This window comes from Lutra lutra, chromosome 3, assembly GCF_902655055.1.
Source record: "Lutra lutra chromosome 3, mLutLut1.2, whole genome shotgun sequence".
Lineage (NCBI taxonomy): Eukaryota > Metazoa > Chordata > Mammalia > Carnivora > Mustelidae > Lutra > Lutra lutra.
Genome location: NC_062280.1, coordinates 7,045,032 through 7,189,210, shown reverse-complemented (window position 1 = coordinate 7,189,210; position 144,179 = coordinate 7,045,032). Strand labels below are relative to the sequence as shown.

The window sequence follows — 144,179 nt, the reverse complement described above, 5'->3', positions numbered from 1 at the left end:
GAGAGAGGGAAGCAGGCTCCCTGCCGAGCAGAGAGCCCGATGCGGGACTCGATCCCAGGACCCTGAGATCATGACCTGAGCCGAAGGCAGCGGCTTAACCCACTGAGCCACCCAGGCGCCCCTACCTTTTGTTTTATTTTAATATTTTTTAATTTCACTATGCATGTATGCATTTATTTCATATTTTACTATCCTTGAGAAAGTAAAAGCTGAAGTAGTAGAGTCAATTCTTTTTTTTTCTTCTGTAGCTCTGCTACAAATAAAACAGTATTTAACACAGAATAATTCTTAAATACATTGGAATGAAAATTTATGTTTTTATTATCTTTTTCTTTTAATATGTAGTCATGTGACTGCAATTATGCCATCTTACCCCTCTAAGCCATATTTTATTAAAAATGGTAGAGTAATTTGGACCAGAAACATTTCTTATACACGTGGAAGCCTATGACTAAGTTCAATAGAGATAAAATATAATTTAACTGCTAGGTGCCTGCTTCTAACCTTGTCTTTGATATATCTACTGTATAAAACAAATGATAAAACATATGATTTGACATCAATAGTCCTCTTAAAAATCAGGAAACATACTGTGTAGTTCATTGTATACTTCAAACTGGAAAAATATCTTTATTCACATTTAAAATATGTCATTGGTTTTCTAATTCTTTAGCCCTATTCTCATCCTGACCTTTATTATTGGGAAATGGAAGTAACAGACAAAGGAAGTTAAATCAAGTTTGGTGCCCCAACTTAGACATTTGCTACTGAGGTGATAGTCCATGTTACATACCTCCCTATCTTCTTTCTCTAGAAATACATAATTAATGATTTCATTAATGTGATAAAAATACCTAGCTTCATAAAATGAATTTCATAAGAATCAAACTATTACATCCCTTCCCAAACTTGCAATAATATATTAAATCACACTTCTTATCAGTATTATGAATTAAATAAAAAAGTAGAGCAACCATTTTCTGAAACTGTCACAGATAATTTTGAACTCTGCAGCAGTGGTTTTATTGCCAATATAGTCATTAAAGCTTTTATGAAAAGGGATAGTCCGACTTTGGAAACAACCTCCTTAGCCTCGAAATGTACTCTAAAATTTCAGTGCACTTTTCTATTTATTTACAATTAAATTGATAATGTAAAATGCAGTTTAAGGCATGATCAAAGAAGGCAAAATTATAGTAGTTGGTCATATTGATCTGACTTTAGCACTATCTTATATATTCTTCTTACTTGCTTTTGAAAAATTAGTGAATTTAAAATTTCTCTTGAACAATTAGGCCATTGAATTAATGTTTAATATTTTTATGAGGGCAAGAATATATTCATTATCTCTTTTTTCTTGATTTTGTCCTTCACCTATATTTCATTTGGAGATCAGAAAACAAATTTTCATATCCCCTAATAACTTTGGGATGATGTGCCAAAGCACCTTATACAAGTTTCTTTCTCACTGACCAAAAATATAGTTAAATGTGTAACTAATTCTTCCTTTTAAATTAAAACCATAGGGGTGCCTTAGTGGCTCAGTTGGTTAAGCGTCTGACTTCAGCTCAGTTCATGATCCTGGGGTCCTGTGATTGAGCCCCACATCCTCGGGCACCCTGCTCAGAGGGGAGTCTGCTTTTCACTCTGCCCCTTGCCCCACTCATGCTCTCTCTCAAATAATTAAATAAAAATTTAAAAAAATTAAAATTGTATATTTCACTTTAAATTACCTACCCATTTTTATATCAATTCATTGTATGTCTTGTAGGAAAAAATGTAATTAGTAGAATTTGTGGTCAAGCACCGAAAATATGCTAGACTAATTTAGTTCCTATAATTTCCTACAAACACTGCTTGAAAAATGTATAATTGATACCAAAAGATTAATAATAGGTACTATTTCAAATTATATCACATTGGGTAATAGATGAGAACAAAGAAATGAATGTACTAACAATAGTCCTTAACTACTCTTCAGGCTTTTACTACTTCCTACCAATGCTTAGGAAGGAAGCCCCCGTCCCCTGCTTCTTGGGGTCAGCCGCGTACTTTCCGTCTGCTCTTATGCCCAGCAAAGGCAGTTTCTTCCTGGAGGGATGGCTGAATCCGGTTTCAGTTTTTCCATTACTCGTAGACCAGTCTCTTTGCAAATCCCTCTCCATCCAGGGGTGCCAAAAACAGTGGTCGAGACTCCTCCTCCCTACCCAGAAAGTTCCCTGGGTTCCAGCTCCACAAGCCCTAGCTCTGGAGCCAAGACACATCAGTCATAGCCATGAGCACATTCTTGTAGTTTTCAGGTCCAAAGAGTCTCCTTTACCTGTTTCCAAATTTCAATGATTCCCTCCTCTTGTGTTTATTCCTCTAGTTCTAAGTATGACAGCTGCTTTCTCCAATTGCTACCTCTCTGATACTTGAGTGTTCTCTCATTGACTTTCCAGTTATTTCATTAACAATTTTATGTCTAGTTAACAATTTCTTCTAAAAAAATTGCTCTGTTCAAGAGGATCATTTTATGTCTCCTGATTGGACCTTGAATGATACTGAAATTAAGGAGTGCAGAAGGAGTTCCAGGAAATAGACTCTCTAATTTGGGATTTTGTTACAATTTTGCCATGTCCTTGAGCTTCAATGTAGTGCTGATCTCTTCAACAATGGAAAATGGATGCTAGCAATCCATTTTTATCACTGGCATCTTAATTAATCATACTATCACCTGTGGTTGATTATGAAAAATATGTCTATTGAAGTAAGTGTTTTGGGAGACAAGTTGCCACTGAAGTTGGCCATTTGGATGGTAATTACAGTTACAAAAACTGTTGTATGGAATGGATTCTTCTGAGTACAGTGTAGTGCTTAAAGGAAGGTGACAAGCTTGTGTCTTTAAATTCTCATTTCTGTGATAGTCAAATAATAAGAAAATGTCTCAGACAGCCATTAAAAATTGTTTATTTCTTATAGCTGCAAGGTCAGTAGTGCTAAATATCAAACACAGAATTAAATTTTGTAGGTTACATAATCACATTATAAATTTTCATACCATCATCACCTCTCTCATGTAAGAAGGTTAAAGCATTGGTAGGAAGTAGTAAAAGCCTGAAACAAGGCTCAGATATATCTGGCTGGATTCAGACACAGCTAATAATCGTGTAATCTGACAGTTTGTCATTCAATTTCTGAGGAGACTATCCTTTCTGTACTTGAAATTGTCTTCTAGACACATCCACGCACCTTTTATTTATACCAGGCCAGTAACTAGGGAGTGAGTTTCCTACCCTCCAGGGGGATAAGTACAGAGTTTAACCAGGAGGAAATCACTTACTCATCAAAAGTATTTTAATATTTTTATAAATTATACCCCCCAAAATCAGAAAAATATGAATAGGGGTGGATTGTAAGGGTATTAAACCAAAGAGGATGGGCCATACAAAAGGCTCACCTAAATTTAGGTACATTTATCAGAGATTCCAGATTTAATGTGTTAGCTTATACAACTGGAAGGACTCCTTAATTTTTTTGGTTCATTCAACCGTTTAATCAACCCTGGCCTAAACTGATGAGGTTGCAGTATATGAACTTCCCTGGCATAATGTAGTAAAAGGAACCAATTAGAATAGGTTTTTTATATGTAACCTGCATACCCACCCCACCTACTAAAAATGCCTAGAGGTCCTAGAGGCCATTCTCTTCAATAAAACATGGAGAAATACGTTAGTGGCAGCCCCCTTGAAGAGTTCTCCCTGGCTTTCCTGTGTAGGCCTGTTGTAATTAAGGGGATGCCATGGAGATGGGCTCCCTGATGGATGCAATCCCAGGGGAGCAAAGACCAAGAAGCAGAACTTAAATACTGTCTCTGTCAGACGTCAGTGACAAGGAAAAAAAAAAAACGGGAAAAAAAAACCTAGTCATTTGACCATGTAACAGAAATAACTATTAACTAATAAAAAGGGATTAAGTACTAAGGGGTAAAAAATGCCAACCAAGAGAGAAATGGCAAATATAGGGAACAGGCTACACTGGCAAGCAGAGTGGCTACATGTTTGTGATCCTGAGACACGCTGGGGAAAGCTGCTGGCAGTGGTGTCACTGAAACTGGCTGGAAGCTGCCCCCTGAGCTTCCCAGGAACCCACCCATTATGACACTTACGAGTTTCACCGGGAAATGGTTCATGTGGGTTAAGACATAATGTTGGCCCAGGTAGATAAAGGCAACTGCTTCTGGTGGTCCTTTGAAATGCTTATGGTGAAAAATACATGAGCTAGATCAAATCATTCAATAACAGGGACCACGCTGATTTGCTCCAGTAAATATACTCCATATAGGGAAGCAGTTGCAACTGAATTCATCACCTGATTATGTTCCTGGTTGTCCCAAGTCAGTTATCTAAGATCATCAGCATATGAGTGGGCCAAACTGGTGAGTTTAATGGGAATTTGACATTATTCTCTTGGTAGGCAGGTAAATTCTAGTTGCTTCCATCAAGCCTTTGCCATTTAGGTTGGGGAGCCAATAGGAATGATTCTCTGCTGTGGTAACTTTAATAAGGTCTTTAGTCTTCAGATCCCAGAGATTTGTGTGTGTGTGTGTGTGTGTGTGTGTGTGTGTGAGACATGGTGTAAGCAATAATTCTGTTACGTGGAGCAAGTTTCCCATCTATTAAATTCCTAGGCTCACTGTGATCAAGGAGCCATCACCAAATATCTCTGTAGGCCAGGACATTCTCATCATCATTACATCTCTGCTTCCTCTTTTGGTGATGGTCTCATATTGTCTTTGGCAGTGATATGTTGCAGCTTTGCTGTTCTATGATTGCATCATCCTCCTTGACATCAGAGAACCCATCTCAATGAGAGCATCCCCCATAGCCATATTTGGCCTATAGAGGAGAGAAACCCATAAACCATTTCAAGGATGCAGGAATCCCCTCAGTAATGTATTTCTCAACACCCTAATGAAGGTAATGTCTTTGGATCTTTTAGGAGGATGTAGTTTAGAAATAGATGCGTAGGTGGCATGTGATGAATACATTACAACAGTCGTAATCTTGAAACATTTGGGTTCCTTCTTCCATATCATGCTGGGAAAGTTGTGACGTATTGACTCATTAAACATGGGTCTCCACTGAGTTCAAGTTTCAGTCTTCAGACCAGGGGAGCTGTTAAAAGCAATTCCAGTTGTCCAAATTAACACGTTAAATCAGTGTTCCATAGGAAGTGTGCCCAAATTAATAAAATAGGCTCGATCTAGTGATATATATCTATCAATTTTATCAGTTTTATTAATTATATAATATATTAATATGTATTAATTTTATTAGTATGTTAATATATTAATATAATTAATTTTATTAATTATATAATATGTATTGATTTTATTAATCATATGATTAATTATAATTATATTTTAAATATATATATACTTCTTTGCACTAATAGTCTCTGAATCTACTCTCCCATATATTCCCAGTGTTTCCACTGATATTTGTATATTACATTCTTTTTGTGTGTAATGAATATAAATATAAAAGTATATATGTATACATGCATATACATATACGTATACATTTGTATATATATAAACATAAGAATTACAAGAAGTTTATGCATACGTCTGTGTATATATATTTATATATTATATATTTTATGATATATATATTTTATATATAATATACATCATATATGATATATGATATATGCATACATATATATGATATATAAAATGATATATTTTATGAAATATATATTATACATATACACACACACACACATACACACACACGTATGCATACACATCTTGCAATTCTTTTAATGCATAAGCTATTTCCTTCCAGGTCATGGTGTATACCTGACCCCTAGACGCAGCCTGAGACTTAACCCAGCTAAGAGTTTAGTGGCAACAAGCGGTAGTGTGGTGGTTCTAGAGGAAGATGGCCTTCCTCCTACAGAGTATCTATTCCAGGTTGTGATATCACAAGGATTTCCAAAAGATGTAGGTTACTATTCTTGGATGTGGGAGGGCAACCTATTTCTACTAGCTGAAGGCTCAGAGTATTTGGGGAATATGAAACTTTTAGCTTCATTTAGGTCCAAATAGTTTCATTAGGTCCAAAAAGTTTTAGGATCACATTCTTTCCCATTTAGTGTCCTAATTTTGATATAAGAAACATGATGAGAATCTGACTTCAAATCACTCAACTTAAATTTCCATTTCATTTTAACATCAGCCCTGTGGTTACAAAAATAAATAAGTAATAGGTGATTCTTTTAAGGTTGTCACAGAACTCCCCAGTTCTCAGATCACATCTTGAGCTGAGAGTTCAATTAACTGAGCTTGTCATTTTTAAAGTTTTATTTGTAAGAGCCCAGTGCACTCAAGGGGTCCCTTTCACACCATAGACACTGTCGTCACCTCACTATCATAATAGTCAAATGCAGCAGTTGCTTTAGATCCCAAGATAGTTGCTTCAGTAGGCAATTCATCAAAATCAAACATAGGTAACAGATTGATGAATTGTGATGCTACTGCATGCCATGAATTATTACCGTCCTATTTCCCATTTACAAAGAACTTGGTATTGCACTTAAGACTAACAACACAACTGACCAATCCCAATATTTCATCTTTGCACACATATTTCCTTGGACCATTCCTGATAGAAGTTCCATACCAGTCAAGGTACAGTCAGTAAACAGAAATCATGCAATAATTTAAGTAGGGAAAATTTAATGTAAATATTAACTGGTAATTCCGCATATGGATTAACTGCTAAGGGCCTAAAAGACCTCCTGGGAATGCTGAAATAGCAGATATAGAGAGCAGCCATTATTCTGAGACTAAGGCAGAGTACAAACGGAAGAAACAAATTTTCAGGAGAGCCCCTCCGTGATTGAAATTCAGAACTCATTGAAGGAAGTATGGCTGTGGTCCATGGAGCCATGGAAGAATTTATTGAGATCGTCTAAGTTGAGTTTGGCAAAGAGGAAATACACTGCTGTACTCAGAGAGAACTTACTAAGAAACTGGCCCTTGGTATTTTGCTGAGACTTTGTTGGAAAGCTGTCACAGAGGTTCTGCCAAAACTCACAGGAATTTATCCCATTACCATGCCTCTAAAACTCAGTGGGAAGCCATCAAGGGTGCCTGCAGAACTCACTGAGGAACCACTTTCAAGGTCATTATAGACCCTGGCTGGGAAATGAACAATACCATATGTTGCAGGTACCACTGGATGCCATGTGTCACAGGAGCAAGCAAGAGAGAGCTCACTGCAACGAGGAAGAGAAGACCTCCATACTGCACTGCTCCTACTGCACCCACCACTAATTAAGTTTATGAGCTTGCCATTCTGCCAACCGATGAAGATGAAATGTTTACAGGATCCAGCTCCAGTTTAACAAATCAGGGCAAAGATGAATGGATGCATTATTTGAGAGGTAGTAGATTAATTACTGTCAATTCATTAAATAAAGAACCTCAAACAGCTGAGGTCCTGGCTGAAGGCAGAGAAAGCATGGAATGGGCAATGGAAGAGAAGTTAGAAGTATCAGCTATGGCTGTACAACCAGCTACTGAACTGAAGACTGCTATAAATATAACGACTACAACTTTAACAACTACAACTCTAACTATATATACAGTTTTATCTTGGGGTAGGTATGTTTGTTGTGTATATAATGTTGAACATTAACAATACAATTCAGTCTTAAAGTGTCTGGAAATACTGTGGCAGAAACTCTTTAAAGCATCTTTTCCAGCCACAATGACTAGTAATCCCTCTACAGCAACTGGTTCGGGAAGATACTTAGAAGACAATTTTGTGATTATATGAAGAAAATAATTCTTTTTGGAGTCTTCTGTAGAAAAAGTGTTTTTCCTCCTAATCCAGCTATAGGAAGAGATGGTAGTTGATCAAATATGAACACTGGAATTGCCAGTTATGTTGCCACCAAGTCTGAGAAAGAAGTCAACAACTATGACAGCACAACAAAGAGACACATCCATGAGGAAGATAGACATGCGACATGGAAGAGTTCAGCAAAAGGCTCTCTGGAGGGCAGTGTGGAATCTACCTAAGTAATTATCTCAACTGACCTGTATCCCAGGAGAGAAAATCATGAAATGAGATGCTGCTGACTATCTAGAATTTAGTGATGCCTCTTTCCTCTTTCCTTTACTTCTTCTCTACATTCTAAAGTTTAAGGGAGAGGGAATCTCCTCAGTGAGAGTTTCCTTTTCATGAGGAATTTTGTGCACAACACGGCTGTCCACCTACAATGCCCTTCCTCATCTGTACTTTGTATTAGTTACTTTCTTTTTTGAGAGGGAGGGGGAGGGGTGGAGGGAGAGGGAGACAGAGAATCTTTTTTTTTTTTTTTAAGATTTTATTTATTTATCTGAAAGAAAGAGAGAGACAGTGAGAGACAGAACACAAGCAGGGGGAGCAGCAGAGGGAGAAGCAGGCATCCTGCCAAGCAGAGAGCCCAATGTGAAGCTCGATCCCAGGACCCTGGGATCATGACCTGAGCTGAAGGTAGACACTTAACAACCAAGCCACCCAGGCGCCCTGAGACAGAGAATCTTAAGCAGTCTCCATGCCCAGCTGGAAGTACGAAGTGGGAGGCAGGGCTCCATCTCAAGACCCTGCGATCATGACCTGAGCCAAAATCAGGAGTCTGGTACTTAACTGACTGAGCCACCCAGGAGCCCCTGTATTAGTTACTTTTTAAAACATGGCAAAGCTTTAAGGTTACAAGAATAATCCAATATTAAAACTGAAGAGTATGATTTAGAGATATTTTACTCTGAATATACCCAAAATGAAATAGCAAATACTGGCCACAAGCTATAGCAGAGGAAGCCACTGCTTTTTTTTTTTTTTTTTTTTTTTTTTATAAATTCAAAGTTTTATTGAAGTTCGGTGTGCAGCTTTTAAAGTAGTGTTCATTATTAGCTTTATTTTTTGAATTCCATTTCTTTCTTAAATGACTTAAAGATGATTTTGGTATCCATAAAGACAGAATCACCTAATGGTGCAGACAACAGACTGTAGACCTACATTGCCCAAATTTGAACCTTGGATCTCCCACCTGTTAGATGTGTGACTGCACAAATTACTCACATTCTCTGCTTCTTGGTTTCCTCATCTGTAAATTCAGATATAATCACACTGGCTTCATAGGGTTAAACATTAAGTTGAGATCATTTCTTGGCATGTAGAATTAGCTACTTCTATTATTTTGTGATTTTGTTGTTTTATTTAAAAACAGCAGATTTCTTGAATTTCACTGGACTCATAAAGAAGCATACTGTCCTTTTTCCCCCCATGAAGCAATTATTAATTTTGTTTCCTTAACTAATTTCATACTATCACACAAAACTTTCTCTTTAGAATTACTAATTTTTTAATGGCATTACCTTAATTCAGCCTAGTTATTTAAAAAATGTGGGGTCAGGGCGCCTGGGTGGCTCAGTGGGTTAAGCCGCTGCCTTCGGCTCAGGTCATGATCCAGGGTCCTGGGATCGAGCCCCACATCGGGCTCTGTGCTCTGCAGGGAGCCTGCTTCCTCCTCTCTCTCTCTCTGCCTGCCTCTCCGTCTACTTGTGATCTCTCTCTGTCAAATAAATAAATAAAATCTTTAAAAAAAAAATGTGGGGTCAAAGTGTGGTTCAGGAAGGGAAACTTCCTTGTTCTGGTTGTTTTTCATACAGTGTTGAGGAAAACATTGTTATGATATCCAGTGTGCCTTCTGGGCTAAGTCCTGTCTTGGGTCACAGATCTGTTATCTCCTCTAACTATGACTAGGTCTGCCAAATTCACAGTAAAGCCCAATGTGTGGTAGAGAATTTCTGTGGTTGTTTACCAATTGTTTTTTCCATCTCTCCTCTGTGGCCTTGCATTTTTTCCTGACTGACTGCTGCCAAACAGCATATATACAATGATTTTTATTCTGTTTATCTGCTGATCTTCAGTATGAGGAAGGGCTCAGATTGTGTGTCTCTCATTTGCTGATACATCTCTAACATTAAAGGAATGCTAATTTTTCCTCCTTTGGAGATATTTATATATTGTAGTTCAATAACACAGGTTTAAATCTTTGTGTGTGTGTGTGTGTGTATGTGTGTGTGTGTGTGTGTGTGTGTGTGTAGCTAGCTAGCTATCCGTCCTTTCTGGAATCAGTCCATATATCACTCTACATGGTGACTGAAATTTCCCATTTGTGGTTTGAATTATGATGGTCTCTTGTTCCTCTCTTCCTCCTTTCCTCTCCCTCCCTTATTCCAGTTGGGGAAGGTCATTAGAAAGACATGACTGCCCCTTGACCTGTGACCTGGGTCCAGCACTCAGAGGCCCCTCACTTCCTCTTTCCATCCTTGGAATGTGGATTCCACTTCTTCTTGCTCCTGGAGATCACTCCAGTGACACAGCCTGGAGTTAAGGCTGTGGTGTTGAGAACATCTGTACGTGGGGTACATGACTGAATATAGTTAAGGCCTCTATACAGACTGTTGAGATGGGTGGGCAGATAGATGTCAGGATCTACCTGTTGCCCAAGGCAAGCGTCACACGTAAGTTCCATTTGTTTATTGAAACTGCCACCTGCCAACCTGGAGTGGCCCACCTCTTTCTCTGGTCTCTCTCAACCCTCTGGGTCTGGGGGCTTCAGATTACACCAAAGAAGTTCTGAGGAGGTTATGAACCAATACCTCCTTCTTTTCTTGCGTCTTCATGTCTGCTTCCCCTTTTCTATCTTTTCCTCTTTTTACCATGGGAGGGTGTTATAGGTTGAACTGTGTCCACAGCCCCCACCAGAAATTATATATTGAAGCATTAACCCCTAACACGTCAGAATGTGACCTTATTTGGAAATGGGTCTGTTACAGATGCAGTTAAGATGAGGTCATAGATGGGTTGTGCTGTGTTGGGGGCCTTAATCTTTATGATCATTGTTATTCTGAAAAGAATGCCTCCTGTGGATAGAAACACAGGGAATAGGCCATGTAAAGACAGTGAATTGAAGTGATGCATCATAATCCAAGAAATGCTAAAGACTGCTGGGGAACCACCAGAAGCCAGAAAGGATTTCCCTGTAGATTTTGGAGGAGGTATGGTCCTTCTGCTCCTTGTTTTCAAACTTCTAGCCTCCAGAACTATGAGACAAATTTCTTAGCCACCTAGTTTGTGGAACTTTGTTATGGTAGTCCTGGGAAGCTAATAGAGAGGGAGAGTAAGAATGTTTTTTCTGTTGCTTCTAAAGGCTCTTAGGTTCTAAGGTTCTTAAAATTTAAACATTTTATTGTGTTTTTTATGATAGTATCAATATTTTTACTTATTTTGCAATTAGTGCCTCTATGAGAAATGTGCCCATTTAGGTAGGAGATAATTATAAACAATTTTGAAATCATGCATCTTTTAATCTGGTATCATTTACAGTGATAAATGTTTTTATTCAAAAGTTTTCTCTGTCATGCCTTCAAACTCACAATAGGAATATAAAAAATTAACAATGTAAAGTTTTAGCCTAATACTCTGAAATATGTGAAGCTGCATTAAGACATCAAATTTTGCAAAACTGTTGGTAACTGCCAATATTTTTCACCTTTGTTGAAGTTGGGGAAAAGACGTAATTAGCACTTCATGCTCTAAGAACTAAGCTGGGTCCTCAGTTGACATTGTGCCAGGAAGTTGATAAACACAGAAACTTTAGGAATTAATTTTCATAAAAACCTGAGTGTGTGTACAAATTTTGAGCAGGCTGGTGTTAGCATTAATCTATCAGTACAGCTGTGCAACATTGGTTCAATTCAACTCCAAACTCTGACGTTAGCACTTATTTTTGAAGTTGTTTCAAAAAGGTTTTCAAGTTAAACAGATGTGATATAAAATCAACTTATTCTAACAATTCCAACATCTTAGCATAACACCTACTGAAATCTTGAAATCTCAGCTACCTCTTACCAGTTTATAGCCCTAAAGTATAAGAATTCAGCATTATTCATCATTACTTACATATTCATAATTCCTTACAGGTAAATTTTCTTTTTTGGTTGTATTAGTGTGATTTCTGTGCCTTTTGTTTTCTGCTTGAAAAGGATGCTTAGACAGCAATGCCCACTAGAAGCAAGGAAAAAAAAAGTCCTGAATAATGCTGGGTCTTTCACTTAAAACTCAAATTTTATGAAGGTAGGTCTGGTAACTTTTACTAAGATGTTTCTTCTCTTGTTATTCTTTTTCTCGATATTGATAGAGATGAGTCACATTACAAACCTATGCTTGATCTGTGGACCTGTTTAAAAATCTTAAAAATCTTGGGCCACTCTTTAGAGGGCTCCTAACTGAAGATCTTTTATTATGATAGGTTGACCAAATCTAGATTTGCTGACCCTGAAAATGGACAATTCATTTTCAATCTGATGCTTGCCAGATACTTTTTTTAAGGCCCATTGTATTTTATTGGGCACACAAATGCTGTTTTTTCTTGAGCCAATCTATTTATTTGGTTCACAATCCACATCATATGAAAATAACTGGTTTAAATTATTTATTACTTAATTTTATTTCTATTATATTACATATCAAGTGAGTCCTTTTTTCATATTTTCACATTAACCAGGAAAAATTTACTGACTCTGCTATATAAATTCTGTTATTTCTTTCCTATACTACTGCGGGGAAACATCTAATTTTTGGTTATTTTCCTTCAAATTCTTATCAGCTGGATTAAATTAATTAAAATATTGCTATTTTTCTATCCCTTATTTTTTTTTTAATTTTCCAAAGACAAGCAAGTATGGATCTGCATATGATGTCCTCCAGTTGGATAACATTTGGTAATCCCGCATACAGTTGTCAGCATTCTGAGATAGGAGTAAATTGCAACTCTCCAACTAGACAATGAAACCTATGATCATCTACAATCCAAATTTTCAGAATTTCAGACTTGCTGTAATGTACTATTTCCCTAAGCTGTGACTCTCAAAAAGATATTACACTCTAGAACCAATCTGGCAGTATGAGCTTAGGACATAGTTCTGTTAGTTTCAGTGAGGAGTCTGAGACCAATTGGTACAATATACGGGGACTTCAGATTTTTATTTCTTACTCAGTAATAACCCTCTGGAAATGACCATAAAGTAAAGAGGTAGAAGAGCAGAGATGAATAAAGGAAAAGAAATAGTATAGAATAAGAAAATGGAAAAGTATATGACAGTTTTAGGAAACAATGGGCTTAAATTTAACTATTTCCTACACTTAAAGGCTCAGAAAGGACTGATGTGATATAAAGCTGGTTAACCATGCTGGGACCAGGCGACAATGGTCTAGTACCTGGGTCAGCAAACTATGACCCTAGGGTAAATCTGGCCCACTGTTTCTTTTTGTAAATAAAATTGTATTTTAACATAGCCACACTCATACTTTTATGTATTGTCTGTGACTATTGTCATGCTACAGCAGCAGAGTTGAGTAGTTGTGACGTTAGCTTATATGACTTGCGAGACTTACAATGTTTACTACCTGTCCCTTACAGAAAAAATTTGCCAACCCCTCTAACTATGTCATATTAAATTGTTAAAATTATTTTTGTTGGTTTTATTTCCTTCTTTTAATCTAGTAAGGCACATCATTATTTTAAAAGGGAGACAGGGGAGGATTTACACAATCATATTATGGTTTTGACAGAAAATTGTGATGTTAATGAAGAAAAAATCTGAAGCAGTGGAGAGAGAAGTGACAGGAAAACACTAAAGAAAGTAATGCAGATGTCCAGTAGATTGATGAAGTAGGTAGGCTGTAACTCAGAGGTCAGAGATTAACAGGTTGACAGAGAGTTGTTTTTTTTTCCTTTCTTTTACTAAAGGAAATGGAATGCATTATAGCAACTTACACATGTTTTTAGTGATAAATATAATTTATAACATTAAGAAGATAAAAGAAAATAAAAATATGTGCTGTAATTAAAATGATTTGAGGAGGTTTTAAGCACTGTTTTGGAATATAAAGATTGGTTTCTCAATTCCCACTTTAAGGAGATAGATAGGTAGATCTAAATACAGAAAATGTTAAGCTGCTAAATGAGAGTAACTATCATTGGAAGAATGTATGCATAAATATACCTACAAAAGTTATGTATTAACTTTACAGATATAAAACTTGTGTAGCACACAATTTTAAAAATAATACAATATATAATGCTTTTTAATGGTTTAAATTAAATACAGCCAATTTGTTCTTACAGAATGCTTTGCTTGTTTTTTTCCCAGACTTACATTTGTAGCCTGATTGTGGTGGTAACTGATGAATGAGTATAGTTCTAACATACATGTTAGCTGATATTTTTCTTTATACTAATGAGTAAGAAGAAAGTGAGATGATGAAGATGCATGTCAGAACTTTTTTTTTTTTAAGATTTTGTTTATTTATTTGACAGAGATCACAAGTTGGCAGAAAGGCAGGCAGAGAGAGAGAGGAGGAAGCAGGCTCCCCACTGAGCAGAGAACCTGATGAAGGACTCTCTCCCAGGACCCAGAGATCATGACCTGGCTGAAGGCAGTGACTTAACCCACTGAGCCATCCAGGCGCCCCAGACCTTTTCTTGTTTGTTAATGACCTAAGCCACTTCTTAACTGAGTGTACTAATAGTTCTTGAAAACTAGAAGGACATTTCCTCAATTTTTTTGTATAATTCATAATGTAACAATTATAAACATGAAACACGCTATTAAGTTTAACCTGAAATATTAACATTTATCCATCATATCTTTAAGTCTAGACAGTCAATAAAACAATAAATTATGCCAATTACAGTCTGTTAATTTCCATGAAAAAATAATCCATCATGGCTGATTTTCATGACGCCAATGAATACAGGTTGGAAGAGATGTTCCATAGTATACCATTATATGGCATTTCCACCATCAGGATATAAAAGATATAATAATGTCAAGACCGTAGATAATAGCAAATGTAATAAAATAATTGAGAGATGATTTTTAAGTATTCATTACTTTTGCTATTAATATAAATTAATTATACATTTATATAATTAAATTTCCAACAATGTTTACTTTTTACTTTTTAATTTATATATTTTTTCATTTCTTTAAATTTAAATTCAATTAATTAATATATAACATATTATTGTTTTCAAAGGTAGAGGTCAGTAATTTATCAGTCTTATATAATACCCAGTGCTCATTACCTCACATGCCCTCTTTAATGTCTATCACTCAGTTACCCCATTCGCCCACCTCGCTCCCTCCAGCAATCCTATGATTAAGAGGCTCTTATGGTTTGTCTCCCTCTCTGGTTTCATCTTGTTTTATTTTTCCTTCTCTTCCCCTATGATCCTCTCTTTTTTTTCTTAAATTCTACATATGAGGGATATCATATGATAATCGTCTTTCCCTGATTGACTTATTTTGCTTACCATAATGCCCTCTAGTTCCATCCACATCATTGCAAAAGCAAGATTCTGTTTTTTATTTTGATAGCTGAGTAGTATTCCATTGTGTGTATATATACATATGTATATACACCATTGTCTGTACATACATATATATATATATATATGCATTACATACATATATATACATACATATTATGTATACACACACACATATATATGTATATACAGCACATCTTCTTTATCCATTCAGATGGACATCTGGGCTCTTTCCATAGTTTGGCTATTCTGGACATTGCTGCTATAAACGTTGGGGTGCAGGTGCTCCTTTGGATCACTACATTTGTATCTTTTGGGTAAATACCCAGTAGTGCAATTGCTGGGTTGTAGGGTAGCTCTATTTTCAACTTTTTGAGAAACATATACAGTGTTTTCCAGGGTGGCTGCACCAGCTTGCATTCCCACCAACAGTGTAAGAAGGTTCCCCTTTTTCTGCATCCTCACCAACATCTGTCACTTCCTGACTTGTTAATTTTAACCCTTCTGACTGGTGTGAGGTGGTATCTCACTGTAGACTTGATTTATATTTCCCTAATGCTGAGTGATGTTGAGCATTTTTTCATGTGTCTGTTGGCCATTTGGATGTCTTCTTTGGAGAAAAATCTGGTAAGTTCTTTATAGATTTTTGGATACTAGTCCTTTATCTGATATGTCATTTCTTCTCCCATCTGTCAATTGTCTTTTGGTTTTTTTGACTGTTTCCTTTGCTGTGGAAAAGCTTTATCTTGAAGAAGTCCCAATAGTTCATTTTGCCTTTGTTTCCCTTGCCTTTGGAGAAATGTTTAGCAAGAAGTTCTTGTGGCCAAGGTCAAAGAGGTTGTTGCCTGTGCTCTCCTCTAGGATTTTTTTTCTAAAGATTTTATTTATTTATTTGTCAGAGAGAGGAAGAGAGAGAGCACAAGCAGAGGGAGTGGCAGGCAGAGGGAGAAGCAGGCTCCCCACTGAGCAAGGAGACTGATATGGACCCAATCCCAGAACTCTGGGATCATAACCTGAGTTGAAGGTAGATGCCTAACTGACTGAGACACCCAGGCATCCTTCTCCTCGAGGATTTTGGTGGATTCCTGTCTCACATTTAGGTCATTCATCCATTTTGTGTCTATTTTTGTGTATGGTGTAAGGAAATGGTCCAGTTTCATTCTTCTGCATGTGGCTGTCCAATTCTCCCAACACCATTTGTTGAAGAGACTGTCTCCTCCCCCCCACCGTTGGATGTTCTTTCCTGCTTTGTTGAGGATTAGTTGACCATAGAGTCAGAGGTCCATTTCTGGATTCTTTTCTGTTCCATTGATCTATGTCTCTGTTTTTGTGCCAGTATCATACTGTCTTGATGATTATAGCTTTGTAATAGAGCTTGAGGTCTGGAATTGTGATGCCACCAGCTTTGGTTTTCATTCTCAACATTCCTTTGGCTATTCAGGGTCTTTTATAGTTCCATACAAATTTTAGGACTACTTGTTCCAGCTCTGTGAAAAAAAAGGTTGATGGTATTTTGGTAAGGATTGCATTGAATGTATAAATTGCTCGAGGTAGTACAGACATTTTAACAATAATTGTTCTTCCAATCCATGAACATGGAAAAATTTTCCATTTTGTTGTGTCTTCCTCAATTTCTTTCATAAGTTCTCTATAGTTTTCTGGATACAGATCTTTTCTCTTTTGGTTAGGTTTATTCCTAGGTTTCTTATGGTTTTGGTGCAATTGTAAATGGGATCTACTCCTTAATTTCTCTTTTGCCTGTTTCATTGTTAGTATAGAAATGCAACTGATTTCTGTGCATTGATCCTGCTTCTTTGCTGAATCCTTGCATGAATTCTAGCAATTTTGGGGTGGAGTCTTTTGGGTTACTCAGATAGAGTGTCATGTCATCTGCAAAGAATGAGAGTTTGACTTCTTTGCCAGTTTGCATGGCTTTTATTTCTTTTTGTTGTCTGATTGCTGAGGCTAAGACTTCTAGTACTATGTTGAACAGTAGTGGTAATAATGGACATCCCTGCTATGTTCCTGACCTTAGGGGAAAAACTCTTAGTTTTTCCCCCACTGAGAATGGTATTCACTGTGGGCTTCTCATATATGGCTTTTATGATATTGAGTCACATTACCTCTTTCCCTACAGTGTGGAGAGTTTTAATTAAGAAAGGATGCTGTATTTTGTCAAATGCTTTTTCAGCATCTATTGAGAGATTCATAGAGTTCTTGTTCTTTCTTTTATTAATGTGTTGTATCACATTGATTGATTTCCGGATGTTGAACCAACCTTGCAGCCCAAGAATAAATCTCACTTGGTCGTGGTTAATAATCCTTTTAATGTACGGTTGGATCCTATTGGCTAGTATTTTGGTGAGAACTTTTGCATCCATGTAAATCAGGGTTTTTGTCCTGTAATTCTCCTTTTTGGTGGGATCTTTGTCTGGCTTGGGGATCATAATGACTGTGTATATAAAAACTGCCTCACAAAATTCCTGAAAATTTCAAAATTAGTTCCTGTAAGGCAGGGCAAGTGGGTTTTGGCCCTATACTGGAAAGTCATGGATGATTTTAAACATTTTTATCTCAGATATTTGTGCTAAATTCTTTTTTTAATGTACCAGAATTTTTTTCTTTTTAATGCTTCAAGTTGTTGCTGAGAATTTAGAGTCCTAGACTAGGTCTAATTTAGATAGGTCTGAACCACTGGGCAAGTCATTTAATCTCCTGTATCTTTCTTTTATGAAAATAATTTGCCAGATTAGAACATTGCTCTTGTCTTTACTTTATCTTCTTTTGCTTTTCTGGTTGCCATCTTTCATTTGGCTTGTTCTACCTACATTTAAGTAGATGTAAAATAATGCGTTTTGAAGGAATTTGATTTGGTTACTACGTTATTGGATAAACGTTTTTTGGATGAAATATATATCCCATTTAATACAATCCTGGTTATGGATTTAAGTTAGTTCTGCTAATGTTTCATATTAGTGATTTAAAAGACCATAAATCCACATTTCATCTCTTCATTAGCCCTACGTGAATATGGGTAGATATGATCTCCTAATTGGTGCAAATCTTAGCTTTTTCTTACGTTCGATAAAATTTGTGAGGCAAGCCAACCTTTCTACTTTCTTATTGGATAAAATCAAGGAAGTATAGAATTCACAGTTCATTGAACTAAAACAATAAAATGAATTTTCACCATGTGATTAATTGTTTTTTCAGCAAAAACGAACCCTAGACTTATGAGAAGAAAGATAAAATCTAAAATACTCAACAGGTCTTTTCATTTGTATTTTGTATGCATTAAAGAAATGGTCTGTTACTTTTGTATTAACTTAGGATGGAGTTTTTCAGATTTCTGTTATCTCCCTCCCTTCCCAAAGGAGTACATTAATATTAATGTATGGTTCATTAGTATTTTTGTGTCATGAATTCTGGTGCTTCTTGACAATATTAGAAAAAAAATCACTACTGTATTTTTTTGTTTAGATAATTACTTTGTAGACATAAAAATTTAATTTATTTCCACTGTAGACAGTAACAGATGTAGTGAATATATGACAACTTTCTCTACCATAGTGAGTTGTTGTTTTTTTTATGCTTTGAGGAATTGTAAAATTTTCTGGTTGAATCTGTCTAACTCCACAAATTAATGTCATGATTTAAGTGAATTTGGCATAGCACTCATTATATAAAGCAGGGATAAAAATGGAAGCTGTCTTGAAACTAAATTTTAATGACACTTAAATTATCATTTGTGTATTGGCTCATTTTGTTTCTTTTCCTTTTTGTTGTCTGGTTTTTTCTTGATTTTTTTCTCTTCTACAGAAATGCTGAATACACAAATTATTATACAAGAAACTATTCTTAGTATGCCCTTCTCATTAGACAAAATTTTAGCAATTTAAAAAGAGCAGAAAGTTTTTTTTGACATTTGAATTTTATTTAAGGAGAATTTTCTAATATGATGGTATAAAATTTGCTTAAGCAGTGAGAGAAATTTTGTTTTAAAAATATCAAAGGTATATAATTAAAAGGAGTTTCTTTGAGGATGTTGATTATGCTTAATCTCATTAAGATAAATATTTCTTTTTTTTTTTTAAGATTTTATTTATTTATTTGATGGAGATTACAAGTAGACAGAGAGGCAGGCAGAGAGAGAGGAAGGGAAGCAGGATCCCCATTGAGCAGAGAGCCCGATGCAGGGCTTGATCCCAGGATCCTGGGATCATGGTCTGAGCTAAAGGCAAAGGCTTTAACCCACTGAGCCACCCAGGCACCCCAAGATAAATATTTCTGTGAAATGTTATCACTTGTGTTTAAAAATACTTGTTAAAACTGGAAATATATTTAGTGTTTGGTCAATTATAAATTATATAATTTAAATATATAATGATAATCCCTTCTAAAAGAAAATTTTAACATCCTGAGGCTTATAGTCTCAGGTAATAACATTTATACTTAAAACCCAGACAAATATTTTATTATAGATCTCTTTTATGTGATCACAAATTAAAGATATTACCATAAAATATATTAAGGTGATAGTCTATGAACAAATTGGAATAAAAATTTAAGTTCAAGAATAACAAAGGCAAGAATAAAATTTCTGTAAGTTCAAGATTTTCTCATGAAATTTAAAAATCAGTAATAATGAGGGGCGCCTGGGTGGCTCAGTGGGTTAAGCCGCTGCCTTCGGCTCAGGTCATGATCTCAGGGTCCTGGGATCGAGTCCCGCATCGGGCTCTCTGCTCAGCAGGGAGCCTGCTTCCCTCTCTCTCTCTCTGCCTGCCTCTCTGTCTACTTGTGATCTCTCTCTCTGTCAAATAAATAAAATCTTTTAAAAAAAATCAGTAATAATGATATTATTACTTATTACTGTAAAATGATATAACATTTTGTAATTGGAGTGCAAGTGACATTATATTACTTTTATATATGTAACATAATGATACAATATATGTATATGTTGTAATCACCACAATAAGTCTATTTAACATACCACCACACATAGTTACAAATTATGTTTTTCTTGATAAGAAATTTTAAAATATAATCTCTTAGCAACTTTCAAATATAGTATAATTAACTATAGTCACCATACTATAGATTTTATCCCCATACTATAGATTTTACTTACAACTGGAAGTTTGTACCTTTTGACTTCCTTTGCCCATTTCACCCACCCCTAACCCGTCTCGGGAGACCACCATTCTGTTCTATCTATGAGTTCTCTATTGTTTTGTGTTGAGATTGTACATGTAAGTGAGATTATATAGTATTTGTCTTTCTCTGTTTGACTTATTTCAGTTATCCTAATGTCTCTTAGATCCATTTATTTTGTTGCAAATAGCTGGATTTCTTCTTTTTTTTTTTGGCTGGGAAATATTCCATTTTATATATATTACACTTTCTTTATCCATTCATCCATTGATGGACACTTTAAGTTATTTCCATGCCTTGGCTACTGTAATAATACAGTTTTGTTTTCAAATAACAATATTTACAGAATGAAATTACATATCTCTTGAAATGAAAGTTCCTGTGAAAACTTTTTAAAAATTAAAAATAGAGTAGTAATCATTTATTATTTAAAAATTATTTCAGGGTGTGTATGAGTAACAATTTAAAGACTTCTGGTTTAGCCCATGGAATTTTGGGGGGATTATGTATTCACTGGGTTAAAAATGGTTAGCAACCAGGCCTGAAATCCATTCTTTCTTTTTATCAGGAGTAGGGATAGGTATTATTTAAGAGAATGAAACCTGGGCACCTGGGTGGCTCAGTGGGTTAAGCCTCTGCCTTCGGCTCAGGTCATGATCTCGGGGTCCTGGGATCGAGCCTGGTATCGTGCTCTCTGCTCAGCAGGGAGCCTACTTCCTCCCTCTCTCTGCCTGCCTCTCTGCCTGCTTGTGATCTCTCTCTCTGAGTCAAGTAAATAAATAAAGTCTTAAAAAAAAAAAAGAGAGAGAGAGAGAATGAAACCTTACAGTAATTTGAACAAAGAAATTTTAATATAAAGAAAATACTAAGTAGTAATAGAGACTAACTACCAATGGTAAGGAAAATTCTAAAGAATAAAAGAAAAAGTAGATATAGGGAATAGCAATCACATGCAGAACTGGGATAGAGCTGCCAAAGAGGGGGGAATATATATATATATATATATATATATATATGCATACACGCAATCCCCTCCCCCAACATTCTTCATCCAGATCTTGTAGTGAAGGTGCAGTGTCCATGGCATAATGTTTGTTAGAAAAGTTTGCTGACATGTTGTGAGTTAGGCTGGCAACCAGGGAACTGCACTCTCAATTCCTGGCACAATTCACTGGGACGTCACCTCAGACACCTGTGAGACTCATCTGAGCAACAGCCACATAGGATTCTTGAGAGTCAAGGGTAACTGATGCAAACAAGAAGCTCCTTCTTGCTGCTATGCCATGAATAATAAGATCCATTTTATCTTATTCAGGAATCTGCTTTCTTCCAGAGTCTATGAAACCATAGCAAACTAGCACTTTAGCTATAAGCAAGGTAAACTTCCAGACCTTTCACAGTTCTTGAGAATAGCACTCAGCCAGTAATGAATAGACTGGTAGAAAGCACTATTCAAAGCTGAATTACCAACAAACTATAAGAGAAATGGTTTATAATAAAATCAATTTGAGATAGGGAGTAATGCAGATGCTACAAAATCGGTGATGATTCCAGCAGCTTTTAAATATGAAAAAAAAAACTTAAGGATGATATATTTCTCCTAGTTCTCCAAAGAACCTACAATGGATTCTATGATATGAGTGAAATATGTGTAGGTTATTTTCAGAGAGGCACTGTATTGGTTTTGAGCTTTTGTACGGCAAATGATCACACACTTGATGACTTAAAACAGTATGTATTTCCTATCTCACAGTTACCATGAGTCATACATGAGTGCATCCTGCCAGAGCTTATCTGGGTCCCTTGCTTAGGGCTGCTGTTAAGGTTTAGGCTGCAAGACGTCTACCAAACTCATTCAGGTTATTGGCAGAATCCGGTTCCTTGAGGTTGCATTCTCCAAGTCTCCACTTTCTTGTTGACTGGGCATCACCCTCTGATGGTAGCAGTTTACCCGGTTCCTTATCACACGGCCTCATGTGCTTGCACAACATCACACTTCAAAGCCAACAGGAGAACCTCTGTCTTCAGGAAGGGCCCACTTCCTCTTTCAAGAATTTTTACCAGATTAAAGCAGGTCTCCACAGAGTAATCCTGATTTGATTAATACAGAATCAGCTGATTTTGGGTATTAATTACATCTTCAAAATTCCCTCATCTTTGTCCTATGTGTTAACCTAATTACAAGAGAGACCATATATCATATTCATACACCTACCCTCAAGGAGAAATGATTCCACAGAAAATGTACACCAGATGCAGAATCTTGGAGACCGTCTTAGAATTCTCTTTAGGTACATTTAAAAATAATTATAATTGTAGCTCTTCCATAGAGTAGGTATCACGGGATAATATTTTAGTTGATAAAAAATCCTTATTGAAGGTTTAAGAACCAATATAATAGACAACTAAGTTGAGAATAAAGACAACAAAAGGTATTCTAATTCAGATTCTGCCATTATAAATTTGCTCTCTTCAACAAATTTTCTATTTTTCTTATTTCTTAACTCATTACTTATACATTACCCACTTCTGAAAAGTATTTTAGGTGATGCATATACAAGAGATCTAGGAAAGCGATATGAAGAAGAAGAAAAAAGGCAATAAGAAAACATGAACACATTTGATGATACTCACACCAGAAAACATAAACTGTGCAGTGACTGCTCATTCACGATGGACTTGCTAGTGAGGCATGTGTGGAGAAGCCTGGAATGATTAGACCTGGGCTTTAGCACTGCAGGACTGAATTTTTGAATGGGGAGCCAACAATAATAACACAAGTCTGAAGAAACAAGGTTAACTTAGTTTGGCATTTGTTCTAATTTAGAAGCAAGAAAGTCTGCAAGATTTTGTGGAAATTGTTGATGCTGTGACAGGCAATGGAAATTAATGTTGCAAATGGTCTATACGCTCTTGAGCAGAACATTATCTTATAAAGTTAGAGTATGAAGGGCAAGTTCTATTCCCACAGATAGTCGTAGGTGGCAAGAATAAGTAAAAGTTTCTGTCTTGAAAAAGTATAAAACAGTATAATCATGAAGTGATTTATGGGATTGAAAATAACTAGGAAGGTAGGCAAAGAGGAGTGGAGCTTGATGAGCACACAGTATCTTAGAATAATTCAAGGCATGCCTGATTCTAGACCTAAAACCTCAAGACCAATAACAAAATAGTTTATGGATACTTTGGGGTTATAAGAGCACTGTTTTGGGTCTTTTGCAAAGAAGTACATGTTTTACAAAAAGTAATTGTTTATTTTCTTGCAATAAAGCATCTGACATCTTTAATATTACAAGTGGTCTGAAGTCCATGGACATAGTACTAATCAGAGAATACCCGAAGGGAGACGAATGTCAAATTAAATTGTAATTTTGCTCAAAGTGATTCAGAATGGGCTTAGTTAACAATCACTTGATAAGACCATCTTGAGACTGTCAGAATCATGTTGTTGGGCAATGTCTGTGTGTATGTAAGTTCTACTTACATACACATTAAGTTATGTGTAAAGATTTAGTTCTACTATGATGGCAGAAAATCAAGTACTATAAAATATGAATTATTAAGAAAATGGATCCTATATGTGTCTTTGGGCTAATTAGAATTGAGAAAACTCATGTTACATTAAAATAGCTTTTGAAAATTTCATTGATAGCTTTGCTCATTCTATATATCTATCATATATCTATCTATCATCTATCTAGATATTTTCAGCTGCAAATAACAATGCCTAATGAAAAGAGGCTTAAGGAAATGGGTTTACTTTTCCTTTTTGATAAAGTTTGGAGATTAGAATTTCCTGACATGCAAAATTGGTTCAGTGGTTCTTCATCAGTAATGATGCTATAAACCAGATAATTTTATCCCCTCAAAATTTATATGTTGAAACCTTTTTCCCAATGTGATGATACTGGAGGTAGGGCCTTTGGATAATGATGAAGAATTATGCTCTTATAAAAGAGACCCCAGGGGCTGCGCGGGTGACTCCGTGGGTTAAGCCTCTGAGTCTTGATTTTGGCTCAGATCATGATCTCAGGATTATGAGATCCAACCCTGTGTCAGGCTGTGTTCTGGGTGTGAAGCCTGCTTAAGATTCTCTGTCTCGTTCTTTCTCTGTCTCTTTCCATCCTCCCTCTCTAAAAAAATAAATTAATTAAAATTAAAATAAATGGACCCCAGAAGTTCCTTCACCCTATCTGCATTTTGATGACACAATGAGAATATGGCCATCTATGAACCAGGAAACAGACTCTCACCAGATCCTAAATTTGCCAGTGCCTTAATCTTTGAATTCCCAGCCTCCAAAACTATGAGAAATTTTCTGTTGTTTTTAAGTCACTCAATTTATGATATTTCTGTTATAGCAGCCCAAATAGACTAAGACAGATGCAGTTGATATCTTGTGGATTTTCTTGCCTTTCTCATCATATTTGCAAGATTCTCCAAACATTGTATCCATACCTTGCATACAAATGTTCAAAATGACATGAATTTAAGAAAAATAACCTTAAAAGTCTGTCTCTCATCAAGGAGAAAAAAAAAATTCTCCAAAGAACCACATCTCTTTTCAGCAAACTGTTCTAAAAATCTGTCAACTGCCAGGCAGCCTCATGTGGAACTCTAGGCTGGGGACTAGGTCCCCGTTTTCTGGAATAAAGTAATCTCAGCTAATACTTGAAGAACACCAACGTTTTGAATCAAAAATGGAGAAGTTAATAGAGTGAGAGTAGTTACACTATCTGCCACATGAAAATATGTATCTGTCTCATGAAACATTTGAAGAAAATTTTTAAAAAACTCAAGGTATAAAAATAGTTTGCCAATTTGTATTTCATGAGGCACTGGTAGGAACCATACAGTTCACGATGTCAGACATGCTCTAATCTTTCTTTTTCACTGAAGCAAAACCAGAATCCCTCAGAAAAATGTTTATAGTTCCTTGGAAATATATTTAGCCTCAAAAGTGTATCTACTTCCAGATGGTAGAGAAATGGACAATCATTTCCTGGGACCCACTGATTGTTCTGGGCAAATTCCTAGAGACTCTCTTCCACAGTATTCACTGGCTGGGAGTTTGTATGACACCATTTCTGACACATCAAGGGCCATCACAGTATGAATTTTACAGCATACCCTGTGGGGTGCTGACCATCCACCCAGAGATTTTTTCCACTTCATTAGTGGCTCTTTCAAACATTAGCCTCCAGAAGCAATTCATCTTGAGTCTGGCGACTTCAGCTGTAATTTCTGCAGAGCCCAAAAGCTGGCATTTTTCTTTGTGTCTCAGGCAATATCTAAGATTTGAGACCTACCCGGATAGTTCCTCGGCTGACTTTCCCAGCCACACCTCTTAATTCTCTGAAATATATTCCACCATTGGAGTGAGTCTTCAGCTCTCTTCTAACATCCAAAAGAGAAGCAGTGTGTCCCCATCTGGGTCATGCCCCCCTTGCCCTATTGCCTAGTCCTTAGAGTTCACAGAACCACCCTTCCACTAGCTTGCGCTTCTCCGCGGAGTGCCCCTGAGATGCCACATTACATGAGGACCTGATGTGGGCGTATTCACTCCTTTCTCTGCTTATATCCTGGCTTTGCTGTCCCAAGGGAACAAAGAGAGCTGATGTCACTGATTTGTCTAATATATGCTCTTAATTTGTTGAAAGGCACCATGTAGCTCACTCTGGTATTTCCTGGTGTTCTCTGAGGCAGTTCTCAGCGTCAAAACACTAGAGACTGTTTTTCCTTCCTGTGACATATTGCAAAAAATGGGCATTCTTATGCATCCTGTAACTATTGAGAATGTTCCTGCTCCCAAAGTGTTGTGCTGTCTACTTCAGGAGCACATTTTTTCCCCCCTGTAGGACTGTGATGACTTTGCAGTTGCTATTCATCAATGTCATGGCTTTGATATTGTTCTGGTCATCTTGCCAGTGTTTCTTTGAGGCCAAGGTTTTTCTGAGCACCAGGTAGTTACACCTGACTGGCTTTTGCTTATCTAATTCATGCTGGTAGCAAAATTGTACATACAGATTCCTAAAACATCCCTATGTTGTTGTTGTTTTTCTTTTCTTTGGGATTTTCAGCGTGGGGAGGCCCCAGGACAACCTCTGTTTCAGAATTCTTCAGAAATACCATTCTGTCTTTGAATCGCTGAACCGGAGTCAAAGCAAACAGTTAAAAGCTCCTTAGTCAGGTACCTTCCTCTCCAGCAGACTCACCCTCCATCCACTTTCCTTCTGTAGTTAACCTGCCAACATGAGAATTGGGAATATTTCCGTGGAAACACATGGACTCTGAGCTCCTTTAGTACTGCTGAGGTCTATGTCATTGAATCCACTGCAGATGATTCAGACCCTACATCCTTTCCTGCTGGGTCTTGTTCAATAATTTTACTGACATGGAAGATTTTTTCCCTCTTAGCTATGACAGGGATACAAAAGCTATCAGGGGGAGCCATGCCTATTGAAGTGATGTTAAGTTGTCAGACACAGGCCCAGAGCACAAGGTACTTTGTGATCATAGATGATCTTAAGTAGAGCCCTAGGGAATTTAATATAAAGTTCTATGTCCTCTGAGCCATAGATTAACCAAAACTCACATACATCTTCTCTCAAGTGTTAGCTCAGTACGCTCTGAGGACACCCACAGCTTTTGCTACGCGTGACTTCAGTTACGGACTTTAGGGCTTATTTCCTCACCTCTCATTGTAGTCGTTAGCTTGAAACTTTTCAAAGAAACTTACTTGTGAGAAAATTTTCAACTTATAGAATACTTAGAAAGATAGTACAAAAATTCCTGTATACCTTTCACTGGCTTCCCCTAATGTTAACATCTTTTGGGACCATTAAGAAATTAACACTAATATGATATGTTAACTAAACTACAAACTCTATTCCAATTCTACCAGTTTTTCTACTCATGTCTTCCTTCTGTTCTCGGGTCCAGTCCAGGCTACCACATTGCATGTAGTTATGTCTCCTTTATCCTCCTCTAATCTGTGACAGTTCCTCAGACTTTTCTTGTTTTTGAAGACCTTCCAGCTTTGGCAAGTACTGGGCAGGTATTTATTTTTTTTTTAAGATTTTATTTATTTATTTGACAGAGAGAGATCACAAGTAGACGGAGAGGCAGGCAGAGAGAGAGAGAGAGAGAGGGAAGCAGGCTCCCCACTGAGCAGAGAGCCCGATGCGGGACTCGATCCCAGGACCCTGAGATCATGACCTGAGCCGAAGGCAGCGGCTCAACCCACTGAGCCACCCAGGCGCCCCCTGGGCAGGTATTTTTAAGAATGTCCTTGGGGTGCCTGGATGGCTCAGTCAGTTAAGTATCTACCTTTGTCTCAGGTCATGATCTCAGGGTTATGGGATTGAGCCTGGCACTCTCCCTGTTCAGTGAGGAGTCTGCTTCTCCCTCCCCATCTGCCCTTCCTCCCCACTCCAGTGTGGTTTGCACGCTCTTTCTCTCTTTTAAGTAAGTAAATAAAATCTTAAAAAAATAATATCCTTAAATTTGGGTTTGTCTGATGTTTTATCATGATTAGACTGAGGTTATGACTTTTGTAAAGAATGCCACAGAGTTGATATTTCTCATTGTATCATATTGTGGAGGATATATAGCAACATGATCTGTCACTGATGGTATTAATTTTAATAATTTAAGTTGTCTGCCACATTCTTGATTGTAAAGTTACCTTCTTTTGCATTTTCCATACAGTGTTTTGGGAACAAATCACTAAGTCCACCTCCTACTCAAGAAAAGAGTATTATACTCCACTTTCCAAAGGGGAGTTGTCTCCTTTCTTCTTTTTTTCTTTTTTCTTTTCTTTTCTTTCCTTTCTTTCCTTTTCTTCTCCTTTTTTTCTTTTGTTTATCTATTTATCTACCATTTGTCATTTGGAATTATTTTTTCCTGTTTATATCGTGCTGTCAGACATCCTAATACTAGTATGAAAATATAGTGATGCTACCATCTTTCCTTTTTCTTCAGTTTGTATTAAAAAAAATGGCACAAACTGTATCAGTATACACCTATGTCACACAGCACAATTCAGGTACTAATTTTATGGTTGGATTGAGGATACATTTCTGGTTATTTTCCATTTGTGATTAGTCTATAGTGCAGATGCATGCTGTTCTCTCCACAGTCTTTCATAGGATGTCACAAATGTCAGTGCTGATCCACTAGGCTTTATCAGCTTAGCAATAAAGATGATGCTCCTAATTATCCTGGTCTTGGTACCCCTAAGTGATGCTGAAACTCAAACCGCATACAGAGTACCCCCCAAATGATTATGGAAAGCTCAGGGCTTACTCCATGTTGTCACAAATGAGTCTTCAGCTGGTCGGTTGCTACCCTCTTCTGCACAGTATTGCTGCAACTAGCAGAGTTTTATTGTCTTACTTTCAGAGTCCACTGAATGATAATACATCGACTTGAAACAGACAATCTCATATCCAACTCAGTGGATAACTGTGGTGTATTACCAACTCACCAAGAGTCTGCTGACTTCCTCTGGATGAACTCTGGCTTCTTGGATTTTCATTTAGTATTGGGAAGTTTAACCTCCCCTTTGCAGTATTTTGATAAAAAAAAAAAAAAAATCCAAAGCAAAAAAAGCTATGTTCTAATATTTTAAAGACTTTTCATTTCCTTTTCTTTCTAGTTTTATATTAATTAACTGAGTGTCTAAAATCAGTTAATATTTCATTCATCTTACTTTCATGTGATTGGATAGTAAGAAAGAAAGGGTAACAGAAAAGGGAAAGAGGCCAGTGACGATATACTCATCTCAGTATTTTCCTTTACATCTGATGACTAAAACTTCAATTTCATATTTATAAATTATTTTTGTCTCTTCTGTGAACATTCTTAGTCATGTTTTTGTCCATGTTTTTTTCTATGACTGTTGGTGAGACTATCTAATATCATTTTACTATTGTATCAAGTATATGCTTTATAATATCTTTTCCTTGTTTATGTTTTTTAAAATTTCATTTATTTATTTATTTACTTACTTATGTAGAATTTTATATGGACAGAACAAAAGTTCTTTTATGTAGTTGAGATTTTTAATACTTTTCTTTATATATTATGTTTTTATTTCAGAATTACTTGCTTTGAAAAATGACCTATAACATTTGTACTAGAACTCCTAGCTTCTGTTCCTAATGAGACCAAATAAAGTAAAAGGCAAATCACAAAAGGAAGGGGGGAATATGTGTGAAATGGATATAACAGGCAAATATTTTTTAGCCAGAATATATAAAGCATACTAATCAATTAGTAATAAAAAGACAAGTAGAGATATGGGTAAGGAATATAACAGGTGACTTCAAAACAAAAGAAATTGAAATGACTGATTAAGATGAGAATGTGCTCAATCTTGTTAGGAATTAGGTAAATGCATTTAAAACCATAGTGAGATACTATGACACATCCGCCAGGCCTGAAGAAGTTATAAAGTCTGAGCAGATGTTGGGGAAATATGGAGCAACTGGAACTCTTATATAATGCAATATATAATCGGAACAACTGCATTGGGAGAAGATTGGACAGTATCTAATAGAGCAAAAGAGAAACAACCTATGATTCAACAATCCCATGCTTTGGTGTATATTCCACAGAAGTGGAAGTTTGTATGTATCCAAACACATGCACAGGATTGGGCACCTTGGGTGGCTCAGTTGGTTAAGCATCTTACTCTTGATTTCAGCTCAGGTCATGATCTCAGTGCATTGAAATTGATCCCCTGTGCATTGGGCTTTGCGCTGGGTGTGGGACCTGCTTATGATTCTCTCTCTCTCCCTTTCCCTCTGCCCCCACTCCCCACCCGCTCATGCTCCTGCACTCACCTACACTCTCTCTCCCTCAAAAAAACAAAACAAAACAAAACAAAAAACAAACAACCAAACCAAAAATGCACAGGGCTGATGAAAGCATTGTTTGTAACACATAAAAGCTATAAATAAGCCAAATGTCCATTGAGTGTTATCAACAAATCATGAGATTTTTTTTTTTTTTAAAGATTTTATTTATTTATTTGACAGACAGAGATCACAAGTAGGCAGAGAGGCAGGCAGAGAGAGAGGAAGGGAAGCAGGCTCCCTGCTGAGCAGAGAGCCCGATGCGGGACTCGATCCCAGGACTCTGAGATCATGACCTGAGCCGAAGGCAGCGGCTCAACCCACTGAGCCACCCAGGCGCCCAAATCATGAGATATTGATATTATGAACTATACAGTAGTGAAAATGAAAGAATTATATAAACAAACAAAAACCTGGAAAAATGTTAAGGACATGTTGTTGAGAGAAAGACACAATAGAATATATCTATTTTGATTACATTTAAACAAAATCCAAACTTTGTGTGGATACTAGTACACAATGAAAAAAGGAAAAACTAATGGGCTAAATGTTACCATGTAGGATAAGTGACTGCTGCTCAGAGGATAAAGGAGGTTATGATCAGGAAGTTTCATGTGAAGCCTTCTGAAATACTTTCTTTTTTAATTGAAAATTATAGGCAAATCCACTTCATAATGATTTATATTTTATGCAGTTTTCTCTGTCATATTTCACAATAAAAATGCTTTTAGAAAGCATTTTATAAAATACTGTGGTTAGATGCAACCTCATTAAATAATATAAATATGGATATGCATATATTACGTGACATTCTACATTGTGTCATTATAGCTTATTTTCATATTTTTGTTTATCTTCATTTTAGGAAATATGTAGGTAAATCTATTCAGTTTTAGTCATGTATTTTAAAATATATATTCAATATATTTAAAATATAGATTCAAAAGGAATGGGATGGAATAGTTTGTAATTCCTCATTATGTCAAGTTACTGGGTATAAAATATGTTTTGTTTTTCATTGTATTCTGCTGACAGGGAGTTTCAGAATATGTAAAATTCTAGGGAAAAAAAGGAATACTTTTAAGCAACCTAACCTGGTGTGTTAAAATCATTTATCACCAAAATTCACTGAATAGATTTGGCCCTATTAATATATTCTTAAATCAACCAGGAGGCCCGAGTTCATTGACAACATGGACTATTTTCAATTCTTTAAGAGCCTCTCTAAATTTTACACAAGTTTTAGTTACAATTTATGTTTTTTTAAGCTTACACTCTGTCAACTACTGGGATTCAGATATATCTCAGCATGAGAGAAAAAAATGGTTGGGTCTCTAACCAAAACTCTGTTGGGATGAGAAAATGGTTGCTTATTGAGAAAGAATGTACTCTGATGAAAACATACAGTGAGTACTATGAGAAAAGTACCATAAATTAACGATCAAGAGTCCAGGTTCTAAATCAAAAGCAACTTTAAACTTGTCTCCTACATTTCTGTTTTTCATGACTTAGAGCATGTTATTTACTATTCTGGGGCCATATTTCCCTCATATATAATATGACACATTGATAGTGTCTAAAACAATTATTCTGAGTATCAAATAAGATAATGTATTACAAAGATTGCTAAATGTCAGGTATATAGCAAACTCTCATTAAGTTATGGCTATATTTCTAATGTTTAATTTAAGACCTACTCACATAATAGTTTCTCAGTGTTCAGAGGGTCAACCCAATGAAAGAGAATAGAGTGTGTCTGTGGCTAATTGACCACAACAATGCCTCATCCACATTTAGGTTTAAGTGTCCAAGCTGGGAGACAGAGTCCAATGGGTAGCAGGTGAGTTTTTAGTTATCAGAAGCCTTGGAAGAGACACTGAAGGACATTATGAATGAGAGGACTTGAATGTTGGAGATTATGTGGTCTTTGTTATATTTTTGTGAAAAAAGATACGTTAATGTTAGAAATAATTGGGAACAACGTTAAGGGGACTACAACTGTGTAGTAAGTGGCAACATGCCCTATTAGGAAACATGCACCATGTACACATAGAATGTATAACACAAAAAGCTGATGGTGATGTATCTGAAACTAAAGATGATAAAAAGAAAAGAAACTAAAGATGATAAAATATCTAATATCCAAACTGAGATTCCAGAATTAAAATAATATTTAGTTTAGTTTTTTTTTTTTTTTCATAGTAAAGATGAAGGTAGTCTGTAAGAAAAGTAACCTCTGTCTTAGATGGCCAAATCTAAGATAAGCTCTTAAAATTGGAAAGTATATGAAATGTCTTATGACCAGCATGACTCTAGACCGGCACTTAGCCCTACATTCTTTCCAAAATTACCGATCAATTCCAATATTATGAAGTTATAATAGTAGGAAAATATGGGTTCTTCGGGACTTAGAGAAGTCAAATTTTTGAGGAGTCACTAATCATGGTAGGTTTAAAATATGGAATTCTTGCTTAAGAGCATCAGTAATTTATAATATGGTATAGTTGTCAAGACTGGCTAGATTATGCTAGTCATAACAAATGACTCCAAAATGTGATTTATTTACAAAAACAGTCTTCTCACTTGTACTGTATGACCAGCTACAACTCTAATTCATATTGTTTTTTCTCCAAGATCTTAGCTGAAAGCAACCTCTATGTATACACATACACATAATGACATGTACATATATACTAAAATATATGTGTGTTTTTAAAATATGTATATCTTAAAATAAAGAAAGCACCCTTTCTTTTTTTTTTTTTTTTTAATTTTTTATTTTTTTCAGCATAACAGTATTCATTATTTTTGCACCACACCCAGTGGAAAGCACCCTTTCTTTAGGTTAAATCTAATTTTTGTTAGTCTTTTTCTCTTCTTTATTTTTAAAGTAATACAGTAAAGAATTTAGCACACCAAACTACCTAGATATTAGTCAAATTATTTTTATGCTGCTCTTCTACTCTTTAACCAAAATAATACTATATTGCATGAAGATATTAATATACTGGTTTCCGCCTTCTATTACATACTTTAATCCTTTTCCTATATCTGTGGTAATTGGATACCTTAACCTATTTACTCCAACTTGGTCATCTGCTTCAAAAGAGGAAAGCGATATACCCCTTTTTTATGGTAACCAATCTTAGGGTAGACATAATGGGAAATAATGATAACCAATCCTTACTCTCTAACTTTATTGTAAGCAGTTCTTTAGCACAAGAATTAAATAGCGAGCCAGAAACCTATTGAAGCAGAAAATTTTCATGGGAACTTTTTGCACATTTCATGCTCCATTTATTGGAATAATGTAAACAATATGTTTTTACAAAAGGGGAACATAGTTACTCGACTTATTCAATAACCATAGTGGATAGTCACAATTTCTTTCAATCTTTGTTTCTTCATCAAGAAAACAAGAAAATGAGTCTTTAAACGTATGGTCAATTTTAAAGGAGTTTCATGATGCTGAAGCAGAATTTGAATAAAGGCCTCTTGGAACAATGACTTGTTTACATGGGATTAGTCAGTAATGCCTTTGATTGCTAATTGATTTCTGCAAGAGTATAAAATCTATGATGCAAGAGCTTTTAGGCTGTTCACTGTTTCATGGAAACACAGTATTTCAGAACATGAAAAAGAAGCTTCAATGTCCACTGAAAAGCATCATTAGACTACCTTCTGGACAGGGATTCAAAGATGTAATGGCTGAGATAAGATTTTCCCTGACCTTTGGATCTAGAAAACTTTTCACAGGTGAATTCTAATTTCCCATCCTAACTTACAGATTCCAAAACTTCCTTGCCATAGCTTCAAAATCTCAAAACACAAAATTAGAAAAATTTTGCATAGTGGTTATAAGAGAAGAAAAATTCAAACTTGATGATAGTACATGAATTAACTTGATACCATTGTATAAAAATAAAACGAAAAACTCTGGTAGTTATGCAGTGCAGAAAACCCATCTGCTACCAAGTTTGCTTGTAGCAAACAACAGTGGAACATTGCCAATTGATGAGTCATACTGTAAAAAATGGGAATAATCACTGAAAGTCCTTTGGAAATATTTCATAGCAAATATAAAGGCAGTAGGTGCTTCTAGCAGTGCATATAATATACTTTCTGTATTTCTGAAAATGTTAATAGTAATACCACAAATATGATTCACTTTACTAAAACACATTTTTTTGAAACCAGTGACTTCTTAAGTTTGTAAGTAATAAACTTTAGCTTATAAGCCATTATTGAAAACAAAGAAGTATTTGAAAGTAATAGACTATTAAAATATAATAATGATTTAGTAATTTTTTCTTCCTGTCAACCCCACCCCAATACTATAAAATAAAATAGCCTGAACAATGAAAATTACTATTTTCTAACTCAAGGAAATATATTTTTAAGTTCTATATAAAATTGTGTGTGCAAAAGTGAGGGGTTATGTTCTTTTCTTTGAACTGCCTTCTCAATTCTTTACTAACACCCATTGTAATTGTCATAACAAGTTACCACAGATTGAGTGGCTTGAACAACAGAAATTTATTTGTCACAGTTCTGGAAGCTGGAAATCCAAGATCACAACAGATTTGGCCTGTCTCCTTTGCTACCAGATGTCCTCTTTCTCACTGTGCTTTCACATTGTTTTTTCTCTGTGCACGTGTGGAGAGAAAGAATGACGTGTTTGGTGTTTTTTCCTCTTCTTCAGTCCTGTTGGAGTAGGATGCTGCCCTTATGGCCTAATTTAACCTTAATTGCCCCCTCAGGGGCCCTACCTCTAAATACAGTTACGGTGGCCATTAGAACTTCAACATATGACTGGGGGGAACAATTTCGTCTATAACACATATTATTCAATAGGAAAAGTTCTTCAGTAGAATAAGCCTTAATGTTGATGATCCATAATGTCTACCGATCAACAATACTCAACCAACATGACACATTGAGTAAGTTTTGTTAGCAAATCAATTTTCAAACTTATAATAACATCAGTCTCATTTTAAAGTAAGAGTTTTTACATGATTTTTAATCTCTTTGCTAAAATGAAACAAAATAAGCCTCCCTCCTAAATATTAAATTTTTCAGTATGACTTGATTTTTTATTACAACAAATAAGAATAATTATAATCTGATCATGCTTTTATTCAAACATCATTGCTACCTTGAGAGATCCTTTTATTAAGACCCAGATGAGGACTGTATTTAAAGCTGTTAGAATGCCACAAGTATAAACATAAATAATTAAGATGGAGAAAAACACTGATGTTAGCCATCAATTTATTTTTTTAGACTAAAAACTCAGCATAGAGGAGTGAAAAAGAATAGAATTTGAATGTAGAATAATTGAATATAAACATATCAGGAACTAGGGAAAGTGTTCATAAAATAGGAAAATATTAAAATAATGTCGTGAATGTGTAGTTTTGAAGTGTAAGTAACAGAGCACATTATGTGGAATATTATTCAGCCATAAAAAGAATGAAATCTTTCCATTTACAACAACAAGGTGGAGTTAGAGAATATCATGCTAAGTGAAATAAGTCAGTTAGAGAAAGACAAATACTATATGATTTCACTTGTATATGGGATTTAAGAAATACATGAGCAAAAGAAAAAGAGAGAGAGTAACAAAGAATCAGATCCTGAACAATAGTGAACAAACTGATAATTATAAGGGGGAGGTCTGTGGGGAGATGGGTGAAATAGAGTAGATTAATAGATTAAAGAGTACACTTACCCTGATTAAAAAATTAATAAAATGTTTTTAAATGATAAAAATTGCATATACAAAATTAACATAATTTTATAAAGTGTTAGCTTTAAAAAGTTAAAAATTATGAGATGATTAAGAATTTATCTAAGACCAAAAGTTAATATAGTCTAGTCTGGAGATTGCAATTAGAAAGGAAGACAGTAACCCTAAATATTTATGCATCTAATAATATGGACTCAAAATATTTAATTGAAAGCTAGCATAATTCAAAAACAGATGAACAAATTCGTGATCACATATGGAGTTTTTAATTAATCTTTCTCAGGCATTGATAAAATAATCAAATATTAGCAAATATACAGAATATTTCAGACTACAGAGAGAAAAACTGCTCTTATTTCCCTATGTGGACAGTAATGTCTAGCAAGAAAAAAAACACATTCTTATCAAGTCTATATTGAGCAATTATTAAAATAAAAATATCTTGGGTTATGAAGTCAGTATCAAAGAGTTTCAAAGAATGCATTCATACAAATAATTTTTTCTGACCACAGCGGAACCTAAGTCAATAGGAACTTATGAAAGATAAGAAAATCTCCAAATATCTGAAAATTGAGCATTATATTTCTAAATAACCAATTTGGCATAATAACATTATAGTGGAAATAGGAAATACTTTGAATTGTATACAAATGAAAATATGACATATCATCACTTCTGGAATACAGAATTTAGTATTGAATTAACATATTAGGAAAACAGGCTATAACTCATTATATAAGCATTGACCTCAAGAATCTACATAAGGAACACTATACTACACTCAGAGAAAATAGAAGAAATAAAATAAAGAGCAGAATCAATAGGTTTAAAAAAAACAATGAAATTTGGCAAAACTGTAAGTTACTTCTTTGGAAAGATTAATGAAATTGATAAGCCATATGTGAACACTATGTCTAGCATAGTATAATCTAATCTAATCACTAAAAAATGTGAGAGAGAGATTGAGAGACAACAAATTACCTGTGATGCTAGAAATTAAAAGAAGAACCATCAGTATAGATACTATGGATATTTTTCAAAAAGAAAAAAAATAATGTATTGTCAGCACGTAATACCTAATAAACCTGAAAACTGAGATTCAATGACCTAAAAATCAATTTAACAAAACATATCAAAGAGTGAATAAGAAGTTTCAGTAGCTTTGTATCTAATAAATAAACTTAATCAGTAATAAAAACTTACCTAATGGGAAAATCTCCAACTCAGTTGCCTTCCCAATCAAATTCTTTCAAATATGGGAGAGGTAACTTATTTACAGCTACTTACTTACTTATAGTTACTTACAGTACCTTACAGCTTACTCAAAAATTTCAAATAATGCAAAAAGAAGAAACATTTTAATCTATGCCATAAGCCCAGCATAATCTTGATTACATAACCTAATATTACAAAAAGGAAAATTAAAGGACTTTCTATCATCACTATAGATGAAAAACCCCTAAGTAAAATATTAGCAAATCAGTGATACATAACATGGATACTTTATAATGATCAAATGAGCTTTATTCCAATTATACAAGTTCATTTACTATTCAAAATTTAATTATTAGTTAATATCATATCAGAATAAAGCACATGATCTCTTTTTTTTCTTTTTTCTTTTTTTTTTAAAGATTTGATTTATTTATTTGAGAGAGAGACAGTGAGAGAGAGCATGAGCGAGGAGAAGGTCAGAGGGAGAAGCAGACTCCCCATGGAGCTGGGAGCCCGATGTGGGACTCGATCCTGGAACCCCGGGATCATGACCTGAGCCGAAGACCAACTGAGCCACCCAGGCGTCCCAGATCTCTTTAATTTATATAGAAAGATTGACAAAACTGAGATCCATTTATGATTTTTTAAAAAAATCTTAGCAAATGTAGAAGTGTGATAAATTTTTCATTATTCTGATCATGGGTATTTACAAAAAAATTTACAGCAAATGATATATAATAATAAGATATTTTTTAAACAATTTTATTTATTTATTTGACAGGGAAGAGAGCGAGTGAGAGAGGGAACACAAGCAAGGGGAGTGAGGGAGGGAGAAGCCGGCTTCTCACTGAGCAGGTAGCCTGATGCCTCGGGGCTCGATTCCAGGACCCTAGGACCATGACCTGAGCCAAAGGCAGACGCTTAATGACTGAGCCACCTAGGTGCCCCTAATAGTGAAATATTCAATGTACCCTGCCTGAGATTTACAGTGAGACTATAATAATTGACCACTTACAGTCAACTGTCTATCAGGGATCCTATCTGGTATAGTAAGTTCCCTCAATCAAAAAAAGCTGTAATAATTGAAAGGAAAAAATCCTTGTTCTAAGATATATTTGCAAGTAGAAAGTAAAGAAAAATTTATAAACTATAAATACATAATATACATATAAATCATATATGAATAAAATTGAAAAATTGATAAACTATAGAGATAATAAGTAAATTTAGCAAGATCACAGAATATATGAAATCAATATAGAGCAAGCCTTTAATGTTAAAAATAAGCCATAAATATAACATTTCACATAAATATATAACATAAATATAAATATAACATTTAAGAAATAACAGTATCATTTTGTTAGGAATCCAGAATTTTGTGAAAAATTACAAGATGATTTTAAAATTTTATTGAAATGCTAGGATGTAAAATAGCCAAGATTACCTTAAGGAGAAAAAGTTGAAAACCTGAAGAATAAGAACTCTGATTTTCCATAAAGTTACACTAATTTAGACGGTATGGTAATGGCAAGGAAATTTACAAGGATAGACAATGATAGCAATAGAAAAGAGTCCATTTAAACTCACACACATGTGGTCACTTGGTTCAAGATAAGGCCACCACTGTAATCTAGCGGGAAGAGGATGGCTTTTGAAAAATGATACCATGTCAGTTTACATACTCACATGGAGAACCCCACCTAATGCTACACAAAAATTAACTCAAGATGAATCATACACTATATGTGAGGGGTAAAACAATAAATCTCCTGGAAGAAAACACGAGACCATCTTCATGACTACAAGGTAGAAAAATATTTCTTTAAAATAACACAAGGAGTTAATCATAAAAAGAAAAATTTATGAATTGGACTTTATTAAAATTAATAATTTCTGCTCATCAGCGCACATCAGTGGGAGAATAGAAGGTAAATTCCAGTCTCCAATATACACAAAGAACTAAAAATCAGTAAAAAGTGTACCAAGATTTGAACTGAGACTTCATGAAGGAAAATATCCAAATGTCCCTAGACATGTACTCATGTGCTCAGCCTCCTTAAACAAGAAAATGCAAATTTAATCCACAGTAAATTTATATAACATCCACTGGAATGGCTAAAGTGAATTTTTTTAGAAGAACCGTCCAATACCAAATGTAAACAGGGATGTAGAGCCACCGAAACTCGCATGCATTGCTGCTAGAAGAAAATAGTGGCATACATACTGCTGAAACCTCTTTTGCAGTATTCTCTGAAGCTGGACACAGCACCTCCTATGACGCAGGAATTTCCTTCTGAGGTATCTGCCTGACATAAAGAGTGCATATGTGATTTAAAGACATGTACAGAATTTCTTTACTATTTTTTAAAACTTTAACTTTCTCCTTGGGGAATAGTTGACATACATGAGGTTCGGGTGTACCAGATAATGATTAGATACTTGTATACGTTGCAAAATGATCCCCCCTCGTCTTCGTAACATCTGTCACCATGTCGAGTTACAGACTTTTTTCCCTTATGACAGGAACTTCTACTGTTCACTCTCAATAGCAACTTTCAGTCTGCAGGACAGCATCATTAACTCTCGTCGCCATGCTGTTTATTACATCCTTATGACTTACAAATCTTGTAACTGGAAGTATACTCTTGGCCTCCTTCACCCACTTAGCCCAGCCCCTTCAGCCCACTTAACCCCTGCCTTTGGCAAACACCAGTCTGTTCTCTGTATCTGTGAGCTTGAGTCATTTTCCTGTAAAGTCTGGGCACTTTTCAAAGGGCTTCTGGACTGGGGGGCAGGTAGGTCTTAGAACACAGCCTTTCAAAAGCCAAGCCTCAGTTTGCTGCTGTCCACAGGAGCTGCGCATACAGGGCTGGTCTTCAGCTTTCAGGGCTTGTCTCTCAGGTAGCAGACTTGAAAAATGGAGTCCGGGATGTAGGGTATAAACCCCGCTCAAGGAGAGGTTCCCAGTTTGTGGATTCCCTTCCTATAGTGAGTCACAAGGTTGGGGTGGGGTTTATGGCAAGATTGTCTCGGCCTTTCCTACCCACTTCCCTGTGGGATCCCTCTTTTTTTTTTTTTTTTAAAGATTTTATTTATTTGTCAGAGAGAGAGAGGAGAGCGAGCGAGCACAGGCAGACAGAATGGCAGGCAGAGGCAGAGGGAGAAGCAGGCTCCCTGCAGAGCAAGGAGCCTGATGTGGGACTCGATCCCAGGACGCTGGAATCATGACCTGAGCCGAAGGCAGCTGCTTAACCAACTGAGCCACCCAGGCGTCCCCTGTGGGATCCCTCTTATTTGCCTGATGGGCTGAGCCAGTTTTCAGAGAAAATCATTACATATACGGCTGTAGATTCAGGGAGTCTGTGAGAGGTGAAGAATTAGGATCTTCCTAGGCTCCTATCTAAAGCCCGAACCTATACAGATTTGTTAAGAGTGTTTTTTCTCTAATAGACAAAAATTGGAAAAACACAATTGTTCATTTACACGTGAATGATACATACGTTGAGATATACTCATGTGATCAGATACAGCAGTGGAAAGGAGCATGCAACAAAATGGGTAAATCTCAAGACCTTATAAAGAGCACAAGAAGCCGGAAATAAAAAGAGTGCATACTGTATGATTCCATTTATATGATTTTAAAATATATATAAGGTGGCAGAAGTTAAAATAGGGTCACAGAATAGTTATTTACCGTTAAGGTACATGGGGGAACTTACTGGGTTCCAGAAAAGTTCTTTATCTTGATGTCTGTGTTAGTTACATTAAATATATACCTACTCAATATTTCAACAAGCTATACATTTAACATTAGTGCACTTTATGTATGTTAGACTTCAAAAAATGAAAAATAAAACTATTATTTTTCTGTATGTTAGCAATGAGCAACAAGAATTTAAAATTTCAAAAAATATTATTTAGAAATATCAAAATTTTTAAATACCAAGGAACATATCTAATGAGAGAATTATAAGACATCTGCATAGAAAACTATAATGCAATATGGTACAAGCATAAGTAGAATTTAATAAAGGGATACATTATGGCCTTGGGTTGGAAGCATTAATGTTATGGAGTTGTAAATTATTTTCAAATTAACCTATAAATGACTCAATACAATTGCAGTTCTAATCCTAGCAGGCGTTTTCTGTGTGTGTATTCATGCCTGTGTGTGAGTACATGGCAGTTTACTAGCTGATTCCAGAAAGAAAATACGGAGATTTAAATGGCCAAAAATAGACAAGATAATCCTGAAGATGAATCAGAATAGGATAATTGTTTTCAAACCCTCAAATCAAATGAAGTTTAATAAATTCATTTATTTCTCACTCAGTAATAGGCAAGGAATCCCACGGTCTGTGGTGCTTTCCATCTGTGGCTTTGTCATTCCTTGGAGCCCCAGAATCTGCTGGTACCTCTCCCTCAACTGAGAGATGGAAAAGATAAAGACAGAAACAACCTGTAATTTTTTTTTTTTTAATGATCCAGGCCTTTGTATTGTATACATTATTTCAGCTTACCCTGTATTGGTCAGAAATAGGTCAAGGGCCTCATCTAATTGTGAACAAGACTGGAAGAGTTATTTTATTTCAACTCTTGAATAGAAGGTGAACACAAATACTAGAAATCACCAGCATTTGAACTTATAGCAATTGATGCCTTTGTAATGATAATTTTTTTTTTTCTAGGAGAAATGTTGCCTCAGTTAAATCTAACATCTCTTCAGGTTTTTGTCACTACAATTTCCTAAAAATTTCAAAAGCCTGATGCTTTAAAATGGAATAGACTTGGTTTGCTGATTTATCAGTTATTATGTAAAATTTCTAAAAACATTGCTATTGCTTGAATACTAATTATGAAATTCAATTTCAGTGTGAGCTCTTTTTTTTTTTTTGTCTACTGTTCAGGAGATCAAAAGAAAAAAGTGAGAAATTTGACAAAGTACTAATAATACAAACTTTGTCAAAAATGAAGCAGAAGTCTCAAGAAGAGAAATGTTAATGCAAGTGAGCCAAGATTTATTCCAAGTCCTTCAGCAATTAAAATATTTTGCATATGAAAGCCTTCAGAATATTTGCTCTCCTTATTGTAAGCCTCAAATGCATCAGCTTTCATTTTCTAAACTGTAAAAAGGAAACAAACAAATGAACCAGCTCCACTGTGTTTCATACAGATGTGTCGAGATGCTTAGACACTGTGTTCTATTTTCCCAAACCAGATGCTTAGGGATATGCCACGAGTGGATGATTTCTTTTTTATCAAGATGTTGTTTCATAGACAGCCTGTTTCTTTATGGACCATGGTATAAAGTAATGGAGAGCCATGTGGTAATACACAGGAAAGATAGTCAAAGAAAAAAATTATAATAACATAAAGAGATACTTCTAATTCCTTTTACATTTTCAGCAATTAAAGTAACAGAGACACAAAACCATTCAAAAAAAAAAAAAAAAGGAGAGAGAAATGAAATCTTAGTTAAACCAGAGCTGAGCTTATGTAGACAAGTGTTAACTGCATTTTGATGTTAAGTTCTTGGACCGTTTGAGTTATGGAGTTTTCTTTCTTGTGATTACACAATGTAGTATTTGTGTTTAATTTAATTTTAGGAAAATGTAAAAAAAATGGATTCAGAGGAATTTTCCCTTCCAATAACCCAATGAAAAAATATTTAACAGAACAGAGTATAAAAATACAGGCCTCGGAATTATGATAGAAATTATCACAACCAAGAAAGCCTAAAAGACCCCAAAACTGTATTGTGTTGTAGCCTTACTTATTTCCATGCTCATTAAATTGCATGACATTCTTAGTCACATTCAGTGATTTTTTACATTTTTCTCAATTAGGCAACAAATGTAATGGTTGTGTAGTGTATATCAGGAAAACAGATATGTGTTTGGGCATACCCCAGCCAACTGCTAGTAGACTTCTGCTATTGCTTTGCAAATGTATCTCAACCATAGCCCGATACCATTTTCTTGTATAGATTTTTTTTTTTTAAGATTTTATTTATTTATTTGACAGAGAGAGATCCCAAGCAGGCAGAGAGGCAGGCAGAGAGAGAGGAGGAAGCAGGCTCCCCGCTGAGCAGAGAGCCCGATGCGGGGCTCGATCCCAGGACCCTGAGATCATGACCCTAGCCGAAGGCAGTGGCTTAACCCACTGAACCACCCAGGCGCCCCAGATTTAATAGTGTTCTATTTTACAAAGAAAGGCATTGACAAATGGAATCTCAGTGCAACAAATGTTTATTTTCTCTTTTTATGATTACATTGAGAAAACCTACATTAATATGTTTGTCAAGAATCTATTATCTAATTGTCATTTCTCAGAAATCATCATTTAATATGATGATGAAAATAACTGAAATCTTAAATCAGTTGAAAAATTCTAGGCTTTATAGTTCTTGATTTTAAATTTCCAGTGATTTTTTTTTTTTAACTCTAACATGATCATAGAATTTAAGAACAAGCTATCCATTAATGGAGAATAGAATCAAGTAAAATATAAAGCATTTGTAATTTTTTTAATAAAATAGAGGTTTTAGAAAGTTAATTAGACATATAAATTGACCCATAATATATTGAGACTTGAAAAGAATAAGAGAGCATATATCAAGTTTTGAATATTCCTAGTACTTTTTTCTACCCCATTTTTCTGAAACATGCAATTTTTTTTTTCTTTAAGAAACTCAGAATAATTTGGTTCTGCAGGGGGTAGCCAGACATAGTTTCTTGACATCAACAAGAATCCTGGATGTTTAACAAAGGCTGAACTAATTAGAATGCTGTCCTACTAATAAATATATAGAGAATTAAGGGACTTGTGTCTTTTCTTTCACCATAGGGATAGTTTGGTGGATGTGAGACACTGTAGTCCCTAAGACAGGGAGACACTGAGATGGAGTATGAAGCCTGGTGCTTGAGGGCACCATAATTTTTATCTTGGCTATCACAGAAGTGAAAAAGCATGCAGTGCTGAAGGGAAGAGTGGCTCAGTGGTGGGAAACAGTTCTCAAACATAGATGGAAAAGGATATGACTTTTTGTGATCCATTTAGAAAAGTTTTATATAAGATCCAGATTTCGGATAAATTTAAGCTATGGACAAAAAATCCAAAGCATTAAACACAATTTACAATAATTAGTGTTGACCCACGGAGAAGAATGTTAGGAATAGGAAATGAAATTTTGATATATGAAAATGAGTTATGAGAAATTAAATTGCTTTTAATTACAAGGGAATCTTGCTCAGTTTAGGCTTTATGACTGAATGCCAAATACTCACACATCCATTTGAGTACATTTTCAGATTAAGGACCATTAATACTGGGAAATTTGGTTTTTGTTTCTGGAGTTTGCATTTTGTTGCTGGGGTTGTTGATTTCAAATGATTTTATTAAGGAATTTTTCAAACACACACAAAAGTAAATAAAATAGTATAATGAACCTCATGTATCCATCAACTAGTTTCAATGATTATGACTATTTTGTGTTAAACTCTTCCAGCTTCCTCTTCTCAATTGTATTATTTTGAAGCAAATCTCAGAATATTCTACAATTTATCTCTAACTTGTTCAGTGTTTGTCTGAAGCAATGCCTGTGAGTGATAACATTTCAGTACCAATGAAGAAGCCTAGTACCCATATATTGATTTCTAAATACAATTTTCCATTTAAATACAAGGTAATCTAGGACACCTTGGGGGAAGTCATTGATTCTGGGGTTGGGGTAGAACCTAAAAATCCATTTTCTATAAAGTAACTGCTAAAACGAAACAAAAACAAAATGATAAGAGAGAGACAACCCAAAAGAGCCCAAGACAATCTCCACTGGCCAAATTTAGGATATTAAAATGATAGCAACAGCTTTGCACCATGATATAAAAAAAGAATCCGTAAAGCCACATTGGTAATATTGATAATCCATACACACATGTAAAGTAAGAGCTCTTTCTTACTGGATGCCCACTCTTTAATATAACAGGAATTTTAAGAATAGAAAATCACCCCTTTCTTATCATCCTTGCAATAATTAATTCAGGTAAGAATTATCAATGGATGCCATTACTAAAAAAGCAACCGGGTATTTATATACATTCAAAATATCTCTTTCACATCCAGAGTTACATTAATAAAATTTCAGAACATTGGTAACAATGACAAGATTTTAAAATGTATTTGAAAGAGAGGGATATAATCTGCAAGGAAGTACAAAATTCGAATGACTGTTGGACACCAGGGATTGAAGAAAAGGAGGCAGCAGTATTTTCAAAGCTCTCTTAGGGAAGAGTACCTTTACCAGCATCAGTTTTGATAACATCCAAGGAAATTCTAAAAGTTAAAGGTCTTCACATCATGTGATTTTGGTGACATTACTAGGCAGTGGTTAAGAGCATGGGCTCCAGAGAGATGGCGTAGGTTGAAATCCTGTCTCAGCTGTTGACTAAGCTTTGTCTTGGTAGTTAGCAACAGCTTTGCCTCAATTGTCTGGTCTATAAAACCGGATGGGGTGCCTGGGTGGCTCAGTGCATTAAGTCCCTGCCTTTGGCTCAGATCATGATCTCAGGATCCTGGGATCAACCCGTGCATTGGGCTCTCTGCTCAGCAGAGGGCCTGCTTCCCCGCCCCTGCACCCTGCCCCATCCCTCTGCCTGCCTCTCTGTCTCCTTGTGATCTCTCTCTCTCTCTCTCTCTCTGTGTGTGTGTCAAATAAATAAATAAATAGTGGAGAATTTAATTAAATAGTGGTACAGTAAAATGGCAACGTTTTGCAGCCATTAAAATGGCAAAATGATGATATATGCTGTTTTTTAAGAAGAGAAATTATACATAAGGAATTCTTAGGAATATGGGATGTGTTAAAATCTTTGTGTAATTTATTTCTGGATTTTGTTAGGGATGATATTATTTTCTTCATGCATCATGCAAATTTCAAATTTCCTATAATTTTATATACACACAGAGGCATATATAAGTTCTAAGAACTGTATCTCTCCTGCCTGTGAGTGTTTAATGGAAATACAATAATGGGCTCATCCATGAACCACTACCAAGCACATGCTTTTCAACATTTAAAAATTTCTGTGCAATTTATTTAAAGAAAGTTATAAGCTAATGTATTGGATAATTATATGCTTATATGCAGTGAAGGTGTTAAAGTCATCTAAGTTTTGTGGATTAAACTACGTTGAGAACAAGTCATAGTTATAAATGGTTGATTTCTTATTTATATTCTGTCCTCATATTTCTGTTGAACATTAGTATTAGGACTCAAAGGGAAACTTCAATTTTGTCTCTATGCTAAATGGATGTCAGATATTTACATGATATGTTTCAGGTAGACCCAAATAATTTTGATTAATCATTAACCTACATCCCTTGAAACAAACTTGTATTTTAAGTTGATATGTTGATTAAATGAAGAGGATTACATGTCAGATATAATAGACAACCAATCTCTGTAAAGGTGAACTCCTACAAGATTAATCAATTTTGTAAATAAGTGATTCCTTCAAATTCAAAGTTATCTTTCTTTAAAATAAATCAATTTCCATTATACGGTTCACTTTTCTAAACACCTTTTAGGGCATGCAAGAATTAATGGTGGTGCTGACATTTCTGTTATTGTAGTTAATAGAAGTGATTTATATATTTTTTACTCTAAAAACAGAGTAGCTTTGTTCAAATTTGCAATAAAAAATTATCCATTAGAAGAATTATAGTGAAGTAAAAAAATAAAAATCTCAGAAGAGGCATATGTTTCCCTGAGACTCACAAATAGTCTTTATGTCATTACCCATTTATTAAATTGGCCTGTAAGTACACTCTCAAAGTTCAGACGAATGATCTGCTTGCAGTATTAATCCCCCTGAATATGTTTAGACCAAAGCTTTATGACCTCTATTTATTATGGCAGACAATGCTACCAGAAAATATCCACTTTTAAAATCTTATTACTGTCAAATTCTTTATCTAGACCAGTGACTTGACATTCTCGCATGAGTGAGCATTAAAGCTTTTGCCTTTTTAACCTCATGATCCTAGAGCATAAATCATTTATAACAGATTCAATTCTCTGTGTCTTTTCAGTGTTATGGGAGTCTTATCTTTCATTCTGGTCTATGTTTTCAATTTAATGTAGGCCACGTACATTCTCTCTTTCTCATTTCCTTCCTTCCTTCCATTCTTCCTTCCTTTACTCTCTCTCTCATAAATATATATATATACATATGTATATATATGTATAAAAACATATGTGCATGTGTATATATGTATAAAATATTACAAGATAAAGAAGATAGATATAACCATTTATAACTTTGTTTTTAAATAAAGAAGAGGGTATTAACATTTGTGATAACATAAATCATGTGTAATATTTTTATTTCTTTATTATATAATTTGAATTTCAGACATTTTGGCAAGTGACTATATACTGAGTTAGTGTTCATGACTCTTTTGTGTCATAGCATTTGTGTTATCATGGGAAAAATGAATGAAAATCTTTATTTTGCTTTGGTGCCATAAAAAAAATTCCCTGCATTTAAGGAAATAGATACCCCTACGCTTGAGAAAATAGACAACCTTACACAAAAGAAAATGTAGAACAAGGATGAGCCATTCCATCTCTTAAATTCAGTGGCTCATTCTTTAGTGGGACTGACATCTTGTAAAAATAGGTTTTGCCAAAGACAATGACTATATTTGGATGATTTAAATATAATCACTAGAAAGTATGTATATTGAGAGACTCTGCATTCTATGTCTTTCTTTAATATAAAAATACCCTAAAATGTGCTATACTAAAAGCATAAAGAAGGAAATATAATTATGTTAAACAAACCCTATTATATATTATTATCACATATTAGTCTACTTCATATTATATATTATTAAGTTCTACCCTGCTTTATTATAGCATAGTAAAAATGAATTTATTTTCTAACACTTGACTAATATGTGATTCACATTGTTGAAAATAATAACCATCTCAGTTGTCCAAATAAGTCCACGTTTTTTCCTTCTCAATTTTTTCCCCATACAATCTATCAGAAGACAGAGATGTGTTGTTTCTTTATCTTACGTTTCCATCTTGTCCACTATTATCATATTATTTCTTGTCTAGAGATGCATTTTTACAGTGTTTCTCCTGCAGACAGGCTCAAGATCAGGACATTCATTTCACGAAAATAAGGGTTTTAGATAATGATTTTTCATGAAGTTATTATAGGATATATGTGCCCTAGTTTTATTTTAAGGTGGGGCTAGGAATACAGAAAAGAGTGGTATAGTAACTGAAATCTTCCTTTCAAACATTTCTCAAAGGATCTGTAGAAAACTCTTCTTTTCTCATAATTAGGTGTGAATGAAACTCTTCAAAGAAATGTAATGTTTCATATGATCAAAATTTCTCAATACGTTTGTGCTGGGTGAGAAACACTATATATTTCATCAATATTGTGGATATTTGATATCATAACCAAATTTGAAAAGTATGACTTAAAGAAGCAAATAAACTCTAAGTGCTTGTCTCAGATTATTTTGATGTTGTTCATATAAGATAAATAAGATGCAATACTATCTAGTGAAGAAATTGAAATTAGTCCAGGCTTTACTCGTAAGACTCTTTCACTCTGTATTAATGAATTAAAAATGCATTTTTCTGGGTCAAATTTTGTCCTAATATTCTTATGTCTACAGGATGGATACATTTGTTGTTTTTTTTGTTTGTTTGTTTCATTAAATTCAATGTAATGCTATTGATATATTAATTTATTTATTACTCATTACTTAGTGAATAATTACCTATGAGGAAGACATTATTCAGGCAATCTGGCAAGTAATGATGACTACATCACTCTCAGGGCGCTCTCGATGCTTAAAATCATGTGGACTATAGAACTGTCTGCAACAAAAGGAAGTGAAGGAGACTGGCACGGCTGATACAATTTGAAAAGGCAGAGTTTTGACCTAAAGCTGAAGTCGTCATCAAGGATATTTAACTGTTTTTTATATTCCCTTAGTTTTGAGTATTAATTTCCTTCTGTGACTTTTTGTATCTATTTTCTGTTTAAGATTTTATTTATTTATTCGACACAGACACAGGGAGAGAGGGAGCACAAGCAGGGGAGCAGGAGAGGGAGAAACAGGCTTCCTGCAGAGCAGGGAGCCCCATGTGGGGCTTGATCCCAGGACCTTGGGATCATGACCTGAGCTGAAAGCAGATACTTAACGACTGAGCCACCCAGGCGCCCCTGTATATATTTCTAATATTTCTAGTGCATATCTTCTCTTTCTCTCTCTCCCTTCCTTCTCTTCTCTCCCTCCCTCCTCCTCATCTCTACCTTCCTCCCTCCCTTACACACACACACACACACACACAGGCCTTCAAGAAGACTGTCATATTTACTAATCTTTTTAAATGCCAGATCTGTGTTTTGTTGTTTTTATTTCATTATTTTTAGATCTTAACTCATTTTTTTTTTTTACCTACCTTTTTTGGCAGGAGGTAAATTGATTCCTTTTATACCCTCCATTGTTGAAAGGCCATTTTTTTATATTGGTTCTAATTGTCAACATTATTCACAATATTTTAGTAAATGATTTCAAAACTGTACATTTGTTTATATTTCCCAGTTTCTTATTTCTCTTAAAAATTTTCTTGCTAGTAGTCAAATTTCTTCTACTTTCTGATGTTAATATGTCTCAATGACTTAAATGAGATATATTCCCTCAGTAATGTCAGATTTCAGATGAAATGTCAGATTTCATTCTTCTTGGCATGAAAACTTCTGAGGATTTTTTTTTTATTATGCATTTTCACAGTTTGGAAAGAGCCCTTTTTGGAACTTATGGCACATTCATTGTCTCGCTCTCTGTTTCTCATACACAACACAGATGCACTTACTATACTAAGCTTATTTCTCTCTCATATTTGTTTTTAATACAAATAAATCTTAGAGATTTTTCCACATGAGCATCTATAGAAATGGAAGCTGCGTTGTTTTTCTTTGTAGGGTGTGCTGCAAAAACATACCTTTCTTCCACCCATTATTTTGATATTTTTGTTACTACTGAAAACAGAAAAATAAACAACATTGTGTATATATTTATGAATACAAATGGAACTATATACATTGAATAAATTACTAACAGTAAAATTGCCAGATTATTCTAAAAATGTTTCATTAGGTTCTGTAGCAACATGGGGATACCTCTCTCCAAATTCTAACAAGCAGGAGCATTATTAAGCTTTTAAATTTGCAACTATATAGTCAATACAAAATAGAACTTTGTTATTATTTGCACTTTGAAATTAAAAAATAAATTTGAGTATTCAAATGTTTCATGGCTTTTCTACTATTTTTTTTTCCTGTAAGCTATCTACTTAGAAAATTTACCTTTTAGGGGTACCTGGGTGGCTCAGTCGTTAAGCATCTGCCTTCGCACAGGTCATGATCCCAGGACTCTGGGATCAAGCCCTGCATCAAGCCCTGCATCGGGCTCCCTGCTTGTCAGGAAGCCTGTTTCTCCTTCTCCTGCTCCCCTGCTTCTGTTCCCTCTCTCACTGTCTCTCTCTGTCTGTCAAATAAATAAATAAAATCTTTTTTAAAAGTTAAAAAAAATTACCTTTTAAAGTGATTCTTTTTTCCAGAGAAAGTATGGGGAAAAAATATATACTTCATATCCCTGCCTAATTATTTCTGTTATCCTTTATTCGAAACATAATAGATATTGAAAGAAATATCTGTATTACTTCTCCATTACTTTTTTGTTTGTCATGTTTTTATTTTTTGATTTTTTAATTTATATTTTTTAAAAGTTTTATTTATTTAGAGAGCTCGAGAGAGAGCGTGATGTGGGGAGGGGCAGAGGGAAGGGGAGGGAGAGAATCCCAAGCAGATTCTCCACACTGAGTGCACAGCTGGATGTGGGGCTTCACCCCAGAACCCCGAGATATGGTGTGAGCTGAAATCAAGAGTCAGGTGCTCAACTGAGCGAGCCACCCGGGCTCCCCATTTGCCATGTTTTTAGATTTAGTTTTAGACTCTCAAAAACACAGAGATATAAACAACTATTTAACCAAAAATAAAGAAAATCAGAAGTAGCAATAATTTTAAAATTGCATATCACCATGAAGACATGATTTTGCTGTATTTTACAAATATTCATCCCAAACCCATTTGTTTTCAAGGAAATATAATTTTAGTAAGCAACTTCAGGCCTGAAGAGTTAACAATTTTATTTATGACAATTTTCCCTCAGCTTTTTGATAAACAAATTTTTCTGGTATGCCATGTCATGTGTGTCATGGATACCTTATATACCATGGATATAAGTACTATGGTTTGACATGGCATATCATAGACAAAGTAGTTTACTGAAAAGCGGTTATAGACACACTAGTCAGCAGAAATTTTTCCATAAAAAAAATCCATATGGATAGGTAGAAGATAAAAAAATAGAAGATTTGACATTTCTCAAGTAGTCACATTTACATATCTATCCTTAGGGCTGGACTATTCTGCTCACTTAAAAAAAATTATAGTGATTTATCCATCATATAAAAACTTCTGAGTCTATAAGTATAGAATAGAAATGCTGCCCAAATTTCATTTTTTTTTTCTCATTCATTATCTACTTAAAGTAAATTGATGAACTTGGTGAATGCTTTGAGAACCAATGAACAAATAGAACAAATATAAATAGTCCCTTATGGGTATCTCTCCCAGTGAAGGATGAAAGGATATCACTCTATCAGTGAAGAAAATCAGTTACAGTAGCTCAGCACAGGATGTGAACTCTAAAGAGAACTTTTATTAATCTGTGGAGAAAGCCAAACTGCTTTGGAAACTAATTCAGAGATGAAAATCAAACCAAAACCCCACAATTTTTATAGACCACAAATATATATTAATGATATTTTTATAAATTGATGAATAATGTTTTCATCTAAAATTAGAGCTGAAAATAAAACTTTAGAATATAATTTGCAATAGTATGTTACCTGTATAACAATTCAAGTGCAGTGCTTTTCTTCATTAATGACAGAAATTAATAATGATTTTATGTGGCTACATTGTGAACTTACTAATTAATAAGTGGTTTTTCATTGGTTTGTTTTGTTTCATTCTTTATATTTTGTATTTTGTTGTACTGAGGATATATATATATATTTATATATATATATCTCACTAGTATTATAAAACCCCTAATATTTTAAGACATGTTAAGTTCATTACAAATATTTGTTTTGTTTAGAGGTTGTCATTTGCTCATACTAAATATGATAATATTTAATTCATCTCAAGACAAAGAATATAAGATTGAAAACTTTAAGACTACCAGCCAAGGGTATCTATTTGATCTTTAGATCAAATTGAGGAAAGCATGGTCCTTACCCATAAGAACTTATGAAGTTGAAGAGATAAACATACACATTTTAACTATAATCCAAGTGTAATCAGGGCTAGGGAGACAGCTATAAAAATTGTCAGGTGAAACCATAGAAGACTGTTTAACTTTACTTGCCCAAAGTTGATGATGATTTCAAAGAGGAGGTAATTCTTGATTTAGTGTGTGCACAGAGATTTTGTAGGCAAAGAGAGAAACAAGCCATGGGATGGCAACTCCACGGATTTTGTGGTACTGCTCTCCTGTCAGTCTCCCCTTCCTCATCCTTCTCGTCAGTACAGGACTACAGATGTCGATCATCATTAGAGCACAGCTTGCACACAAAAATATATGCTGAGTTGTTTATTCTGGGCTAAGTAATGGCACGTCCGCGTGAAAGTTAATACTGGGTTCAGAATTCTTCAATGTCTTATGTAAGTCTGGAGCAAAGGTAAATGTACCATGTGATTATAAAGCATGCCTCATGTTACTTTGCAGCCTAACTGAAAAGTAGAAATCATGATCTAAGAAGGTATGATTTAGAGGTATAATGTAAGGGAAAGATAGGAACAGATGCACATTTTGTAACCATAATTGTGGCAACAATTTGGATATTGAATTGAAGTAGGAAAAAAGCAGAAAAAAGAAGTTAAAAATTATCAGGAAATAATCTGGTTGCTAGATGATGTAAACTGAACTGTTTTGGATAGACATTTCGTACAGTTTTAAAGACATTGTGTTGATTGGCATGTAGTGTGCTAGGTCTAGTTCAGTAGCAGACCTGATTTCTGAAGCAAGAAGACCAGGAATTGAATTCTTTGATACTTAACGACTATAAACTGTAAAATATTCATGTCTTCAAAACTCAGTTTTTTCCATCCTAAAAATGGAATATATATATTTTTTTAATTTAGAGATTTACTCTAAGAATATAGTAAATGAAATATAAGTGCCTGGGATGGAGCAGTTATTCAATAAAAGTTTGTTGGAAATGATAAATGAACAAAAAAGAGGGAAAGAGGCAACCAGAGCTTTGAGGTTAGACACCATTAGACCTTTATTTCTGATTGTTTTGCCCCTTTATTGACCCTAATTAATGGCTTATTACACATCTCCTCCCATTGACTAAATAAACATGTACAGAACAGCCATATGGTCAGTTGCAGAAATGCTGGTAGTCTGTACTTCATCTATTCATTTTGCTGTGCATTATACTAAAGATGTCTTTTCTTTGGGATATGTCTTCATTTTTGGCTCATATTTTCTTAGATCAAAAAGTCTTTGGGGGCAACTGTTTAGATTTTGTCTTTATGTCTCCTTTGATTTTGCTTCTGCTTCTGACAGACTTGGCAACGGGAATTTATCCCTGAGGTATGGGTAGGAATTTCTCCATTTTGGCAAATTGATCTTTTCTTCCAATATGGCCAAAGCAGTTGAGTTTCAGAGTAAGGGGGAGACATTTCTGAACCTTTTCCTTGTAGAGCTGGATTGAACTGGATTAGGTCTTAAGCCTTTCATCTACTTCTCGCATTAAATTCTATCAAAAGAAGCTATTAGTGAGGGACTAGAATTTACAATAGCATTACTTTATTAGCTTTGATATACAATCAAGGTCATGGTGTAAGAAAGAGAGAGGGTAAGTCAGCACTGGGGTAATGAGGAGAGAAAGGACAGGATATCTAAACATTTACTTTTATTATTAAGGATAGTCTTTGAAAAAGGTGGCATTATATTCTATAGTAACTACTTTCCAAATGCAACCATTATTTCTGATAAAAGAAATTTCTTATAAAATAGCAAAAAAGATATTTTTGGGCTATGACGAATAGGTGAAAAATTAATTATGACCTATACCAATCACATTTATTTATATATATATATACATATATATGTGTATATATATATATATATATATATATACACACACACACACACACACACACACACACATATATAATCACACTATAGCATCCATATTTTAAGAAGACCTTTGACTAAACATGATGGCTATACATGCCTTTTTTTTTTTTCTTCCCCCGTGTCATGTTTGATAGCAATTTTATCTAAAGTGTCTCCCTCACTTTCAGTTTTTGGGAGATACACTTCAAATGTTTATCTTGACTCCCTTCAAAGAATGCTTCAATACATGTTCTTTTTTAGGTCAAATTCTTTTAATTTAGAGTTAGGATCCTCAGCATCTAATTTTAATGGAAATTTCCCTCAAACCTACCAGTGCTTTTTCTCATTTATTCACTATAAAAAATGAAGTAATACTTAATGTATCCAATCATGTAGTTTTGTTCCTTTATAAATCAAACATGCAAACACAATGAATAAATAAGCAGTCAGTTGGTAGATTCATGGCAATGAAAGGGGTGTAGAACATTTGTTCAGCTTGACAGGTACAAACATTTCTCTACTCATGATTTATATAAATGTCCAAGGTGTATTCATTTTACTGAGAGAAAAAAATTGCAGAAACCATAAAGTGCAAGGGAAAGTATGTGTTATTGGAAGGTCTGATATTATTATATAAGTTATAACATGAATATTTCAGAGTGACTTTGATAGTCCTACAGCTGTAGTTTCTCAAAAAGAGAACCCAGGATAGTCTCCGTGATTATTTAAATACAAATCCAACCCAAGGTTGCAATATATTATTTTTATAGTTTTCTGGTGCTAGAGAGTTTAAGTAGAAATATTTCTAAGCCTATCAAATTTCTAAAACCACAATATAAAGCTTATAAAGATCTATGATATGAGAGGAATACATATGCAATCAGGTATCCTTGATCAAATTTAGGGAGGAAGAAAATTATACTTCCAATACAAAGATCCCTGAGAGGAAATATCTCAATTTCTTCAATAAAAATGCTGAAAGCACTGAAGACAAAAATATCTCCTAACTATCAAATGTGTTACTGCTATAATTTGTATTGTTAATAGAATGTTTGGTTTCCATAAAACTGGGAATAAAAAGATTCCTTTTTAACATAAAAACAAAGAAAAGTACACTTTTGCATATATTAGCTTGGAAAGTACAGCCTGAGACAAAGGTTTAGAAATATTATAGCAGGACATAGATTTGAGGGAGAGGAAGGAGAGTGAAATAAGAAAGGAGAGAAGGATAATACAAAGAAGTTGTATTCAGTTGGCCACGTTGAGGACAACTGGTGCTGAGTTCCTGTAGGTCATTATGAGGGGTCTCATGAGACATAACAGAATTGTCTGCTCTAGAGAGCAATAGATGGAGGTTTTTATTTATTGGCTGCAACCCCTGAAGAGTCAACTGTTACCCCAAAGGTCTTAAATCTCCAATACTTCCAGATTGCTCATACCTCCTCTCTTTTAGTGTCGTCTAGGTTTGTCTGTGGCTGTAGTGGTTTGGAGTTGTGAGAATACTGTGATACTTTCTTCATACTGCCTTTCCCCATACGCTCTTGGCCTTCCTCCTCTGGTCATGGGACAGGGAGAAAGCATAAGAGAAAGATAATGTCTACTCATTTAATTGAGACAGATTATAATCCCTTCTTGGTTGACCCACATTTATGGGCTAGATGTGGGCCAAAAATGTCTCGTTCCTGTACAAATCCCTAGAAATTGATTTTCTCTTGTGCTACCCAGCAGTCCTTTCATCTGACCCATACCTCTCAGCCTGCACACAACAGCTTTGTACAGCTTCACACACCCATACGAACGTTGTTTGAACAAGGTGGAAGTTCCTGATCTCATCTACTTTCTTCAGTCAATTCTTTCTAAGACTCACCGTTTTTATCACTAGCAGGCCGTGCGAAGTGCTGGGATCACTGGTCGCCATCCCACCCTTTTTCTATGTGGAAGTTTTCAAATGTGTGTCTTGCCAAGATTTAAAGAGTTAGTAAAATGGATGCTGCGTTAGGCTACCCAGCTCACCCTCAGAAATGAAGACCTTATTTCTTCCTATAGTTGCTGGGGATGTTGCTGGAAAATGGCCTTTAGTTCTCAGACTTCTTAGGAATCTCCTGATTAAATGCTCTTCCCAAAGTTGTGCCTCCTCCATGTGCAGCCCTACATTCAGTAACTTCACACTGTGCAGGTGTAACGGTGTGACCTTTCAACTTAGGTCAGCTCTGATAATCCATCAGACTTAAACGTTTTCTGTATGGTTGATTGGGTCCTTCATTGTAATTGCCTTGCGCCGCAACTCAACTTCTCCCTCTACCCATTTTTAATTCCTTGCCCTTACTTCCACAGGTGTTGGTCTCAATAGTGCTTCCTAATAAACATCCTTTGATTGTACAAAACTCGACCTGAGGACAATGGCAAAAACTCCTCTACTCTTGAGGGTAGGGACGATCGTCTCTCCAGGATGTCATACAACTCTGAAGAGTCACCCTTCTTTCTGGCATGGAAGGGGAGTGAGGCTGGTGAATTTAGTACCAGTTTTGTAGCTTTTAAGTCTCATGGAGTGGAGGTTGTCATCTTTAGTATCTCTCTGAACACAGAATTGGGGAATAATTTTCCCTTTTTTACCCTCAGAAAAAGCCATTGTGTTAGTCCCAGTTACTGGACAATAGAAAAATGCTCAACATCTGGTTACCTTTTCATTTCTTTCCTCTTCTTCTTTATGAGGGCACCAGATCTTCAGCGCAAGTTTGTTTATTTTTCTCCCTCAAGACAACAAATAAATATTGACTTTCATTATAATTATGAAACTACAATAGCCAATTAAATTGAGCATAAGTTATCTAATGCATGATTTGCACACATGTTCAACACATATTAACACTTAAGTTTATGTATTTAATAAGTCATTAGCAACACAAGTGTATGTCTTAACTTTTACTAAGCTTAAAAACCAGTTTCTATTTTTCTTCAATAAGCAAACAAAAACACACTATTTCTTAAGTGATCATTCAGATTTTCATTATAACATGTTACTACTCCTTTGCTTGTATGTTCAATATTATACTGCATTGTCTTCATTTACCTTTCAGTTACTGAGGTGAAAATTCTGACCTAGAGCATACTAATTACTTGGCTTATTAGCTTCACATTATCTCAGTAATGGGGTGATAGCCAGCATAATTACTATGACTTGAAAAATTATGCTTTGCTTTAGTATCATGAACTCTGAGATGTTCTCTATTTTTTACAACTCTTCTAAGGTTGTTAAGCAGAATTTTTATATGCTTAACTTTTAAGAAAAAGAGATCTCAGAATATTATCCTTTTGAAACACCCTTTTAATATTCAAATAAACTCTGTATAGAATAACAAAAGTAATACAATTGGAATTTCAATAACATCTTTTATCTTTTAAACTCTAAGCTTATTTTGTGTGGATTTTCTCATTTAATAGATTTTGTATTAAATTGAGTGAAATTTTAGGTTGTTTATAGCCAATTTATATTAGTAAATAATTCCCAATTCTTGGATATGTATACAATATGAAAGTGATCAACTTGGAACATCCAACAATTGATTTCTAGAACTGATTCACCATGTAGCTAGTTTACGTCCATCAACAAACCACATGTGCCTTTCCTAAATCTTCATGCTTACTTATCTGAAGGGGATGCGATATAGGGCAGAAGTAACCATTCTCGTCTTGCTAGAAACAGCAAGTCATTTCTCTATTTTTTAGAGATGATGGAATCATATAGGCAGAAATTCATTGAAAACTAGTAGCTGCCTATACTATATAAGACTCTTAGAATGTTTATTAGCTTTTTACAGAAAATATTGAGGAAAAAACCAGGGATTTTATTTTTCTTAGGTGCTATGCCTGAAGCTCACTAGGAACAGTTATAATTTTTGTTCATTAGAACAGGGTTTCATGCATTCTTGCAGTGACTCATGTAAGCTACTCATGCATCTGTTTATTTTATTCTGTTTGATATAATTAATATAGTGGATAACAATAAATCTGCAAGCTGCAACAGAATTGATCAAATAAAGAATAAGGGAGGGGGATAAATTTTAGTTGGGTAAAAGAAGCAAATATTCCATGTATAAAAATAAGTGAAACTGCCAAGATTAATTAATGGATTAATTAAATGAATACTTACTACATGTCCATTTTGTGCAAGACATTTTTTTAAGTGTTGGAGAGACAGCAAAAAAACAAAGCAAAATAAGGTCCTGTCCACATGCAGATTCAATTACAATTTGGGAGTAGGAAAAAACTATATAAAATGGATGTGAATATATACTCCTGAACATATACATAGAAATATGGGAAAAGGAAAGGGATGCTGAGAAGAGGAATTGCTATAATAAAATGGGATCATTTAGGTAGGACTTACTCAGAACCAATCACTGCTTAACAAATCACGTCAAAACAACAGTTATTAAGGTTCACGAGAGTTTGGGCCACCAGGTAATTCTGTAGGTCTGAACCATAGTTAGTTGATCTTGGCTAGACTCATTCGTGCCTCTGCACTCACATGGTGGGTTGTCTCCCTCACGTATCTGGATATTTTCAGGCTATTGACCGGATTGACAAAAATGACTTGACAATGTATATATGTATCTATCATCTCAAAGGCTAACTCAAAATTGTTCATTTGGCCGCTTGGCAGAGGTTCAAAGGTATGAGTAAATGCATGGGAGGCTTTGTGCAACCCAGGCTTAAAACCGACACAGCCATTCCCATGACATCTATGGATCAAAGCAAGTCACAAGGACAGTTCCGTTGTAATGGGTGAGGAAACAGATTCCTCCACTCAATGAAGGGACTGCAAAAGACTATCGTTCAGTGGTGTGTGTCAAGTCAGGGAAAAACTCACTGCCATTTTCTTTTAATCTATCACTGTGAGATTAAGCAAAATCTGGAAGTGTTAAGAAACTAAGCAGATCTTAGATTTTGGGCTAATAAATAAAAAAAAAACCATAAAATTAATATGTCACTACTTTCTGAAGGATATTCTATATATTCCTCAAATCAAACTGGAAAAAATGCTATAAATATAGGTCTTAGGCAACATATTTAACAAAATCAAAGTGAAATGGAAAAGAAGGCTTTTAGGGCATTTTTCTGTACTCATTCATTCAATTAAAATTACCCATTGTGTCCCTACAAGAATTCTGCCATGCAGCAGGAAAATAGAGTGTTCTCATGCAGTAGAGAATTTTATTTACCTAATCCTCACTGTGGGTCAGGACTTGCTCTCTTCATCTAATGGTCCCTGTGGGTCAACATTTCCTCCCTTTCAGAAGCTTGTGTGATTTTATTTATTTAAAAATTTTTAAAAAGATGTATTTATTTATTTGAGAGAGAGAGAGAGAGTGGGAGCCAGGAGAGGAATATAGGGAGAAGGAGAGAGAGTCTCCAGAAAACTGCCCACTGTGTGGAGCCTGACGTGGGGCCCCATCCCATGACTCATGGGATCATGACTTGAGCCAAAATGACAAGTCAGACATGTAACGGACTGAGCCACCTAGGCACCCCAAGAAGCTTGTACGGTTTTTAATATAAAGAAAGAGACAACCCCCCCCAAAATAAAAATATACTAAATGTCATGCTAGGAGAAATATAATACACATAAGCACAGGCAACATCCAGTGAGGAAAGTCAAGAAAAATATCCGGAAGAAATTGTTGAGCTAAGACCTGAGGATGAGTAAAGGTTGGCCAAACAGAGATGTGGGGACAGGATTTGCTGTGCCCTAGGAACTGAAAATCACCTAATGTGATCAGAGGTCTCGAAGACACAGACAGTGTGGCAGGAATGTTAATAGTCTCACATCTGTGTGTTTCTCTTTAAGTGAATGTTGCCCATTTAAAGGCCATCAGTGATTTTAAGCCTTAAGCTTTAGTAAATATGACCATTTCACTTTTTTTTCTTTGGCATGTCATTATGCCTTATGTTAGCTTTAGCAATCACTGGCTACAGAGAAATTAGCAAATAATAGGCTTGGGGGGAACAAGCAAACAGCTGCTATGGAAACCTTGGTAAACATGGTCGCGGGAGCCTCACTGTGTCTGCTGCAACAGTAGACCATGAGCCATGTGCTTTTTCCTGAAATTTCAGATGAGAGAGAAACAGGGGAAAAACCCTAAGAGAGATACGTAGATCCAGTGAAACAAGATGAAATGGAAGATGCTTAATAACAATATTTCCTGTTTTCACTGATATGTTCAGCCAGTTCTGTAAGCTACATCTTTGAAGGTCAAAAATGGCTGAGTTCCACATGAGCTATGGAAGGATAAGAATATTCTGGAATTAAAATGTTAGTTCAACATGTGACTGGTTGTGCTAGATTAGCAGTAAAATTCTTTTCCTGTTAGTGTTTTAAAGTTATTTTGGTCAATTAGGGTAATCTTAGCCATATGGTAATAAGGTAGCTCTGGATTTGTTACTTTCAGAAGCCATCATCATTAGTTTTTATGTCAGGGCTTCATGCATAGAAGAGTGGTTACTTTTAAAAAAGAAATAAAGGCCTATATTCTTTTTAAAGGTGTATTCCATTTTCACGAAATTTGGTAGAAAAATGAAACAATGAAATTCTTAAATTACTGCAAATCCAAAAGGAGAGAAAGACATTACACGGCCCTATGCCTTAAATATTCGGTCTCTGGGTATTACATTTATTCAGAAAATCAAAGAAGAACTAAAGCTTCTTAGGGAGAAAATGCTTCGTGTTAAATATCAGAAGTAATCATTAGCTGGAGAAAGTGAGAATTTTCCTTCTCAAAGAGATTTAGATCTTAAGAGACAAAATAGAGAGCTATTTAGGAGAAAATGAGATCTTGAGGGCATGGTAGATGAGTGAAAAAAAAATGGATATGCACCTGAGCTGTGTTCTTAAACGTGGGGATAGGAAGAAGGAGAATGTTAGACTGTTGCTAGATCAGGACGACTGTCTGGGCCTAACACATAAAATGAGACAAAATATCAGAGAGCAGAATCCAGTGACTAAGCTGGAAGGAACCAAATTTCAAGTTGTCTTGAAGTTGGGAAGAGTTCTTTGTCAAAGAACAATTAGGTAACGCTAATGTCTAGTTAGGTCAGGAGAACTAAATGGGCAAGAATTATGTGGTCGTCAGACTGTAGATGTGAATTTCAGCCAAAGGGGAGGATGTGTCTGAGTGAGAAGGGCAGCATTTACACATTGATTCCAAAATTGGGGGGTAGTTTATTACCGTTTTAAAACACAGATCTAAATGTTTCACTTAAATTCCTTTGATAACTCACAACAATGTATGCTATCTGACAGAGAAATTTATTAAGTTTCCCAGGTTCCCATTGCTTAAAAATGTCAGACCTGAAAGTCAAATTAAGCCAATTAAGCATTAGAGCATATACTCCTACTTCATATTCTAGAGGAAGTCCTTGAGCAGAAGTTTGCAGAGCACTAATGTTTAAGGGTCTGGGAATGGAAAGGACAGGTGGTGACTTTTGGTAGATGTTGAAGACATCACACTAAAATCAATTCATGCAAATGCAAAAGGCAAGTATTATGTGCTCAAAATACATAGTCTTCTGATAATGGAATTTAACAAGGATCTTGAGATTAAGTTCTTAGGTTTAAGTAAAGCATTGTATAAATATCATGGTTCTTGTGTTAACTTCTCTACATTTTTCTCTATGCCAGGTTTTCCCTGTGATAAACCAGTAAGATTCCATTATGTAATAAGATTCAGCACAAGACTAAGTTCATTGAGGTAGTTCTGGGTGTTTTGGAAATGAAATAAAAAGGTGGTTATATTGGGGGCGCCTAGATGGCTCAATCAATTAAACACCCAACTCTTGATTTCAGCTGAGGTCATGATCTCAGGGTCATGATCATAGGGTCATGAATCAAGCCCTGTGTTGTGCTCTGCTCTGGGTGTGGAGCCTGTTTAAGATTTTCCATCTCTCTTTCCCTCTACGCCTCTCTCTCAAATAAATAAATAAAATATATATATATTTTTAATGTGGTTATGTTGGAATTTTATTATGAAAATGAAGTCTCATATCCTATATTCTTATTGAAAGGGACATCTCATCTCTTCACATGGGTGGGATTCCAGAATATTTTTTTCAGGAAGGGAACCTACAAAACAATGAAGATTAAAATGAGTACCAGCATTTCACCATAAAGAGATGATTTTAACCAAATATTTGTAAAGGTGATAGCGCAATTAAACCTACCATGGTTTGTCCATTTCTAAGCAACATTGTCTTTTGCTTGTGAGTGCTGTATAAACTTGCACTGCGTTTGTTTTAGAAGTGACCTCAAACCTAATGCCAAACAAACATCGCCCCCCCGCCCTTGTAATATGCATTCTAACCTATCATGCCTGTCAAAGTAGTTGGCAGGTGCTATATACATATTCAGATCCCTAGAATCTATGAATATTTATGTGCTATAGTTGCATTTATTTTTACATACCTTATAAATAAATAGGCAAAGAGCTGCAAAAGAGAACAATTTAGTCATGTCAGGTGGTCTATAAATAAACTCATCTATGTGTGTGATATGTATTCCAAATTAATTTAAACTAGAATACTGAACATTTTTATGATAAATTACATAACTAAAGCATTTTAAAAAATCTGAGTCTAAAGAGTTAACTTGGTTACCCTAACAGAAATGACTGTTTTAAAATTTATTTCCATGGATTAAGAGATTATTGCTTGCACCTGTGAAAATAATTAGAAAAACCAAGTGTTCCATTTTTATTTCTTTTTATGCATAAAATTAAACAGTATCTAGGCAGGTAACCAAATAAATGGAGATCCTTTGGAAGGAATTCTGTGGGAATAACATTTACGTGCAAAGAAATGTGAATCATCATTCCTGAGGTCTCTTTCTACATAAATTGACAGAATGATACATCATCAGCTCATTGGGGTAGAAGTGATGATGGTGCCATTTCACTAATGGGATCTCTGTGTGGGATAATGGGCATTGCTCAAAAACTGACATACTTTTAATAAGAAAATATTTAACTTCATTGTTGTCAGGGTCTTGGCAGTCATTTTAGTATGGATTTCAGGACTTGGGGTTTCTAATTTACAAGAAGACAAAGATCAATCTGATTTCAGTAAATTGGGAGCTTTTATTTTCCTTATGAGATCAAAGTATCAAATGGGAAACCAACATCAGTCCTAAATTCTGACTCAAAGGTGTGTATTTCATCGAAGACTCATGTAGGCCATAAAAAAGTCATCTAAACTTTCTTCTACACTAAGTAATTCAACCCTTATATGCTTCCAGATTCATCGGAGTTCAAATGACCCACATCATATACTGTGGATAGGGCTTATGAAGAGGGGATGACAGAACGATCTTGACAAATCTCAACATAAAAATATACATCATTCTTCCAGATAAGTTCCTTCCCATAACTTCCTTGATATCCTCTGTGTCTTTTCACAGCTAATCTAGAAACTCTACTGGATTTTATTAGATATCCCAGCAAGTGTTTCCTCCCTCTGTGTTAAGCATTAAGAAGCTTTCAAATTGTACCCAAAATAATATAGGTGTTATTTGATTTTAATATGGAACAGTAGTTGTAGTTATGGACATTTATTAGAAAATGATATCCTGGCAGGAATTTCTAACAGTGCCAAAACAATTTCTAAATTTCTGATGTTTTAAGAGAATAGCTCCTGATTGTGGTGAAATCACGCTAACACTAGAGACCTTGAACACAATTTTCATCACCTGTAACCTGCCTAAATTAAATGTACTTTGGGGGAATTTCAACTTTTATTTCTCCAGAAAAATAATCTACAAACTTCAATAGATTTTTCAAAGGGCATATAGACCACAAAAAATTCAGAAACACTAATTAAGATATTCATAACTACATGAACATATTTGGAAAACTAATTTAAAGCTTCTCAGTGTAATTTTTATACTCAAGCCAACATATTTTTATTGTCTAGTTTGCTGCACATGGTTTAGAGTTTGATCAATGGGAATTTCTTTCAGATTAATCCCGGAAATAGACTTTCTACTGCAACAAGTAGAATGCCTGCCCAGAACATTGTAACTTGATGATTACACAATTCATAAGAGAAAATTTTTTAAATTTTTAAATTTTTATGAATTACACAATTCATAAGAGAAAGTTTTTTAAAAAGCTATCTTTATCATTATCATTGCTTAACTCCTACTGTAGGAAATCATTTTATAAAAGGTGATGAGGTGTCCTGGTTGAGAACTTGATGTATTGTATCCCCTACCTAGTGCTTCTAAAGGAAACATTGCTTCTAGAGGAAACTACAATTCTGAGTATGAAATAACTAACTTGAAATTGAACTTTCTGAAGAGTCAGTCTGTTCACTGGAAACTGTTTATTTCCCATGACTTAAATGGTGCTCTTATGGACAATAAACCACACAATGTGAATGGTTTTCCTGAAATGTTTGAGAGGGTCACTGAAACTGGGTAAGAGATAAGTGCATTAACTTAAGAAAATGCTTGGTTTAGTCCTTGAGAAATCTGCAACTTTTAGAAAGTACACATGCCACTTTAGATCTTAGAGTTACAGAGGCTTTTGTTCGGTAGATCATAACAGAACAGTTTATTGCATGGAATATTTACTTTCATTTTTAGAAATAGGAAGGTGAGGACAAGCTTTGAAGGATGCATGAGGCATTAAACCGTGTCCTACTCAGTCGGGCTTATCAAGTCAAATCAAAGTTAGTTAATATTCTGTGCTCAAAATGTTATATATTTATAAATATAAAGTTGCTCAAAGTGCCCATTATGTATTAATTGTGGAATATACTCCAAACTGTATTTGAATTTTGAAAAAATGATTTATTCATACAGGGAAACTTTGGGATTTATCAAGGTGATCTGTCTCAAGTATTGATTAGTACAGTAATCTCTTACCTGTTCTTGGGATTCTTATAGCATATACTAAAATGTCTTGTGCAGAAATAATATTCCCAGATAAACAAAGTCTTCAGAAAAACTAGGATAAATAAAATTAGATGGATTTTTCAGAGCCTTTAAAATTATTTTATATATTATATATAACACATGTTAGATGTATAATGTACCATACACACACGTGTATTATGATATACAGTGTTGTATATATATTCAAGCAGGGACTTCTAACAATGCAAAAACAATTTCCAATTCCTGATGTTTTAAAAGAAGAGTCCTTAATTTTGGTGAACACCGTAGTAACACTTGAAGTCTTGAACACACCTTTTCTGGACCTATGAGCCTCCTAAATTAAGTGTATTTTTTTTCTTTTAATTTCAATATTCATTTTTTCTGGGAAAATGATCCACAAAGTTCAACTTTTTTTTTTTTTAATATTTGACTTATTTATTTGAGAGAGAGAAAGAGAACGAGCAAGGGGGAGGAACGGCTGATGGAAGGAGCAGACTTCCCGATGAGCAGAGAGTCCAATGTGGGACTCAGTCCCAAGACCCTGAGATCATGACGTGAGCCAAACTCTGTTGCTTAACTGACTGAGCCATCCAGTTGCCCTGAAATTCAACTTTCTAATTAAGGTACCTTCAGAGCACTTACTATTAGCATTTATTAGGACCAGATACCCTTTAGAACTTCCTTGGGAACTCTCACTTGCACACGCAGGTCTTTTTGAGAATTGTGTTGTTGGTGTTGGATGCCGGAAGTGATCACTTAGAAGCAAGAGGATGGAGATCAAAGAGCTGCCGGAACCCAGGATCTCCTCCTCATCTACCTGCCAAGAGGGTTGTAAAACAATTTGGAAAGTTAAGAAGATTTGATTTGATTTAGGAGAAGCCCAGCTAAAAAGGAATTTCAAAGTTACAATTATTTCATGAGATAATCAATACAAGTGAAAATCTTTAGTCAAAGGACTAGACCAGGAGAAATATCTTTTGGTAACACAGCACTGTTATGTTAGAGATCAATAAGCAAAAGTTATCCGAGTGGTCAGTTGGACCCATCAGGGAATTAAGGAAACTTGTCTAGGGAAGTAGACAATGAGAAAAGAGTGTATAAATATGTCTTTATCATCTTTTGAAGAAATAGAGCATGATAACTTATATTTAAAGGTATGGTGACAATCTCTTTGTGACCCAGTCATTATTTTTGATTAAATTCCAATTATTAATAAGTTTTTATTGTTTAAGTATTGAGCAGTAAAGGTGGCATACTTAAAGGTGTACACAACAGTAGCCCAAGTATATTTTAAATAGATAGCTACCTGTACACATTAATACACGATATCCTGCCTCACTTTCACAAGTGGAAAAGAGATGTATAAGATTAATGAGGGGTGCAAAATTATGTATGTACATGCCACTTTGTTAAGAGTCTTAATGGTAGTCTGGAAATTAAACCTTAGTTATTAATTACTCTAAAATAACCTCTTTTACTAAACAGTTTAATACCTAGAAAGTAATTCTGAGATTTCCTTATTAATCTGAACTCCACTAAGACCATGTACTAAGCTACTATTCAATTTTTTTTTTTTTTGATAGGTTGCATTGCCATTTCAGATTTGGGATAAAATTCAGATTGAGCACAACATCCAACAATAGTAAAAGTCATTGAAATTTTAATGTTGACTTGAGAATTTGAGGTGGTAGCTTATCTCTATATATCCAGGATCCTTGAACCAAATCCAGGCAATGAAAGTACCTCAGAATGTTCTTGGGGAACATAAAAGCACCAATTCAAAGGGAATAAGACTGATAAAGATGACTTATGATTCAAGTTAGTGGAAAAAAACAGACCTATTTTTTAAGAGTAGTGAAATCCATTCTTGAATTCATACAGTTCTCTGTAAAAATAAATAAAATCACTTTAAGTGTCAAATCTATGTGGTCAGGTTTCCATGAGTCTTAAATTTGATAAAAAGTTTTCTGGCAAAAACAAGAGAGATTATAATACAGCAAGCACTTTCAAATATCTAAATTTACATTTGATAAGGTGCCATGGGTACACTTTAATCTTTTATTTTTATTTCTTTTTATTTTAATTCCTGTATTGCAGTCATATAGTGTTGAATTAGTTTCAGGTGTACAATATAGTGATTTGACAATTCTATACATTACTCAGTGCTCATCATGGAAAGTACTCTTAGTCCCCTTACTTTGATCCTTTTTTAAATTTCAGATTTCATAGCACACTGGATAATAAAATGTATGCTAAAAGTTTAAAAGTTTATATGTGTAAAATACTTAGAAATTACTTGGGACAATTTGTAAAAGGCATAGATAAAATTATTTTTTTAAATATATTATCTAAACTCTCCTACTTTTTGCTTTCTCAGACATCCAGTTGGTACATTTCTCATTCCTAGTGTAAAGTTAATTATTATACCAAACTGGACCTAAAGTAAATGCCAAGTTACAATAGGTAAATATTCCTGTTGAAATTTCAGTTTAACTTTATTAATATCATAAGCAAATTACAGGGAAACCATAAGATGTAGTCAATGAAGAAGCTGAAAATAAGAGAAATTGTGTTGCCCTTTGAGTTAACTCATAAAATAATCTGTGATAAAATCTTTCAAAGTCTTCTTAAAAGAGAAAAAATAGCTGAAGTGGAAGAAAAGTCTATGTTGATAATGTGAATAATGTATTATTCACAAATATGCACTCACAGGCAATAAACAATTGAAAAAAATCGTAGAAGACATTTTGACGGTGCTTCTTTGACTTGCTATAAGTTGTAAGAAACAAAGTCACTTAAATAGTATGGAGAAAATGATTTTGCTTGAAGGGCTTCTCTGTAAGGACAAACTCTTACTTTGCTTCTCTTTGTAGAATACTTCATTCTTCTCACTGTATAAACTAACACAGCCTCTACTCTCTATCTTCTTTGCTAACATTGACGTGACAGTTTCCTTATAATTTCAATTTCACCATTCCGAAGTAATGACATTATTTCTACTCCCATTCAAAACCCTGAAAGAGAAAACTGATTAACTCGTCATTCTAAACCAGGATACACACTGTGGTCAGAGATGACTGGTCAGCCTGGAGATCAGTTATTTGGGGTCAGGGGCTCACTTTCGGTCTAAAATAGTGGAGGCTTGGGGCGCCACAGTGATGCTGTCAGTTAAGCTCTTGATTTTGGCTCAGATCATGATCTAAGGGTCATGAGATAGAGCCCCAAGTTAGGCTCTGCACTCAGCATGGAGTCCACTTATCACTTCCTCCCAGGGCACCTGGGTAGCTCAGTTGGTTGTGTCTGCTGAGCTTTAGGCTCAGGTCATGATATCAAACTCCTGGGCTAGAGCCCCACCTTCAGCTCCCTGCTCAGCGGGGAGTCTGCTTCTCCCTCTCCCTCTGCCCCTCCCCTCTCTGCTCATGCTCTCTCCCTTTCAAATAAATAAATAAATGAATAAATAAAATCTTTAAAAAAAAAAAAGGCCTCACTCTCTCTCTGCTCTCACCTATCCTCCCCCTCCCACTCTCTCTCACTCTCTCAAATAAATAAATTAAAATAAATAGATGATAGATAGGTAGATAGACAGACTGATCTTTAAAAAATGGGGGGGGGGGTGTCAGGTACAGAAACATAACCACTTTGCAACAGGAGATATAGTCAAGGCAGATATCCCTAAGACTTTTGAGAGCATCATAGACAAAGATCAACAATCCCAGTTTAGTTTCTATTCAGGCCCTGTAGAGAGAAGAGAAACGCTATCCAAGATCATGTCTGTTTGCTCTGAAAGGCAAGAACAATCTGTGTATATCGGAAGTCGAACTCAATCTTCCTTAATCGCTTGCCATAAAGTCTGTGAGCCTTAAAACTGATTATTTTCATTCATACTTCATGCTTTCCCTGCAAACTGCTGAGAAATTAAGAAACAGACATACTTTGTATAAAACGGCGTAATGTTCATTGTTTTCAGTCAATGTGACCCGTACCCTGTCAACTCATAAATTCAAGTCTCTGAGCCTGCAAAAAGGAGTTTGAGATCCTGCAATGAGGCAAACTCACAAAGAGTGAGTTGGAGAGACCAACTTGGAGAGACTTCTTGACAACGTCTTGTTGGAGAGACCCCTTGACCACCAGTTAGCAAGCTGACCTTCTCAACCTGAGTGACTTTCTTTTACACGTCTATCAATCAATCACTTTCCCCCTGATTTGTTTTTATCAGTGAGATTCTACAGAATACACATATTCTTCCCTATGTACACACAAACTCACAAATATAACTACATATAAAACACCTTAAGGATTTGCTCTTTATTACATAAATTAAACTTAAGGACAATATTATCTGGTGACTGTAAAACTAGATTATTTAATAGCAATAAAGGAATGAATTCAGCTTCTTCTAGATCATTTATTATCACTTGTTATGAACAACACAATCAATCTGAGTTAAATCTTTTACTTTATGATATTTTGATATCGCTCAGATGACCCTCTGAATATTGCACTAAGTATTTCTGACAGTGTAATATTTATTGTAATACTGTTGGCAACTTTCTTATTCAAAACTGGTTTATTTGCTTTTTATGTGCCATGCTATTAAAATATAAAGTATTGGTTATTAGGATTCTGTTGATGTTATATAAAATGCTTAATTTGTACTGTTAATATTAGTTTAAATCATGTGAAATTGTCAATATTCAAATTTTAAGACCTATAAAGTGGCAATTTTGTATGATTCAATGTAATAATTCCAAAAGGCATTGTATTTTTAAAAAAGATTTACTTATTTATTTGAGAGAAAGAGAGCACACACAAAAGCATGGGAAGGGGCAGAGGGAGAAGGAGAGAGAAAATCCTTAAGCAGACTCTCTGCTGAGCACACAGCCTGATGTGGAGTTTGAGATCATGACCTGAGCTGAAATCAAGAGTTGGATGCTCAACCTACTGAACCACCCAGGCACCCCCCAAAAGACATTATATTTTGAAGGATGACACTATGGGACACTCCCACTAGATTGCATTGTGCCTTTTTATGCATAAATGTGTAATTAATTATGCACCCCTCACTAGTTTCTTTGAGGACTGCTTTTTCCACTCATATAACACTATGGTTAAGAATATTGAATCTGGATTAAGAACTGGTGTCTGATCCTGGCTCCATAACTTAATATCTGTGTGACATTAAATAAGTTCTCCAACCATCAGTTCCTTGTCACAAAATCAGACTGTAACAATGTGAACCTCACGGGGTAATTATGAGGGCCAAATGAGATAGTTAATGTAATTATTTGACGTTGCATTAAGTGATAATATGACTTTAATCAGTGTTAAATTTTTTAAATTTACCTCTTTTTTTGGTGAGAACATTTAAGTCCTATTCTCAGCAAATTTCAGTTATAAAACACAGTATTATCTACTGTAGTCATTAGTCATACATTTGATCTTTATACCTTATTCATCTTGTCACTTAAAGTGTGTACCATTTTGCCAAGCTCTCCCCATATCTCCCAGTTCCTGGCAACAACTTTTCTATTCTCTGTTTCTATGTGTTTAACTTTTATTTTTAGATTCCACATAAGAATGACACTGTGCAGTGTTTTCCTCTATCTGGCTTATTTCATTGAACAGAATGCCCTCAAGAGCTAACCATGTTGTCAAATGACACGTTTTTCTTCTTTCTCATGGCTGGGTAATATTCTATTATATATACGTATGTACGTGTGTGTGTGTGTGTGTGTGTGTGTGTGTGTGTGTGTGTGTGTGTCACATCTTCTTTATCCATTCATCCATTTATAGACACTTAGGTTGTCTCCATATTGTGGCTATTGTGAATAAAGGTGCAGTGAACATGGGAATACAGGGCTCTCTTTTAGATTGCGTTTTCGTTTCCTTTGCATATATACCCAGAAATGGGATTGCTATAGTATATGGTAGTTTAATTTTTAATATTTTGAGGAACCTCCATACTGTTAACTATTGTTATTAGTAGTAGTTATTTCTAAAACCTCAACTATCACTTCTTGCCTTCTAAAATAAACAATAATATGGGGCGACTGGGTGACTCCGTTGGTTAAGTGTCCAACTCGTGGTTTCAGCTCAGGTCATGATCTCAGAGTTGTGAGATCAAGCCCCATGTCAGACTCTATGCTGGGCATAAAGCCTGCTTAAGATTCTCTCTTTCTCTCCCTCTACCTCTCCACCCTCTAAAAAAGATTAAAAAAAGAAGAAGAAGAAGAAGAAGAAGAAGAAGAAGAAGAACAATTAATATAAAAGCATAAGAAATCCTACCAAGCAGAAATCTTCAAGATAAGTAGTGGATCCTTCAGGATTGTTTCATTTCATGTAATTCATACACTATGCAGATGCTTCTTTGTAAAAGTGATAATCAAAAGCCTAAGTGTGGCAATATTCTAAGCGACCTGCTCAATTTAATGTAATACATAGTTATTGAGACCTTGGTATGTGTAAATCACTCTTCTAAGTAGTTGAAGTATGAAAAGAATGTTCCAAGGTTGTTGTAAACAGGGATAAAGAATGAGTTTGCCTTGGGAGAGTTCAAGATGTGATAGTTTCCAGTTTTTACTGTCACAAAGAATCCATATAGATAGATCTGTGCTTAATAACAAGACTGGGGGGGCACCTGGATGGCTCAGTGGGTTAAGCCTCTGCCTTCGGCTCAGGTCATGATCCCAGGGTCCTGGGATCCAGCCCCGCATCGGGCTCTCTGCTCAGCGGGGAGCCTGCTTTCCTCCCTCTCTCTGCCTGCCTCTCTGCCTGCTTGTGATCTCTCTCTGTCAAATAAATAAATAAAAATCTTTAAAAAAAAAAAAAAAAAAAGAACAAGACTGGGAAAGGATTGAAGATCAATCCTCAGCCAGCCTAGCTGAGCATTCAGATGACTGAAATCACAGCCAGGCTCTCCCTGCCCAACTGACCTAAAGCGAGAACGGTCCAGCAGAGCTGGGTCAATCCCCAGTGTTATGAGAGATAATAAGTTGCTGCTTTAAGCCCTAAGTTTAGGGTTGTTTATTATGAAACAAAGATTACCATCAACCAATCATTTTTTGTTTATTTGTTTGCAGCAGATAATAAGCACTAACCAATAATCATAATCATATTAATAACAACAGCAGTAAAAATGGTATTTATATGTTGCTAAATGCATTTCCAGCGGATTTTAACCAAATTTTCAGGAACAAAACTTTTGTTAAGAATATTCATTTTAGCAGATAATCATGAGTTTAACTTTGCCAAGAAGTTTTGTTTCTGTTTCCTATACATTTCTATTCATTTGTGGAATAGATTAAGAGGATCTCATTTGGAGGTTTTCTACCTAATTTATTGTTTCTCACATACTGCTACAACCTGGGTAGTTACTGGACATGCAAGCTTGCAAATGGATTTCTGCTCTAGACTGTCAGCTTCTTTGCTGATCAGTTAGTCTGACCCATACCATTTCTACAAGATGTTCAACCAGTGTGCCTGTGAGTGTGTGCTTTCCTCTGGGACCTTCTGATGATGCAGCGGGGGGGGGGGGGGGGTGTCCCCAATGAAGTGACCTTTTTTTTCTAAATTGATCATGAATATCAGGGGAGAGTAACAACCAGAAGTAGGAAGAAACTTATTTTTACAAAGTGTAGCTTTAAGAATTTGAAAAGTATAATTGGAGTCCATGGACTGTCTGGAGGAATTTTTTAATAAAAATGGCTTTTTTTAATCCGAGACCTTTTTTATGTTCTCTAAAATAATAATAACCAATTTTGTAGAGCTCTGTTTACCTTTTTTTCTGTCTTTCTTTGTGTGTTTGTACACCAATACACACACACATCTCATACCACTTACTTAATTGACATAACATACTTCCAAAAACAAAATTATAAAAGAGAAAACTTCTTGAAACAATTAGACTGATTGTAATAGAGAATGCTTTTCTTTATTTTAACTATGTGCAGGCGCATATTTATGACAGCAACTGATTATTGTTTCATCATATGCTTGTGGGATGTTCAAAATCTAACAGTGTAATTCAAAACAGATTAAATTTGACAAATAAATGAAAATTTCTGACATTTCAAGTTGCACATCTAACATAGCTGAATGATCTTTGGATGTATTTATTTCTTCCATGAAGTTTTGAGAATGAATTTATTTCAAATGGTTCTGTTTCTCTTTCTTAGCTAATAATCCATATTTTATGTTGGATTATTATGCAATGTTAGCTAGTCTTGACATTTAATTATGAAAATTAACTAATATGCTTAGTTTTGCATCTCTTCTAATGATATATAAGGTCTTTCAGGTAACTTCTAAAGACATGCATTGTGAGTAATGTGTCAAATAAGTGTAACAAGAGTCTCTTCAGTAAAATAATAAGTTACAAATATAGACACACTTGAAAAATACTTAATGAGCATGACTGATCCCTCCTCCCTTTCTCCCCCTTCTCTCTATCCCTCCCTTCCCCACTTCCTCTGCCTTTTCTTCCTTCTCTCCATCTCCCTCTATGATAAAGAGTGCAAGTTTTTCCAAGTAATTTGTTTTGTTTCCTAGTAAGTAACTATCTAGCTAGGACCCATAGTACACTAATAAAGTTTTTTTTTTCTTTTTTGCATTAACACTGTTAGACATTTATGGCAGGATTATTTTCTGCAATGAACTTTAATTTTATCTTTCCAGAATGTGGACAAGAAAATAAATTTCTCTTAGAATACCAGTGTTCTTATTGTCATGCTTTACCTTCCTCCTTCTAGTATCAAGAAAGGCTTAGGGGAACTCATTATAATGAGAGGAATGAATAGAAGAGTGCGGGGGGGGGGGATCTTAATTCAGAATTCCTGGGGTTAAATATTTCGTTTTATTTTTTTCTTGTCCCAACTCTTTAGGACCCTGGACAGAACTGGCAACCTCCCACTATTCACATCATATCTGTGGGTGAAGTTGATATGTGTATAAGGCAAAAATGTAATAATATGTGAGAAAAGAAAAACTTTTTTTAGAACAACAAACTACACTTCTTTAGAACTTTTCATTCTGCTCAAGAATAAAAACCAATCTTATTGCCTGTAGGAAATATATTGGTCAAGTCAAGAATCATTTTAGTTTGGGTATTAAAAATTTGGCCCCTGTCCAATTCAAAGCTTATTCTTTGAAATCTCTCCTCTGCCCTTTCATGAAGGATAGTGATAAATGTTGACTTCATTGTGGGCGTGATCATGGGTCTCGTTTGCCTCTGTGCATAAGTAAGACAGGGAGACAGGACCTCTTCCCCAGTTCCTTACCTCTAGCAAGTTCCCTGCTCTGTTTGTGCCATTCGGTGGCCACTTGAGCCCATGCCAGCCTTCCTGAGCACTTGCCTCCATAAGCTAAGGCTCCTGATGGGCAGCCTTGGTCTCCTCACCTTGTGCAGGGCCAATACTCAAGTCTGTCCTCCCTCAACTCCTAAAGCACCAAGCACTTCTGTAGATATTGCAGGCACCAAGTGTTTGGTGAGAATGAAAACTAGCTTCTGTGTTCAGAAGCTCTCCCTTAACTTCTAGGCAATCTTTCACACCCCAGTTACACAGGGAGAAGATGGAGCAAGCATGTCCTTCTTATTCTTTCCTTCACATCCCCTCATCTCTACTCTACACTGTCTCATTCTTCTGGTCTCTTTGATATCTAGTGTCTCAACAGGAAGTTAGAAGATATGAGGGAAGATGATCTAGAACTCCCTGAGCCTTGCACATATCCTCAAAAGCTTCATTTTCTATGTTGTTAGATCTCCAGTGAATCTCACGATTTATTATCTCAAGCGTTTAGCCTCATTGGTTTATAGGTGTGGCATAGGTACAGGTAAGGCAAGAGTGGTAGGACCCACCCACGGGACCCTGAAGCAAAAATCTCTGTTCTTTTTCCTTCTAGATCTCGAGTTATTGCTGCAAGTAAACATTTTGTATCTCACCTCTTTACAAAAAATATTCTACTGTGGTAATAAATATGCTGTGGTGACAGACCTGAAAGCAAAACATGTCACAGATATTTCAATTCTAGACCCCCTATAATTACTAGAGCAAGGTGCACTGTGTTCGGTATTCTTTTAGACGACTATTTATTGTACTATTCAAAAAAATGTGGTTTCCATAGCAACCTTGTCTGCAGATAGTTTCAGAATAGCTTTTTACAGCTTTCAAATCATGAATATATTTTATCCACTTGGGGGGAAAAAGGGAACAGAACAGGCTTTACAATTAATTTATATTCAATATCAGAAAGAACTGTGTCTCCCCAAGAAACCTTTCACGTACACAAAATATCATTAACAATAATGGTCTCGGTTTATAGAAGGTGGGGGAGGGGGTCTTCCCACTTCTCCCAAAAGATGGTAGTTACTCTTGGAATTAGAATTTCTTTGTCTATTCCTTAAAAAGCACACTGTATCTAATTGAAGTGTATGTCAAAAGAGATCGTGATGCCTCAAGTAAGTAATCCCAGAGTATGCTTATATGTCAGCGTGTCTGGGAGATTTACACTGTGTTTTAATTTTCCTTTTGTTTAATGAGCACTTATTACACATCTTCTAGTAACAGTCAGTGTGTGGGCCGTGGTGGTAAAAGATGAAAATAACATTATTACTGCCCTCTAATAAAAAATTCTGGGAGTGGAGTAGACAGTTTATAAAAGGTAAAATATCAAGAATGCTAATAGGACAGGATCGTGAATGGGAGCAGAGAGGAGAAACATCATCCAACCTGTGTGCATAGGGAAGGCTTCTTGGAGGGGACAATGCTGTATTTAATCCTTAAATAGGATTAAGACTATTTCATCAGTAAGAAAGAGGATGCAAGATGTTTTAAGTTGAGGGAAAAAATATGAGACAATATGTATGTGGGGAAACTAATGCAGAAAGGAATGCTATCATTATGAGCTGTCAACAAATTAGCAGATGGGGGACAAGTAAGGTTTTGAAGTACTAAAGACATAAATATTAATGTGTAATAATTGAATATATAAATACCTTGATAGTTTTCATTTTTGTGGGGATTTTTTTGTTTTTGTTTTTGTTTTTTTGCTATTGTTACGGGTAACACAAATTTGGTTGTGTACTTTAAGAAAATGCTGAAGGAAATTCTTTTAAGCGGAATGAACCCCTTTTAGAAGAATCCTCAAATAAGCACAAAAATATTGATTGTAAAAGTTGAATTTTTTAGGTGTAACATCGTAAGAAAGTAGAAACACTACGCTAGTAGCAGGGCGGTCCACAGACTTCCGAGGTGAACTCCTGCTGTCCTTCCCCTTCAATATATGCCGAACTGTTCCCGAGAGGGAGAGGAGTGTGGGCCCTTCCTGTCAGTTTGCGGCCTCTCCTGATGCACTAAGATAAGCCAAAAGGCTTCATTTATGCTGAGAAGTTACATATACGTTTGTTCCTTGAAGTTATACTACCAAAAAGCTAAAATACGAAGTGCAGAATACAAAAATAAATAATCAAATAATAGATAAATAAGATCTTGCCAAATAGCTGTAACCAGAGCCGTGACCTGAGGCACAACTGCCTGTCATCAGTTAGTCACTGCTCGGGTCCCTTAGAGTTATCAAGCGTGGAATTTGCCACCAGGGCACACTCCCTGATGACTCAAGTCTCCACCAATTTTCTTCATTTGAACTCTAGCGTAAGACATTTATTTAACGAATATTTATTTGGCTTTTATTGAATGGATTTGGGAATATTCCTTGCCGCTTTTAAGTATCACCAGCTTCATTTGTGAATGAGGAAATTGAAACAGAGGATTCATCAATTACAAAAAGGAAAAGGGAAGACCTAAAGTTCTTATAATTCTCAGTAATTTGAATGTCTTTCCCGTGCATTCCGTCTCTTGAAGCCATTCGCGTTGTGTGCCCTAATTCATTTTTTTTTTAAAGACTTTATTTATTTATTTGTCAGAGAGAGAGGGAGAGAGAGCGAGCACAGGCAGACAGAAGGGCAGGCAGAGGCAGAGGTAGAAGCAGGCTCCCCGCCGAGCAAGGAGCCCGATGTGGGACTTGATCCCAAGATGCTGGGATCATGACCTGAGCCGAAGGCAGCTGCTTAACCAACTGAGCCACCCAGGCGTCCCAGCCCTAATTCATTTTTTCCTGGAGAAACATTCTGGCCTTTCAGTCACCTCCATGACAACTGTGTCTCTTAGTACTTGAGGACATCAAGACCCATCCATGGTTTCACTTTTTTTTTTTTTTTTTTAGCCTTTTAATTAGTTCATTGATTCTTTGAACCGTCTCCTTAGAACTCAGAAATTTCTGCTTCTCCCGTTTAACCTTTCTTTTGCCAATTACTCTCTACTGCCTTTATTGGAGTGTCAGTCTTTGGGGGCCTCAAGCAGTTGAGCAACGCTCATTACTGGGAACATTACTGGGAACAACAAATATTTTCACCAAATCTCACTCCCAGTAACTACCTTTGAAAGATCTTATTAGTTAGGAAACAGAACAGCGAACAAAGAGAAGAAAAATACTCTAGATCAAGAATTCAATATTACCCCTTTGGAAAGTCTCTGTGTCAAATAATGTCTCTGACTGTTCTGCAAATCAGGAGCTTACAAATATGTAGGACATTTTGCATGCCATATATAAATAATCCTCAAAATATTGCAGGTGATATTAAGTGGAATCCATGTTTTTTTTTTTTTTTTTCTTTTGCTATTTTTTAAATTAATGTGGAAACTGCAGTTCGGAGAGATTAAATAACTTGTCCCATCTTGTATATCTAATACGTGGCCAAGCAAAGATTCAAGTAAGGATAACGTAGACTCTAAACTTAAATGCATAATTTTTTGCTATTTTCTGCAGCTGCATTAACAGAGTGAAGAAATTTTGCTCAACAATTTTTGGTGGGTTTCTCTTTCTCCTTATGAGATTTTACTTTAATGAGTGCCTATATTTTTACTACAAGAATTCAGACAAACAGCATTTTTCATGGAAGATTCATGCCTTAGGCTCTGAAATGATCTGAGGCCACATTATTCTCCTTCAGGGTTTGATTTGAGAGCCATTCCCATGATGACACACTTTGATGTACACTAAATTTATTCTGTTTTTAATGCTGTTTTCTGATTTCTTTTAACATTGCCACCAGTTCTGTTTTAATTAATTGTGTTTGGAAGTATGCTCAGGGTATCTCTAGGAAAGTGCTTCCTCAGAACTAAGTCACATTATTTTCTAGGTCATCAATTATGAGGAATCAGAAGATATGTATCCTGATCCCTGGGTTGCCACTAATTAGCTGTGTGATCTCAACCTTGAAAAAAAAAAGTCACTTAACCTCTCTAAAACTTTCTGGCTTCCAGTGTTTTATAGTGACTGGACAAAACAAACAAACAGACAAACAGAAAACTTATTTGAGTCCCTTCCCAACTCTAGTATTATCTAATTCTATTGTATTTTCCTTTACACTCAGCCTCCCCTATGTGACATCACAAAGTCTTGGTCTAAGCTCCTATCCACTATTGTAAGGATTTGCCCCTAGAGAGCTCAGTCTTCTTCCCTCTCCAGCCTCCTGCATGCTTTCACAACCACCAGGCCAAAACAATTTTCTCAAACTTCTTGTTAGAGATAGGACACTGCCGGCAATATTGATGCTGACGCACCCTACCCCAGCAGGGTGGTGTGCACTGTAGTGGTCAAATAACTAAGATTGGATGATTTAGATTTTCTTGATGAGAAGGATTTGGGGTTGGGCTTCAGAGAAAAACAGCATAAATATTTTAGATGTTTGGGATAGCATCACACCCTCTTTCATCTACTCTTGAAGACAAGTCACACTTGTCTTCTTGCAGTTTTTTTTTTTTAAAGATTTTATTTATTTATTTGACAGACAGAGACCACAAGTAGGCAGGGAGGCAGGCAGAGAGAGAGAGGAGGAAGCAGGCTCCCTGCTGAGCAGAGAGCCCCATGCGGGACTCGATCCCAGGACCCTGGGATCATGACCTGAGCCGAAGGCAGAGGCTTTAACCCACTGAGCCACCCAGGCACCCCTGCTTACAGTTTTTAAGGCACGCCTGTGCGCTTGTAAATGCTTCTGCCAGGAAGGCGTTTCTTTCGAGTATGCACATGGCTCACTCGTTTCAGAGGCATTCTTTCCCATCTCACTACTGAACTACCATCACACTATCACTTCTCGTTCCGTAAAACCCCATCCTGTTTCTATATGTTCTTTTTCTTCATAGAAATGATCAGCATATTTTTATAGTATATGTCTCCCTTCTTGATAATTTAAGCTTCTTAAAAGGGGATGGTGCCCTCTTTTGTGGCTTGCCTGCATCTCGTCTTCATCCTGGTAAATAATAACTCTGTTAAAAGCTCCTCAGTGCCCGTTCTACCAGAATCCTGACTGATGTGCCTGGCATTTCAGTTCCTTCCAGCTTACAGGCCTTTGAATGCTTTTCATCAAGTAGTAGAGGAAATGATTAGAACTGCTCAAACACTGAGTCTAAGATTTCTGGCAAGTGCGCCCATATGGAAAAGAAGCCACGCTGATTAAAAACGAAATTCTTATCTTCTAGATGAACCTTCTTCAGAATCTACCGCCACACACATGCCTCAGATTTTTGCTGATGTAATTAATGACTTCATGCAGTTTTTAATATGTAAACCTTTGGCTTCAAATTTGAACAGTGTCTTGCCTCTGAAACATCTCCCCTCACAACTGTGGTTTCCTATACAATGAGAAGGGGTTTGAATCTGCGACCAAAACAAGATAAGGAGAAAAGACATCCATCTACTAGCTAGAGAAATGCACAGATTTATTAAATTTAACACCCTATACAGCAGCTAAAACATTAATCGTTAGACTGTCCACATTGCTAGGTAATAAAAGATAGATCTTTTCTTTTCTTCCCACTCTGGAAGACAGTACCCAAGGCAGGAGGTCAGCAGAATTGTGCTTTAAATGTCTCATAAACTAGGGGTGTTGTGACTGGTCTAATATGCATTCAATAGAATTACTTTTTCTCAATCTCTCTCTCTCTATCTGTATTTCTATTTCTCTATCTTTCTCTGACTTTAGAGAAATAGAACTAAGTGAGCCAAGATTAAAAAGTCATAAATCTATCTAGCAAGTATGCTAGTATATATTAACAGGAAAAGGATGCTCCGGCCTCAGTCTTCCATTATGAGGTTGGGAATAGGAGAATGGAATTGGGGATGGGTAATTACTATCATTTTAATCATTTTATAGTTTTCGTCATATTCACGACAGCAGTCTCTTCCCTTATTCCCTTGCAAGGCTTTGTTATAAAAGGTGCTTATTTTTTTTTTCATATCCTGTCAAGGTCAAATTACAAATGACTTTCAAAAACTAAATACAAATCAACAAAATTACCTACAAATTATTCTTCTATATACATTATCAATTTAGATGTTGACTATGTACTAAGATTGCTATCCTATCTAAATAACAAAACATCCATTTAGCATTTCTCACTCAGCTGATAAAAATTAAACAGAAAAACAATAGAAAAATGATACTGAATTTAATAATTTTTGTGGCTAATAGGCCCCTTTTCACCAGTAGAATACTTAAAAAATTCAGATTAAGACACACCAAAAAATCTCTAAAAATACAGATAATTTGCAAATATTTTAAAAGATTGTGGACAGCAGAATCTTAAGGATGGTATCAAACATAGTGTAAGTCCCAGCTTGGTCATTACTTACTCTGTGACACTGGGCAAATTATTTAACTTCTTTAGTGCATAATTTTATCATCTGTGAAATGTAGAGGGTTACCAGTAGTATCTATCCCATAGGGTTGCTATGAAGATTAAATGAGAATATACATATAAAATATATATCACAAGACCAAGGCGGTACAAGTATAAGCACTAGTTATTTCTATTATTGCTATTTTTGTTATTATTTCGGTTATATGTAGAATATTGAAAAATTTTTTTTAATCTTTTAAATTTTATTTTTTATAAACATATATTTTTATCCCCAGGGGTACAGGTCTGCAAATCGCCAGGTTTGCACACTTCACAGCACTCACCATAGCACATACCCTCCCCAATATCCATAACCCCAGCCCCCCCTGTCAACCCCCCTCCCCCCATCAACCCTCAGTTTGTTTTGTGAGATTAAGAGTCACTTATGGTTTGTCTCCCTCCCAATCCCATCTTGTTACATTTATTCTTCTCCTACCCCCTTAACCCCCCATGATGCATCTCCTCTCCCTCATATCAGGGAGATCATATGATAGTTGTCTTTCTCCGATTGACTTATTTCGCTAAGCATGATACCCTCTAGTTCCATCCACGTTGTCGCAAATGGCAAGATTTCATTTCTTTTGATGGCTGCATAGTATTCCATTGAGTATATATACCACATCTTCTTTATCCATTCGTCTGTTGATGGACATCTAGGTTCTTTCCATAGTTTGGCTATTGTAGACATTGCTGCTATAAACATTCGGGTGCACGTGCCCCTTCGGATCACTATGTTTGTATCTTTAGGGTAAATACCCAGCAGTGCAATTGCTGGGTCATAGGGTAGTTCTATTTTCAACATTTTGAGGAACCTCCATGCTGTTTTCCAGAGTAGTTGCACCAGCTTGCATTCCCACCAACAGTGTAGGAGGGTTCCCCTTTCTCCACATCCTCGCCAGCATCTGTCATTTCCTGACTTGTTGATTTTAGCCATTCTGACTGGTGTGAGGTTATCTCATTGTGGTTTTGATTTGTATTTCCCTGATGCCGAGTGATATGGAGCACTTTTTCATGTGTCTGTTGGCCATCTGGATGTCTTCTTTGCAGAAATGTCTGTTCATGTCCTCTGCCCATTTCTTGATTGGATTATTTGTTCTTTGGGTGTTGAGTTTGCTAAATTCTTTATAGATATTGGACACTAGCCCTCTATCTGATATGTCGTTTGCAAATATCTTCTCCCATTCTGTCAGTTGTCTTTTGGTTTTGTTAACTGTTTCCTTTGCTGTGCAAAAGCTTTTGATCTTGATAAAATCCCAATAGTTCATTTTTGCCCTTGCTTCCTTTGCCTTTGGCGATGTTCCTAGGAAGATGTTGCTGTGGCTGAAGTCGAAGAGGTTGCTGCCTGTGTTCTCCTCAAGGATTTTGATGGATTCCTTTCTCACATTGAGGTCCTTCATCCACTTTGAGTCTATTTTTGTGTGTGGTGTAAGGAAATGGTCCAATTTCATTTTTCTGCATGTGGCTGTCCAATTTTCCCAACACCATTTATTGAAGAGGCTGTCTTTGTTCCATTGGACATTCTTTCCTGCTTTGTCAAAGATTAGTTGACCATAGAGTTGAGGTTCTATTTCTGGGCTCTCTATTCTGTTCCATTGATCGATGTGTCTGTTTTTGTGCCAGTACCATGCTGTCTTGATGATGACAGCTTTGTAATAGAGCTTGAAGTCCAGAATTGTGATGCCACCAACTTTGGCTTTCTTTTTCAAAATTCCTTTGGCTATTAGAGGACTTTTCTGGTTCCATATAAATTTTAGGATTATTTGTTCCATTTCTTTGAAAAAAATGGATGGTACTTTGATAGGAATTGCATTAAATGTGTAGATTGCTTTAGGTAGCATAGACATTTTCACTATATTTATTCTTCCAATCCAGGAGCATGGAACATTTTTCCATTTCTTTGTGTCTTCCTCAATTTCTTTCATTAGTACTTTATAGTTTTCTGAGTATAGATTCTTAGTCTCTTTGGTTAGGTTTATTCCTAGGTATCTTATAGTTTTGGGTGCAATTGTAAATCGGATGGACTCCTTAATTTCTCTTTCTTCTGTCTTGTTGTTGGTGTAGAGAAATACAACTGATTTCTGTGCATTTATTTTATATCCTGACACTTTCCTGAATTCCTGTACAAGTTCTAGCAGTTTTGGAGTGGAGTCTTTGGGGTTTTCCACATATAGTATCATATCATCTGCAAAGAGTGATAGTTTGACTTCTTCTTTGCCGATCTGGATGCCTTTAATTTCCTTTTGTTGTCTGATTGCTGAGGCTAGGACTTCTAGTACTATGTTGAATAACAGTGGTGATAACGGACATCCCTGCCGTGTTCCTGACCTCAGCGGAAAAGCTTTCAGTTTTTCTCCATTGAGAATGATATTTGTGGTGGGTTTTTCATAGATGGCTTTGATAATATTGAGGTATGTGCCGTCTATCCCTACACTTTGAAGAGTTTTGATCAGGAAGGGATGCTGTACTTTGTCAAATGCTTTTTCAGCATCTATGGAGAGTATCATATGATTCTTGTTCTTTCTTTTATTAATGTGTTGTATCACATTGATTGATTTGCGGATGTTGAACCAACCTTGCAGCCCTGGAATAAATCCCACTTGGTCGTGGTGAATAATCCTTTTAATGTACTGTTGAATCCTATTGGCTAGTATTTTGGCGAGAATTTTTGCATCTGTGTTCATCAAGGATATTGGTCTGTAGTTCTCTTTTTTGATGGGATCCTTGTCTGGTTTTGGGATCAAGGTGATGCTGGCCTCATAAAATGAGTTTGGAAGTTTTCCTTCCATTTCTATTTTTTGGAACAGTTTCAGGAGAATAGGAATTAGTTCTTCTTTAAATGTTTGGTAGAATTCCCCCGGGAAGCCGTCTGGCCCTGGGCTTTTGTTTGTTTGGAGATTTTTGATGACTGTTTCAATCTCCTTACTGGTTATGGGTCTGTTCAGGCTTTCCATTTCTTCCTGGTTCAGTTGTGGTAGTTTATATGTCTCTAGGAATGCATCCATTTCTTCCAGATTGTCAAATTTGTTGGCGTAGAGTTGCTCATAGTATGTTCTTATAATTGTCTGTATTTCTTTGGTGTTCGTTGTGATCTCTCCTCTTTCATTCATGATTTTATTTATTTGGGTCCTTTCTCTTTTCTTTTTGATAAGTCTGGCCAGGGGTTTATCAATCTTATTAATTCTTTCAAAGAACCAGCTCCTAGTTTTGTTGATTTGTTCTATTGTTTTTTTGGTTTCTATTTCATTGATTTCTGCTCTGAGCTTTATGATTTCTCTTCTCCTGCTGGGTTTAGGGTTTCTTTCTTGTTCTTTCTCCAGTTCCTTTAGGTGTAGGGTTAGGTTGTGTACCTGAGACCTTTCTTGTTTCTTGAGAAAGGCTTGTACCGCTACATATTTTCCTCTCAGGACTGCCTTTGTTGTGTCCCACAGATTCTGAACCGTTGTGTTTTCATTATCATTTGTTTCCATAAATTTTTTCAATTCTTCTTTAATTTCCTAGTTGACCCATTCATTCTTTAGAAGGATGCTGTTTAGTCTCCATGTATTTGGGTTCTTTCCAAATTTCCTCTTGTGATTGAGTTCTAGCTTTAGAGCATTGTGGTCTGAAAATATGCAGGGAATGATCCCAATCTTTTGATACCGGTTGAGACTTGATTTAGGACCAAGAATGTGATCTATTCTGGAGAATGTTCCATGTGCACTAGAGAAGAATGTGTATTCTGTTGCTTTGGGATGAAATGTTCTGAATATATCTTTGATGTCCATCTGGTCCAGTGTGTCATTTAAGGCCTTGATTTCCTTGTTGATCTTTTGCTTGGATGATCTGTCCATTTCAGTGAGGGGAGTGTTAAAATCCCCTACGATTATTGTATTCTTGTCGATGTGTTTCTTTGATTTTGTTATTAATTGGTTTATATAGTTGGCTGCTCTCACGTTAGGGGCATAGATATTTAAAATTGTTAGATCTTCTTGTTGGACAGTTCCTTTGAGTATGATATAGTATCCTTCCTCATCTCTTATTATAGTCTTTGGCTTAAAATCTAATTGATCTGATATAAGGATTGCCACTCCTGCTTTCTTCTGATGTCCATTAGCATGGTAAATTCTTTTCCACCCCCTCACTTTAAACCTGGAGGTGTCTTCGGGTTTAAGATGAGTTTCTTGTAGGCAACATATAGATGGGTTTTGTTTTTTTATCCATTCTGATACCCTGTGTCTTTTGAATGGGGCATTTAGCCCATTAACATTCAGGGTAAGTATTGAGAGATATGAATTTAGTGCCATTGTATTGCCTGTAAGGTGACTGTTATTGTATATTGTCTCTGTTTCTTTCTGATCTACTACTCTTAGGGTCTCTCTTTGCTTAGAGGACCCCTTTCAATATTTCCTGTAGAGCTGGTTTGGTATTTGCAAATTCTTTCAGTTTGTTTGTCCTGGAAGCTTTTAATCTCTCCTTCTATTTTCAATGATAGCCTAGCTGGATATAGTATTCTTGGCTGCATGTTTTTCTCATTTAGTACTCTGAATATATCATGCCAGCTCTTTCTGGCCTGCCAGGTCTCTGTGGATATGTCTGCTGCCAATCTAATATTTTTACCATTGTACGTTACAGACTTCTTTTCCCGGGCTGCTTTCAGGATCTTCTCTTTGTCACTAAGACTTGTAAATTTTACTATTAGGTGACGGGGTGTGGACCTATTCTTATTGATTTTGAGGGGGGTTCTCTGAACCTCCTGGATTTTGATGCTTGTTCCCTTTGCCAATTGGGGAAATTCTCTCCAATAATTCTCTCCAACATACCTTCTGCTCCCCTCTCTGTTTCCTCTTCTTCTGGAATCCCAATTATTCTAATGTTGTTTCATCTTATGATGTCACTTATCTCTCAAATTCTCCCCTCGTGGTCCAGTAGCTGTTTGTCCCTCTTTTTCTCAGCTTCTTTATTCTCTGTCATTTGGTCTTCTATATTGCTAATTCTTTCTTCTGCCTCATTTATCCTAGCAGTGAGAGCCTCCATTTTTGATTGCACCTCATTCATAGCTTTTTTGATTTCAACTTGGTTAGATTTTAGTTCTTTTATTTCTCCAGAAAGGGCTTTTATATCTCCCTAGAGGGTTGCTTCAATATCTTCCATTCCTTTTTTAAGCCCGGCTAGAACCTTGAGAATCGTCATTCTGAACTCTATATCTGACATATTACCAATGTCTGTATTGATTAGGTCCCTAGCCTTTGGTACTGCTTCTTGTTCTTTTTTTTGTGGTGAATTGTTCTGCCTTGTCATTTTGTCCAGATAAGAGTATATGAAGGAGCAAGTAAAATACTAAAAGGGTGGCAACAACCCCAGGAAAATATGCTTTAGCCAAATCAGAAGAGATCCCAAATCGTGAGGGGGGAGAAAGGGGATAAAAAGGGGTTCAGAAAGAAAAAAAAAAAAGAAAAGAAACTATTAAAAAAAGAAAGCCGATAAAAAATATAAAAAGGAAAAAATATATATATATATTAGATAAACTAAAAAACGTTAAAAAAGAAAACGGTAAAAGTTAAAAAATTTAGCAGAAGAAGAGAAAAAAAAATTGAAAAAGAAAAGAAAAAAAAATTAATTTAACTGTAAGGCTAAAGAATCATGGGGAGAAAGCCATGAGTTCCGTGCTTTGCTTTCTTCTCCTCTGGAATTCGGCCACTCTCCTTGGTATTGAAACTGCACTCCTCGGTAGGTGAACTTGGTCCTGGCTGGGTTTCCCGTTGATCTTCTGGGGGAGGGGCCTGTTGTGTTGTAGTGATTCTCAAGCGTCTTTGCCCCAGGCGGCGTTGCGCCGCCCTTACCCGGGGCCGGGCTGAGTCATCTGCTTGGGTTTGCTGGGTTCGCTTTCGGGAGCTTTTGTTCTCTGAGCGCTTTCCGTAGAGTCCGGAGGGCGGGAATGAAGACGGCGGCCTCCTGGTGTCCGGCCCGGAGGAGCCGAGAGCCCGGGGCCCCACTCCTCAGCGCGCCCTCAGAGAACAGCGCCCAATGACTCCCGTCACCCTGGCCTCCGGCCGCGCTCCGAGCTGACCGAGCCTGCGACCGGTTCAAGGCAACCCTGAGCTGAGAGTCACTCCTCGGCTCTGTCTCTGTAGCCGGCTTCCCCGGTCTAATACCTGCGAGCTCTGCGACACTCAGACACCCCGATCCTTCTGTGACCCTGCGGGACCTGAGGTCACGCTGACCCCGCGTGGGCTTCACCCCGGTTAAGCCTCTGGAGCGATGTCCCTCAGCGGAACAGACTTTTAAAAGTCCCGATTTTGTGCTCCGTTGCTCCGCCGCTCGCTGGGAGCCGGCCCCTCCCCCCGCGGTCTATCTTCCCGTCGCTTTGGATTCACTTCTCCGCCAGTCCTACCTTTCAGATAGTGGTTGATTTTCTGTTTCTAGAGTTGCTGTTCTTCTTCTCTTCGATCTCCCGTTGGATTTGTAGGTGTTTGCAATCTTTAGATAAGCTATTTAGCTGATCTCCGGCTACCTGAAGTAGTCTCAGCCTGCTACTTCCCCGCCATCCAGAATATTGAAAATTTTTATATGATAGATGAAGGGAGTCATAGATTTTCTAGGTGATGAATTGAAGAGAGGGTAGCTGGTGAGGGAAAGGAAGCCAATTGTTTTATAGAAACTTTTTCCCCAAAAAATGACTTTGAAAGATAGTAGAAAGAGTAATTACTAGCTGTTATGGGGCTTCAATTGTTTTTGTTTGTTCTCATTGTGTTTGTTTTTTGATTTTTCCTTTCTTCAAAGACAGATGAGCTTAAATGAAGGAGAACTTAGAGAGGCTGTGCAAAATCAATAAATCAATGGAACAATGAACAACTTCACCGTGTGTGTTGCAGAAGGCAACATTATACAAGTTTAATGGTTGGCCTTAGAAATGAACAGAGATAACTTTTTTATCATAACAGGAAAGAGGAAAAGAAAATATGGTTGCCAATGAAGTGAGTTATAAGTTTAAAAAAATATGTGGTTCTGTCTTGTCTGTGAAGTAGTAGTAGTAGTAGTTATAGTAGTTTGCATAGACTCTTAAAGTAGTAATCACTGAACCAAACGGAATATACATTTCTTTTTTTTTTTTTTAAGATTTTATTAGTTATTTGACAGAGATCACAAGTGGGCAGAGAGGCAGGCAGAGAGAGAGAGGAAGGGAAGCAGGCTCTCTGCTGAGCAGAGAGCCCGATGTGGGGCTCGATCCCAGGACCCTGAGACCATGACCTGAGCCGAAGGCAGAGGCTTAACCCACTGAGCCACCCAGATGCCCCTGGAATATACATTTCTAATTCACTGTAGACGTATAGGCAAAATTATTTTCAGGAGAAAAATACTAATTCATACCCTTTAGTAGTGTATCAGTGAGCTTAGCCACTCCTCTACCGCACAGACAGCATTCAGTAATCATCAATTTATTCAATAAGAATTATGTATAATGCCAAATAGTATTTTAAGCAGTGGGATGAAAGATATACATGTATTTTCTGCCCTTAATGAGTGTAATAATACAACGGGGAACAAAAGATAATAGGCAGGCCATATAATAACTGATTTCTATCCATCTAAATATACTATGGGAAAGTATAGATAGAAGATGATAGATAAAAAGTATAGATATCTATCTGTCTATATCTATCTCTCTATAAATCAAAGATGCAGAGATAAAAGACATAGATTTCTATGTATGGATGGATATCCATACATAGAAGATAATAGAATAGGATGTTTTGGTATATAATATAGGATCTACTTTAAGTAAGGTAGTTATGGAAAATTAATTCATTTTTTTTTTCTTTAAAATCCATAGGAAATAAATGCTTTCTACTCAGCTGACATGAACTTTCTCTTCAGATTCTTTACTGTTGTCATGTGGTAAGGGACACATACAGGTCGTTTTTTGTTTTGTTTTGTTTTGTTTTTTCCTGACTGTAACTACTCACTTATATAACTATATTTTGTTGATTTATTAAAAGATTAAAAAGAGGAGATTAATAACATCACATTTTTTCAAATTTTTATTTAAACTCTAGATGGTTAATATTTAGTATAATACTGGTTTCAGGACTAGAATGTAGTGATTCATCACTTACATGTAATACTCTTGGTGAACACAAGTGCCCTCCTTAATACTTAACCATATAGCCCATCCCCTGTCTACCTCCCTCCATCAATCTTAAGTTTCTTCTCTATTAAGAGTTCTTATGGTTTGCTCCTCTCTCTTTTTTTTCCTTCTCTCATATTCGCCTGTTTTGTTTCTTAAATTCCACATATAAGCTAAATCCTATGGTATTTGTCTTTGTCTGACTTATTTCACTTAGCAAAATAGACTCTAGCTCTATCTATGTCATTGCAAATGGCAAGATTTCATTCTTTTGATGGTTAATATTCCATTGTATATATACACCACATTTTCTTTATCTATTCATTAGTCATCATGTTTTATTTTTTGAAAAATATTGGAACTAGTGTAAAGAAAAAATGACAGAGGATTAGAAAGAGAAAATATAGGAGAACATTTTAGGAAGATCTTACACTGAGAATAGAAATGATGGACAGAAATAAAATTTGGGAACTAGAAGAGAAGATGAGCTGGGGAAATATTAAGGAGGTAGAAATTGTTACTTTTACTTCATTTAACTTTTTATACCTAATATCTGTTAATACTGTCCACAAGCAACTGCTCAGACATTGGCAGAACGCGGGGAGTGAAAGTTATCTCGGGGATATGCGCTATTACTACCACACCAGAAGGGAGTCTGTCTCATTGCCGGCATCAAATTTATTTCTGCTACAAACCAAGTTTCACTTCTATTAAATGGGCCAAGAACCGGTAGCTAGAGCTCAGAATTCTTGTTCTAGTTAAGAATGCCTCTATTGAAAATTTATGCAAAGCCTTAGAAATAACTGATGGATTTAAAACTTTCTAAAAGAGTTCCATTTAAAAAGTTTATGGCTAGTTCTGAAATTATCTTTGCACACATATCTTTGTGATTTGAGTTCTGAATTTCTAAATTAATAAAGCTCAAATATTCTCAAAATATTTTTTGGATTTTAGTTGAGGTCATAAATCTTATTTTGTGCTATATCTTTTCTATATTCCCATTAATTTCTAATTTTATTCTGGATTAGTCTTCAAGGATACATATTCACTAGTAAATATTCTGTAAATATTTAACTAATTTAAAAGTTTAAAGTAATATAATAGAGTTTTCTATAGAATTGGTGAATTCTAAACTATTTATGAAGCTTCTTTGTTCTTTTGATTTTATAATATCACAATAAAATTTTAAAGTAATTATTATTCAGGCACTTGTAAGTTTAAAATAAATGCCCCTAAATTAAAAGTCTCTTATAAATAGGACACAAATCAACTTCTCAATTAGCATATATTTAAAACATTTTTTCTGATAGACAATAAAATACATTCATTATGTAAAATTTGGGAAGTGGAAACATAGTTGAGAATATAAAAAAACAAGCATACGCCTATATACAACTTGCTGTTTTAACATATTTTCTTTTAAGTAGCAAAAAATTTTCATAATATGGCAGGTCAAGTGGCTGGGGCAGATGGTTGTTGGGTCAAGTTTGGATTAAAGCAGAACAAACAGGGACACCTGGGTGGCTCATTCACTAAGCGTCTGCCTGCTGCTCAGGTAGTGATCCCAGGGTCCTGGGATAGAGCCCCAAGTTGGGCTCTCTGCTCTGTGGGGAGCTGCTTCTTCCTCGGTCTGCTGCTCCCCCTATTTGTGCTCTCTCTCTCTGTCAAATAAATAAATAAAATCTTAAAAAAAGGGGGTGGCAGAACAAACTCAAGTACAGACACAGTACAGAAGCTCCAAGAGCAGACGTTGTATAGAGGCATACAAATCTGACTTTGAAGTCTTAAAAGGGTTCCTGTTGGGGACGGGGCTCCTGTGGAAACATCCAAGGCAGTAAAAACTTCCAAGAACACTCAGATGAGTTCTACAGCCAAGACTTCAGTTTTAACCAATAAATTGACTTCTTTTTAATCCACATGCTGGGAGATACTAACGAATATTTAATTTCCATGTAAATACTATTTAATGTAACTGAGAATGGAATAAACTGGGAAAAGAAAGGATGCCAAAACACGTTAGCACAGTTAACTGATAAAGTTAAATTTGATTCATTCAGAAATCACACAGAAATCTAAATGTTGATTTAGCCCCACAGCCCTCTGAAGTTAAAATAACGATAATAACAATAACAATAAAAATATAGTAGCTACTGAATTTATACTCCCCTACTGTGAAACCTCCATGTCTACAGAGTTGCACCCTGGAGCTGTAGGTCCGGAAAGCAGTTACTATCTTACAACCTCTGAATAAGTGACTTCATTTAAAATTCAGTCATTTTTCCTTCTGAGAACACCCCTTTACTTTTTTTTTTTTCTCAGAGATACATTTATTTGACAGAGAAAGAAGGGGTACAAGCAGGGGAGCAGCAGGGGGAGGGGCAAGCAGGTTCCCTGGGCTCGATCCCAGGGGATCATGACCTGAGCCGAGGGCAGACACACTGAACAGACTGAGCCACCCACGTGCCCCTAGAACACTCCTTTATTAGAAACAACAGAAATTTATTTCTTCTGTCAAAAACATACATATTACTTTTTTCTTTAATACTTTACTGCCCCAGATTTCAATTTTCTGCTCAGTTTTTGTTTTTGTGTTTAGAGCTTCTGGAACATGTTTGAAGAAATAGTTCTAGGTATGTAGCTAGCAAAGCTAGCAACAAAGAAGTCATGTTATCCTCCTGTACTTGTTAAAACAATGCTGAAAAAAGAAATGCAGGATTGGCCTTTTTCTGCTTATTAGCTCTATCGTGTCTTAATTTACTTCCTTTACAAGTCAATTTGTAACTATTTGAGTGTGGCCTGGCTCCATTGTGTATGACCATGGTTCAAAAATACTTTGTCTTTGTGAATAATTGTGTTGCAGAACACTTAATGATCAAACACATGTATATGTCAGAAGATGGCTATTTTAAAAATGTCATATGAACAATGGAGGCCACATTCTGTTTATTGACATATAGTACTGAAAAGTCTCTTTGTATGTTTCACATATTGGTGAGTAAATACAAGCTAACAAAAGTATATAGGATTTAACATCCAATAAAATCCATGAAATCACTAGAATCAGATAAAAGAAGTGTCAAACGATTTGCTTTAAATATAGAATGGAAGAATGAAGATTATTTTATTACAAAGAAAATACAGCAGTGCAATTTCTCTTGTATATCCTTTAAGTTGTTGAAGCATCATTAAGAGGAGTAATACTTTTAAAAATCACTGTTAAACAGCTTCTTCAGTTCAGTTTGCTAATGGCAGAGGAAAATCCTGTGGGCTTAAGTAAAAAAGATCGGGAAAGCATTTTTCCCTTTGAAGATCTCTGAGTGGATGGTCACTGTGATTCATCTTCTAAATAAATTCACATATTCATACAAAAACGTGGGACTTGCCGTAAATTGCCAACATTATGAATCCCGTTTATAATGAAATTGGGTGACACTGAGCTCTTGAGCCTCTGTTAGTTGCATGTGCTGGAAAAGAGTGTAAGAGATAAACGACAAGGACCTGACAAGCAGAAGGGGACACTGCTTCCTGCTGCATGCATTACCTACATTATCTACGTGTCTAACAGGCATATTAAGTACCATCCCCACTTATTTTGTTTCATGTGATTTGAAAATGGTTGTGATCTCCATTTCCAGGTGATTACAACTTTCATGATTAGGTTTATTTAGAAGGCTTGACAGAGATTTGAAAGAAAAAAAATTAGTTTCAGAAGAAATTACTTTTGTAGGAGCCACAGTACCAAAGTATCAGTGGTATACATATTTTTTTAGTTTTTCCTACAGAGTAATGTTATTCTTTCGTTGTACTCCCAACGTCTTTGAGACCCACACAGTATCATGTTATCCGAGTTATTTATAAACTCTTCTCTAAAACCTCTAAAATCTCTTTCTGTCTCTCTCCATATATATAATCCATATATATATGGGAATATGTAGGAATACATAGGAATACATATGTATATACTAAAACAGGAATATAAATAATGAAAAATGCATATTAAAAACTTACATTGAAAAACTCCTGGAAATCATCAAGCTCGGATCATAAGTTAAGTAGGACTCTGGAGTAGATATTCACAATTCACAATTCATGCTTACAGTTCTTTATAGCAGTCTTCTGCACACAAAAACCTACAAAGAGTTATTACGAGTTCTAAAAAAGATTCTTTTACATCTGACAACAAAGAAATATGGTGCAGTGATCAAATAAGTGTATTCAAACTGAAGTTAAAATACCTTGGGCGGGGGAGTGGGGTGGTGTGCACGGGCACCTGGGTGGCTCAGTTGGTTAAGCATCTGCCTTCAGCTCAAGTCATGACCCAGGGTCCTGGGATGGAGCCCCATGCAGGCTCCCTGCTCAGTGGGGGCTCAGTGGGGAGTCTGCTTTTTCCTCCCCCTGCCCAACTCATGCGCTCTCTCTCACTCAGTCTCTCTCTCAAATAAATGAATAAGATCTTTGCCGGGGCTGGGGGGGGTGGTACCTGGAAGGGAATCCCTGATGAGATAGATGTAGATGAACCGATGGAGATTATTATTCTGGAATACAGAAGTACTTCAACTAATATGAGTCTCCTTTTGCTCTCCTGGTACCACAGATTCTGACAGTTAGTTCTTTGGAAGAATTAAATTAAAAAAAAAGAAAAAAAAAGAAAGCAAAAATTAAAGGAGAAGATTTCAATATCAAAAGTACAACTGAAACAAATCTAAATCAATGGGCAGAAATCAAGACAATGTGAAAAGGCCACTGAGGAAAGCATTGACTTTAAATTGTAGGCATGCTTTTAAAACAAATTTAAATATAAAGTGCTTGACAATAGAATTTCCCTGATGAATAGACATTTGCACATTGCCTTCTTGCAACTGAAATTTCCTTTATTATTATTATTACTAATTTTATTTGAAATCCAAAATTTTAAAATATCTATCAAAATAAAAGCCCCTTTTCCTATTTTTTTTTTTCCTCAACCAAAAAGAACAAAAAGTGGATCGGGAAAGGAAGAAAATTGTCTTTTTCTTGATTCTAGATTTTTATGAAACAATAAATAAAAGTGTATTTTTCAACAAAATTTATTTTGTAAGAATGCTGTTTCATGGTTCAAAGATAGAAAGCTATAAGAAATAGCAAAGGAAGGACTGTGGAGGCCAGAATATCAAGTTTTCCTACTATATGTTTCATAAATTTTGGCATTTCTAACATGTTAGATCCCTGTTTGCTAAAACTTCACAAGCTAAAACTTCACAAGCTAAAACCTGAATCAGGATTTAAACATGAAAAACATAGGAGATGAATTTAGCAATAAACGATTACCACGGAATGGAGTTCAGAGAATTATTGCAGATGTTTCCAAGAAAATATGTTAGGTAACTATCTCATAATAACTTTAATGCATTGTCAATTATAATCAAATTATCCCAAACCTTATTAAACAAAGAAAAATAAAATGGACTCATGGAGAGTGAATATATCATTCAGAAATCTAAGTAGCTTATTCCTTAAGCGAATATTCAAGATACTTGAAATCATTTCTACCAATATGGAAAAACTCATGTGACTCATGTCATGTTTATTTAAAAAAATATGAATATATAATCTAATGAAGATAGTAAACATGAGTTTTTAGATTACTTTCACTAATATTGAAAATAATTAGTAAGTAATTTGTTGTGAATTGATAGTAAGTATACATGCAAAGATATTTACAAATCTGATTTTTTTTCCTTTTAATATTTTCTTTTTAAAAATCGTGCCTGGAGCAATGCAATGACAGATACCTTTTTTCCTGAGAATTTGAGTAAAATCTTCAGCCAGGCATTCTGAAGAGAAAAATGTTTTTATGATTTTTAGCATTACTGTTAATATCATCACTGGGTTCATAGAAGTTGCAAATATGCATTTATTTCCTCAAATATGTATCTTCTAAAAGATGTGTTATAAATACACATAGCACTCACAAGGAATTTTTACCTTGGTAAGAAGCAGCAGGCGACATGGACGGACGAGTAAGTTGCTTGCATAGTCCTTGTAAGCGCCACCTGGAAGGGCTGGCAGAGACCCTCTCCAGCCAACTGCCACGGAGCGTGTGTGCGACAGGCCACGTCAGGACCCAGGCCTGTAACCCTCTGCTCTTTGCCTTCACTCTCGCTGGAAAGTAGTAGTTGTGAAAACTGTTTGAGTATAATCTTAAGAATATTTAGAGCAAACTCTAAGAAATGAAGTCCTACGAAATTGGCACTGCCTCATGTACCTCTAAAGATCTTTCGTCTCTGAGAGACATTCTGCAAAACACGGAAGAAACCAGACTCTGACAGAAGGTAGGCCAAGTGACAGCCAAGGCAGGGAAAATATTTTCAGAGAGCAAATGGAAAAGATACTCGTTGGATGAGAAGAAAAAAGAAATGACGAAGAATATGAACAAAGAGAGTGAAAATGGAACGTATTTAATAGACAGACAAAGAACTGGTTGAAGGACAAAAGAAAAAAAAACATGGAGAATAATGAAAAGTGTGAATTAGATATAAGAATAGGTGACAATTATGTGAAATATAATGGAAATTGCATACTAGAAATAACAATGGGTGACAATTATTCATTTATTTTGTGTTATTTTGATGAACTCTGTTTTCCAATTATGCTCAGGTAGATACAGATCCAGGGAAACATTTTCAGTGTAACATGATTTTGTTTTTATCTTGATAAACTGAAAGATATATATTTTTTTACTTTTGAAAATAATGATTGCTAGCACTTGTTAACTACGCTAATATGTTTCATATGTAATAGCTCAAATATTAATATATGTATTCCTCACAACCATCTTATGAAGTGGATATCAGTATAATTCATAGCTTGCTGATGAGAAAACTAAGTGTTTTTTTTTTTTTTTTTTTTTTTTTTAAGATTTTACTTATTTATTTGACAGGGAGAGAGATCACAAGTAGGCAGAGAGGCAGGCGGTGGGGTGGGGCGGGGAAGCAGGCTCCTTGGTGGGCAGAGAGCCTGATGCCGGGTTCGATCCTGGGATCATGACCTCAGCTGAAGGCAGAGGCTTAACCCACTGAGCCACCCAGGCATCCTGAGAAAACTAACATCTTAACAGGTTAACAAAGTATGCCAAGTATCACACAATTTGTAAACATCTACATAAGAGTATTCTGTGGTAATCTGGCTTCAGAGACAATGTTCTTAACACATATTTCATAAATAACCCTAAAATAACGAGCTGCCTTTAAAGAAATGGTAGTTATTACATACCTTTAATTTTCTTGTCACTTTTAAATAGTTAACCAGTTTTTCACCAAGTTTAAAATTACCAACTGTCTCCCTAAATATATATTTTACCTTTGTAAATGTTACATGGCTAAACTTAGAGACAGGTATGTGATACTTTTTACTAAGAAGCACATGCAAAGCCCAAGGATTAAACAGTGTTAAATAGTAACATGACGTGAGTTGTAACAAATGAATTTTAAATGGGCATTTCAGATTATTTTTTTAGGAAAGTTCATTGTTAATAATAATTTTTGTTAGCAATAAACTAGAGCCTTTTAAAATATTTATAAAGAATTACAAATTAAATGTCATTCATACCAGCAAGTGCTGGATTTTATTTATTTAAATTTCCATCCATTTTGACTAGATTCTAAAGAGGAAAGAAGCAGAGGTATTTTTATTTTTTGGTAAGTATTTCTGAAAAAAAATCATCATTATAACAAGATCTTTCAAAAAATTGCTCAGCCTGTGTGGTGTATTTAAACTGTTTTCTTTAAAAAGGAGAACTTTTGAAATATTATCATGTGATGTCATTTATAAAAATCCATATTTTATGTATTTTGTAAATTATATCTTTTTGATATAATTTTTAAAGATTTATTTATTTGAGAGAGAGAGAAAGAGAACTCATGCATGAGTTGGGGGGACGGGAGGGGGTAGAGGGAGAGAGAATCATCAGGCAGACTCCCTGTTAAGTATGGAGCCTGACACAGGGCTTGACCCCATGACCCTAAGATCACAACCTGAGTCGAGATCAGGAGTCGTTTGCTCATCCAACTGAGCCACCCAGGCAACTCTCTTTTTGATGAAATTTTATTTTAATTTTTAAAAAGATTTATTTATTTATTAGAGAGAGAGAGAGAGAGAAAGATGATGTGCACAAAAGTGGGGAGAGGGTGAAAGGGACAGGCTCTTCAAGCAGACCACCCTCTGAGTGCGTGACCCAGGAGATCACCCCTGAGTCAGGCGCTCAACCCACAGAGCCACCCAGGTGCCCCAGGTAGTTTCAAACTTAGAGAAAAATTTTCAATAGCATAAGGAATCCCATAGACTCTTTATCCAGAATCATGAACTGTTTAAATTTTGTCTCATTTGCTTTAGTATTTTGTACACACACATACACATATTTGTATATACGTACATAGTGTATAGATGCATATATTGCACATACGTATAAAACATATATTTTATAAACGGTTTAGAGAGATGTGGAAATACTATGTCCCTTTACTGTTAAAATTTTTGATTTATACTTCCTAAGTAAAATAGCATTCTTTTGTCTATCTACAGTATAGCTACCAAAATCAGATAATTTCACAATGATATAGCACTATGATCTAACCCGAAATCCATATGTGAATTCCATGAAGTTTTTTAGCTCAATATACAAACCAGAATCCCACGTTCATTGAGTTGTTATAACTCTTTAGTCTTCCCTGGTAAGAAACAATCTCTCAACCTTTCCTTGTATTTCTTTAAATGACTTTTTTGAGGAGAACAGGTCATGTATTTTATAGAACAGTTTTGGGTTATTCTGCTGTTTCTTCAAGATAGAAGTAGGTCATGTATTTTTGGCAAGAATGTCACTGAAGGGCTAGTGTCCTCAGTGAATCTTCTCAGGAGGGGTGTGATGTAGGTTTGTTCCAACAGTGATGATGTTAGAGTAGATCGTTCAGATGGTCTAAGTATCCTCCAGTTTTCACCATTGTAAAGTTATTGTTTCCTTTTTCAATAGTAAATATTTTCTTGGGAGATACTTTGAGACTATTGCATATATTCTGTTACTTATCAAACTTGTACTTACTAACTTTAACATCTTACTTTCTTTTTATAGTTCATTAATCCTTCTATGTTGTGTCCTAAGGAAGGATGTTGTTTTCTTCCCTACTTACAACATTATTAAAAATGGATCTTTGTTTTATTCAATGAGCTGTAATCCAGTAGTATTATTTATTTTAATGCTCATACTGCCCAAAATTTGGCTAGTGCATGCCACTTTATTTGCCTTCAGTGTCCATTTCACATTATCTCTTGATTCTTTAAGCATTTACTAATTTCCTGGTGCAACAAAATGCACCAGGTTCATCTTGTACTTTTCTCACCTGAACTCTCTAATCATCTGTGAGCTCTGGTTACTTTAGTTGTGAATGGTTTTTAGAAAGAAAGACCTTGCTGCTAGATGTGTTCAGTACAGCTGATATTTCCTTGTTTCTAAATATTATCTATGGAAAGAGATGAAATTAAATATATCATGAAGATAAAAGATATATATGTATATATATATATATCTCACAAAGAGAAACAGAGTCAGTTATCATTATTTACAGCAGTTAAATTCTATAAAGGGGCCACAAACCCTGATTTAGTGACTATTAAGTCATTGTTCTTGGAAGAAATAGAATGTTAAGTTCCTACAAGCCTCTGGTTATAACTTTTTCGTCAACCAATCAATACATAAATTTGTTTAATGTGTGCTTCTACTTTATTTACTACATATTTCTTACAAATAGTTAATATTATGTTTCTTTGTTTATAATAAAATACTACCAAGAAGGGGTTAACATTTTCTTGATCCTGGGTAACATGACTGGAACTTTCTTTGGCTTTCAACCTTACAACAGTTCTACTCAGGGAGTTATCTTATTGTTGTCATCTCATGAATCTACAGTTTTAGCTGCTTTTCTGTTTTTTCCCATAGCTTCATCACTTAGTACAGACACTACCCTAGCACTTTCCAGATTAATCTCACATACAGATTGACAAATTTCCTCTTCCTTTTTCTGAATGTACACTAGCGTTGACTTATTAACATCGAGCCCATAGCCAGCAGCACTATAACCTGTATCTGAACAAAGCTTATCTAACACATGTATTTTCTCCATAATGCACATTGCAGCCTTGTCGTTTCTAGGCACACTAGTTGGCATGTGGGGGCCATTTTATTTTTTAAAAATATTTTATTTATTTATTTGACAGACAGAGATCACAAGTAGGCAGAGAGGCAGGCAGATAGAGGGGGGAAGCAGACTCCCCACTGAGCAGAGAGCCCAATGCAGGGCTTGATTCCAGGACCCTGGGATCATGACCTGAGCCGAAGGCAGAGGCTTTAACCAGCTGAGCCACCCAGGCACCCCGGGAGCCATTTTAAGTGCAAAATCATCAAGAAAAAGCACACGAATGTGGAAAAAAAAACATGGCACTAACTCCACGATGAAAAGAACACGTGTATGGTATGAGAACTAAAACTAGAAGACTGTGTCCTCTTGTTTGACTTCAGCTGGGAATGTAAGCCTCAGACAACTCCAATTTTTTACTACTCTGCATGTCCTCAAATGACTATGGAAGCAGTGTGATTCTTGATTTGGGGGCTGCAAGTATGTTTAGCAAGTAGGCCAGTTGGCAAGTCGGGAGTCTATCAATGATGAGAATCAGCTCTGCATTGTAAAATATAAAACATGATATAAGCATATATGAAATATATAAGATATATACACATAAATATTTGATGGGTAGATATATAATATGAAAAATATATGACTATGTAAAATAAAATATATATTTTATAAAAATATATATATAATATTTGGAGGGATGCACACAGACACACATATTTCTTTCTAAAATTCTCTCTCCCTCATTCTGAATTTGCACTTATGTAGATAGGTAGACACATAGATAGAGCAATAGAGGCAAATGTAGATACAGATATCAGTATCTTTCGTGTATCCATTCATTTTCTCTAATGTAAAATATACAGAAAGCAACTTTAATATTGTTACCAAATAACATTGCACCAAGCAAAACTACATACTGGTATTAACATCCATCTACAGTCTTTTGCTACATACACTTATAAAAATTTAAATGTACGAACTTGGACATTTAAGGTGAATATTTCAAATACATGGAAAACTAAACATTTACTAATTCTTAATGGTTTGGATAAACACTTATGCTTCATGTTATAAAACTTCCTAATAGTCTTCTACATCAAAACACTTTTGAAATAAAAAGAAATAAAAATAAAATGAAGCTAACTTTGAAAGTAATTCCAAAAAAAGACCTAGTCTTTTAAAATTGGTGTTGAAATGATTAAGTAGGACAATTAAGCTAGCTAATGCAAGTGTTAACACTAACAGACTTTAGAAGGTTCAAACATCACAAAGAGGAAAAAAAAATCTTGACACTAATAGTGTCCTTATCTTTAAAAGCAAAATTTAGGTTCCTTCTTTTCTTTTTTTTAAAGAACACTTATTTCCTTCTGAAGTAAAATGTAATATTTAACCATTAAGGAAAATTGAGGAAACGTGTTAAAAAAAAACCTCTTTCCAGTCAGAGATATTCATTGCTAACACGTAATCTTGCAGTGTACTGGTAAAAAACATGAACTTTTAAGCCATAACTGGATTCATGTTTTCAACATGGCTATTTTCTAACAATATGATGTTAGGATTATTATTTAATCTCTATAAACCATGGTTTTATAACAAAGTTTTGATCAAAGATCAAAGCTCTGTTATAACAAAACATTTCATTATCTCAATTTCGTATTTATCTAAATTAAAACAGTGGTTTTCAATATACCCTGTGGTACATCCTTCTCAGCATTACTCAGTAAAAAGCAGCTTAATATATAAAAACTTGATTTTACTGTGTGTATGTGTGTGTGTATATATATATATATGCATACATATATAGTATTATATTCAGCATTTTGTTCATTGTTATGTGTTACATTTCCCTTAGCCATGGGAAATATTTGAAACATGATTTTTAGTGGCTTCCTAATATTGCCATATATTTATGTGTTATAATTTATTCAATTTCTGTCTTTATTGGAATTTGTTTTTAAATATTATAGTGATTCAATATACTACCCAGTATATTTATTCTCTCATCCCACAAATATCTAACGAGGGACCATGTGTACTAAGTTTAGTGCTAAGTGTAAAATGTATGTGAAAGGGACAAAGTTCCTGCCTTGTGAATCGTACCGTCCACCAGAGAAGATACACAGCAAACAGAGACAAACGTGAAATTACAAATGTGACAGGCTATATGAAAATGAATGAGGCTCTAAGTAGCCTTTCTCTTTCTCTTTCCATCTTTTCCTTCATCTATCCATTGATCTATGTGACAGGAAGGAGCTAGGAAAATACATCCCAAAGATCCAAGCTGTAACGTAATACTGAATTTTTAGAAGGCGCCAACCGTGCAGGAGACCAAGGAAAGAGCGTTCCTAGCCAAGGTAACAATAGATGTGAATATTCCATTATAAGAAAGAGTTTGGGGTATTTAAGGAACCCAAAGAGGGCCTCATATACATCTGAAGCGTCCTGAAGAGTGACAGTGCAGAGCTAACCAGGGGCCACACTGAAGTAACAGACAGATAGGCTAAAGATGCACTAAGCAAAGTTTTGATCAAAGCTCAATTTGAGTCTCTGTCCCTCTTTTTCTTTTGACTTTACCCAGTGAGAGTAATGTCTGCCTTGCTGAAACTGCTGGTGTCCATACTTTGCTAATGCTTAGGTAAGAGTCCTCTGATTTGTTATGTCAAATCAACAGGGCAGGTTAATATCTGGACAATACCTACCACTTTTTCTGAAAGCACCGCACTTCGGTTCATGATTTCCCTTCTCCCAGGTCAGGCTGCTTCTGGCTGGAGGTCTGCAGCAGCTACAGGCTGCTTTCCGAGTGCAAAAAGGAGTGTGATGGAGTAGTCCCGCTCTCCGAACTCGATCTGCTCACCAGCACGCGCACCCTTCACCAGAAAGCTTCCTGGGGGCAATGTTGGTCTCTGGCCCGGGAGTCCCGCAAGGCCTGTGCTCTCCACCGTCACCTGGTAGGTTTTCCCGCCGGGTGTCCCAGGGCTGCCCCGCTGTGCTTCTCTCTCCCCGCTGGCCCCCGTCTCTTCTCCGATAACCCCCCGCCCACTGACCTTACACTCCGGAGACACTCGCAGGGGCCGCCCTGCTTCTCCGCTGCCATTAAAGCAGGCCCTGGCTTGCTTCTAGATTGCTCAAGCCAGGATTCAGACCCAGCGCCGCAGTGTGTCTAAATCCAAGAAACGAACTGTGTTTTTATCCTGGGCTTTAGACAAAATATGAACACAATTCTCTTTCTGCTGTATTTCAGTCAAGGGAACACCTTTGTCCCCTGAATGAACCAAGTAAAGTTCCCACGCGCCATCCTTGATGCTCTTCTCCCCTTTCTAACTTCATGGCCTCTGTGGGCTCAGCCTCTCAGAAGCCTTCACTGACACCGCTGAGCTCACGCCAACCCCCTTCTCCCACCTCCTGCAAACAAGAGCCTCCTAACTGGTCTGTTTCTTCCAGTTGCCACTGGAGTGACTTTTAACAATTCAAATCCATTGTGTCCTTCCTGCGTATAAAACATTTCAGTGCCACTGCGCTGTACACAGTATGAAGCACTCCCTTGGTGACAGGTTCAGTTCAGTTCTCAAGCTCTAACATCTTCTGATCATGCGGACATCGAGCCTCTCCTCCCCTCCTCTAGGTTGTGTGGAACCATCTACTCACACCCACCTGAGATCAACGGCCTATATTTGTGCGATAAAACAATTGACAGAGTTAAGCGAAGGTAAAATGTGCCACATAGAGCAACAGAGTTTGAACTGGTTGTATCTGAGTTTGTCTTCAAGCCCTCTCTTTGACTAGCCCTGCCACTTCGGACCTTGATTCACCTACGAATTGGGTTAATGTTTCCACTATTGTGAGAATAACATTTATATGACGCATTCGATAAATCATTTTCTCCCCTACAATCAATCAATCAATCAATCAATAACAAAACAAAGAAAAAGCCATGCAACAGCTCGAGCCCCCCGGTGTCCTGTCTGACTTCAGGGATGTGAACGAAGTGAGGGAAGGGCGCGCGGAAGGTCAGCTGAAGGGCGGGCTTGGGTTGCTGGGCGTCCAGCGCCGCTCGGAGGACGGTGCCATCAGGCCCTAAGCGCCGCAGCCAGGACCGCATTTCCCAGAAGCCGAATTCCGCAGAATTTCGGCGTCTGGAGGTTCTACCGGGGCTGGCAGGAGAGTCCTGGTTTGAGAAGTTCCCGGGGTCTCTGGAGCAGTCAGTCTGTCCTCTTAGACTTGTCCAGGAGGAGGTTGGCTCGCACCACCTATGAAGCAAACCTCAATGCTCATAAATTCCTCCACTTCTGTCCCCCTAAGAATCCCGTTGCAGCCGAGCCTGTCCCGACGCCAGGCCAGGTGCAAGGCGCCTGCTCTGGACCAAACGCTGTGTGTTCCGGAGGGACCCCTCACCGGCCTTGTGCTCTCCCTTAAGGCTAGAAATATTTATTTACCTCTTCGGGCTTAAAACTGCCTCTGACTTGTTAGACCTATTGCGCTGTAGCAATTTCATTTTATTTAAGATATTATTTAAATTCAAGTTAGTGAACATAGAGTGTAGTATTGGTTTCAGGAGTAGAGTTTAGTGATTCACCACTTACATATAACGCCCAGGGCTCATCATCACAAGTGCCTCCTTAACACCCGCCACACGTTGAGCCCGTCCCCTCCCACCTCCCTCCCTCAGCCCTCACTTTGCTCTCTGTGGTTTGCTTCCCTCTCTTTTTTCTCCCTTCCTCCATGTTTATGTGTTGTTTCTTAAATTCCACATGTAAGTGGAATTTCATACATCACAAAAATCATATGATATTTGCTTTTCTCTGACTCACTTATTTTGCGTAGCATAATGTACTCTGCGTCAATGCATGTCAGTTGCAAATGACAAGATTTCATTCTTTTCATTCTCAAAAAGATTTCATTCTTTCTGATGGCTTCCATTGTGGGGTGTGTGTGTGTGTGTGTGTGTGTGTGTGTGTAGTAGGTAGATGTGTATATACACCTACCACTTCCTCTTTATCTACACCTCAGTTGTTGGACGTTTGGGCTCTTTCTACAATTTGGCTGTTGTGGATGATGCTGCGTAAACATCAGGGTGCATGTGCCCCTTCAAATCAGTATTTTTGTATATTTTAGGTAAATACTTATTAGTGTAATTCCTGGATTATAGGCTAGTTCTCTTTTTAACATTTTGAGGAGCCTTCCTATTTTCCAGAATGGCTGCACAAGTTTGCATTCCCACCAACAGTGCAAAAAGTTTTCCCTTTCTCCACGTCCTCACCTACATCTGTTGCTTCCTGTGTTGTTAATTTTAGCCATTCTGACAGGAGTGAGGTGGCATCTCATTGTGGTTTTGATTTATACCTCCCTAATGAGGAGCGGCATTGAGCATCTTTTCACGTGTCTGTCAGCCATCTGATTGTCTTATTTGGAAACATGTCTATTCATGTTTTCTGCCCATTTCTTAGTTGGATTATTTGTTTTTGGGGGTGTTGAGTTTAATAAGTTCTTTATAGATTTTTGGATACTAACCCTTTATTACATAGGTCATTTGCAAAAATTGGGACTTCATAAGATAAAAAACTTCTGCACAGTGAAAAAAATCAATAAAACTAATAGGCAACCTATGTAATGGGAGAAGATATTTACAGAAAGCTAGAAATATTCTTTAAAACTTAATCCCAGGTTGCCAACTAATAGGTGCTCTAAATATATATCTTTTTAAAAAATATATATCTTAAAAAGCTCTTTTCACATAAAAATTGGCTTTGTTTCTCTGTGCAATGAACGATCCAAAAATGAGATTAAGAAAACATTTTCACTTATGATAATATTCAAAAGAATAAAATGCTTAGGGATAAATTTAATCAAGTAGATGAAATATTTGTATGCTTAAAACTACAAAACTGGAGAAATTAAAGAAAACCTAAATAAATGGAAAGACATCCCATACCGTATTCACACATTGAAAGATTTAATACTAAAATGACAATATTTTCGCCAAAGAGATCTATGAATTCAAGGCAATGTCTATCAAAATTCCATTGACCTCTTTTGCAACAATAGAAAAGTTTATCTTCAAAATCAAATGGAATTGCAAGAGACCCTAAGTATTCAAAACAATATTGAAAAATGAAACCAAAGCACAAAGATTCATACTTACCAATTTCAAAACTTACTCTGAGGCTACTGCTAATTAAAACGGTATAATACTGGCATAAAGAGAGACGTGTGGACTGATCTCATAGAATTGAGAACCCAGAAATTAACCCAGTTTCACTCCATATACAGAAATTAACATTAAATTGATAGATGACTTAAAAGAGCTAAAACCATGAAGCTGTTAGAAGGAAACATAAAGGCCATTATTCATGACTTCAGATTTGGAAATGTATTCTTTGTTTTGATACTAAACACATAAGCAGCAACAAAACTAGATAAATAGGACTTCATTCAAATTAAAAGTATTTGGACCTCAATGAACACTATCAAGAATGTGGAGAGACAACCTAAATAATTGCCAAAAATATCTACAAATCATAACTCATAACAATTTAACTTCCAGAAGACATTAAGAACACTTATAATCTAATAAAAAAGACAACCCAATTAAAAAATGGGGAAAAGTCCTAAATAGACATGTCCTCCAAAAATATAATATATACTTATAGATCATATAAATATTAAATATATATTAAAAGTGGCAAACCAGAATATGAAAGATGTTCAACATCGTTGGTCATTAAAAATGCAAATCAAAACCACAATGGGATGTCACTCCACACCCACTATGATGGCTTTAATTAAAACAAATGAAAAATGAGTCTTGGTGAGGATGTGAACTTTGAACCCCCTGCACATTGCTAGTGGGGATATAAAGGGTGAAGGCACTGTAGAAGACATTTAATTTTAGTGGTTCTTCAAAGAATTAAACATGGAATTACCATATGACTCAACAATTCCATTCCTAGGTATATATCCAAGAGAAATTCAAACATACGTCCACACAAAAATTTGTATACAAGTATTTATAGCAACATTATTTGTAATAATGAAAAGTCAAAACAACCTCTATGTCCATCAGTGGATAAGTGGATAAAAACATTTTGGTACATACATATAATGAACTACTATTCAGCCATAAAAAGGAACAAACTGTGGGATGCGTATGATGGTTTAGCCATAAAAAGGAACAAACTGTGGGATGTGTACTTGAAAGTATTATGCTAAGTCAGAGAAGCCAGACCAAAAAAAGTCACATATTGTATGATTTCTGACATGATATATTTAGAATAGGCAAATCTATAGAAAGAGAAAGCGGATTATAGGTTATCAAGGGATAGGGGAAGGGGAGAATGAGAAATGATTACTAAATTATAGAAGGTTTTTTTTTTAGAAGGTATTTTTATAGCATAAAATTTAGAACAGGTGATTGATATTGTGACTATATTAAATACAACTAAATTGTACCCTTTAAAATAGCTAATTGTATGTTATGTGAACTTCACCTAAATTTATATACATGTATATGTATCTCCACCTAGGAAGATACTCCATTACGTCTTTTCCACGCCCGTTCGTGCGCGAGCGCACGCGCACACAGAGACTCTTGAAAAGCTCCTTCTGCCCTCTGTGCCCTAGTTTAGACACCACTATCTCTTGCCTTCAGTATAATAATCATTAATTATTTCTCATGAATCTAGTTTCTTCTTCCTGAAATTTATATTCTCCAACTTCTGGCAGAGTGACCAAGCATCTGTAGTCCTTTAAAATCTCCTTATTTCATAGAGGATAGTTTAAATTTCCTAGAAGAACCATGCCTTTTAAGATCATAATTGTAGCCATATCCAAAATCTTCTTATTACCATTTTCTCCTGTAAAATTTATAGTTCTTCAGTACCAAAAAAAAAAAAAAAAATGGTAGTTTCCAAAAGATACATTACAGTCTTTGATGCCTCTGACTTTGGTAACAGCAATTCTTCTTGGATTTCCTTTCCATCATTTGTAAACACGATCATCTCTACTTGCCTTCTAAGAATCAGCTTTTTCCTCACCTCCTTTCTCCCAGAAATGTTTAGATGCCCCTCTTTTAATTTCTATAATTACTGTTAGCTATATTGTTGCATTGTATACATTCTGTTGCAATTACATTTTCAAATATATTTTTCCCCCAGGCACTATGATCTAAGTTGTAGGTTTAGTTTTAATCATTGCATGTATCTAACGCTTAGACTCTCAGATTTATTTGTTGACATATCTTGTGGGTTTTCGTTTATTTTCTCAGTTTTACCTCTTTTATATTTCTCTATTGACCTTTTCATTTCAGAGTTTGTATTTCTAGTGGCTGAACCTTCTTTTTAATCTCAATAACCAGGAGCATACTTACTGTTTGAGGATGAGAAATTTTATTGGGTCTACATACTCATAATTAGCCAGCTTTACAAACCTGCCTAATTCTTTACAAGAGTCCAGGGAACCTTCCTCTTTGATGAAGTACAAGGTTATATCTCTTAGCAGTACTGCCAGGATTTTGAAAGCAGAAGTTCTTGGCCCTTATTATGTTATCTCCTAAGCCTTCTTAAAAATGAACTGACACCTTGGAAACACAGGGGAATCTCTGCTTGAGTTCCCTCAAAGTTAATCTTAGCCCTCAAATCCTACACACGGTACCACTTCTGTATTAATGGCAGTGACTCTCAGTTCTAAGAACATAGTAAATGCATGGAAAATAAGCTAAGTAAAGCAGTTGTTTTCTATTTTTTTTTAACCAGTTTTAATAACCAACTAGATTTCTAAGTTATAAAATAGTGCAGATTCATTTCATAAATACAAATGCATTCTAATATGTATCTTTCTATAAAATACACAGTATCCAAATAAGCTATCATTATGGATGATAATATACAAAATAAGAGAAGGTTGTTTATCTTTTGCCCAAGCAAGGGCTGTATAAGTATTTCTATAAGATTCTATAATCACTCAGTATGGATGAACAAAAATACTGGCATGCGCCAGAAAATGTCAACGCTCTTTAACACTTTAATCTGTAAATTCTACAGAACTGCTAGTGCCTCAGCTCTGACATTAAAAATTAATCATTTATGAACATTTAGAAAATCTTGTGGGTTTTTTTTTGTTGTTGTTGTTGTTTTTACACTGGTTATAATTACACATACCTGTTAAGATTGTCAAATTCCCTAAGGAACAATTCTAGGAGTATGTGTTACAGACAGGGTGAAGGTTTTACTAGAAAATTAAAAAACAAATTGAAGGTGTTTTCTAAGCCTTCCAGTGTTTTTGACAAGAAATAATATACTCAGCTGAATGATTCTAAATTTGGAGCCCCCAGATTTGGTGTCATTCCAGAATTCATTTTTTTCCTCGTCAGAGATCAGGGTTTTTCAAAATCCAATATATTTTCAGACCCAGGTAACTATATGATACAAGTAAAGTAAAGGTAATTAAGGGTCAAGAAGAATACTAGAATTTCAGCATTGTATCTTTCAAAAAAATATTATTCTTAGGAAACATTCTGGAATGTTTTGAATTTTATATAAGGAGGACACACAGAGCTGGCTGCAGCAGGACTGTGTCATGGAAAGATTTGTTTTTGGTTTTAGTTTGTTTGCCTTCTTGTGTACCACACACCCTTATGCTATTTTTCCATTTGCCATTCTCTATCTCTTCCATAGTACACACCCAAAGCCGGTTCCTCTTTACAGATGCAAAACTATCCTTAGAAAGACATCAGAATCAGAATAGGGATTCTAACATTTCTGCTTACAGTCTGTACCCTGTCTTATAATATCCATCTCTATTTCACGAGCTTACTTCAAAGTCAAGATATCAGCCTTTCAAGGTGACAGAGTATTAAATCGATCCATGAATAATCTGTGACTACTTAGAAAGCCAGAAAAAATTGTAGACACATTCTACCCCTAAACTCAGAAACAGGTAATTAGCATGTTAATAAGAATCCTTGCGTTTTCCTAATCATTAAGTTGTGAGATACCATAAAAGAATTGACAAGGTTTCTGGATTTGCCCTTAGGTCCCCATTTCCACAAATTTGGCTTTATTAGTGTAATTTAGGGTTAGCTTGATCTTAGACTATGATATATAAATATAATGAGTGACAGATTTCAATTTCAGTTTTATATTGAGGCATAGATAACTGCCAGTTTGACTACAATGCAAATTTTGCATGGTTAATGAGTTTTTGCTTTTTGGTAATCATATTCAGGACATATAGAAAAGCAAAGAATACTCATATCCCCTCAATAAGATTTAGCCCTGTAATAATTAATTTTGCTACATTTGATCCATCTACTTATGCTTTTACTAAAGTATTTGAAGTAGGTTAAAACTGTAAAACATATCAGGTCAGACATAAATAATTCAGTTGTGTCTTTACAAAATAAGATCATTTTTATAACATAACCACTATGTCATGAGACCTAGCCAAATAAATAATTACTTCACCATCCAAAATCTGGCCCTGATCACATTTATTTACCCAGCTCACCAAATATCTTTTATGCTGCTTTCATTTGATCAGTATTCACCAAGAATCATACATTTCACTCGGCTAGTACATCTTTTATGTCACTTCAGTTTAAAAGTCAACACCCCTGGGGCACCTGGGTGGCTCAGTGGGTTAAGCCTCTGCCTTTGGCTCCGGTCATCATCTCAGGGTCCTGGGATCAAGCCTCGCATCGGGCTCTCTGCTCAGCGGGGAGCCTGCTTCCCCTTCTCTCTGCCTACTTGTGATCACTCTCTCTGTCAAATAAATAAATAAAATCTTAAAAAAAAAAAAGCCAACACCCATATAAACACTCATAGCCAAACGCATGCACAGTCACACACGCATGTGTACGTGCACATACCCACACACACACACACGTACATTTATTCCTTTATTCCTCTATGGTACTGACTTGTTGAAGTGCTCCTAGAATGTCCCACCTTCTAATTTGAGCATTTTTCCATGAATTTTTCACTCATTACTGGAATTACTACAAGTAGAAAGTTAGATCTAAGAGATTGAGTAGATTCAGGTTGAATATTTTCTGGATATTGGCTCTTCAGAATTGGCCCTATTAACTTCGTATTAGAAGATATCAGGAGGCATGTAACATCTGGTCGAGAGATAATAAGACTGATCACTGATGCAAGGTAGTGAAAATTCATTGTGAACAAGTAATCTGTGGAGGAATGCTTTGTTAGAACATGAATACATGGCACGTCATCAGTCTTTTAGATACTGGTTTAGGACCAGTGATGATTATTGTCAAATCAGTTATTCCACCGGGATTACAGAATGGTGATTTTTTAAACTCCATTATTCTTTTTCAATTTAATTTAAATTTAATTGTTGTCATTCTCCTGTTAAAAAGATCTTTCTCTGGGGATGTCTGGGTGGCTTAGTCGTTAAGCATCTGCCGTCAGCTCAGGTCATGATCCCTGGGTCCTGGGATCAAGCTCTGCATCAGGCTCCGTGCTTCTCCCTCTCCCTCTGCTCCTCCCTCTATCTGTCTGTCTGTCAAATAACTAAATAAGATCTTTAAAAAAGGTTTTTCTCTGATTAAATAGGACTATACATTCTCTATTCTGAAGCAGGGTTAATGCGTAATTCTTTTATTTATCAATTTTGAGAGTAAGTAGTTCTTATGATAGTTCATTAAAATTGTGGCAAATAGGCTTTTTGTTTTGCTTTTTGCTTTTACTATTTTGAATATTTTTTATGGAGCAATGGAATTTTACATATGAAGTGTTTCTGTCAATAACAGTCTTTCTTATATGTGCTAATTCAACTTAACTCACTTTTGTCTATGGACCCAAAATTAATCTGGCTTCTCTGTTCTTTTGAAACAACTCCCATCTGTTTTCCTTATTTTCTTGTACAACGGGATGGTTCTGAATCTTTATGCCTTGCTCCTCCAGACCTAGAACCAGACATTCCTGCAAGTAGCCCCATTACCTTTACGATAAAATGACAGAAAGAGGCCCAAGTCTGTGAACTAGAGATATACAATGCTACTAAAACATTATTACTTCTAGAGTCCCTTAGGAGACTGACCCATAAAATATATATAAATACATATAAATATATATAAATATATATATATATATATAACATGTTTACATTTTGATTAGACACTGTTATTTCATATTCAAAATTGCTATCACATTTTTACATAATTTTTCTATTATTTTTGATACTAAAAATACTAGTTCTTCACAATAATTTGTTTATATTAAATATAAATTCTCAGTCCTCTTTTAGTCATCTTTACAGACAAAGGCTACTGACTCTTTAGAGGTCCACAGGAAATAATCTCCACTGAATTTATTGGCTCTACTATGTTAATTTTTATTAAGCGTTTTAAAACAAAAGCTATGACTGGTCAGATTACTGAGAAAGCTTTTTTTTTTTTTTTTTTTTTAGTGTTCTTTGTGAACCTGCTTTCTTAATCTGCACAATGTGGTTTGCATTAATTCCCTCACCATCATTGAGAATTACTACTCAATTTGAAACATGAATCATTAGGAGAGTATAGTTTCCCATGAACTGTAAATTCCCTGGAGTTCAGTCTTGGGTGAGGCTAGTAGTAAGAATCTCAGTGTGAATTATGATAGGAGACGCAATTGGTAACCTTTGCTCCTTTTGAATGTCAGGCAGGCTTTAGCTGAAAATCCCACTGGGTTTTTACTGACACATCTTATCCCCTGTTTCTTCTCATCAACACCAATGAAAACATGGAATAGAATTTTGAACAGATAAACCCGTGGATGTACAAGAAAGTTGTGAAATCATAATTTTTTTTGTCAGAGAAGAGTCAGAAAAAGTTTAATCAGAAAATGAGCTCTATCCATCTTTTCTTGGACTTTAGTATTAACTATGCTCTTTCTGTTACTTTGGGTAAACTTCTGAAATTGTTTCAAGGTGTCATGTTCTTTCTCTGTGAAATGGGTATGTTCATCATATAAATTCCTATAACTGCTGTAAGGATTTAATGAGATGATTTAAGCAATATATTTTGGCACAATTACTAGAACAGTCCTTATAGCAAAAACACGTGTATTGAGAAGTTAGGAAAGGAAGATGATAAAGATGGAGTGGACAGTCTTTTCATTTCAAGAGGCTTAAAACTTTTAAGAGATTCAACAATCAGGTAACAAATTAAAGAAACAAGGGGACCAGAAAGTGTGAGGAAGTGTTCAGTGGAGGACGGATTCATTGTATTCCCCACAACACCTATGTTAAAACCTAGATTAAGAATTCAGATTGAGGGGCGCCTGGGTGGCTCAGTTGGTTAAGCTACTGCCTTCAGCTCAGGTCATGATCCGGGAGTCTTAGGATCAAGTCCCACATCAGGATCCCAGCTCCATGGAGAGTCTGCTTCTCCCTCTGACCTCCCCTCTCATGCTCTCATGCTCTCTCACTCTGTCTCTCTCTCAAATAAATAAATAAATTAAATTAAATAAAAAAGAATTCAGATTGCAGTATATTTAGTTCCATGGGGAAGTGGAAATATTCAACCTATCATATCAGTCTCTGAGCTAATGTTGCCTTTCATTGTTTCCTACTGTTGCTACGTTCATAATACAATTCTGTTCCAATCTTAGTGCATAGCGGAAGGAGTATGGCTTACCTCAGTGAGAGAGAGCTATCGAATACACAGAGAAGATGGCATCAAACAGCCAGAGGGGTCTTATCCTAAGAATCAGTACAGAGATCACTTTCAGTGAAATCTAGTTATTACATAGGTTTAATTTCTTTCTTAGATCTACATATTTTTTCCTGCATTACTTTACATGGTGATGAGAAATAACATCTCAAATACAAGGCAATTTAGAAAAGAAACTAAGGTTCTGTTTTTGTGTCTCACATGCACCAAACTTTATAGTTGTCTACCTTTCACTCCCATTTTCGTCAGAGAATGGTTTTGTTTCCTGATGGACACTTTGTAGTCAAAGATCACAGATAAAAATTAGAAACAGAGTACTTAATATTTAGGAAATACCTAGCTGTTTTCTGTGTGTTTCTTTGGAAAATACATTTTGTTAAATACATGTAATGTATTTAAAAGTAACTTTATAACATATTTTTTTGCTCTTATGATCAAGGAGCCTCCTAATATCAAATAACATTCTTAAGCTGTCAGCAGTGTCTTTTCAAATGAAGTGATTTAACAGTGACTTTTCAAAGGGTTTACATATGATTTTATCTTTTAAATTTACTTAATTCATAGCCATTTGTTTAATTACACCATTTTCATCCATTTAGCTTTTACTATAAAATATGATTTTAATCGTTTTGTATAAAGCTATACTTAAAGCTCCATTAGAAAGACAGTAACTACTATTATTGAAAATATTATTATACTTCTGATTGTTTTTATCACTCAGCATTCTTAGACAAATTAAAATGAGAACAATACCAACTGAATTATTCGTAAAACTTGATTAAGATTTTCTCTTTGTTTTTTGCCACCTGGTTACTATAGTAAGTGGCCTATTTGGATATACTTTATAGAGTTAAAAATAGATAAATTATACACTCAAAAGTATTTGCATATTGGGGCACCTGGGTGGCTTAGTGGGTTAAAGCCTCTGCCTTCAGCTCAGGTCATGATCCCAGGGTCCTGGGATCGAGCCCCGCATCGGGCTCTCTGCTCAGTAGGGCACCTGCTTCCTCCTCTCTGCCTGCCTCTCTGCCTACTTGTGATCTCCGCCTGTCAAATAAATAAATAAAATCTTAAAAAAAAAAAAAGTATTTGCATATTAAAGCATGATGATGTGAAGTATTTTAAATATTTCATAGCAATTACCTATACTTATGAATTCATAGAACTCAGTATTTGAATAGGATTTTAGTTTTATCAATGTTAAACTTTTAGTGAAAATAATTTTAGATTATAAAAGAAAAATAAGTCACTGTGGCTCATTATTTGAAATATCTTGTCTTTGTTTTTAAAATTGCTTTACAATTATGACTTCCAATTAGAATGCTTTATTCCTTTACTTTCATATAATTAATGAAATATTAGTTTGAATTCTATCATCTTGTTAATTATTTTTTATTGTCCATCTGTTCCTGTAACTTTACTTACCCTTTCCTACCATCTTTTGAAATAATGTAATATTTTTATTCTGTTTTCTTTTTATCAGCTTTTAATTTATGTAGTATGTGTGTAATTTATGCAGAGTGTACTATTTTTATCATTCTGGGAATTTCACTGGTATTTGGAGCGGCCAGACCTTCAAAATGGAATTTTAACATACAGTTGTTAACATGTCTGAGGAGTATTTAGGTAACTTACTTGTAAAGGGGATGGGGTCCTGGTAATCAATGGCAGGAGGTGGCATCACAGCCAATGATTACAAAGGTTGTGATTTGGAAGGCTAGTTTCAAAGACCCTTGAAATTATACACAAGTAAAAGGCCAAATTGGGCCCTAAAATCATAACCGGTATAAAATCAGAAAGCCTCCACGCCAGGCTTGTTGGAATCTCTGTCTTGGAGAATTGCAGGCAGGATGTTTCAGAATCAAGGTCAGAGTCTCCTTCAGTGCCTCTTACTAAACAAGTCTATAATACTGCTTGAGTTCGTATACCAAGTTAATGGAAGATGTGGGGAAGGAATAAAATCCCGAGACATGGGGAGGGTATTTGGGTAAACAGAAACGAAGGCAGAAATGTGAACCTATAAATCTTCCTGAAGCTCTGACCAAATCAGCTTCTCTTCCCAATGAAGGACTCAACCTTCCTCTGTATAAAAGACTTTCATGATTCTCATTTGCCTTACAAGGAGATGCCTTTCTCCTCACGGTCACCACTCCTCTAGCCCCATCTTCTTTTCCTCTAAAGTCTAAACCCGGAAGGAGAGATTGATCTCAAAACAGCAACCCTAGTATAAGTCTACACAGGGAGGAGTCTGCTAAAATGGGGAAAAGAGCTAATTTGTATCAGCAAGAATGTGGAACATATAAGTATGTGGAAGTATTGTAGTCCAAGAGAGAATGAAAAACAAAGCTTGATTAAACTGAGTTTATTAATGGATGTGGCACATCCAGGGTTCAGGTTTCAATGAGTTGGTTTGATCATAATTGGGTGGTGTGATTAGTCAGTTGTGTTAGTTAATTGAGGCCTTTGCTTAAGGATACATTACTTGAAACGTTGTTGAAGGAATCCGAAATCTAGGGAGTAGGCAATGTTAGAACTTGTGGTTATGTGCAATATAATCATATACTTCCCAATCATATCCTTCACAGAGTTCATTAAAAATATAATTTGGAAAGAGAGAACACCAGAATTCTTGCAAAGCTCTTTAGTAGGCTGGAGATATTCAAGGGAAAGATTGCAATAGAATTGGTTTTCCTATTTCAGTAGGAAAAGGGAGTTCTTATTTGTGGGCCCCAAAGCAAAATGAAAATGTTCAAAAGGCAGGAAAAAATTACCTTTAACAGTACTAAAATATAAAGCATTTTTCTTTCCCAGTATCTGTCAACTTGTCCTAGGTTTGTATTTGCTATTTAATATCATCTTAGGTTTAAAAACTAAAATAAATTATTAGCAAATGAATTTTAATGTTAATATTTATGTTGTGTAATGACAATTTTAAATGCAAATATAAAGACATTGAACTCATACTCAGAATCACAAAAAGTACACAATTCAGTTTTCATAGCTTGTACCTGAATATGTATTTTGGTCTGACCAGAAGAGTAGAAATGCTGCAGAAAGCCAATTTAATTGCTTTTATTTCACTTTTTGATCTGCGCACATTCTATCAACACTCTACTTTTGTTTACTAATGAGTAAAGAAAAACAGAAAGGAGAAGGAACTATAGTTGCCATTTCTTTCTTCCACTCTGTCATCATTTTCAGAATAAATGCATGGTGAACACATGGGAGTACCGTGAGAGAGAAAGGACATGATAGGCTTCCTTGATCTTTTGGTTTCTGAAATTCCATTGCCTTCTTTCTGCATCTGAAGCAAGCTCTGTTTCAGTGCAGAGCATGGTGAGTTGTTAGTGCTTCCCCTTGGCTAGTTGTAGAGACAGCGTGGTGTCCTTGTATTTGCTTTGCTCATCGGACTCCTTCACATAATCGATCTAACAGCATTCGGTGCTTCCTTGGTGTTGCGGGTACGATATGCAAACTAAGAGATAAGAAACCAGTGAAAATGCATATTACAGGCACTTCCTCTGCTCATATACATACTCTAGTGTCCCATCGGGCTTCTCATACAAAATATAAGTTCAAAGTTTAAATTATTAAGATTTCAAGGTAGCAGAAGTGGAACATTAGGTGTGGGACTCTGCTTCACCATTTTATGATCCTCTGGAAGAATGAGGGTACAATATTGACCAGTGTGGTAGATCCCAATTGTTGCTACATATAACTGCAAGGAAATCCGCCCCCCCCACACTTCCACCACCAGCTTAATTGAGATATAATTGAAATTGAACACTGTTAGTTTAGTATGTATAATGTAACAACTTGCTATATTTGTACATTGCAAAATGGTTACCACAATAGGGTTAGTTACTTCCATCACCTCATATAATTATCTTGTGTGTGTGTGTGTGTGTGTGTGGTAAGAACATTTAAGATCTCCTTAGCAACTTTCAAGAACATAACACAGTATTGTTAACTATAATCACCATACCATACACTAGATGCCCCCCAATTATTTATCTTATAACTGGAGGGTTGTACCTTTTAACCAATATCTCCCCATTTTCTTCCACTCTCCAGCCTTGGCAACCACCATTCTACTCTGTTTCTCTACTTTGTTTTTCTCAGATTCTATGTGTAAGTGATATCCAGAATCCAGGGTAGCTCACTAGGGAACCTGTTAGTACTCTATAGTGTTATGGCCCTTGTCACTGAGAGATTGCAGGAAGAAGACTTCCTGTTGGTAAAACTGTTACCTCTGGGTGCCGGCAATCACTTCCTCTCCTTGGCAGTTCAGTTATAGGGATGGTAAATTTCCTCGTTCTTTTTGGCTTTTGTCCATACCTTTGAAAATAGCCCCTTCATTAAATTATCATCAGTTTATTTTCAGTGTGACATGAACTTCAGGTCAAAATCCAAAATGATTTTCGGTATTGAATTTAATGGTGAATACATGATGCACACCATTTTAATAGGACTAATAGTTTTCTTCTTTAAAGAGCAATAATGTAGGCGCCTGAGTGGCTCAGTGGGTTAAGCCTCTGCCTTAGGCTCAGGTCATGATCTCAGAGTCCTGGCATCGAGCCCCGTGTCGGACTCTCTGCTCAGCGGGGAGCCTGCTTCCTCCTCTCTCTCTCTCTTTCTCTGCCTGCCTCTCTGCCTACTTGTGACCTCTGTCTGTCAAATAAATAAATAAAATCTTTAAAAATAAATAAATAAAGAGCAATAATGTGAAAAAAGTAGGGTTCATGTAGTAACCACTTAAAGCTTAGAATATATTTAAATTTAAAGCACTTTACATAAAAATAAAGTGATATTTCTAGCAGAATTCCAAAGACAAAAATTATACAGTATATTGTTATTTTGTGTCACATGCTAAAATTACGACTCAGGTTTATCTACTGTATTTTATTCTTTAAAGCTGTATTATTAAATTTATTTTCTTTAAAGCTATTGTAATAGGATTAAGAAACATGAGATAACTTCTATAATGTAGATAATATGCTAATGGATTTATTTCCTTTTTGTAAGTGCACATTTAGAATATTTCTTACTCTGAAGGAAATTATTAACAGCTTATTTTATTTCTCAGATGTTTTTCTTTCTGACTTTAGTATATACCAGTTATACATATATATGTAAAGAAAAAAGAAAAAAAAAGTCCATTTTAAAAGTAATAAGGTACTAACCAAATTGTCCAGTGATTTTCAAAATATCTATTTTTAATTATTATTTAAAATTTGAATTCAACAGCTTAAAGAGCATTTTGAGTGCAGAGACAGCTGACACCCATATTGCTTCTTGCATCTGAGAAATAGCCGTAACAAGGTGTTGCCTTTGTACTGATGTACATTGAAAACTCCCGAGTAGGCAGTACTCAGATGATCACATCCTTTTTTCCTGGCACAGACTCGGGTCACACACACAGATGCATTGTGATTCACAGCACTCTTTCAAACTGATCCATGCAGTGGATGAATTTCATGGTTGCTCAAGGCAGTTCTAGATGCAGTGGTTTCAGCTGCCAGTCTTTGTTCTTCATTATCCATATTAAAGGGTTTTTTCCTCATACTCCCTGTTTATAATGCTTCTTCAAAACCTATTTAACATTTAAAGAAAAATTAAATACAAGTTCTTGCAATCCCCAGTGACTCACTCTTTCTCTCTGACTTTCAGGGGAATTAGCCCTTATAATTCCCTGCTCATGAATGCCTGAGGAATTAGTGTGAAGTGTTAATTGGGTGCAGATTAATGGTAAACACACCCTGAAAGGTAATAGAGAGAGGAAACAAAAGGTCATTATTTTTTTAAGCAGGTCTTAAAAGAACATGTTTTATAAAGATTTTTTTTAAGACTTTATTTATTTATTAGAGAGAGCGAGAGAGACCAAGAGCAGGGGGAGGGACAGATGGAGAAGCAGACTCCCGGCTGAGCAGGGAGCCTCATGCAGGGCTCGAACCCAGGACCGTGAGATCATGACCTGAGCCAAAGGCAGACACTTAACTGACTGAGCCACCCAGGCACCACTTAAAAGTACATGTTTTAAAAAGTCAAATTCATATCCATGTGGTTGAGCAGTACTGAAGTGCAGTTTTTTTATGTAATAATTGTCAATAAAATAAATTCCCACATATGAATTTTGATAATGTTAAATATAATTTAAAAGAAAATTACACCTGCAGGAAATGAAAAAATGACCAAGTAAAACAAAGCAAACAAAGCAATAAATTTTTACCCCTATTTTCCTTCCCACCACTCTATTCCCAAGCATGTTTTTAGTACCAATCCAAGTCTGAGATGTATGTTTACATTTAATTAACCTATGTTTCCCTCTGGGAAGATACATATTTAAGTAATCTTCAAATGAATGTACAAATTATATCACTATATTCAACACACTGATTATATTTTTATTTAAATCATTATTTTCCTTTCTTTAATTATATTCATAAGTATTAATTAAGTACCTACTATTGACTGACTCTAATTTCTCAGAACATTGGGAAAGTGAATAGTTATTAATTTTATCAAATTAAAATTAAATATATACACACACAAACAGACATCAGACTAATGATTTATATAAACTCATTTGATTAAATATTTTGTAACTATAGGGTCAAAACATATACCCCAGTTGGTAACATGAAATGAATAGTGTCCTAATTTTCTCTTATGTCATTGAAATAAGTGAGAAAGAATAGAGAGAAATATTTGCTTTCATCTGCTTAATTCTTTCCTACAACAGAGAATACCTTATTTTATCTTATGAAAAATTCACTCTTTATCAGAATTTGATTTCAATAGTTTCTTAATCCGATTTTCAGTGCCCCTGTTTTTAGAAACTAATCAGTAAAGAGTATTGTTGGGGAGGAAAGACTTGACTTTACTTTTCAAGAATGGCCACAGAGCAACTGGCATGAATATTATCCATACAGTAACAATTATGGTGATTTCTCTGAAGTTTATATCAAGTTGTTCATATTCAGTTGACAGGGCTTCAAGAAAAAGGGCACTTTTCGTTCTGATAAAGGCTGCTGGGAACCCTGTAAACAAGGTACCAGGCTGACATCTCCAAAGGGCTTTACTGGCTCCATTAAGTCAACCTCAGATGTTATCCTTACTATTTCTAGTAGCTTTAACCACATGTAACAATTAGAATTCTTTTTTTTTTTCCCTTTTAACAATTCCATACATCACTCAGTGCTCACCATAAGAAGTGCTCCCCTGAATCCCCATCGTCTGTTTCAACCATCCCCCATCCCACCTCCCCTCTGGTAACCACCCATTTGTTCTCTATAATGAAGAGTCTATTCTTGGTTTCTCTCTCCTTCTTTCTCCCCTTTGCTTCTTTCTTTCTTTCTTTTTTTTAAATTTAATTTTTTTTCAGTGTTCCAGGATTCATTGTTTATGCACCACACCCGGTGCTCCAGGCATTACGTGCCCTCCTTAATACCCACCACCAGGCTCACCCAAACTCCCACCCCCCTCCCCTCCAAAACCCTCAGTTTGTTTCTCAGAGTCCACAGTCTCTCATGGTTTGTCTCCCCTCCGAATTTCCCCCAACTCACTTCTCCTCTCCATCTCCCCATGTCCTCCATGTTATTCCTTATGCTCCACAAATAAGGGAAACCATATGATAATTGACTCTCTCTGCTTGACTTACTGTTTTCTTTCTTAAATTCCACATATGAATGAAATCATATGGTATGTGTCTTTCTCTGACTGACTTATTTTGTTTAGCATAATACTCTCTAGTCAGTTTATCACAAATGGTAAGATTTCATTCTTTCTAAAGGCTGAGTAATAAAAATATATGTGTATATATATGTATATATATATACATATATATATATGACATGTTCTTTATCCAGTCATCAATTGATGGATACTTGATCTGCCTCCGTATCTTGTCCATTGTAAATGAGGCAGCTATAAAAATAGGGGTGCATGTATCCCTTTGAATTAGTGTTTTTGTATTCTTTGGGTAAATACCCAATAATGTAATTGCTAGATCATAGGGTAATCCTATATTTGACTTTTTGAGGAACCTCCATTCTGTTTTCCACCTTGGTTGCACCAGTTTGCATTCCCACCAACAGTGCATAAGTGTTCCTTCTCCACATCCTCACCAACACCTGTTGTTTCTTGTGTGGCTGATTTTAGCCATTCTGACAGGTGTAAAGTGATACCTCATTGTAGTTTTGATTTACATTTACCTGATAATGAGTGATGTTAAGCATCTTTTCATATGTCTGTTGGGGATCTTTATGTCTTCTTTGGAGAATTGTCTGTTCATGTCTTTGGCTTATTTTTTTGACCTATTTTTTAAATGGATTATTTGTTTTTGGGGTATTGAGTTTTTAAAGTTCTAACAATTAGAATTCTTAACTTTTACAAACTGTAATTTGTAATGAAAACTAAGTATAAGCAGTTGTGAACTGTCTGTTAAACCAGCGTTGTTTATTTATTTTTTTATTTTATTTTATTTTTTTTAAGATGTTATTTATTTATTTGACAGACAGATATCACAAGTAGGCAGAGAAGCAGGCAGAGAGAGAGGAGGTAGCAAGCTCCCTGCTGAGCAGAGAGCCCGCTGCTGGGCTCAATCCCAGGACCCTAGGATCATGACCTGAGCCGAAGGCAGAGGCTTTAACCTACTGAGACACCCAGGTGCCCCAAACCAGCATTATTTAGATTGGCAAATTTACAGATACATTTTATAATTCATTGAAATATGTGCTTCTTCATAGTACAATCTTCTAATAAAGGACAAAACATGTTTACTAACAGATCCAAATTTATCCTTAGCTTTTCTGTAATAAGGGTAGTCCAAAGTAGATAAACCTATGTTCAATAATTAATCTTTCATTATTTTATCTTATTTGGAAATTATCTAAATATTCAGTAAATTTCTATTATTTAACTTCACAAAACTTTGAAGTTGCAGATTAACGAAAAGATTCTGGAAACAATTTTAAGTACACATACCATAAGACATAATTTTTGCTAAAATTTTCACCTAAAAATCTTACCTCACACCTATCTATTAACTTGCTATCAGTAATTATATTTTGATTACCCTCAAAAACTTTATGAGACATAGACAGAATCAGCCATCATTCTAACTTTTTTTTTTTTTGCTTACAAATTTTGCAACAGAGATAAGATTAAATTATTTGACTTATAAACCCAAGGATAATAAAAGGTGTATGTCTATATTATAGTCAACGTTGATAACTCTAAGACATGCTGTAATTAATTAAACTGACAGAGTTATAGTAGTTATATTTACTGCAAATTATCCTATATCCTGTGAACTTGAAAATTATTTGGGTTAGTTTCTCTTATATTTAAGTTTATTATTCTCTTATATGTAAGTTTAGAAATGGTTAATGTGTAAGTGCTTAATTCGAAGCCAATTAAATAGAGCTCTTGGGACACCTGGGTGACTCAGGCAATTAAGCATCTGCCTTTTGGCTCAGGTCATGATCCCAGGACCCTGGGATCCAGCCCCATATCAGGTTCCCTGCTTAGTAGGGAACCTGCTTCTCCCTCTACTGTCACTTCCCCTGCTTGTGTTCTTTTGCTCTCTCTCTCTTTGTCTGTCTAATAAATAAATAAAATCTTTAAAAAAAAACACAAATAAATAGAGCTCTTTTATGAATTAATTTTAGCAATACCATCCGGGGATAGAAATGCTACACATCTACAGTAAACACAATAGACATATAAACAGAGATCTTAAGTCAAAGCCTAATCTAGAGCAAGGTCCTAACTCTCTTTAATTCTATGAAGCGAGAGGTGAGGAAGCTGCAGAAGAAAAAGCTGGAAGCCAGTAGAGTTTTGCTCACGAGGTTTTAGAAAAGAAGCCGTCTCCATAACATAAAAGTGCAAGGTGAGGTAGCAAGTGCTGATGTTGAAGTAGCAGCAGATTATCCAGACCCAGCTAAGGTAATTAATGAAGGTGGCTGCATCTTCATCAATGTAGATGAAACAGCCTTCTATTGAAAGAAGATGCCATCTAGGATTTTCATTGCTAGAGAGGAGAAATCAATGCCTGGTTTCAAAGTTTCAAAGGGGAGGCTGATAGGGGCTAATGGAGCTGGTGACTGTAAGTTGATGTTAATGCTTGCTCATTTACCATTCTGAAAATCCTGGAACCTTCAGAATTATGCTAAATCACCCTGCCCGTGCTCTATAAATGGAACAAGAAGGCTTAGATGACAGCACATCTGTTTATAGCATGGTTTACTGTATCTTTTAGATTCACTATTGAGACCTATTGCTTAGGGAAAAGAAGATCCCTTTCAAAATATTACTACTCATTGACTGTGCACCTGGTCACCCAAGAGCTCTGACAGAATGGTACTGTGAGATTAATGTTGTTTTTATACCTGCTAACATAATATCTATTCTGCAGCCCTGGATCAAGGAGTCATTTTGGCTTTCAATGTAAGTCTATAAGCTGCCATAGATATTAATTCCTCAGATAGCTTTGGGCAAAGCAAATTGAAAAATTTCTGGAATGGATTCCATTCAAAATGCCATTAAGAACATTTAAGATTCATGGGAAGAGGTCAAAATATCAACAACAACAGGAAATTGGAAGAAGTTGGTTCCAGCTCTCATGGATTAACTTGAGGGGGTCAAGACTCTAGTGGAGGAAGTAATTGCAGATGTGGTGGAATTAGCAAAAGAACTAGAGTTCATAGTGGAGCCTGAAGATTTGACAGCATTGCTGCAATCTCATGATAAAACTTGAACAAATGAGAAGTTGCTTCTTCTTCTTCTTTTAATAAGAAGTTGCTTCTTATTGATGAACAAAATCCAGTCGTTTCTTGAGATGGAATCATCTCAAGATGATTCTTTACTCCTGGTAGAGATGCTGCGAAGATTGTTAAAATGACAGCAAAGAATTTAGAAAATTACATAAATTTAGTTAATAAAGCAGCAGCAGGATTTCAGAAGGTTGGCTCCAATTCTAAAGAGTCTACTTAAGTGAAGTGTTATCAACCAGCATTGCATGTTACGGAAAAATCGTTAATGCAAGGAAGATGCCGTGTGGCAGACTCCATTGTTGTATTTTAAGGATTTGTTGAATCTTTGGCCACCACCACCGTCATCAGTCTTCAGCCTTCAACATCAAGGTGAGACCTTGCAAAAGGATTGTGACTTACTGAAAGCTCAGATGATGGTTACTGTTATTCTAAGGAATGAAAATATTTTAAATTTGTTATGTACAGTGTGTTTATACAGAATGTTATACATTTAACAGACTACAATATAGACATGGCATTTATATGCACTTGAAAACAAAACAAAACAAAACAAAATGGTGGTCTGGAAGGAACCAAACCCGCAGTATTTCCGAGGTATGCCTGGAGTCAGGTTCATAGAATTAAAGACTGGAATGGTGGTCACCAGGGGCTAAAGGAAGGAGGAAACAGGAAGCTACTAATTAACAAGTATAACATTTTAGTTAAGCCAGACAAATAACTTCTAGAGATCTGCTAACAACATTGTACTTACAGTGAACAGTAATGCACACTTAAAAATTTAAGAGACTACATGTTACAAGCTCCTATCACACAAAAAAACTAAAATTGTTATTCAGAAATTTAGTTTTTTAATAATAAAATTTAAATTATTAAAATTATAGCAAAAATATTTTAAGCCATTCTGTTTAGGATACAGATTTTATTATTTTGTTCATACATTTTGTAGTAACTATCATTTTATTGTCTTTGAGGAATGTCTGAACCTACTTATAAATTTAATTAAATATCTTCACATATTTTAACTGCATTTTAAATTTTATCATACTTCATTCCCTTCATAAGAAATTCCATTATCTGACTTAAAATACAAAACTTTTCTGCCTAATAAATAGCTGAAATGTTTAACAATTTAAGTATAAAAATATGAGGGAATTAAAATTCTATTAAATGATTTATTACTATCCTAAATTTGTAGGATTTTAACTTAAAATTAAAAATACAAATCACTGAATTATGCTCTTTAAAATGAATTTATAAGGCTATCACTCCAGTAGACAAAATTCACTGTAAACACATAAAACTACTAATTGCTTCTTAAACAAAATATTAATATTTTGCTATTGATTTTTTTGAAACTAAGCTCTGCACTGAATTACAAGTTTTCCTCAGTGGAAAATGTTTATTCTCAAAGAAAAAGTTACCATCTTCATAACCCAAGGTTACTGAAGACTAGGTATTTTTGGACTTGTGTGAAATCTGGATCTGTAGATGTCAAGAGCAATTTTTCTCACTTTTAATCAATAAAACCATTTTACCTTCCTGAGTAATTTTGGGAGTGACTTTCAGTATGCTTGAAGTAAATACAGACCGTGAATGTTGACTGGAATATTTAACAGATTTGTGCAGGTGATATAGGTGGTTCACAAAAAATCCTGTGTTGTATGTTATCCATAATTTTATAACACAGAGAAGAGATTCAGGTACCCCAACATCTGAGATTTGTAATATACACATTACCTAATTATTTTATATTTACAAAATCTGCCACGCTTACCAAATTTGATCATTGAACTAGAATTTGAAATTCTCTTCCTAAGGTATATACATACTTTTTTCTTTTTCTTTTTTCATCATATTCAAAACCATTTGAACTGGGTGGTGTCCTAATGTATGTATTTTATGTCCACTGATAAAGACTTTGAATTTTATGTACTTTTGCAATCTTTCATGTTTTTTTAGATACAACAGCTCTTACAGATACTTAAAATGTAATGTGTTTGAATTTTGGATTTGTTAAGTAATGGACCAATTTATAAACGTAATGCTACTATCACTTCTAAGAGGCCTGCATTTCTACAGATAATCAAAAAACTTAACATTTCTACTGAATCTCAGAATATTATTTGATGAAAAATCTTTGTGTGTGTGTGTACTTAAGTCTATGTCCATCTCTAGGCAATATTTTTCTGCAGTGTATTTTGACCTTATGTTCCTTCTCTTAAAAGTTTGTAAAGATAGCTTACATTTTGGGTTATTTCTCTATATAGAATTGATTTGAAGCCCTCAGTTGAATGTTGGTACTATAGTAATTCTCTATCTGCAAGAAATTTTGTAAACTTGTGTATAAAGTATCTTGAGATAAATCACTGAAACTTAGGATGGGAGAAACAGGGCAAAAGGGGGAAGTTGAAGGAATAGCGAGTTTTACATAACATCCTCCAGATGTCATGCACTCAACTAGATACTTGATAAGTATATCTCATTGAGTTTTGATAGCAATGCTTCATGGAAGATATGATATGGATGATACAGATGAAAAACTGAGTCGGATTTGTCCTCAAGCAAAAGTGCTTCACACTGGAGCCATGTCATCGCAGCCCACTTTAGAGATGATCTATAGCTTCAACTCTTTTTTTTTTTTTTAAAATAGAGGATTTAGCTTAGTCGTAGAGAGGTAAAATGTTTTGCACAGTTTCATTTTCTACCAGGAGCATCCTCCAGTGTTCTGAGGATCATATAATACTTTTTGCTTTCTATCACACTGACCCTTTCACCCACTCAACAGATTTTTTTTTTTTTTAGTATTAAACTTTCAAAAATGTTCACATGGTCATAGTTCCTGCCTTGATAAATAGTTCAACATGTATTGAAACCTTTCCTAAAACAAGAAGCCTCACTAAACCAGAGAGCTTGCTACTGAATCATAGTCATTTCCCCCATGACCTGAAATAAATAATTCTTAAAGTTATCTTAATTTGGCCTGGAGGTAAACGTGTTTACTAGGTCAAATACCAGCTATCTTTAATGAACATCCCTTAGAACTGAGGAGGGGTAAAAAACCTCTGTTAACGCAGTCCTCTACACTAAAAACCAACCAACCAAGCAATCAACAAAAAAACACTCTGCAGTGAGGATATCAAATGAAGGTTTATTGTGGAAAATGTTCTTTTAGGTGTTCTATGTTGACACTGAAGTTTTCTCTAAAACATGGAGAACAGAAAAGTCTCTCAGAAATTTAAAAGACATCCATGTTTGGGGGCACCTGGGTGTTGCAGTGGGTTAAGTGACTGATTCTTGGTTTTGGCTCAGGTCTGATCTCAGGGTCGTGGGATTGAGCCCTGTGTCCTTGAGCTCCATGAGCATCCTGGAATCGGCTTGAATTTCTCTCTCCCTCTCCTTTTGCCCCCCCCCAAAATAAAAATAAATAAATCTTTAAAAAAAGGCATCAATTATTTACTAAAGACTTCCTGCTCAAGTATGCCCCCAAATTAGAGCTACCACTACATAATAGATGCATTTAAACTCAGTGACTTTAATAAAATGAATATAATGGTAAACAATAGTATATTCTAGTCCCTACATTAGAATTCTGAATCATTTGAATTTTTTTTTTAAGATTTTATTTATTTATTTGACAGACAGAGAACACAAGTAGGCAGAGAGGCAGGCAGAGAGAGAGAGGAGGAAGCAGGCTCCCTGCAGAGCAGAGAGCCCGATGCGGGGCTCGATCCCAGGACCCTGGGATCACGACCTGAGCTGAAGGCAGAGGCTTTAACCCATTGAGCCACCCAGGCGCCCCCATTTGAATTTTTAATAGTGCATTTAATAGAGTTGTGATTATTCATGTAATGATCTTAAACACCAGAAGTACTATATAGTTCCTAAAACTTGGGGGTTTGGTAAATTGTTATAAGCTGGTTTTGAGTCAATATTTAGTTATTAGACATCATTCACTAGGGACAACTGAAATGGAGCCCCATGACATATTCTTTCATAGCATACTGGCAAGCTTTTATTAACATCACACCAAAAACATCCTCCAGAAAGTGTTTCTTTAGTCTTGTAAGATATTTGTCTTTGTTCTGTTCTGATTTGAGAGAGAGTTTGCAGCTATTAACATAGCAGATGTTTTTTTTTTTTTTGAAGGAAGATAATTTATTTTAAGCATTTTCTGTATTTATGAAAGCAAACAAGCAAAAAAAAAACCTACTGTGTCTATGTGTTCAAAAGCTCCAACTGATGCAATAAAATTATTCATGTACGTTGAGGACAGTATGTCCTCAGCGAGACTGAGTATCTAAATTCTTTATATCTCTTCTAAAATTTTATTACTTAGGAGTACTGAAAAGTTCCTGGAAAATCATTCAGCATTGCTGAGCTGTCACTTCATTATCCTGAACTTAGCAATATTGTAAAAAAGAAAGCGTAAAATAGCAAGATGAAAAAGAAAGAGGTTAAAAAAAGAGCAATAGTAGAAATTACAGTGCCCGGTATGAATGGTGTGGAATCGTGTGAGTTTCTGACAGATAATAAACCAGAGAAAGATGCGATCTCTAAAATGGTATGTGTATCATGAGCTGAACCCTCAGTCTAAAGCAGGGTCATTGGATTTTACAATCTCATAAGCTTCCAGGACTTTGCCTGGCACATCAAAACAATTGCTTAATGCATAATAAATTCTACAGCTAGCCATCTGCTTACCCTCGTGACCTTTCAAATTTTATAAAAACCCAAGCCCATAATTTCTTACTTCATGAACCACCAGATTTTTGGAATATGTTATATTACAGGGTTACTTTATCTTTTTATGCAACCAGAGAGACTTATATATATTGGGTAATATTTGGCAGCAACATGCTTTTTCCATTGAAATGGTTATGAGAACAATCACTAGAGTTAATAAGATTTAAGCTGTTTCTATCCATTGTGTAGTTGGATATGCTCATTTAAACAAATGTATCCTCGTTGTGGGGATTCTTAAAGACAAACAGGAGCTATAGTAAATAACGACTCAAAAATAAATAAGAAAGCAGAAAGATGATTCCGAAGTATTTCTTTTCATCGAGATATATAACTTTATGTTTGTATGAATACAGTATTAGTTTACATTTTTAGTTTAGCCCATGAACAACTTAATCATGTGATGCAGAGTTTCTTTTTCAGAAGGCATTATGATATATTTTGCACTTTAGAGAAAAGTTTAAGGAATAATTCTAGTTATGAGATTATAAACTCATAGGGCCAAAAAGGCTAGGAATTTGAGACAAATATCGATTGTGTAACTCGCTCAAGTGCCTATAGGTAGGTAGTGGCAGAGCTGGGGATGATCCCGGAGCTAATCCTAGTTAAAAATTCTTACTGTGTCCAGAGCATGACCCAGCTCTTAGAAGATGATGGGGAAGGGCAGACAAATGTCTAAATATAGATGCCAAAGGGTACTTAACCTTTAGTGATTCCCCCAACAGTCTTCTTTTCCAAGCCATTCATGACTGTTGTATATTTTGACGGAAGAGCTGGAACTCTTGGAAGCATAAAGAGACAGTGAGGCCTTGCTGACTCCTGACACAACTCCTGCTCAGATTCGTTCTTTCCTCTCTCTTATCGTTTCCTTCTTCCAGAAGAGCCATGACACTTCTCCCCTTCATTTAAGCAACACAGTTTGCCACATTCTGGTCCCCTCAGAATTTAACTTTTTTTAAAAAGTAAATTAATAAGTAATTTCTTCTGAAAAAAATATATTCTTTGGCTTCAAGAATAGGCCAGGGAAGTGGTTAAATCTAAGTGACATAAAATCAGACAACTTGGGTTCAAATCCCTGTTTTAACGCTTGCTAGCTGTGTGATAAAGAATGCCTCCGTGATGGCTTGCCATTGCCCTCTGTAAAGTAATGATAATAACAGTTTTTAAATCTGGTACCATAAATCTTAAAACATTTTCTGTTGCCTCAGCATCCCCACAACAGTTTGTAAGCACACAACCCAGGTGACCAGGTACACCAGTGTGATAAGGCTGGATGCCCCTGTCATGGGTTCTCCTTGTCCCCGCCTGACAGTGACCTAATGTACCAATGAAAACACCTCATGTCTTTTGCTTATGTCCTTCACCCATAGGTATGAAAGCCCACTCCCTTGGCACTGCTCCTATGCTGTCCCCTATTGGTAGGTAGTGACTGTCTTTCTAGGATTTGTGAGTGTAATAACTTTGTTTTTTTGCACTTCTCATGTGTCCCCCTTTTGTGGGGTGTCTGACCATTTCATGAAAGGATTACAGAACAAACTTTATAGGGACTTTATGAGGATGGAGTCTAATTTATTCATGCTTAATACATGTAGTCTCAGTCCTTTCAAATCCATAAATGTTGATTTTTTATTAAGGTAATTGTAATTATTTTTATTAAAGATGATTTGTGTGAAAATTGTCTGCACCTCATTGCTGAACTGGTGAGTTTTCTCAACTCAGTGAATGCCAGGTAGACATTATGGATAGATATCATCAACTGAATGCCCACTATATGTTTTGCAAGATATTATATATAGATTATTTTACTTAAGTGTCACAACCCTTAAAGTATTGTTTTCATGGTATTTTCCGAGTACTGATGCATTGTCACTAATGAATCATCTATATGAAGGCATATGTCAACTCACATAACTTCGGTTTATTAGTAATTCTGGCTTCGGAGATCAAATATAGAGACTGAGGTTGATAAATAAAGGGTATCTGCAAACTAGTCCATGCATGAAGACATAAATCATCAATTTTTCACCTACTGTTTTATGATCAATCTGTATCCTGGGTTGAAGAGTTTACACTGAGATTTGCAAAGTCATGAACATTAGCCCATTCCAAAACTGAGGATTGTAAGATGTAGCCTTCTCTCCTTCTTTCCTCCTTCCTCTCTCTTTCTTTTCTTTTCTCTCTTCCTCTTTATTTTTTTTTTTTAATCAAAATTGCTTCTCACAAGGGAAGCCTTGAACAAATTGTGGCAGATTGAGAAATAGCAGCATTCTTTACCCCTTCTCAAGCAATTCTGATTTTGTCAGTCATTACACTTATTTCAAAAATTTGAAAGAAATTTCATTAAACACGTAGTAAGCATGAAAGTGAGCAATATCCAGTGAACTTCACATATTTGATCTATTATAAGATAGCTTCTCATAGAATCTTAAGATCTGGGACCTATTTGAATTGACATGGTAGGTTATTTATTCTTGACGAAAAGTGTGTTCTTTGAAAAACTGTTTGTCAATTGTACTTGGCTCTGGCCTCTGAAATATGAAAATCCATAATTGTGAAGCTCTTGCAAAAATTTAGAATGATTTTTCACAGCAAAAGGAAGGAACATTTAATTGAAGCAGTGGAGCAAAACTGAGAAAATCATTCATATTTCAGCAACTGAAGAAATAGATTAAATTAGTGCTCATTACCATTTTCCAGCTAACATTTGCCACTCGCGCGCGCCTGCACATACACAGAATAAATGTAGACATGCAAACCTAGCAGTGCCTTCTGTTTTTGTTAAAATTATGATCTAAAGAAGAAAGAACTAGGTATCTTTGGGCAATGTGCTTAAAGAAGTACTATACATATTGCTTTCATGTCTTAGTCCTTTTTTCATGTGATTAAAGACTGCCACTACTTCCTTACCATATACAAGGCTAAAAGAAGTGCAAAACCAATTATTCTTGACAGGATTTGCAGTGACCAAGAAATGCATCTACTGCCTATTTGTCAGATATCAAGTTGGAACTCAGGGAATACTCCCATCTTTTGAGGAAAAAAAGAGCCCTGGGCTGTGGTACAGTACGCAGTTGTGTTCAGAGAAAACTCAGAAACCATCACTGCAAATAGCCTTACTTCATCTTCATGTAAATGAACATGTTCTACTTCTGATTACTTTAATATTCCACAATTACAGCAAAGCCATGGAGAGAAGGCACTGCAATGATCTCTAACCAGGCATAAAATAATTCATTTTGCAATCAAGCTCTACAAGGCAGGAAAGTAGAAGGAGGTAAACATACATTCTTCTATTGTTTTTCTCCCTCCCTTTCTTTCTTTCTTTCTTTGGTATGTCAGGTGAGATAAACATAAGATAATTCATTTACAAATAAATAATGCACATTTATTTATAATCTCTCAAATGCAGTTATGAAGCCTAAACATCATACTGAGGAAATGCTTTTCTTTAATATGCCATCACACAAATAAGCATTACATTATGTCACCAGATGGCAAAACAGTAAGATTTATAAATAATTTCTCTTTGCAAAATAAACCTGTCTAAATGATTGAACTCAATACTACAATATATTACAATTTGGTACATTAAACTTTTTGCTTTGACATTTTATATCTTTCTATCAGACTTTTAAAAAGTGTATTTTTTTTCTGTTCCTCCTAACACCAGAAATATTTGAGGTAATTGAGGTCTGTTTGTTTCATTCATTCATTATTCGTTCACTCAGGTTTCTATATCAGTGATGTACAAGGAAGAACAAGAGCTGTTTCAAACAACTTAAATGTAACTGTACATTGTTTTTCTTTTTTTAATGTTTCAAACAACCCCGTTAAGATGTTTTCAATTCCATAATATGATAGTCTAGGATTTTCCTTCAGCTTCAAAATGTAAATGAGAACATAATGACCAAAGAGAAGAAATGAAAATATATGTGGAACAATATGCTATCTGATTTAATATGTTATTTCTCATACATGCCAGCAGACTGACTAATGAGAGTCATCTTTTTTTTTTTTCTTAATTTAATTCCAGTGTAGTTAACATGCAGTGCAATATTAGTTTCAGGTGTACAGTATAGTGATTCAGCAGTTCTCTGCGTTGCAGTGTCCATCATGCTAACTGTACTCTTAACTCCCCTCACTGATGTCACCCATTCCCCCATCCACCTCCCCTCTGGTAACCATCTGTTTGTTCTCTAGAGTTAAGAGTCTGTTTTTTGGTTTGTTTCTTTTTTTCTTTGTTTTGTTAAATTCCACATATGAGTGAAATCATATGGTATTTGTATTTCTCTGGATGGCTTATTTCACTTAGCATTCTACACTCTAGATCCATCCATGTTGTTGCAAATGGCAAGATTTTAATCTTGTTTATGGCTGAGTAATATGTGTGTGTGTGTGGTATGTACACCACTTTTTTTTAAATCTACTCATCTAATGATGGACACTTAAGCTGCTTCCTTAATTTGGCTTGGAAATAACACTGGAAATAATTTGGCTTGGAAATCACACTGCAGTAAACATAGCGGTGTGTGTATCTACTCAAATTAGTGTTTTCACACTTTGGGTAAATACACAGTAGAAAAATTACTGGATTATATGGTAATTCCATTTTTAATTTTATGAGGAACCTCCATACTATTTTCCACATTGGCTGCACAAGTTTGCATTCCCACCAACAATGCACAGGTGTTCTTTTTTCTCCACATCCTCACCAACACCTGTTTTTTTTTGTGTGTGTGTTGTTGATTTTAGCTATATTGACAGGTATGAGGTGGTTTCTCGTTTTGGTTTTAATTTGCATTTCCCTGATGATGAGTGATATTTGATCATCTTTTCATGTATCCAGTGGCCATCTATATGTCTTCTTTGGATAAATATCTACTCATGTCTTCTGCCCATTTTTATTTGGGTCTTTTGGTGTGAGTTAAGTTCTTTATATATTTTAGATACTAACCGCATATTGGATTATGTTATTTGCAAATATCTTCTCCCACTCAGGAGATTGTCTTTTAGTTTTGCTGATTGTTTCCTTTACTGTGCAAAATCTTTTTATTTTGATATAGCCTCAATAGTTTATTTTTGCTTTTTCTTCCATTGCCTCAGGAGTTATACCTAAAAAAATGTTGCTATAGCTGATGTCAGAGAAATTACTGCTGGTGCTCTCTTCTAGAATTTTTATGGTTTCAGGCTTCACATTTAGGTCTTTCATCAATTTTGAATTCACTCTTATGTGTAGTGCAAGAAAATGGTCCAATTTCATTCTTTTGCATAAGTTGTCCAGTTTCCCAACATCATTTGTTGAGAAACTGTCTTTTTTCCATTGGATATTCTTTCCTTCATTGTCAAAGATTAATTGACAACATAATTGTGAATTTATTTCTGGGCTTTTTATTCTGTTCCATTGATGTCTGTTTTTTTGCCAATACCATAGTATTTTGATTGCTACAGCTTTGTAGTATAGCTTGAAATCCAGAATTGTGATGCCTTCAGCTTTGCTTTTCTTTTTCAAGATTGTTTGGGCTATTTCGGGTCCTTTGTGGTTCCATGTAAATTTGAGGATTGTTTATTCTAGCCCTGTGAAAAATGCCGTTGGTATTTTGATAGGGATTTCATTAAATATGTAGACTGCTTTGGGTAGTATACACATTGTAACAACATCTGTTCTTCCAGTTCATGAGTATGGAGTATCTTTCCATTTCTTTCTGTTGTCTTCAGTTTCTTCTTCCCTTTTTTTTTTTTAATTTTATTTTAGCTTTTCAGTGTTACAAGATTCATTGTTTATACACCACACCTAGTGCTCCATGCGTGCTCCATACGTGCCCTCCTTAATACCCACCACCAGGCTCACCCAACCCCCCACCCTTCTGTCTTCCAAAACCCTCAGTTTGTTTCTCAGAGTCCACAGTCTCTCATAGTTCGTCTTCCCCTCCAATTTCCTCCAACTTACTTCTCTCCATCTCCCCATGTCCTTCATGTTATCCTTATGCTCCACAAGTAAATGAAACCAAATGATAATTGACTCTCTCTGCTTGACTTATTTCACTCAGCATAATCTCCTCCAGTCCCATCCATGTTGATACAAAAGTTGGGTATTCATCCTTTCTTTCTGATGGAGGGATAATATTCCATTGTATATATGGACCATATCTTCTTTATCCATTCGTCTGTTGAAGGGCATCTTGGTTCTTTCCACAATTTAGCGACCGTGGCGATTGCTGCTATGAGCGTTGTGGTGCAAATGGTCCTTCTTTTCACTACATAGTCTTCAATTTCTTTTATCAGTTTTTTGGTTTCCAGAGTATAGGGTCTCACCTCTTTGGTTAGGTTTATTCCTAGGTATTTTATTATTTTTGGTGCAATTATATATGGAATTATTTTCTTAATTTCTCTTTGTGGTGCTTCATCATTTTTGTATAAAAATGCAACAAATTTTTGTACATGGATTTTGTATTGTGTGACTTTACTGAATTTGTTTACCAGTTCTAGCAGGCTTTTGGTGGAGTCTTCCATGTTTTCCTTATATAGTATCATGTCATCTACAAATAGTATAAGTTTTACTTCTTCCTTACTGATTTGGATGCCTTTCTTTTTATTGTCTGATTGCTATGACTTGGATTCCAGTACTCTGTGGAATAAAAGTGGTGAGAGCGGAGGCCCCTGGGTGGCTCAGTGGGTTAAGCCTCTGCCTTCAGTTCAGGTCATGATCTCGGGGTCCTGGGATCAAGCCCTGCATTGGGCTCTCTGCTCAGCAGGGAGCCTGCTTCCCCCTCTTTCTCTGCCTGCCTCTCTGCCTACTTGTGATCTCTGTCTGTCAAATAAATAAATAAAATCTTAAGGAAAAAAAAAAGTGGTGAGAGTGGACATCTCTGTCTTGTTCCTGACCTTAGGGGTAAAGCTCCCAATTTTTCCTATTAAGGATGATATTAGTTGTGAGTTTTACATATGTGGCCTTTGTTACATTGAAGTTAGTTCCCTCTAAGCCTACTTTTTTATTGTAAGCTTTTATTGTTGAAGGTTTTTTATTGTAAATGGACGTTGTGCTTTGTCAAATGCTTTTTCTGCATCTATCGAGAGGATTGTATGGTTCTTATCCTTACTCTTATTAATGTGTTGTACCACATTGATTTATTTGTTAATATTGAACCACCCTTGCAACTGAGGAATAAATCCCACTTGATCATGGTGAAAGATTTTTTTAATGTATTATTGGATTCAGTTTGCTAATATTTTTTGAGGATTTTTCCTCTGTGTTCATCAGAAATATTGGCCTGCATTCTCTTCTTTTTGTAGTGTCTTTATCTGGTTTTGGTATCAGGGTTATGCTGGCCTCGCAGAGTGAATTTGGAAGTTTTCTTTCCTTTTCTTTCTTTCTTTCTTTTTTTATTTTTTTGGAACAGTTTGAGAAGAATGGGTATCAATTCTTTTTAATATGTGTCTTGGACTATTATTTTTGGGAGTTTTTGATTACTGATTCAATTTTTTTGCTTGTTACGGGTCTGCTCAAATTTCTTATTTCTTCCTGTTTCAGTTTTAGTAGATTGTATGTTTCTAGGAATTTATCTATTTCTTCTAGGTTGTCCAATTTGTTGCCATAGTGTTTTTCATAATATTCTCTTATAATTTTTTGTATTTCTGTGGTGTTGACTCTTTATATCTCGTCTTTCATTTATTCTTTTATTTATTTGATTCCTTTCTCTCTTTCTCTCTCTCTCTCTCTCTCTCTCTCTTTTTTTTCCCCTCCTTGGTTGATCTGGCTAGAGGTTTATCAATTTTATTGATTTTTTTCAAACACCCAGATCCTGGTTTCATTGTTCTATTGTTTTTAGTTTCTATATCATTTATTTCTGTTTTAATCTTTATTATTTGCCTCCTTCTGCTGGCTTTAGGCTCCCCCCCCCCAAGCTCATTTAGGTGTACAGCTAGGTTATTTGAGCTTTTTCTTGCTTCTTGAGGTAAGCCTGTGTTGCTATAAACTTCCTTCTTAGAACCAATTCTGCTGCATCCCAAAGGTTTTGTGTTTTCATTACCAGTTGTTACCATGCACTTTTAAATTTATTTTATTTCTTAGTTGACCCATTCACTGTCCAGTAGTATGTTATTTAATTTCCATGTATTCATGGTCTTTCTGAATTTTTTTCTGTGTTTGGCTTCTAATTTTATTGTGGTTGGAAAAGATGCATGGTGTCACTTCAGTCTTTTTTAATTTCTTGCGACTTGTTTTTCGGCCTAGAATGTGATCTAGTCTGGAGAATGTTCCATGTGCACTGAAAAGAATGTGCATTTTCTTCTTTCAGGTTGGAATATTCTAAATATATCTGTCAGATTCATCTGATTCAATCTGTCATTCAGAACCACTGTTTCCTTGTTGATTTTCTGTTTGGATGTTCCATCCATTGATGTAAATGAGGTGATAAAATTCCTTACTATTTTGTATCGCACCCATGTTGCTTGCATAAATATTTACAATTGTTATAACTCTTGGATTGTTCCCTTGATGATTATTTGGTGCCTTTCTTTTCCTCTTGTTACAGTCTTTGTATTAAAGTCTATCTTCTCCCATGTAAGTATTGCTAACCTGGCTTTCCTTTCATTGCCATTTGCATGACAAATGTGTTTTCACCTGCGTCTGGAATGACTCTTGTAGGCAGCATATAGATGGGTCTTGCTTTTTCATCCATTCCATGACCCTATGTCTTAACTGGGGTATTTAGTCCATTTACATTCAGAATAATTATTGAAGGTATGCACTTATTGCCATTTTGTTATTTGTATGGTTGTTTTTGTAGTTCTCTGTTCCTCTCTTCTCTCACAATGGTTGGCTTTTTTTAGTGAAGTACTTAGATTCCTTTTTCTTTAGTTTTAACATATCTTTTACTGGTTTTTGACTTGTGGTTACTATTAGGTTTATATATAACATCTTATGCACTTAGAAATCTATATTAAGTAGATGGTTGATGGTTTGAACCCGTTTTTTGTTCATCTTTCCCCACATTTTAGGTATATTGTCATATTTTTCAAACTTCTATTTTGTGAATCCCTTGACTGATTTTATAGATATATTTAACTTTACTGCTTTTATGCTTCCTGTGTTTCTTACTCTCACTTATGGTCTTTCCTTTCCACTCAAAAAATCTCCTCTAACATTTTGTGTAGGGCTGGTGATGAATTCCTTTAGCTATTGTTTATCTGGGAAACTCTTTATCTTTCCTTCTATTCTAAATGATAGCCTTGTTGGATAGAGTATTCTTGGTTGCAGGATGTTTTCTTTTAGGACTTTGGATATATCATGCCACTTCTTTCTGTCCTACAAAGTTTTTGCTGAAAAATCAGCTGACAGATTTATGGTGTTTCCCTTTATATAATTGTTTTCTTTTCCCTTGCTACTTTTAAAATTCTCTGTCATAGGGGCACCTGGATGGCTCAGTGGGTTAAAGCTTCTGCTTTCGGCTCAGGTCATGATCTCAGGGTCCTGGGATTGAGCCCTGCATCGGGCTCCCTGCTCAGTGGGGAACCTGCTTCCCCCCCTTCTCTCTCTGCCTGCCTCTCTGCCTACTTGTGATCTCTCTTCATCAAATAAATAAATAAAATCTTTAAAATTCTCTGTCATTACTTTTTACCATTGTAATTACTATGTGTCTTGGTGTGGACCTCCTTGGGTTGATTTTTTTTTTTCTTGCGGTGGGGGTGCTCTCTGTGTCTCCTGGATTTGGATTTTTGTTTCCTTCCCCATTTTCAGGAAGTTTTCAGCTATTATTTCTTCAAATAAGTTTTCTCTTCTCTATTCTGTCTCTTCTCCTTCTGGGATCCTTATAATGTGACTGTTACTGTGCTTGATGGTGTCTCTGAATTCCCTTTGTCTTTTTTCATTTTTTATTACATTTTTTTTCTTCTCTTTCCTTTTCAGCTTGATTGTTTTCCATTACTATGTCCTCCAGGTCACTGATATCTTTTTCTGCTTCTTCCTGTCTATTTATTTCATCTAGTATATTTTTATTTTCAGTTATTGAGTTCTACATCTCTGATTGGTTCTTGTTTATGTTTTTTATTTCTTTGTTGAGGCTCTCACTTTGGTCCTCCACTCTTTTCTCATATGTAATGAATAACTTTATGACCATTACTTTAAATTTTATATCAGGCATATTGCTTTTCTCCATTTTGTTTAGCCCTCTTGCTGTGACTTTGTCCTTTTCTTTCATTTGAGACATATTCTTCTGTCTCCTAATTTTTTCTAACTCTCTGTGTCTATTTCTATGTGTTAGGAAAGTCAGCTATGTCTCCCGCTCTTTAAAGTAGTGGCCTTTTGAAGAAGAGTTTCTGTGGTTCCATGCATGCAGTGTCCCCTGTTCACCAGTACTTGATACTTCAGTGGTGTCTCCTATGCATGTTATATGCACCCCACTTCTGTGGCTGAGCCACGTTTGCCTTCAGTCCAGTCATCTACAATGACTCTCTGGCTGTTGTGGGCAGGGTTTTATCCTCGCATTGTTAGTGGGCCAATCTGGGGTACCTTGGTTTTAAATCAAGTCAGACCAGGCATTTGCCAGAGATGGAGTAGCACTGAAGTGTAGGGCACTTTCCCAGTGTTGCCCCCAAACAACTTTTGTTGGTGTGCAGGATCTGCAGTCAGACCTGATATCTACTCCTAGCCCATTGCTGAGGCTGCATTTGGACTGGTGTGTATAGTTATCTTCCCCTCTTCCTGGACCATGTCACTTTGGAATGATACTGGCCACTCTCAGGGCTATTGCAAACCACAGGTTTGTGACACCACTTTGGATGGGTTCTGGCCAAGGGTATATTGGAAGGGTAGGTCCACAGGAGAATGCAGGAGTAGAGCACATAGTGCCAGCAAGGTTGGCATTGATCTGCTGCAGGAGAGGACCTGCAGCCACCTAGGGAAATTCCTGTGGTGGCCAGCAGGTTGGAGGTGGTGGATCCACAGAAGTGTATGGGGGTGGGGCACACTGGTATCAATCTAGGTGGAGAGTGTGTAGGCTGTGCTGATTCCTGAAGGTGTCTGTGTATCTTGGCTGGAGGGTGGGGATGGGAAATGGCCCACTGGTTCTTACTTTTTTGAGAGCTCTCCCAAAGTTTCTCCTTCCTCTGGCTCATGGCTCTGAGGTTAGTAAACAAATCTCCTTCTCATATATCCCAGGCATTTTTCAAACTGTTGTTTCCATGTTATATTTCAGCAATGCTATTAGTTGTGCTCTCTGTTTAAGGGTGGAGGTCTCAGTTTCCTATAGCCCTCTGGCTTTCCTAGAGCTGAGTAGCTGATTCTTTAAGCTTTAGGTGTTAAGCCATATGCTTGTAAGAACCTAAGAACCTAGGCTCCTCTGGGTTTTCAAAGCCAGATGTTATAGGATTCATCTTCACCTTCTGGGTACCCCATACCTAGGGTAACTGTATGGGGTCTGTTTCTCTCCTGTCTCTGTGTTCATCACTTTCCTTTCTCTCCTGAACAGTCCCATAGATTTCTTTAGCTCTGACCACATCTCTGCCTTTCCTGTTCTCTTCAGTGTGATCTCTTCTCTGCATTTAGTTATGAAGTCTGTTCCTGCAGTCTTCAGGTCATTTTCTGGTTTATTTACTCTGATGGGGGTATTATCTAGATGTATCTGTGGGACAAGATGAGACTAATATCCTTCTATTCAGACAGTTTCCCCAGGAGTACTACAGTTTTCATTTTTAAATCAAGAAATTTAAACTGCCAAACAATAATTTGCACAAATTTACTATTACTATTTCAGGCATTGATTCTTATCTACTACTAACTGCCATGGTATAGTGCTTCATGAGGACATTTGAACATACTATTTTTCCAGATTAAAACAGTCTTTCTCCAGACTTCCCTAAGGTTTATAGTCTCACTTCTTACTTCATTGAAGTCTGAGGAAATGCCATCTCTTTCTGATCAACCTATCCAGAATAGCTTTTCTGCTCAACTTACTTTACATATTATTATTTTGATCTTTTCTCTATAGAATTTGTTACTACATTAAATTATAGTATATTCTTTTTTCTTGCTACACTCAGTCTTTCACTAGAGTGTAAGTTAAATAAAAGTTGAACTATGGGGGCTTTTTTTGAAATGCTCTTCAGTACCTTGAATAAGATGGAACGTATTGAAGTACATAATTTATATTAATTTTTTAACAAATAAATAGAAAAAATCAATGCTTAAAGTAAATAATAATACGAAGAAATGTGGGGAGGAGGTAATCCTTTGGAAAGATACAAGAAGGAAAATTAAACAACTAAGATTTAGGAAATTAAAGACTATAGATGGTTAGTAGAGTATTAGCCAATATATATATATCTTATGCCTTGTTTTTCTGAGGCCACATGATGACTTCTTTCTCCCCATTTGAGATTTCAAATTCCATCAAGAGGGAAGCTGATTTGCTCAAGTTTAGCACAGGTAATTACAACTGGATCAAACAGTGTGTCCAATATGGCAATCACACAATGTAGGCATCCTCAATTTGGTATTTTTATTGTCATTCCCAGAGATGATAGAAAGCTGTGAGCTCAGCAGAAAACTAAAGAAGACTGACACCTAATTATAATCATAAGAAATAAATGGACCTTTGCAAATACCTCTGTTTATAATTTTCTCGTACTTTAGTGTTGAAATATTTCATATTTCAGTTTGATGTTAGCAATTGTCTCTATTAGTATAAATTCTAGTAGATTTGAAGATCAGTTATTTATTACTGAGTCACAATTAATTCAGCTTAATTGAGTCAAATTGTCTTATTACATCAAAAATTTGAGGGAAGAGAATTTTGGTGAAAGAGAGTTGAGTGCATATTTTGTACATATTGTTGATTGTAAAGGGAAAGGAAAAATCAGCTTTATATAATAGAGGGTAATATAAGAAGTTCAACATCAAATAATGTGTTTCATAAGATAAAAGGAATGTGTGAGGTTTTTGTTGTTTGTTTTTAAATTTATTCAGCTGCAATAGTTTACACAGTATTGACATCAATATTTGAGAGTATTGGTTTCTCCACATATTCTCCAGCACTGCTACATAAATTTTAACATACAGCAGAGGAATACTATTTTGAGTTTTGCCATAATTCAACTGATTTAGTTTTACCATATGCCACAAACTCTAGCTTTACTATGTAAAATTATATAAAATATAAAGTGGTTGTTGAAATAATAAAATTTCAAAAAGATGGGGCACAATGTTATGTTGAAATGGACAATGATGTGCGGTAGAAATTGGCCAGATATGGGGTTGAGTCTGCCCTATCTGTGTGAGTGTGGGCCTGGAAAATCCTAGACCCATAACCAGGTAATACTTAATTCTCTGAGTCTTGAAATACTTATGTATAAAATTCAAATAATTAGTTCACAGCAGTATTTGAAAAACTATATGAGATAACATGTTGAAAATATCACAAAATTTTGGCAAAAGATTTTTTAAATAAATTACAAACAGCAAATCATAACATTTAATAACTGAATATCCATGGCCACTGAAAAGAATGCAAATTCTCTATGAACTGATATACTGTTAAAAAATAGATTTCTGTTTTAGTAAGTGCAAAATTAGCTTTAGAAAGATACATGAGAAAGTGATATTGCTGGTTGCCTCTGGGGAAAAGAATTGAATGAATTTTCCAAAAGGGAGAAAAAGAACTTCTGTATCCCTTAGGTATTCTTTTGATTATGAACTGTGGGAATATGTTTCCAATACAAAGATGAATAAATGATGTTGAAAGCTCAGTAAAATACTCCCTTCCCTATCCTTCCTGATCCTTTAAAGAGGTCACAGATATCGAAAATTTAACATAAAAGTGAGGAAGTCTTAGCAGCTAAGATTTACTGTTTTTTTAAAAATATTTAAGTATTGAATAAAGTTAATCATTTTAGATTATATAAATATTTTTTCTTATCAGCCAATAGGTGTCTTTTATTTTGGTTTAAGATTAAAGTATTAAGATTGCTTCTTACTAAAAACCATACTCAACTGAAAAATGTCTATTTTTTCACTTTTTAAATTTTTAAAATTTTTTTACCTTTAATATATATTAGCCTCCCTGAAGAAATTAAGAAAATACTAGAAAAATTTCCTAGTATGTAAAGTGTGCTTATTATATAAATATATTCTACCAAATACATGCTTTGTTTTTATATTTAATGCGTTTTGTATTTAACTTATTTTTGTCTAATCTTATCAGCACAGATATTTTTTCAGCATTCAATGTTTTTCTCACAGTTTAGAGAATTAGGAAAAACAAATATTAAGCATATTATAGTTTATTCATCAGCAACTGCCTAGTGTTGTCTATCTTTAAACATCTTATCTGTGCAGCAGTTACATTGCTGGTAGAGTCAAAAGCGCCAAGTAGTCTAGTCTTTAATGTGTTAAATAAGTGTTGTATTCTGAAAATATCACTCCTCTGCCAAATAATTCAAAAATAATTGTTCAAAATGATGATTCAGGTCAAAATATTTTGGATTATTGTTACCTGAAGCTCAATAATATTTTTATTTCTAAAGTAACATCCTCACATACTTGTCCTGCTTTCGCTTTCACATGCATCATCTGATTTGCTTTGAGTATCTTTATATGGAATTTAGATCTTTAACAAAGACAGTAGTGATTTAGTTTCTTCTCGTTGTTGAATGTAGTATAGGATAAAAGCAAAATTTTGACATGTACAAAGCATCCAGTGGGACATGAAGTTTCAAACAGATCTTTTATTTTTTTTTTCTATTAAAAATCAAATCTGGTACAGACTTCATAATGCCCAAACTAGAAATGATATGCAGAGTTAAAAATTACGTCTATGTTTTGCTGGCACTTATGTTCAAGTATAGTTGTCTTCTCACATTTTAAAACCAGCAAAATTTTGTTATGACAGATGGACAAAAGCAGTAAATGCCAACTTTCTGTGTGGCAGAATCATATACAAAAGGCTTGAGTGGAAGGCCAAGAGAACAAAAATGTTCTAAAATTCATCTATTCTGCTATTACAAATAAAACTTTAGTTAAGGTTTGTGGCATTAGGATCACCAGTTAATCACACCTTCAACATTATGGCAATTATAGGTAACAATAACAAAAATTGCATTGATTTGATGAATCCAGGGACAGAATAAGATGCTTCAGAATGTAGAGAGTATTACAAAAGAGACTAGAAACAAATTCAAAGGGATGCTGAGAAGGAGAGAAAAGCATTAGAAGTATTGTTAGAGACTCCAGCCTTTAAAGGCTCATTCCGTCTTGAGATTCAAAGAGTCTACATTACTTTTTTTTCTTCTGTGCAGTTTCATAGGTACTTAGTAGAGAAAAATGATATTTACATAGAATCCCTAAAATTATTTGATATCCTCGAGGT

General features: G+C 35.6%; 1 long non-coding RNA gene across 3 annotated transcripts; it reads right to left on the bottom strand.

Annotated features, from left to right (window-relative positions):
• Nucleotides 1–66,074: 66,074 nt before the first annotated feature.
• Nucleotides 66,075–102,328, bottom strand: LOC125096098 (uncharacterized). Of its 3 annotated transcripts, none has more exons than XR_007126063.1 (3): nt 102,260–102,328; nt 93,485–93,606; nt 66,075–66,458 (listed from the first exon to the last, which is right to left on the bottom strand). It is a non-coding gene; the product is annotated as an uncharacterized LOC125096098 (long non-coding RNA). The 3 variants fall into 3 exon arrangements; XR_007126061.1 differs by having other exon boundaries at nt 93,485–93,649; nt 102,260–102,315; XR_007126062.1 differs by lacking the exon at nt 66,075–66,458 and adding an exon at nt 92,041–92,171 and having other exon boundaries at nt 93,485–93,649; nt 102,260–102,315.
• Nucleotides 102,329–144,179: the final 41,851 nt, after the last annotated feature.